Source organism: Panicum virgatum, chromosome 9N, assembly GCF_016808335.1.
Source record: "Panicum virgatum strain AP13 chromosome 9N, P.virgatum_v5, whole genome shotgun sequence".
NCBI lineage: Eukaryota > Viridiplantae > Streptophyta > Magnoliopsida > Poales > Poaceae > Panicum > Panicum virgatum.
This window is the reverse complement of record NC_053153.1, coordinates 80,263,187-80,391,342: the sequence shown is the minus strand read 5'-3', so window position 1 is coordinate 80,391,342 and position 128,156 is coordinate 80,263,187. Positions and strand designations below refer to the sequence as shown.

The 128,156-nt window shown below is 46.6% G+C and overlaps 9 protein-coding genes and 1 pseudogene across 10 annotated transcripts; 7 read left to right on the top strand and 3 right to left on the bottom strand.

Moving 5' to 3' along the window:
* The first annotated feature begins 25,751 nt into the window (after positions 1 to 25,751).
* On the top strand, positions 25,752 to 26,533 carry LOC120692185. Its single transcript, XM_039975427.1, has 2 exons — positions 25,752 to 26,040; positions 26,113 to 26,533. The coding sequence occupies exons 1-2, from the start codon at positions 25,755 to 25,757 to the stop codon at positions 26,211 to 26,213; spliced, it is 387 nt and encodes a 128-aa protein (XP_039831361.1). The 5' UTR covers positions 25,752 to 25,754; the 3' UTR covers positions 26,214 to 26,533.
* A 618-nt stretch (positions 26,534 to 27,151) lies between these two features.
* Positions 27,152 to 29,383, top strand: LOC120692843 (trans-cinnamate:CoA ligase, peroxisomal-like). The gene has a single exon (XM_039976240.1). The coding sequence runs from the start codon at positions 27,281 to 27,283 to the stop codon at positions 29,024 to 29,026; it is 1,746 nt and encodes a 581-aa protein (XP_039832174.1). The 5' UTR covers positions 27,152 to 27,280; the 3' UTR covers positions 29,027 to 29,383.
* A 9,488-nt stretch (positions 29,384 to 38,871) lies between these two features.
* On the top strand, positions 38,872 to 39,449 carry LOC120692844 (defensin Ec-AMP-D2-like). The gene is made up of 2 exons (XM_039976241.1): positions 38,872 to 39,035; positions 39,127 to 39,449. Exons 1-2 carry the CDS (start codon positions 38,972 to 38,974, stop codon positions 39,306 to 39,308), a joined length of 246 nt encoding a protein of 81 aa, XP_039832175.1. The 5' UTR covers positions 38,872 to 38,971; the 3' UTR covers positions 39,309 to 39,449.
* Positions 39,450 to 48,581: 9,132 nt separating this feature from the next.
* LOC120691683 (probable adenylate kinase 1, chloroplastic) lies at positions 48,582 to 52,977 on the top strand. The gene is made up of 4 exons (XM_039974830.1): positions 48,582 to 49,018; positions 50,381 to 50,521; positions 51,798 to 52,070; positions 52,514 to 52,977. Exons 1-4 carry the CDS (start codon positions 48,701 to 48,703, stop codon positions 52,655 to 52,657), a joined length of 876 nt encoding a protein of 291 aa, XP_039830764.1. The 5' UTR covers positions 48,582 to 48,700; the 3' UTR covers positions 52,658 to 52,977.
* A 565-nt stretch (positions 52,978 to 53,542) lies between these two features.
* On the bottom strand, positions 53,543 to 60,081 carry LOC120693059 (epidermal growth factor receptor substrate 15-like). The gene is made up of 13 exons (XM_039976459.1): positions 59,815 to 60,081; positions 58,443 to 59,676; positions 58,030 to 58,248; positions 57,707 to 57,927; positions 56,706 to 56,777; positions 56,534 to 56,605; positions 56,200 to 56,298; positions 55,974 to 56,045; positions 55,795 to 55,909; positions 55,553 to 55,621; positions 54,632 to 54,938; positions 54,396 to 54,507; positions 53,543 to 54,312 (listed from the first exon to the last, which is right to left on the bottom strand). The coding sequence occupies exons 1-13, from the start codon at positions 59,941 to 59,943 to the stop codon at positions 53,893 to 53,895; spliced, it is 3,141 nt and encodes a 1,046-aa protein (XP_039832393.1). The 5' UTR covers positions 59,944 to 60,081; the 3' UTR covers positions 53,543 to 53,892.
* A 15,484-nt stretch (positions 60,082 to 75,565) lies between these two features.
* Positions 75,566 to 88,374, bottom strand: LOC120690159 (annotated as a pseudogene).
* A 1,100-nt stretch (positions 88,375 to 89,474) lies between these two features.
* On the top strand, positions 89,475 to 95,717 carry LOC120688304 (bromodomain-containing protein 4-like). 2 transcript variants are annotated; one of them, XM_039970566.1, is made up of 10 exons: positions 89,475 to 89,854; positions 90,459 to 90,507; positions 90,601 to 90,688; positions 90,798 to 90,843; positions 90,925 to 91,023; positions 92,333 to 92,401; positions 92,928 to 93,240; positions 93,323 to 93,447; positions 93,637 to 93,928; positions 95,344 to 95,717. In XM_039970566.1, exons 1-10 carry the CDS (start codon positions 89,594 to 89,596, stop codon positions 95,520 to 95,522), a joined length of 1,521 nt encoding a protein of 506 aa, XP_039826500.1. In that variant the 5' UTR covers positions 89,475 to 89,593; the 3' UTR covers positions 95,523 to 95,717. The 2 variants fall into 2 exon arrangements, with proteins under 2 accessions (XP_039826500.1, XP_039826499.1); XM_039970565.1 differs by lacking the exon at positions 95,344 to 95,717 and having other exon boundaries at positions 89,483 to 89,854; positions 93,637 to 94,893.
* Positions 95,718 to 109,504: 13,787 nt separating this feature from the next.
* Positions 109,505 to 113,894, top strand: LOC120691130 (probable serine/threonine-protein kinase PBL21). The gene is made up of 5 exons (XM_039974108.1): positions 109,505 to 110,025; positions 110,107 to 110,267; positions 110,356 to 110,545; positions 112,614 to 113,005; positions 113,122 to 113,894. The coding sequence occupies exons 1-5, from the start codon at positions 109,944 to 109,946 to the stop codon at positions 113,425 to 113,427; spliced, it is 1,131 nt and encodes a 376-aa protein (XP_039830042.1). The 5' UTR covers positions 109,505 to 109,943; the 3' UTR covers positions 113,428 to 113,894.
* A 1,502-nt stretch (positions 113,895 to 115,396) lies between these two features.
* Positions 115,397 to 118,023, top strand: LOC120691129 (probable serine/threonine-protein kinase PIX13). Its single transcript, XM_039974107.1, has 4 exons — positions 115,397 to 115,955; positions 116,487 to 116,622; positions 117,118 to 117,260; positions 117,350 to 118,023. Exons 1-4 carry the CDS (start codon positions 115,611 to 115,613, stop codon positions 117,887 to 117,889), a joined length of 1,164 nt encoding a protein of 387 aa, XP_039830041.1. The 5' UTR covers positions 115,397 to 115,610; the 3' UTR covers positions 117,890 to 118,023.
* Positions 118,024 to 118,125: 102 nt separating this feature from the next.
* LOC120691128 (protein NLP1-like) lies at positions 118,126 to 122,999 on the bottom strand. The gene is made up of 6 exons (XM_039974106.1): positions 121,906 to 122,999; positions 121,634 to 121,681; positions 120,522 to 121,548; positions 119,924 to 120,104; positions 118,609 to 119,779; positions 118,126 to 118,519 (listed from the first exon to the last, which is right to left on the bottom strand). Exons 1-5 carry the CDS (start codon positions 122,722 to 122,724, stop codon positions 119,218 to 119,220), a joined length of 2,637 nt encoding a protein of 878 aa, XP_039830040.1. The 5' UTR covers positions 122,725 to 122,999; the 3' UTR covers positions 118,126 to 118,519; positions 118,609 to 119,217.
* Positions 123,000 to 128,156: the final 5,157 nt, after the last annotated feature.

Here is a 128,156-nt window from a genome sequence, read left to right as displayed (position 1 = left end):
TGCTTTGCTGCACTCGATGGATGCTGGTGTCTCGCTGCGGGTGAACAATCGAAATCGAATGAAGCTCAATTGCCCACGGCAAGACCGCACGACAGGGAGTCAAGAGGAGGAGGAAGAGGAGGAGGGCGATCGAGGAGGCGGCTGCTCGAGTATAAACAGGCGCGCGCAGTGAATAGCATGCAGTAACTGCCCCTTGAAAAGAGGGAGGCGGCGCCCCCACCCACTCGGTCCTAACCGCCATTCTCATTCTCTCCCGCGGTTTTTCATGCATGCCCATTTTTCACAATAACCCCCTTAAATTTGTTTATCCATCTCTGTCTTTGCTTTGCGAGGTCACTGAAGACTAGTATTCCTGTATATATGTAGAGGTACATGTCGCAACACATCGTGAGTGACATTGGCAGATTGGCGGCCACATCACATTGGAGGGATGATGAAGACGGGCAACAGTCACACAGGTTGTTGGCAGCAAAGCTCTTTCTTCTCGGGACGTGATTCTGGTCTGGATCATGTCAAGGGCTGCATTGCAACTGTAGCAAGTAGCAGCTGACTATTCCCGAGGCCCGGCTACCAGCGATCTGACCGCGCTGGGAGATGGACGGTGGATGCGGGCCCTGTTTCTTTTTCCCCCTTTTCTCATTTATGTACCAGAAAATTCTTGTCTAGGATTCCCCGCGTCGGTTAATAAGGACTTCCTCATTCGTAGGTCTCACGGGCCCCACCACTTGGTCAACTCGTGTAACCGCGGCTTGCGTGTCGCTTCCTCCTCGTCCCTCGCCTCGGGCACGCGCGTGCCCGTCAGCTACTAGCACGGGCGCCGCAAACCGTGCACCGTACGTGTCCTATGACCACCGCGGCCGGTCATGACGTGCTCTGACTCTGAGCTTCTGACACTTGGTAAGCAAGCACACGGCGAACCTTACCGTCCATGGGCCATGGCAACTATAGCAGTTCTTTGCTACAGTGAAACGCTCGTGAGCTGCCTGTGATTGGCTGTGGTAGTAGTAAAAACTTGTGATTTCTTTCCAGCTTTTTTTTTGTGAGAATTGTGATTTCTTTCCAGCTGATGAATATGATCTTTCTTTCAGATAAGAAGAGCATGTGCCTTCATGCTTGAGCTGCCTATCCCTCGTTGTTGGGCTCTGTCTCCGGTGAACACCACAACAGTTGAAAGGGCCTGGGAACAAAAAAGGCCCACACCTGGTAGATAGTCGGGCCTCTTTTACTGGATAGAAATCTGCACACCAAACAAAGCCCATACTCCTTCCCCAAAGAGCAAAGTGCAAACGGCCCTGCCCATACAGGTATTTCCAGGCCCACTTGGGTCAGATTGTGGTCGTCCCTCGCCTCGTGACTCACGTGACGTCTCATCATATATCTGCCCGCGTCGGAGTGGTGGTTGTCTCGAGTCTCGACTACTCTCGCGGCAGGCGGCAACGCTAGTCACGCTCCCGCCGCGACGGCGACCTCAGTTCGTTTCGCAGTAGTACCAGACATGGAAAAACACCAGAGACCGGTCTAGCTTGCTGGAGTACTACCAATCTACCATCGCCATTGCAAGCTGCTGACTGCTGACCGGTGACCGGGTGTTACCTAGGACAGCTACTTCCCGGTCGAATACGTACTCTGTGCCGGCCGTCCGTCCGTCTGAGCACACCGCCTTGGATCACCGTCTGAACAGCACGGGCCCTCGCCAGTATGAATCTGCAAGGCCATGTTATACTCTAACTTCTATACACCATAGAAGGAGACACCTGAGAGCAAACAGTAAACATTGAGGCGACACGTGTCTTGGTGGAAGCCCGATGCTGGCTCTGGAATTGGTCCACGCGCGGTTTATGCGCATGGCCGCTTCCCGTCCACGAGTTATCTCTGTCGCTCTGATCTTTCTCTCACTCTGCTCTGCTCTCTTCTCTCTCCGCTCTGCTGCCCTCCCGCATGCCGCGCCTCCTTGCCAGCCTCGCTACCCCAACGCGCGCTTCGCCGACCACCAGGCCTCGGCCCCCATTGAAGATCTGCCTGCCTGACGGCAGGAACCGGAACCCGGCATCACGCGCTCTCCACCTCCGAACTCGCGCTGCTGCTCCTCGGCAGCACCAGACCCACGCCGTCGGACTCGCTCGAGCCCCGGACCGACGAAGAGATGGACGACCTCGACGAGGACCACGAAGAGGAAGCCGCGGATAGTGGTGGCATGGCGGCTCAGCATGCGCCTGCGCATGGCGCAGCACTGCGGCCGGCGGTGAGAGCGACCGGGGAGGGCCGGAGCGGAGCAGGTACCAGGCGCATGGCGTGTTCCGGGATGGGACAAAGCTCACCCAAGGAGCGGACAGGCGAACGACGCTGCAGGGAGGTGGCGCGGCGAGCAGAGGCGACGGCGGGCGGAGCAGCTCGCCGGGAAGCCTGCAGGGTTGGGGAAAAAGAGGGGTAATGGCCGGAACGGGTCGAGGGGAGTGTGAGGAAGCTTTGGTTTCGAGGAATTTGAGATGGGCTCACCGGAGACGACGAATCGAAGATGGCCGGATTTGGGGAAGAAGGAGGTGGCGGCTGCAATGGGGAAGAAAACGGTGAAGGGCTAGGGTTTAGGGGCCGGCTTGGTATTTAAAGGAAGGGGGAGCGGGCGGCCGGCTGCGGCGGCCGGGCAAAGGTGCAGCTGCGCTGGCCGAACTTGCGGCTGCCGGCGTGCCAATGGCGCACGAGGTGGAACAGGGGAGGTGTGGAAGAAGACCCTGACGGGTGGGCCCGCGGCGACATAGAGACGTGAAACAACGGCTGTGATTCAAAATTTGAAAATAAGCTGTTCCCGACATCTAAAAAATGCCAAAATTTAACAGAAGAAAGACAAACTCAGGAAAAACACAACACAACAAGAATCACTCAAAAAAGATTTGTAGTTTAGTCTCAGAAAAAAGAACAAATTGGTTGTTTTTAAACTTTCAAAGAATTTTGTAACTTGGGTCAAGGGTCATAAAATCCCGCAAATTTTTTTTTAAATTTGACATTTGAATTATAGTATTGGAATAAAATGTTTGGAGGCACAGTTGCATAAAAGGGCGTATCCAGTGCCGTAGGCTTCCCGCACTGTGCGGGGTCTGGGGAAGGGTTGTCTTTAACTCCCAAGCCTTACCCACACAAATGTGCAGAGGCTGGGGCTCGAACCCGGGACCTTCCGGTTACAGACGGTAGGCTCTACCGCTGCACCAGGCCCGCCCTTCTTTTACAAGCATTCATTCGAACAAGCCAAATAAACAGTCAACCCATTGCTATGTCCTCACGGTACCTCTATTCCTGCTATGCATACATCAATCATTTTGCTTCACATTTTTAAGTGGATGCTATGATTTTGCTCTATATTTTCAAGTGGGCACGGCATAGCGCGTGGTTTACCTAGTTGATCCATACAGGTGCTACCTAGGACAGCTACGTACTTACCGGCCTGTAACAATAATCAATCCACCTCACCACCGACCTGCTGCATGCCTGCCCCTTTGCATGCAGTCGCCGGTGGGCAAGGATTCCTCCCGTCGCCGGCCGCCGCTAGGATCTCCGACCCGCGCGTCGCAACAAGAACACCACCGATCCACGGATCAGCGCGCCCGGCCCGTCGTCCATGTCGGCAACGGCATAAAATGTTGCAAACAACGGGATGCGTGCAAGATCGGATCGGGTGCTCTAGCCTAAGAGGGGGAGGAGATGAATTAGACAAGTTAAATAGCTCCAGCTAAATTGCACAATATTAAACTAAAACATGCTATCTATATATGCAACTACAGTTTTTCTAGTGTGAAAACCCTATCCCAAAAGAGTTTAGCAATCTATAGCCTTTCCTATCAAAATACTACTATAAAAAAATAAAAGCACACAAGGAAGCTAGTATAAAATGCAGAAACATAACGAACAGGATATGAGGAAGCAAACTCTCGACGCGGGTGTTTATCTCGTAGTTCGGTTAGCCATAAAGGCACACCTACATCCACGTTGTTGAAGCACTCACTAAGAGTATCGCTTCCCGGCAATCAAGTCTCTTCCGTGGACAAAACCATGGTCATCTTGATCCCGATTTCCACTAAGAAGCTTCTTCACAAAAGATGGGGGTCTCCATGTCCCCCGCACAAGATTGTCCATGCCGCTCCACACACCAAGTCGGAGGGTCGTTGACGTTGCCGGCGAACCTCAAAGCTCCAAGGGGCCGGCGCACCAAGATATCTTGTTGGTTCACTAAAGAACCACAGCACAAGGGCACAAAGCCTTACTTTCTCACTCTCTAAAGAGCTAACCTAGCAATAACACTCTCAAATGTGTGCTAAGGACTAAAGATATGATCACTAAGCTCTTGGATGGCTTGGAGGTGTTCTTGAACCATGTCTCTGAACTCCAGCAACCTTGAAATACCCGGGGGAACCCATATATATAGGCCACCAAGTCCATAGAGCCGTTTGTAGCCGTTGGACCTTTTCTGTGCAGAGCACCGGTTAGACCGGTGGTGGGGCACCGGTGTAACCGGTCACTCACGTCTCTCAACTATCCGTTGGCCTTCTGACACAGTACTCCAGAAGCCACCGGTTAAATTGCACCGGTGGCGGGGCACCGGTGTAACCGATCACTCACGGCTCCCAACTATCCGTTGGCCTTCTGACTCAGTGCTCCAGAAGCCACCGGTTAGACCAGTGCATTGCACTGGTGGTGCACCGGTTCAACCGGTCCTGAAGGGATCTGTCTTCACTTCCTTGCAACTGACGTGGCATTGCACCTGTGCCTTGCTCCGGTACCCCATCTGTTCATCCGGTGCTGAAGACATGCGTCACGACCGTTTGACATCGTCTCTGAAGGATAGTATGGTGCTTGCACCGATGCTTCAATTCTTGACCGTCGGTTCAATCGAAGCCCACCAGTTAGACCGGTGCTAGGTCACCGGTTAAACCAGTGCAACTGTTTCTGCAAGCTATTGTCTTTGCTTTTTTTCACTACGGTTGAGTGTCTTAACGGTGGATTGGACGCATCTCTGCAGTGAATTGGACACATTGGATTTTATCCATAGGACCTAAACATCCTACAAATATGATCTCACAAACTTGTTTGTCCCATTGATTATGTTGTCACGCAATCACCAAAATCACAAACAATGGCCTAATGGGGTCATGTTCCTTACAATGCGCCACAGCTGATGATCGACCAGGGTTCTGTTTGGAGAACTAGCCTTTAGGCTAATTTGAGGACTAAAGTTTAGTTTTTGAATTAGCCCTCTAAAATTTAGGTACTAAAGTTGTTTGGATTCATAGACTAATTTGAGGACTAAAGCATATATTCTAATTATTGGCTCTAACTTTATGCATGGGGGTGAGGAGAAAAATATTTTTTTTGGAAGGGCCCATACAGAAATAGCCCCAATAAACAATACTTGGAGGGGCTAACTTTTTGGGAGGAGCTAATTCACTTTAGCTCCAAATAGCCTACCTATTTGGATCCTTTGGAGCTAAAAGAGGATGAGCTAATTTTTAACACCTGGATTCAAACAGACCTCAGGCCGGCTGATATTTGGTCGAAAATTAACCAACAATTAGTGTTACTACTCCAATGATATAGTAGTAGTAGATAAGACACGAGATAGATTATTAGCACGCACATACTCAACACATGACACACGAGCCGTCACACCAGGGGTTAAAACTAAACGTATATATATGCTGCTTAAAAATGGCGCGAGATGCTTCAATCGAGAGCATATTCTGTGAACGGATGATCATCCACATGCAACATGTGGATGTAATGATGTATATATGAAGGCGAGCTCATCGATCATTACGGTCGTCCGATCACCCTAGGACGACCATCCTCGACCTGCCATGCACGGCAGCTAGCTCGCGTTTCCGAGCACTCGGAATATTCTGCACCCTGATGTGCATCAGACATTCATGTGATCGAGGGTATAGCCAGGTGCATATGAGAACATGAACCGGCTGCTAAGGGGATCCAAGCCGCTCTAGTTTAGGACCAGCTGCCGTGGCGATCCAAACATGCATGTGAGGCAGTGAGGGTTTGGCCTGCTGCTCTCAAATCAGATGACCTTCTGCTGTTCTTGTTCTCATTAAAAAAAATCAGAACATGCATGTCTTTGGTCGGTGGCCATGGGGAGAAGAACGGGAAACAGCGGCTGCTATGGCGATCCAAAGCGCTCTAGTTTAGGACCTGCAACCATGACGATCCAAACATGCATGTGAGGGTTTAGCCAGTCTCTAATTAGTAAGGATGGAATCGGATTGGATACGTATGGATTCGGATCCGAATAGCACTTTTTACCACATTTTAACTCGGATACGGATACGAATTCGGATATTGTCGGATACAATGCAAAACGGATGTCTCGAATTCGGATACGAATTCGGATATTTACTTGATTTTGAACATAGTTATATTCGTTTGTTTTATTCATTATAAACATATTTCGAAGGTATCACTAAGTCATTATACAATAAAGATTAAAGAATGTAACCTTTGTAGTTAAGAAAAAGATATCTCATCAAAACATATTTATCCATAAATATTTAAATAGATAATAATATAAAGATATAAAATGCAAATGAATAAATATGTTAATGGAAATATCAATAGTTATAAAGAATAAATGGAATAAAGTATATTTATAATTTATCAATAAGTGGATAAACCAAAGTAAATTAAAATCAATATGATTATCCATATCAAAATATAGTTAATTAAATTGAAATTAATTAAACTTAATCTTTATGTATCATTAGTAATATTAAACCTAGTAGCACATGTCATTTATTCATGATCACTCTTAAATAGTTCCACTAAATACATTATTATTAATACTTAAACTAATATATCACTAATCATTAGTTATATATATAATTTTTAATAGTTTTTCTATGTGCTCATTCTTATTCGAATACAGATGTTGCGGATATTGTCGAATACGGATGTGGAATCGGATAGAGAAAAATGAGGGAAAACGAATTCGGATATATCAACTTTAGTACCACATTACAATCGGATACGGATACGGATACCCATATTAGATGTGAATACGGATACGGATGCAAAAAAAAATTCGGATAACCATTTCCACATTCCCACCCTTACTAATCAGATCAGGACCTGCTGCTGTACCTGTTTTTCATTATATATAAAAAAATCAGAACCTGCTCCAACTACAACTCCTCGTGCTGCTCCTCTTCCGATCCAGCACGAAATTGGCGTGAACCATCGCGTACATCACCCGCAATGCGAGTGAGCCTGGCGGCTGCTGGCTGCAGGGGCTGAGCCAGAGCCTAGATCAAGGAGGTTTATTTTCTTCTTCCTTCTCTCTTCTCCTTCTTTTTCCCTTCTTCTTTCTCTCCTCTCCTTCTTCTGCCCTTCTCCTTCTTCTTTCTCTTTACTATGCCAAATATCTTAAGGGGCCTTGTGAGAGTTCCAATGGACAACATGGGGGTAGGAGGGGCTGGAGCCCCCTGCCCCCACGCTGGCTCCGTCCCTGGCTGGTTGCAAGGATAGTTGCAGTCTATCTCTCAGTTCACTCGTATAGTGATTAGTTTGTTCATCATTAACTAATATATGGCTCACATATTTCTCTCACAAATTTTCTTGATTTTTGTATCGAAGTCGGCTGTAATTTTACAACCCGCTTGCTTTCTCTCTTCTTCTCCACTTCATCATTCCGTCTGCTTATATCCTACTATAATACTCTCAGGAACAAAATTATCAACACGTCTCGATGCAAGCGTTGCTGCCGAGGAATACGCGAGGAAAATGCATGCGCCGGTTTTACCCGGACCAAGGACGGACCGAACCCTACCGTACTTCCTCTGCGGACCAAGAACTGTAGTCTCTGCCGTGACCGGCTGCCCTTTTTATTTTTGTGTGTGTGTGTTGGACTGTTGGTGATTTGCGGCTCGGCTGGCTCTGGTGCACTCGGCTAGCGTGACTGCGTGAGCACCAGTAGTACAATACAATGAATTCGGTATTCTTGCTGGGTCCCAAAACTTTCCTCTATATGGTCGGACGACGACAGCGCTTGTGGCGTCGCTCCCTTCTTTGAGGCGTCGTCTTGGAAGCACTGCTGGTTGTCGATGGGCATCGCCCACCCCCCGGTTCGCCTGGTCCTGGCGGTGGTTGCCAGCTCTCATCTAGGAGGTCCTGCTTCTGCGCCTGCCTTCGCCTTATTGCGTCCATCTCGTTCGGATTGCATGGGTCGTCGTCTGGCGGATGCTTTGCCGCCCTCCTTCATGGTGGATGCTTTGCCACCGTTTATCGCACTGGTAGTTGATCGTTTCGGACGGATGCTTTGCCGTCTTGGTTTGTCGGTTAGGTGGATGCTTTGCCACCTTCGAGCTCGAAGACCTTATGCTTTCTTGGCGATGGTGTATCTTTTTAGCAGGTTCAGTTGTTTGGTCGGGTCTAAGTTCATGGGTTCGTGAGTTTCCCCCTCCGTTGTTCTTGCTATTCTTGTGTTGTGTTGGAGTCGCGTGCCACTTGCTGTGTGGTACTTGTAACCGTCTTAATAGCCTCTGCCTATTAAGGTTTGTATCGGTCGTATTGCTTTCCTGTTAATGAAATACATGCTCAGGCACGTTCGCGAAAAAAATGCTACGACATACGTAGTAGTACATGGAGTAGTAGTACTGCACAGTACAGTTGTGCTGTCGCCCCCATTCGAGAAATACTCAAGATCTATGCAGATGGGATCCCAGCGAGAATGGACCGTAATAATGCGGGAAAAGCTTTGCCGAGCCGAGGCCGACCTGACCCCCGGCGGAAAACAAAAGGCATTGTGTCATCATCAAGTCACAGATCATAACCCTGAATTTTACATGAAGCTCACGTACACTTCCTTGGTTCGTTCCAAACAGCGCGTAATACAAGATGGACAAAAAGTTGCCCAACAACTTTTCAAACAAAACAAGACTTGAACTACTGCACTAGCTAGCAGCACTTGTGGTATACTCCTGCAGTAGATGTCAAGCAGAGGTACGGTTGAAATGAAATGCTCGAGAAATTGCAGGCAATCTGCAGACGAAATATCCAGAGCTAGCTGAAAGGAAGCTGTTGAGACAGTCTTGCAGTATATATAATGTAGGGCTGGTCGGTGTCAAGCAGAGATCGATTGAAATGCTCGAGAACTTGCAGGCAATCTGCAGATGAAATACACATGCACACAAAAGTCTTCCACCTGGTTAGTTATTCCAGACGGAGCAGTGCGTGCGCTGGTCCGAATCTCTGCGAAAAGCATGTGGTCGGTCGATGATCACGGTCTCACGCCGAAGCTGATCTTTGCTTCAGACAGCGGCGCAATTGCAGATACCACCACTAGCAGGCAGCAGCTGGGTCTCTCCTAGCTATAGATGAGCAAACGGGCCGCCCGGCCCGGCCCGGGCCCGGCTCGATCGTGCCGGGCTGCCTCGGGCTTCGTGCTTGGCCGATGGCCCAGGCCCGGCCTATTTTCGTGCCGGGCCGGCCCAAATGGCCCGACCAAAATAGCGTGCCGGGCCGGCCCAAATAGCCCATAAACATATGACGATAACATTTTCACAAATATTTAAAGAATCGTATAAGCTAAATATTATTTCTCAAATATTATTAAGTTCATAAATATTAAAAAACCACATAAGTTACACCTATAAGTTAACTTATTGACAAATGACAAGTTATAAGTTAATATATAAATATATAATTATAGTTATATATAAGCTAACGGGCCTCTACGTGCCTTCCACTAATTGCGGGCCGTGCCGTGCCACCCGATGGGCCTGCCTAGCGGCCCAAGCCCGGCCCGGGACCCGTGCCGTGCCTAGCCCGGGTCCGGTGTCTTCGGGCCCGTGCCGTGCTTGGGCCGTGCCGTGTCGCCCGTGCTTGGGCCGGACTACCGGGCCTCGGGCCTTCTGCTCATCTATACTCCTAGCTCGATCGGTGGCTCGGCCCGGAAGCTATCCCATCGTCCCCGGGCGCATGCATGATGCATGTGGTTGGCCGACCGACCCCGACCGGAGCCGAGACTTGGACTCGAGACTGACGCAGGCAGTGGCAGGCAAGGGTCGCGTCATCCCCCGTGTAAATCGCCCTGACCGGGACGACGACTGACCGGCCGGCTCGCTGGAAGCCTGGAACGCGCGCGAGGTCTTCAGAATGAAGTCAGGGTGATCTTAGTTATTGGATTACATATTCGTCATGACAGCGAAAGTCAGGCGAACAGTAGCTTTTATGATGATCAACTTGCAGGAAGCTAAGTCTACGATGGTCAAAAATATAATCTAGTGTACCCAGAAAACAAGCCTTGGGCATCGGCTGAGAAGGGCCAAAGGCACTGATTTCCCAACCGGTGCCCCGCAACCGCGACCAATGGGCTCGCCTTAAGACACCGGATTTTTCAACCGGTGCCTTAGGCTTCCATTGGTACCGGTTGGTGGCCTCTTAAATCACGCAAAATATTCTTTGAATGGGATTTGAACCCACGACCTCTAGCCTCACGTGCTGCTCATTTACCATATCAACTACACAGCAGTTCTGATTGAGAAGAAAATATTTTTCTTTTAAAGTAACTCATGTATGAGCCTAAGGTACCGGTTGGTAATACAAACCGGTACCTAAGGCTTCTAAGGTACCGGTTGGTAATACAAACCGGTACCTAAGGCTTCTAAGGTACCGGTTGGTAATATCAACCGGTACCTAAGGCTCGTCTATTAGTACCGGTTGGTGGTACCACCCGGTACCAATGTAAAAGTTATCACCCGGTACCTATGATAAGCCTTAGGTACCGGTTGATAATAGTACCGGTACCTAAGGCTCATCCATAAATTCCATCCACCCCAAAAGTACCGGTATGAAGATGAACCGGTACATATACTAGCATAGGTACCGATTCATCTTCATACCGGTATTTTTGGGGTGGACATAAGGCTTGTTTTGTAATAGTGACAGAAATTGCGGTGCAGGTACGTACTCAGTCCCGTCGTCGTCAGCAGCCAGAGCCATTCCTAGACGACAGAGTTGCTTTGTTTCATATATGCGCAGTTGCGCGAAAATGGATGCCAAATTCCAGAGTTGACTCATCACTCCACCTGCCTGGCCTCTTTTAGTATTCTTAAGATAGTTTTCATATGGTAAAATAGACGTTTTGACCCAACTTTACTCCAAGTACGCGTTAAATTTATCTCTCAACTTTTAGAATAGCCAATAATTTAGTCTCTCAACTTTTATTTTTTTTTATCGAATTCGTCCGTCCTTGTACGGATCAGGTACAGGCATGATGAAGTGTTGTGTGGATACTGTACGGCTGGTCATGGACAGACGCGCTGGCCAACCTGCAGCTTGTGTACGTTGCAGTACTGGTGCTGCATTATTAGGACAAACTTAGCGGAGCACCCATGCACGCCCACCTTGCAGCTTGTGTACGTTGCAGTACTGGTGCTGCATTATTAGGACAAACTTAGCGGAGCACCCATGCACGCCCACCTGTCGCGCGCGGGTGACATGCATATATGAAGTGCCTTGCCTACATCCTGGAATTGGGACACTGTTGTTTATGAAGTGCATGCTGTGCTTCTATCCGCCGATCGGGTCAGCTAGTCAGGCCCACGCCGGCGAGCTTTCACTGGAGCAGGCGCTACTGGAGCAGGCGCTACTAAGGCCCTTGTTTGGTTCTAGCGCACTATTTCTTAGCGCACGCAAGTCGAGAAAAAAATCTTTTATGGATAAAGTCTAAAATAAAGTTTATTTGCAAAATCTTTTCAGGGATGGGTACGGTGTAATTTTTTGTGACGAATCTAATGACGGTAATTAATCGATTATTGGCTACATTGATGCTACAGTAACCATTCTTTAATTACGCGGTCAAAGGCCTCATTAGATTCTTCAGGGTTCCTAGCACAGGGGTTCTGGAGTTGGTTTTCTACACTTACTTAGTTTGACACCGTAATTAGCAGTCAAAATTAGCTACAGTTCCTAGTATCCATGCATGTGTTGAATTACGCACATGCTTCTAGACCAATGCGTGGTTTTCTATCACATCGAACGTGTACATTAGGCACTAGCTAGCTAGAATAAGAACGAAACGAACCCAGATAAATCGATCCGGTGTTGTCGCCAAAGAAATATAATGCGGCGCTAAACGGACAAAAATTTAAAAATATCAACCGTTTCGTTGTCATTGGAACAACCACATATACCCTGATCATTATATTGGTAGCTTCTCCGCCTTTCGATCCACTACCATCTGTCGTCCTGGGCTTGGCTCTGGCTCGTGGCTCCTCACCTCATCAGTGGTCTGTCTATCTCGTGTACAATGTGCTCGATCGAGACCGAGAGCGAGCAGTGGTGGAGATGGAGACGCAGCTACGGTCCCTTTCGCGCCAACTGTGCGTTCAGACAATTCCGTTTTGCCACCATCGATCCTTGATCGACGGAGCGAGCATCAAGGAAAAAATAATATCGCGGCCGCTGACGGCGACGAAACATGTTTAGCCACGCACAGATGACAGATGCGTGACAACCTAGCTAGTTTTGCGTACGTTCTAAAAAATGTTCCACAAAATTGCTACTCATACATACTACAAAATTCCACAAAAAATCTAGCTAGAGGCCTGAATAAAAAAATAGTAAACGGTAATAAGTTGGTAGTGATATTGAGCGCTTGGGATGGAGCAGTGTATTAGTCTAAACGGTAAATGCTAAACAGTCGGTCACTGTTGACGCAAATCTCGGTCAACACACGAACGCACTAGATCGTGCGGCGCGAGAAAGAGCTCGATGCAGCTCTCTCTGCGTGGAGCGGTCAGACCGGTCTAAAGGACCGGTCAGACCGGTCGCCGGTGAGAATCGGCAACGGCCGACGAACGCGAACCCGGGAGGGACCCCGTCAGGGTAGACGCACGTAGCGTTGTTCTAGGATCGGCATGCCACCTAGAACGCCTTCAAACGTCGCGGAGACGAAGAAAGAACAGCAAATGGGGTTGGAAAAGCTAGGGTTTGGAGAAGAAGATAAAAAAGTAGAGTTTGTATTGATTTTTGTTCGATTGTCCTCTCTAATCGGCCGTGACCCTTTATATTTATAGGGTGGGGTGGACTTATCCCGCAAGAAATCCTGTTTACAGATCTAAATCTATAAAAATCTCTAGTTGTACTCGGACTCTACCTGGACCGGTCAGACCGGTCGGACCTACAGGTCAGACCGATCGGCCCCTGCCAGACAGGCCACAGTGCCTTGACCGGTCAGACCGCTCGGTCATACCGGTCAGACCGGTTGGTGCCAATTTTGGCTGTCAACAGTCACCTACCATTTGACTCTTTATTTGAACTAAACATCCATTTAAACAAGTTAAACAGTTATTAAATAGAATAAACAACTGATTAAACGTAGTTAGCTAGCCACTATGTAGCGTTTATCCGACTTGTAAACCGGCTAAACGGACGGACGAACAGTGGGACGGAGGGAGTACTAATAAGCTACGCACGTTGGTGGCACGCTGCAGCACGTGTGGTGTGCTTTGTCTGCAGTAGCTGTGTCGAGTGTCTGGACTCGAGCTAGGACTTTGACCACAAAAGCTTGCATGGCCAAGACTAGCTCCGGTCGGTCGGTCAGAGAGACACTACAGATTCAGCTCAGCGTTTTGTCCCGGTTTCAAACTAGTTTTTGTCCCGATTTTAGAACCGGGACAAGACTTCCGGGACAAAAGCCTCGAGGCTTTTGTCCCGGGTGGTAGAACCGGGACAAAAGGTGTCTGACGTTAAAATTTTTTTTTGCACACCACGGGATTCGATCCCAAGACCTCTTGCCTAGCGCATGGTTTCCTTGCCAACTCACCTAAGTAGTACACGTGACTCAGTATAGAATAACTTCTTTTTGAACTATCACGTGGAGGGGCCTTTTGTCCGGGTTGGTAACACCAACCGGGATAAAAGGGGTCTTTTGTCCGGGGTGGTAACACCAACCGGGACAAAAGTGTCACCCTTTTGTCCCGGTTGCTGTTACCACCCAGGATAAAAAAGGTTGGGCCTTTTGTCCCGGAGACGAAGGAAGAATAGCAAATGGGGTTGGAAAAGCTAGGGTTTGGAGAAGAAGATAAAAAAGTAGAGTTTGTATTGATTTTTGTTCGATTGTCCTCTCTAATCGGCCGTGACCCTTTATATTTATAGGGTGGGGTGGACTTATCCCGCAAGAAATCCTGTTTACAGATCTAAATCTATAAAAATCTCTAGTTGTACTCGGACTCTACCTGGACCGGTCAGACCGATCGGCCCCTGCCGGACAGGCCACAGTGCCTTGACCGGTCAGACCGCTCGGTCATACCGGTCAGACCGGTTGGTGCCAATTTTGGCTGTCAACATATGCCCCCCTATTTTTTGGTAAAGCTTGCTTACCAAAAAAATATTCTTATGAGCCAAAATTGTCTAAGGGCGATGATTAACACTACATCGGCCATGTTTTGCTCAAGTCAATGTTGAAACAACTTGTTTGGGCCGCCACACCTTCTTCATTGTCGCTGACGTCTTCGGCACGGTCTCCACTTGTTGTCCCATTGTCTCCTTTTTGCGCATACGTTGCAGCCTTCGCTTCTGAGTATGAGACAAACCTGAAGGATACCACCTCGGCTGTAAATACTTTGAATCTTGCTCCTTGCTCTTCCCATTCCCTTTGCTGCAAACAACATCTTGCTTGACTGGATTATTGCTAGCAACAATCGGTCTTTGTAATAATGCATGATTTGGATACATAGGAGGATATTGAATATAATATGATTGCATATGCATCCTACTATAATCCATAGGTGTATAAAAGTAAGGATACCAATAATACCATGGAGCAATCGGTCCACTAGATGAAGTATAATTACTTTGACTCGATTGCTCTTGATGTCTTGACGATGATCCCTTATCCTTGACTTCGCCTTGTGGCCCCTTCTGTCTCTGAGCACTCCCTTCCTTCTCATATTTGGCCAAGAGTTCTTTAAAACTCAGCCTTGTCTTAATTTTGGAGTAGTTCCCAGATTTACTGGGCGCACCGGTCAGACCGGTCCCATGACCGGTCAGACCGGTCGAACCGGTCAGACCGCCGCTGTGGCCGGTCAGACCGGTCGACTTGTTGTCGGCCTCCTTCTTGTCTTGCCCCCCGAGTGTTTTTACACTTTGAGGGATCTCCTGTGTCAGCTTCTTTTCAGGTCTTTCATCACCAATAACTACATTCTTCCCCTTGATTGATTCGGCTTGACTCGGCCGAACTAGCACTTTAGGATTACTCAATTCTAACATATGGACCGGGAAAGGAGTCTGATCAATTTGCATATTACAAAGAACCAATCGTCCTTCATTAATGGCCGATTGAATTTGTCTACGTAACACATTGCAATCATTAGTAGCATGTGAGAAAGTATTATGAAATTTGCAATATGCTCGCCGCTTCAACTCTTCAGGCGGCGGTAGAGTATGTGACATTTTGACGTATCCAATCCTATATAACTCATCAAATATCCTTTCGCACTTGGATACATCAAAAGTAAATTTTTCATCTTGCCGATTTTTCTGAATCGGCTTAAGAGCAGAACAAGTAAATGGTTTAGCTTGAGATGGCCAAGCAAACTCAGCAGCATACACATCATTAGATTCATCGTCCGAACAATTTGAATTGCATTCTAAAGTATGCACACTAGAACGATGATGTCTTTGAGACTCCTGAGGCTCTTTGCTTCGGCTTTCTATAGCCAAAGCTCTTTAATGCACCTGAGTAACGGTAAAGAAATCATAGCCCTCTAATCTTTCTTTAATATGAGAGCGCAAGCCATTAAAAGCCAAATCAGCTAAATCCTTTTCTGCAATATTCACACTAAAGCATCGGTTTTTTGTATCGCGGAATCGTCTTATATAATCATTGACAGATTCATCACGCGATTGTCTAACCGATGTTAAGTGAGACAATTTAAGCTCATCATGCCCACAGAAAAAGTGCTCATGGAACTTCTGCTCTAATTGTTCCCATGAGACAATAGAATTAGGTGCCAACGATGAAAACCATGAGAAAGCGGTTCCAATTAAGGATAAAGAAAATAAACGCACTTTCAACTCGTTTATTGAACCAGCTTCTCCTAATTGGGCAAGATACTGACTAATATGCTCAAATGTACTCCTAGTATCTTCCCCACTGAATTTAACAAACTCAGGCAACCTAAAACCAGCAGGGTATGCAACCGAATCAAACGAAGTAGGATACGGCTTTTGGTATGTGCGGGTTTTGCTTCTAACATCCACTCCAAAACTTTCTCTAAGCAAATTAGCCAAATCATTCTTATAATCAGTAAGCATTTTATCAAAATTACTCGAAGAATTTGGCTGTGTGGATGTAGATACCTCTCGCTGGTTTGAAACAAACTGACCGGATGGACCGATCGGACCGGTCGGTACGATCGGTCGAACCGGTTGGGGGGAACCGGTCTGACCGGGCTGATATACCGGTCTGACCGGTCTCTGCCGATTTTGCCAACGCTGCACATATCGGTCGAACATCTCGTCGGAGATAGGATCGGGGTGTGGCACTGAATTCCTGGAGATTTCTGGTGGTGTGTACTGAACAATCTCGTTCGTTCGGCTAATGTTGGCCGAACCAGGAATACTCATAATAGGATCAGTGTATGTGGGTGTAACAGTTTGACCACTGAAATAATTTATCGGCATCCCATATCGAGGTTGACTCGTAAGAGGTGCTGCCGATGGTTGATGAACAAAAAATTCAGAAGTAGAAACAGATGGAGGTTCATCGGCTGGTTCTGGTTTCTTACCAGCCGATTCCCTTTCCTTAGAGCTAAGCCAATTAACCCAATAAACATCACGCTCAGCTAACAATTTCTGAATTTGTTCCATAATAACACCAGAAGGTGAAGCAGTTGCAGCAGGTGCTACCTCAGTAGATGCATCCGAGGAGGTAGAAGTGAAGTCGATCTCTTTGATCTTGGTGACTTTGCCGCATCGACCGACCTTGATGCTCGCAAGCGCCGCTTGTAGATCTTCTTCATCACGCTTCTTCTTGCGCTCCTCCAGCAGCAAACGAACGTCCTCCGGAAGATGCTCATATGAAGGGATGATGTTCTCCTTGTCGATTTCTGTGTTGGAGCCCATCTTCTTTGGAGTAGATTAGATCGGTTCTATTAACCAAGATCTTTCTTCCCCAGCGGAGTCGCCAAAAAGTATGTTGACACAAATCTCGGTCAACGCATGAACGCACTAGATCGTGCGGCGCGAGAAAGAGCTCGATGCAGCTCTCTCTGCGTGGAGCGGTCAGACCGGTCTAAAGGACCGGTCAGACCGGTCGCCGGTGAGAATCGGCAACGGCCGACGAACGCGAACCCGGGAGGGACCCCGTCAGGGTAGACGCACGTAGGGTTGTTCTAGGATCGGCATGCCACCTAGAACGCCTTCAAACGTCGCGGAGACGAAGAAAGAACAGCAAATGGGGTTGGAAAAGCTAGGGTTTGGAGAAGAAGATAAAAAAGTAGAGTTTGTATTGATTTTTGTTCGATTGTCCTCTCTAATCGGCCGTGACCCTTTATATTTATAGGGTGGGGTGGACTTATCCCGCAAGAAATACTGTTTACAGATCTAAATCTATAAAAATATCTAGTTGTACTCGGACTCTACCTGGACCGGTCAGACCGGTCGGACCTACCGGTCAGACCGATCGGCCCCTGCCGGACAGGCCACAGTGCCTTGACCGGTCAGACCGCTCGGTCATACCGGTCAGACTGGTTGATGCCAATTTTGGCTGTCAACAGTCACTTACTATTTGACTCTTTATTTGAACTAAACATCCATTTAAACAAGTTAAACAGTTATTAAATAAAATAAACAACTGATTAAACGTAGTTAGCTAGCCACTATGTAGCGTTTATCCGACTTGTAAACCGGCTAAACGGACGGACGAACAGTGGGACGGAGGGAGTACTAATAAGCTACGCACGTTGGTGGCACGCTGCAGCACGTGTGGTGTGCTTTGTCTGCAGTAGCTGTGTCGAGTGTCTGGACTCGAGCTAGGACTTTGACCACAAAAGCTTGCATGGCCAAGACTAGCTCCGGTCGGTCGGTCAGAGAGAGACACTACAGATTCAGCGTTTTGTCCCGATTTCAAACTGGCTTTTGTCCCGATTTTAGAACCGGGACAAGACTTCCGGGATAAAAGACTCGAGGCTTTTGTCCCGGGTGGTAGAACCGGGACAAAAGGTGTCTGACGTTAAAATTTTTTTTGCACACCACGGGATTCGATCCCAAGACCTCTTGCCTAGCGCATGGTTTCCTTGCCAACTCACCTAAGTAATACACGTGACTCAGTATAGAATAACTTCTTTTTGAACTATCACGTGGAGGGGCCTTTTGTCCGGGTTGGTAACACCAACCGGGATAAAAGGGGCCTTTTGTCCGGGGTGGTAACACCAACCGGGACAAAAGTGTCACCCTTTTGTCCCGGTTGGTGTTACCACCCGGGATAAAAAAGGTTGGGCCTTTTGTCCCGGGTGGAGCCACCAACCGGGACAAAAGGGGGGCCTTTTGTCCGGGTTGGTGGCTCCACCCGGGACAAAAAGCCCATGTCCCCCACGTTGGCCCGGCTAGCTGTTGGACCCGGGACAAAAGTTGCCTTTTGTCCCGGGCCCAAAGATAACCGGAACAAATGGCCTGGAACAAAGATCTATTCTGTAGTAGTGAAGGTCAATGCCGAGTTGGCTAGGCTAGGCAAAGGTTCACACGAACAACCCTCTGTCTGACGGACACGAGGGACCCAGCACCTTGTAACTAGAGACATTCGAATATGCCAACGGGAACAACCGAAAATCGATAGATAAAAATTGGGGGCCTAGCTTATATAGGATAATTCGTAATCGTACGTGAGTGTGAGTTTGACTGGTCACCAGCAGTGAGTGGACTTGTCTTTTTCAGGAGGTTCTTTTGGCTAATTTGTTGGGCGTGCATGCGTAATCATCTTCAGTGGATTCCCTATGTATTATCCAGTAAGTTGAAGAGAAAAGGTGGTTTCATTTTGTGAGTTCTAATCAAAGCAGTGGTAAGTTGGCCCCTCTACCTGAAGAGATTTGACATTGGCCATTTTTGCTCCCTCAAAGTTAATGGTGAACAAAAAGCAGATTAGGCCTCAAACGTAATTGCATTCATTCTGCTAAATACTCGATGTGTCATATATACTAGGGAAGATGTACGTGCCACAGGCACATATGTAATTTTTCTTCCATCAAGCAATGCTGTTATTTATTTTCTTTCCAAAAATAATACACATCTTTCTTTTCCTTCCATAAAACAATGATGTCAATTAATATCCTTCCAAAACCATCAAGCAACAATGCCATTTATTTTTCTCCTAAGAATAATACACATATTTCTTTTCCTTCCATAAACAATGATGTCAATTATTATTCTTTTAAAAAAATAAAGTGAATTATGGGTTAACGTATGTGCAAAGAAAAGTATGCGTATACGAAAGGACAGTAATACGTTAATACACGTCTTTCTTTTCCTTCCATAAACAATGATGTCAATATTTTCCTTTCAAAAGAAAAAATGACGTGAATCATGGGTCAATGTATGTGCAAAGGAAAGTATGTGAATGCTAAAGGAAAGTAATAAGTAGGTACAAGAGGTGGGTATATAGGAAATTGTTGGTGTAATAAGTAATAAGATTTTGGTGGAAAACATTGACGAAACCAATTTCCCCCTCCCTTTCGTCAAGCCTTTTGGCCTGACAAGTGGGGCCTCCATGAGGGGTACGGTGGACCTAATCTTGTTGAGAATTGTTTTCAATTGTTTCAACTTTTATAGTATAGATACAGTTCAGTCCAACTTCAATCCATTTCCATTCCAAGATGCTAGTGTTGATCCACACAGAGGTAAGGGAAGCTAGAAGCGTGTGTGTATAAACTCTGAACCATGCAATCAGATCTATGTCCTTTTAACAAAGCTAGTATAATTTAGTTGGTAGGTAAACTTGAAGGCTGAAGTGAGCACCAAAATTGATTGCTTATGGAAAATCACAGCAAGCTGCATGTATATATAGTACGCGGAGAAGACACTAGCAAAGTAGCAACCGAGTGCTATCATACACTGCTAGAAAACTTGTCATTAGTACCGGGCGGGACCCCCCAGTTAATACTGGTTTCCCGTTCGGTACCACCTGATCGGTACTATACATCTCACCCGGTTCCCCGCCCGGTACCCACATTCAACCTATCCAAGAAACCTTGTCTCAAATTCAAGTCATCAGTTTTATACATCTCAAATTAATGCATAAATCAAATAAATCATGCTCATTCTCAACATTTCTAAAAATTACAAATTTCTCTAACTATGGGGCATTAAACAAAGCATGAAGACCATTAAACAAGAGAGGATAAAGTTGCAAGCTTTTCGCGCACTAGGATGAGTGTCCCCACAAAACTTGAAAAAATGGCAGCACCTCCTCTCTTAAACGCCATGGTGAATGACACCCAGGCTTGTTGGCCTCTCTACCTGAAGAGATTTGACATGGGTCATTTTTGCTCCCTCAAAGTTAATGGTGAACAAAAAGCAGATTAGGCCTCAAAACGTAATTGCATTCATTCTGCTAAATGCTCGATGTGTCATATATTCTTTTCCTTTTTTTTAGTTTCAATAGTTTCATTTAATTCATATTCATATTCGCGACCGTTTGCATATTTGTATTCATATCTAGCATCTGTTTCATATCTAGCAAAGCAAAGACTATATATATTATATTTATATACACTTGAAATATTACAATTATTTCTAATATATAATATCACACTTGGAATTTAAAAAATATTTACAAGTAGCCATGCACATAAGTTGTTTTTGATAAATTCTTCAAATAATTCTAACCATCGTCCATGACTGGATCAAGTTGACCCACATTTATCCTATAATCTGTATAAAATTCTCCGTTTGGATTTACGACCTCATCGAGCTAGAACTCACACCTCTTGAATTGTCCTGATTCTTTCTGGTGGGATGAGTTCATCTTTCATTTTCCAAGTTTGTTGCATTCAAACATCAATATTTTCAATTAATACAAGTATAGAATTAAATACAAGAAATTGCTATTAATTTTATACGTAAATAGAATTCGTGTTGCGTCGTCCTCTTGCTACCGCAAAAAAATTGGATGAACTCACCAAACTATCAAAATCTATCTAAAAGCATACTAACTACCAAACTAACCATGTCACTTGAAAATAATTGAAAAAACACTATAAATTACTCGCATTCAACATATCCAATAAACCTTCTCTCAAATTCAAGTCATCGGTTCTATACATCTCAAATCAATGCATAAATCAAAGAAATCGTGCTCATTATCACTATTTCTAAAAATCACCAATTCCTCTAACTATGGGGCATGAAACAAAGTATGAAGACCATCAAAGAAGAGAGGATGAAGTTGCAAATCTTTAGCGTACTTAGATGAGTGAAAACCCCACAAAACTTGAAAAATGGCAGCACCTCCTCTCTAAAACGTCATGGTGAAGAAGAAGCCCGAGCTCGGTCAAATGTTTGGCTCGGGCTCGGGGAGGAAGAAGGTGCGCTGATTTATAGTAGGCATATTAGTATTGGTTGGTGGCTCCAGCCGGTACTAACTAGCCGCTAGCCGTTGCGCGCCGGTGTCAGTTGCGTTCTTTTATGCAAACTAGTGTCTCCAGCAGGTACTAAACTGCTCCTAGGGGCACTGTTGTTTCGGCCCGATACTAAATATGGGCGTTAGTATCGGCCGAAACCATACCCGGTACTAAGGGCCTTAGATGATTGTGAAGTTTTCTAGTAGTGATACTCCTAGATATATAGCACTAAATAAAATTGGAAAACCGCAGCTACATGTAGTGTAGGCATAGTGGAGATCCAAATACTCCCTCCATTCTCTATTGATAGTCCTATTTCACCTTAACACAATGACCAAGGAAAAACAACCTTGCTTATCATCTACTTAATGTAACACAAGACTTTTTGCTAGTCCCCCAATGTCTTTTCTAGAAACTCCTCGTTACTGGTGCTATTTATTGTCATGGTCCTTATCAATAGCAAATAGAACTATCATTTCTGAAGATTTGAGTTTTGGAAATAGAACTATTAAAAGAGAATGGAGGGAGTAATATCTATAGTAGCAATTGACAAAATGCAACACCGGGTAGACCAACTTGCTGACCTTAATCTTTCCCCCCTTGGTGAATGCAAGTTTGACCTCTACCTGAAGATTAGGACCATGCAAGGGTGGCATGCAATCCATGGACAGGGATAGAACAAAGGGAATTCCAAAAGTCGTCTGCGCTTAGGACCATGCAATCCATGGACCGCAATCTATCGAACCTTCAGGACGCACCCAGTGTACCAGCACTAGCCATCTCGTTATCGCGCACCAAATCCACCGGGTGGCGCAACCAAGGTTTTTTTTTCTCGGCGATAAAATTCCGATAAAACCGAAAATCACGTTTTTCGGTGGGGCCCGGTCTTTTTTTGCCGGTCAAAATTTTCGTTTCTTTTGAATATGGCCCGGCCCAAAACCAAAAGCAGGCCACAGGCTACCCTGCGTTGCTCCTGCCAAGCCCCCCCAACCCTAGCGAAGTAGCGCAGTAGCGATTCCCTCGACTGCGCCCGACCGGCGGCCGCCCGTTCGAGTTCCCTCGCCGGCCTCGCCTAGCTCCAGCCTCTAGGAGCTCCGGTCCCTCGCCCTCACCGGCCTCCAGGAGAAATCGAGCTCCTGAGCCACTGTCGGCACCGCGCAACCTGGGCATTTGGCACTGGAGGGAGGCGCCGCCGCTGCCAGGACCCGATTCCCCGACGCCGCACCGGCGCTGCACCTTCCCCGATGCCTTGACCAGGCTACCAGAGAAGGTGATCCTCTTAAATTTCAGTAGTTCTTGCCGATTGTAGCAAGGTAAACTGAGCCTTTTCAATTTCAGCATCTCGGAGTGGTGATGGCAATGGATGGGGGAAGGGAAGATGATGCGCCTGCGCGTCCCACGCGAGGTCCTGATGATGCTGTTGAGCAAGATGCGGTGCAACGCCGCTGCAGAGGTAAAGGCATCGCTGGTGCATCCTCCAGTGGTGTCGCCGGCGCATCATATAGTGGTGCCATTCCTAGGGGAACAACAGACAGTAACGGTGGAGTGGAGGTGACTGCAAAAGATGGTAAATCGGCAAACTAGTTGCTTATTAGACTGTCATTGTGAAATGTTGGTTATTTATCTTGTTTTGAAGTGCTGATTTGAGTAGCTCCCTTAGTAGTATTGTGAGATTTATATTTTAGAGTTTAGATTGGCAAGTGTGCAACATAAATTTAATTGGCAAGTGTTGATCTGTACTATTGAACAATTCTTGATCTGTACTATTGAACAAGTTCAATCCGTGATATACAATGATTTAATTGGCAAGTGTGCTGCATAAATTAAAGTTGAGTTGATTTAATTGGCAAGTGTGCTGCATAAATTAAAGTTGAGTTTGTATGTGTTCCTGCAGGGAGAGTGGTGAAGTTAAATGGACCAATTGAGGTCACATGGAGCCATGGCGAGCCTTACCCCAAACCTAATGGGGCTGGATTTTTGTGCTACTATTGTTTTAAAACAAAAAAGGGTGGTGGTGTATCTCGTCTAAGGGAGCATCTTGGTGGAATAACTGGGAATGTAGTGGAGTGTAAAAATGTGCCAACGCATATTAAGAATATAATGGCAGATGAATTTGCATCAGGAAGAATAAGAAGGAAGAGAAGTACTAATCTTTGTCTCTATGTTGAAAAGGAGGTGGCAACAGAAAGGGTATCTGGTAGGACAAGCATCCCTCTTGATGAAGAAGCACAGATTGAGACGGCAATGAGAGAGTCTCTAAGGGATTCTAATTCCGCCATGCAGCAAGATAATTCTTCATCTTTTGGCAAGTCTGTTTGTAACAAGGCTGGTGCAAGTTATTCAGCTAATTATCAAACTACGATTGATAGATACTATAAAGGTCCTGGAAGTTCTTCCAATGCTCCTTTTGATGTCGATTTGGCTCGCAGTAAGGCCCAAGCACAACCTCGGGTGGATGTTATGCTAGAGGGGGTTGCCAAAGAGCAGCTTGGGAAAGCTTGGTCAAAATGGTTTCATGCTAATGATATTTCCGGAAGAAAAGCGGACTGCCCATACTTCCGCTCAGCAATTAAGTTAACCCAACAATTTGGTGAAGGAGTGCCAATTCCACGTGGGAAAGAAATAGATGGTCCTTTGCTGGATATGAATTATGCTGACATGGAGGCTCACATGGCTGCCTTCAAGGATGATTGGAAAGATTATGGGGTTACTGTCATGTGTGATTCATGGACAGGTGAATACTTGTACCTTTGTAGGCCTATATTTTGTTGTACTGTCCATATTGAAATAATTAATCTTGTGCACTTAGCGTTGTGTTTTTTCTGCTGCATCTACAGGTCCTACCATGATGTCCATCATTAACTTCATGATATGTTGCAATGGACGCATGTTCTTCCATAAGTCTGTAAATGCAACCGGTGATACTCAAAATTCAGAATATCTTCTTGACATGATTGGTACAGTGGTTGGTGACGAGATTGGAGCTAAATATGTTGTTCAAGTTGATTATAAGAAAGCATGTCAAGACTTGGTTACCATGTATCCACATATTACTTGGCAACCATGTGCTGCCCATACCATCAACTTGATGCTAAAGGACATAGGGCACTTTCCTGATGTTGAGGAAGTAGTGGATAGTGCAAAGCGAATTTGCAGATTCTTATATAAGCATAATAGGTATGACTAGTGACTAGTGTTCTTATATTGGATAAATAATTCAGCCATCTAGTATTGTCTTCTCGTTTAGCTGATCAGCAACAGAAGTTCTATTCTATATCTGCATTCATTCCAAAAATGATGGAATCTATGGCAGAAATACATGGCAATTTAAGTGATAATACCATCCAAAAAATCTACAGAATAGGGTGTTGGAAAAAGTCCAAGGAAGACTTGATTATCTTGTCAATGATACACTTATGCTTGCAGGTGAGGGCTTAATTGATCAATTGTTCAATTCATATTGTTGTTTCATGCATCACTAATTATTAAGATTGCTTATTTTATTTTATTTTTTGTTAGCTGCCGCACTTGATCCTAAAGCACTGTACACTTCCAAGCTTGCAAGGAAACCAAAGTCCAGACATGCTGTCACATTGGCCATCAAGAAGCTTGGAGGCTCATCTTCAAAGGCTTCTGCTGCAATCGATCAATTTACTTTCTTCTCAAAACAGGGAGGGTTATTTGGAGGAGCGGAGGCTCGAAAATCGGCTCTTAATGGCCGGTGTAGTGCAGGTAATTGCATGTTTAATTTTTTTAATGTGCATTATTTTGTTGCTTTCTTATGTTTGAATTCTTATTTCATTTACCATCATTTTCCTAGCTGATTGGTGGGATCAATATGGTGGAGACTGTAGTGAACTACAAGAGGTTGCAAGGCATATTGTCTCACAATGCATGTCCTCTAGTGGGTGTGAGCGAAATTGGAGCACATTTGCCTTGGTGCACACCAAATTGAGGAACCGGTTAAGTTACAATAAGCTTCACAAGTTGGTTTTTGTACATTATAATTTGAAGTTGCGTATCCAACATTTCGTAACTGACATGCAAAACCTTCAAGAAATGCAAACCAATAAGGAGCATGAAAGAGATTCTGATCCTTGTAGCATCCTAATAGATGTGACTATGTATGATGAAAGAAACCCGATCATGGATTGGTTGTGCACCTCTAGGAGTGAGTCCGCGCCGACTCTAGATGAACGTGATGACCAGAGGCCCGAATCCCCTAATCCTAGCAGACTTGTTATAGATGAGTTAGGGATGAGTGATGAAGAGGTGGCTGCATTTAAAAAGAAGATTGGTGGGAAATGGGGTAAGAAAAGGAAGGAAGAATTTGAAGATATTTTCTCTGATTATGAATCAGAATCGGATCAGCAAGGTAGCCCTGTTTATGCTGAGTCAGGGGAGAGTAGTTCTGATGACAGTGAAGGCAATGGTAAGTTTAATTTTTGATGGGATTCTGCATATTATATATTGTAGCTTTGCTGAAATATTAATCTTTTTAAAGGTGATGGTGATGCTGTTCATGCTTCCGGTGATGCAAATGAACTTGGAGAGGGAGGCTTGACAAGTCAGGAAGGAGGTAATGTTCCTTGTACTAGTACTTGAACAACTTGCTATGGAAAATCTTGGTCCACTATTGATCAACTTGCAATGGAAAATTTTGGTCCACTATTGATTAATTTGTATTCTCTTATCAGCTGGTAAGGATAAGGGAATCCCTCTCCGTCCGAGCTCGAAAAGGATGAAGAAACGTTCTGTCAAGACCTTGTACTGAAGCCTGAAAGTCAGATTCGAGGGTCCATGCAAAATGAATTGCTATTTGCCTGGGTTTGAGCTTGTCTTTTCGTGTGCTTCTAATATTTAGGACCATGGACTATTCTATGTAGTAATTGTTGGTACTTGGAATTGCAACTATGGATGGAGACTGTAATATTTGGGATTGAGCATCTTCGTGTGCAATATTTGAAACTCCATGTTGAACAGACTATCTGTTGCTTCGTGATAGCCATATTTCTCATTTCTATGCATTGTTATATCTTTTTTTCGCTTTTAGATTTTTTGAAAATAATCTATGTTATTCTCCGTACAAAATGAGGTATTTTTTTGAAATTTCGTCCAAAAACAAAACGTCGAATCCGAGAATTTTCCGATAAATCTGATAAACATGTTTATCGGTGACCTCCGTTTTTTTTTTGGTTACCGGTAAAGAAAACCTTGGGCGCAACCCAATCAGCAGCACCACGACTCAGGCTCCACCGAGCGAGCGAGCGAGCGAATTAAACGGGCAGGACCGCGACTGCTGCGCGGGTGTGAAAAATCGTGCCTAGCCCAGGAGGGGCAAGGCAAGGAACATGTGGATGTGGTCAAGACCCCGCGTTTTCACTTCACTTTCCTTGCAACTCTGCTCCCGGCCACTTCTAAAAAGAAAAGAAAAACACTCTGCTCCCGGCCCGGACCCGAACCACCCCCGTTTTCTCCCAAACAATTTCCTACTCCCGCGTCCGACGCAACTGCCCGCGAGCCCTATATAAAGGATGCACCCCGGCCGGTCCTATACTCCTATCAGCTCTCTCACCTCACCTCACCTCGCCACGCACATCTCTCCTCGCACCAGCAGCACCTGGCGGCGCCTTGATCCATCTCCTCCTTGCACGCCGGCCGATCTAGCAACCATGGACCAGCTCCCCAAGCGCCCCGCCAACTACGTGCCGCTGAGCCCCGTCGGCTTCCTGCCGCGCGCCAATGCCGTCTACGGCGACCGCCTGTCCGTCGTCTACGGCCGCGTCCGCTTCACCTGGAGCCAGACGTACCACCGCTGCCGCCGCCTCGCGTCCGCGCTCCTCGCGCTCGGCGTCCGCCGGGGCGACGTCGTCTCCGTCCTCGCTCCAAACGTGCCGGCCATGTACGAGATGCACTTCGCCGTGCCCATGGCCGGCGCCGTGCTCAACACCATCAATACGCGCCTCGACGCCAACGCCGTCGCCACCATCCTGCGCCACTCCGGGGCCAAGTTCCTCTTCGTCGACTACGAATACGTGCGCCTCGCTGGCGACGCGCTCCAGCTCCTCGCTGGGGCCGGCGGGTCCGTCCCGCTCGTCGCCGTAATCGACGACGCCGACGCGCCCACCGGCGTCCGGCTCGGCGAGCTCGAGTACGAGGGGCTCGTCGCGCGCGGAGACCCGGACGCCGACCTGCCGCCGCTCGCAGACGAGTGGGACGCCGTCACGCTCAACTACACGTCCGGCACCACCTCCGCGCCCAAGGGCGTCGTCTACAGCCACCGCGGCGCGTACCTCAGTACCACCAGCCTGCTGCTGCAGTGGGGGGTGGGCACCGAGCCCGTCTACCTGTGGACGCTCCCCATGTTCCACTGCAACGGCTGGACCTTCACGTGGGGCATGGCGGCGCGCGGCGGCGTCAACGTCTGCATCCGCGACGCGCGCCCCGCGGACATCTACCGCGCCATCGCGCGCCACCGCGTCACACACATGTGCTGCGCGCCCGTGGTGTTCAGCATCCTCCTTGAGGGCGGCGCCAGCGAGCAGCAGCTCGAGGCCCCGGTCCACGTCCTCACCGGCGGTGCCCCGCCGCCGGCCGCGCTGCTGGAGCGCGTCGAGCGGATCGGCTTCCGCGTCACGCACGCCTACGGCCTCACGGAGGCGACGGGGCCCGCGCTCGCATGCGAGTGGCGCGACCAGTGGGACCGCCTGCCGCTCCCGGAGCGCGCGCGCCTCAAGGCGCGCCAGGGGGTCAGCGTCCTCTCCCTCGCCGACGCCGACGTCAAGGACGCCGGCACCTTGCAGAGCGTGCCGCGCGACGGGAAAACCGTCGGGGAGATCGTCCTCCGCGGCAGCAGCGTCATGAAGGGGTACTTCAACAACCCCAAGGCCAACGAGGAGGCCTTCAAGGGCGGCTGGTTCCTGACGGGCGACGTCGGCGTCGTGCACCAGGACGGGTACATCGAGATCAAGGACAGGGCCAAGGACGTGATCATAAGCGGCGGCGAGAACATCTGCAGCAAGGAGGTGGAGGAGGTGCTGTTCCGGCACCCCGCCGTGGCGGACGCGGCGGTGGTGGCGATGCCGCACCCGCGCTGGGGCGAGACGCCGTGCGCGTTCGTCGTGGCCAGGGACAAGGCCGCCCGCGTCTCCGAGGACGACGTGCTCGCCTTCTGCAGCAAGCGCATGTCGCGCTTCATGGTGCCGAAGAAGGTGGTGGTCGTCGAAGCCCTACCGAGAAATGGACTGGGCAAGCCCGAGAAGGTCAAGCTCCGGGAGGTGGCACGTAAACTGGCGCACACAGTGCCGGCACAGAAGCCGAAGGGGAAGACGACGTCGACAACGACGACGGTCGGGGGGCGCCGCGACGAGCAGCCAGTGGCGCACATCATGGCCGTGTCAAGGTCTTCAAGGCTATAGCCCTATACTGATGTGGTATAACCGGTGCTACGCTTCTTTTGCCAATGCTGCGTGCTGAACTGGTGCTGATCAGTCAGTTGAAGGTTGGTAAAAAAAAAAAGGATTTTCGAACTTTTTGCTGGCGCCAAATTAAAGTTCCTGGAATAAGAATGGCGTAGTTGTGTTGTTTTGAGTTTTTTACGCGCAGTGATAATGCAGGAGTGGATGGGGTGTATCACTGCGCGTATATTGGTTTCTTTTATTTTCCTTCCTATTCTGATGTAATATTTTGTGCCATGTGTCAAGTCATGTATACACATCAAAGTGCGTTGTCTCAGTTATCCTAAATTCCTACTCCCATCAAAGGAGTATCTACCATCTTCATCATAATTCACATATCACACACAGAAGGGTTTCAAAAGCCCGTCATTTTAGTCCACAAAGAGTGCATACAAAAAACGCACCAGGTTAAAGTAGTACGTACATCTGTATATGCCTCACGTTTGACAGAGTGACACGCTTACCGTTTTTCAAGCATTCCTCCTGCATTCAAAAAGATTTTTTCGCGACCATGCATTCAAAAAGATTCATTTATCTCTATCGAATTCTTTCCTTGCGTATGATTAATTCGGATAAACTTCAAACACTGACCCAATAATATGTTGCAGAGAAAATTATATAGTACTCTTGCTGACCATTATCACGGTGACATGAATTTTTCACATCTTCTTATGGTCACATGGTCTATCATAGCCATCCATTTTGAAATCAATGGTTGAAGATGGGTGAAAGAATCATATGGGTAGGTAAGAGAATTTGGGGTATGTGAGAAAATCAACGGTTGGATGGCAGCTCACGTGGAGGAGATGAACGGTCTTGATAGGGCATGTGGCCACATGTACATGTGTGAGGAGACCTTCCCGGGCGGCATCATAAAATCGAGTACCAGTATCCCATTCCTATGATAGTCTATTGTGAGAAATACCGGAGCCAACGAGCACAGTAGCATCTTGCGCTAGTTCAATCATAAATAGAGTTGTCTGAAGAAAACTGTAGCCAAAACCATGCTTGGTAGTACTTGTTTATTTTTCGCTTGCCATGCCTGGTAGTATCTCCTGGGTTCAATGGGATCGGAACTGAAACAAAGCTGAAATGGTGACAGTCCTCGTCGGTTGTACCGACACATAGCTGAAACGGTGACAGTCCCCAATCCCCATCGTCGGTCCTACAGTCGGAACGCATAGCTGCGACGGTGACAGTCCCTATCGGTCATACGGAACACATACATTTGCCACTTGATGACTTGAAGGGACACGGATGGTCACGCTCCGAGCCTTCTCCCTGTGATCCTGTCCAAACATGTTAGTAGACAGATGGGAATCCCAAGTTTCCATCTTAGACCTCGTTTAGTTGTAGCTGTAAAGTTTTTGAAGTGGAATCTTTGTATATTTGAAGTATTAAATATAGACTATCACAAAACTAATTATAACTACGAGACGAATTTATTTAAAACTAATTAATTTATCATTAGCACATGTGTGCTGTAGCAATTTAGTGTCTAATCATAACCTAACTAGGCTCGTTAGATTCTTCTTGCAATTTAGCAAACTATGCAATTCATTTTTTATTTCGTCTAGATTTAATACTTCATGCATGTAAAATTCTCTTTCGATGTGATAGTTTTGGAATTTTAAATTTTGTAACTAAACAAGACCTTAGTTTATTTCTTCCGAATTTGTTCTGTAATTCTTGTGAGCATGTTCATCCATCAACACTTTTTTTTATGGTTATGATAAAAAAAACGCGAGCGGTGGCGAGAGGCGTCCTAAACAACATTTCGCCTGATGCACGGCAGTCGGTGTTGGATTGATCTCCTTCCTAATAGGTCCAACGGCCTATTAGGCTCTTAATCTACGCCCTGATCGGGGGCGCCCAACCCTTAATGGTTGGTGGGCCCCTGCTGTACAGCACCAAATAAAAGGGGGTGAGGGGCCGGGGCACTCGGTACGAGTTTCACCGCGCCGCCAGCACCCTCACCCACATTTCCTAAACCCTAGCCGATCTGGAGGGGGCGCTGGAGCAGCGGGAAGTCTCACCACCGCTGCCATCGACCCTGGTCTGTCGCCATTGGCGTCGTCGTCCACGACAATGCCGCCACGACCGTGAAGCTGCTGCATCGCTCGCCGCTGCTCTAGAGCAGATCTTCATCAGCGAACCAGTGATGGCCGCCTCAAGCTCCTCCGGCGGTGATGGTCTCTCCCTCTCTCCCTCTGTGTAGTCTCTCATTTCTCCCGTTCTAGATCTAGGACTCTTGTACTCAGAACAAAGGAAAGAACATAGAATCCTCTCGATCTATGCACTGTGTGATCCTATGGTTCTAACAGTCGGCAGAAACAAACGCGGGAGCAGCTAGCGCTGGCTCGCCTTTCCGATGAGCACTCGGAATATTCTGCGCCCTAATGTGCATCAGAACATGCATGCAAACGGGTGCTGCAGAGCATACACACTGCTCATGGCCGCAGATGATGCCCGCTACAGCGCGTCTGGTGCTCTTTTTCATAGTTTAAGACTGGCTAAGAATCTAGGAGTATTTAGGAATCCAAATATGTGAGTGCTGCATTATGCAAAGGGGTAATGCAGGCTACCAATCGCTGCCTATATATGCCTGCAAGCTGACAGCTCTCCCTCTCTCTCCCGCAACGTGGCATGAATACACGTGTATTCCAAAATGCAAAGCTTCACATCTGAACGGCTACAAAAAACGTATTTCCTTATTATTTCTTAAAATAGAAAGAATAATATTTTAGTTGAACAATCTAGAACAAGTACTCTCTGGTGTACACCATAGATATTTGAGCTCTCTCCCATAATATTTGCACAAGCTGCTAGCTGCCAAGGTCTTTCCTTCGTCACCATTCAGAATCCTTGATTCCATCATCTCACCAAATACAGGGTTAGCGAGACCATAGTCCTGTCTCTTGGATCTCTTTGTTCTCCTTTCATCTGTCCTCCCTCCTTTGAGGATTCCTCCCCTTTAAGGGCATTGGAGGGCATCGACTAGATCTTGGATGTGCTTCAAAGATGATGTAATCACATGTCGTCTGTCAAATTCGACTCGGTGCTTTACAGTTGCCTGTGGAGTGGATATTGTCGAAGAGAAGTTACTTTGAAGTATCATTGGTCGGCGAACAACAACATGTTGTGTCATAGGAGTTAGGAGTAACAAATCTGTGGTTTAAAATGTTACTCTTGTAATCTCTTCCTCTCCTTTCTTGTACTCTTTTGACATTCCAAGGTCACGCATAGTTTATTCAGGTATGGGTCCCCCTCCCCGCCCCCATGTTTCCTTTAAAAAAAATCTCCACCATGGATGCACAATTCAAGTGCTTTCTATGCCTTCAAATATGCAAGACTTCCAATAAAATTTGGATTTTTATAACGTCCATCTTTAATTGGTGATAATCAAAGTTATCTATTAGGCAAATAGTTTTAATATTTATGTTAAATATTTTCAGTATGTACATTTGTAATATTTGCGTGCAAAAATGTGCATCCTAGCATGTTACACTATTTTTTAAAATTATTTTGGTTTCATTATTTTCTAATTTATTTCTTGGTTATAAAGAAAATTATGCATCGGTTGTAAGGTTTTTCTTACACACAAATATGTGCATCTCATATATTTAATTTTAATTTGCATAAAAATATGTGCATCTCATCGTCATATTTAACTATTACTTACTGGGCATCAAATCAGATATGCAAATAAACATGCATCTTAAACAATAAATAATTTTAAAATTTTGTTGTGTGCAACTACAAGTGTATTTTGTGTCTTCGAAGAAAAATATGCATCACCGTGAATTTATTTTTTTATTTTACTTGTGTGCATCTAGAGCATGTGAATAAAATAATAAATATATACATACAACTTTAGTGCACATCTATGATATATCTCTCTCCATGTTCTATGTCCCTGTTGGACCAGCTGGCACCCACCTCCTCCTTTCCCCACGTGTCGTAAATCTATGATCCCCGTTGCATTTCCCTGTCCAATCATGTTAGTAGATGGGAATCCCAGGTTTCCATCTTTAGTGCACATCTATGATAAAGTGAGCTTGTCCATCCATCTACTTTTTTTTTGGTTATGAGAAAAAAAAGCGAGCGGCGGCGAGAGGCGTCCTTAGACCTGGGCATGGGCTGCCCGACCCGACAGACCCGACCCAACCCGTCCGAAAATAGCCCGACCCGACCCGACCCGAAGAGTTTGATGGGCGGGCTCGGGTCAAAATTTTTGACCCGGTATGACTGACGGGCCGGGCACGGGCTAAAATTTTTGACCCGAAACCCGAAAAACCCGAAGAAACCCGACATTTTACATAGGCCCGGCCCGACCCGACCCGAACCCGACCCGACCCGACTGGCTGTCGGGTCGGGTGCGGGCTCAATTTTACGGCCCGGCCACCGGGTCGGGTCGGGCACGGGCCGCTAGAAAAAACACCGGGCTTTTTTTGGCCCGACTCGATCCCGACCCGGCCCGGAGGATGCCCAGGTCTAGGCGTCCTAAACATTTCGCCTGACGCACGGCAGGAACAAACGCACGAGCAGCGCTAGCTGGCTCGCCTTTCCGAGCACTCGGCTGCTATGGCGAGCTCTAGTTTAGGTTTAGGATCTGCAACCATGACGATCCAAACATGCATGCGAGGGTTTAGCCAGTCTCTAATCAGATCAGGAACCCGCTCCAACTACTACAACTCGTAACTCGTGCTGCTCCTCTTCCGATCTAGCACGAAGTTGGCGTGAACCATCAAGTACATCACCCGCGATGCGAGCGAGCCTAGCGGCTCAAAGCAAAGCAAGGATAATAATTTAGCGGTTGATTGCAAGGATACTTGTAGTCTAGGTTAGAGTAAGTATTACGGTGGGCTATAAGCAGCCTGAATGTTAAGGTGGAGGAGGGAGAAGAGGAGAGAGAGGAAAAATATGCTGTTAGCTTGCAGCCAGCTTCGACACAAAAACCAAGAAATTTTATGAGATAGATAAGTGAGCCATGTATTAATAGTGGAGAGCTAATAAACCACTATATAAGTGGGCTGAGAGATGAGTTGTAAAAATTCTTACTAGCAGCAGCGGGCTAAATCATTAGTCTTGCTCTTAGTCTACTCATATAGTGGTGGTTATTTTGGTCATCATTTATATATATATATATATAGCTCATGTGTCTCTCTCACAAGTTTTTTTTGGTTTTTATGTCGAAGTCGGCTGTAAACTTACAGTCCGTTTGCTCTCTTTTTTTTTCTTTTCTCCATCTCATCATTCAGCCTATTTACAACCTACTCACCTACTCAGTTGCAAAATCTTCAACACGTCTTGATGCATGCGTTGCTGCCGGGGAATACGCGAGGAAAATACCTGCGCCGGTTTTACCCGGACCAAGGACGGACCGAACCGTACCGTACGTCATGCGGACCACGAACTGTCGTCTCTGCCGTGACCGGCTGCCTTTTTTTTTGTGTGTGTTGGACTGTCGATGATTTGTGGCTCGGCTCGGCTGGCTCTGGACCTCTGGTGCACCCAGCTAGCGTGACTGCGTGAGCACCAGTGGGGTACAATACAATGGTTCGGTATTCTTCTTGCTGGGTCCCAAAACTTTCTCACGGGGCTGTTCGGCTGATCTAAAAGCCGGCTGATTTCGGCTGATTTAATAGTACCATGTGAGAAGAAATAAGCCAAAACAAGCCGAAATAAGCCGGGAAAAAAAAACGAACAGGGCCATAAATGCTTCGAGGCCCTGTTTGGATGAGTTACGCTACTTGCGCTAAAAAAATCTTATGTGGATGGAATACTAAACGATGTTTATTTGTAAAATTTTTCCACGGATGGGTGTAATTTTGCGCGACGAATCTAATGACAGTAACTAATCCATGATTAGCTACAGTAATGCTACAGCAACCAACCTCTAATCGTGCAGTCAAAGGTCTCATTAGATTCATCTCGTAAAATAGCGCTGTAGAGTTAATTTTTTAAACTGATTTTATTTAGTACTTCTAATTATTAGTCAAAATTTATGCTATTATACTACGGACCAAACCAAACCAAACAGAGCCCGAGTAGTGCTGCACAGTACAGTTTTGCTGTCGCCCCGATTCGAGAAATACTCAAGATCTATGCAGATGGGATCCCAGCGAGAATGGACTGCTGGGCCAAACGTGGCACCGAAATAAAGGCTGTGTTTGGATGTTTTTATGAAAAATATTTTAAAAAAGACAAATGTATGTATGGAATACTAAATAAAATTTATTTATGAAATCTTTTCACGGGTGAGCATAACTTTTCGAGGCGAATCTAATGAGCCAAGTTCCACAATGATTGGCTACAGTGATGCTACAGTAACCTCGACTAATCATTATCTAATCCCACGGTCAGATGCCTCATTAGTTACAGTACTACCATAGCTGTGGAGGTAGTTTTGTAATTAGACTTCATTTAATACTCTTAATTAGTAGTCAAAAAGCTAAAAAGTTTTCATAAATTTTTTTCAAAACTAACCAAACACGGCCTTTATTTCGGTGCCTTTGCCGAGCCGAGACCGACCTGCCCCCCCCCCCCCCCCCCCCGGCGGAAAATATCTCCGGCGCACACCAAGTTGCCCTACGGCCCTACCGGCTACCGCATTCCCTCCCTCCCTCGTCTTGCGGATCGCGGATCACATCGCTGTCCGCCCCCAAACTCTCTCCTTTTCCCGTGGCGCGACGTGTCGTTGCCTTGCCGTGGCTGTGCCCGGCACCGTGTGTCGCGGACGACAGCGATCCGCCGATCCCGGCACGGTTTCGCAGCGTTTTGCCGGCCTCGCGATCGCGGCACGACAAGGAAGTTCCCCCGTTTTTGCACGAACACTTTCCTACGTCCTGTAGCTGCTAGTATACTTGCCAATTCAAATGCTGAATTTTGAATGTCGACGGAAAGCTACGCAGCTAGCTGCTGCCGGAGGACGAATTTGACCAGACTTGAATAGAGTTGACCTCGTTAATTTGGGTGCTCCTACTAGGGCTGGGCATTTTTTCACCGAAAACCGATCACCGAACCGAACCGAAACCGAACCGAACCGAAATGTCGGTTTTCGGTTTATTCGGTTCGGTGTCGGTTTTAATTTTTAGCAATTTCGGAGGTCGGCTTCGGCTTCGGTTTGGGACTTCCACCGAACCGAATCAGCCGAACTACCGAATAGCGCGCCCAGCAACGCAGCGGACGAGGACTGACGAGCACGTGGCTGCGCGAGCGAGCAGCAGGCACGCTGGCGTGCGGCGGCTGGCCAGCAGCTGGCGGGCGAGCTGGGGGCGTGACGCGTGCGGACCAGCGGCAAGCGCGCAGCAGGCGCAAAGCACATGGGTAGTAGAGTAGCGGAGTAGGCAGTAGCCCAGCGTAGCAGCTAGCACTAGCAGGCTTGGTCCAAGCCAGTGGCAGGACTGCAGGAGTGTGGCAGGTGGGGCACCACGAGCAAGCAAGTGCACGTGCAATGAGAGCAACAAGCAAGTGCCTGTTTGAGTATTGTTCGGTGCTGTTCGGTGCCACCGAACACCGAACCGAAGAAACCATTAACTTCGGTGTCGGTTTTTAAGATTTTGAAGCACCGATCGGTTTTTAATTGCTGAGAACCGAATTTTTGCAAGACCGAGAAACCCGAACCGAACTGCACCGAAAAACCGAATGCCCACCCCTAGCTCCTACGTTGTAATGCTGATGCAGTTTCGTCAGCATTGCTGCACGGTTCCGTTTGACTGACCCTACACCGTAGTACTGTTTGCGAAAGTTATATTTCTTTTTTTAAAAAAAGATGAGTTTTTTTTTTCATTTCAGCTGAGTACATGAGAAACTGTTGAGCCTATTTTTGGTGGGCTGCTTCCGGAAGCAAGTTTTTTGTTGAGAGAAAATGGGTCGAATAAGATGTTGGGCTTTTGCAGCTTCAAAAAGATGACTATGGATGGGCTCAAACTAACGGAACCAGTGGGCTTATACTGGACCGACATGAAGTCCATGGAAGGTGTGCACCCACCAGGCCGCGTCTTCTCCCTCGCACCTTTGTGCAAAGCACACTTGCTTCACAAACGTCAGACTGATAATGCAGTTCGAAAACGCTGGAAGTTGCCAGCAAAAGAACTAAGCTGATGCGTTGCGCCGTCAACATGCTCGCTTTATTCCGTAAATCTATGAATGCCTCACTTTGTCTCGCTTTTCTCGTCCAAACCTGAGTGGCGATCCACAGCATTCGCTCTATCGATCGAGGAAGATCGGATCAATGAGCTCCTTTATTTGATAAACTGCACCGACTCGAATAAACTACGTTTTCTAAATCAGTATGGCAAACTTTTTTGACTTTCTGAAAAGGAACGCACTTCTTTTTCCTTTTTTTTTTAAAAAAAGAGGAATGCACTTGCTGCAGATTTCCTGCAAAGGAAAAGAGAAAAAGAAATGCCGACAGCATACGCTCGCACACGTGGTGACTAAAAACCACAGGAGTTTCGCCTGAAGTGCGCACACAGTAAGAGCAAGTATTACAATGGGTGAGAAGCTGGCGAAATGCAATCGGGAGGTGAGAGAAAACAGGAACGAGCGGTTCGCCACACGCCAGCAGAAGCGGGCGAAGAGAGCTGCTCTTTCAGTCTGATCCGTCCACATTGCAGCGTAGCATTAAATTTTGATGGGGCCGTCATTGCTGCGCGTGACCTGGCGCTTCTCTTAGGGCATCCACAGTGTATAGAACCTAAGGTGGTGCTAAGATACATCCACATCATAGTTGCTAGTTTAGCCAAATTCAGTCCAATGTGTAGCACCATCTTGCACCTCACCATGGATTGAGGTGGGCCCACACGCACAGCTTTTCCACCCCCTGCCTCCTCTCCCATCTCTCCTCTAGCACGGGGTGTTTCAATTTGACACTTTACCGGAAGGTGCTAGTATAGCACTCCCACTCCAATATATAGCACCTCAACTTTCTTTTTCTCTTTTTACACCCCTTGGTAACAATAGTGGAGCTGCCCGCCGGCCTGCGGGCGAAACCACTAACCTTGCTCTAAAATGCACATGCATCCGCGCCTGAAAAAGCTCACTCATCTATCAGAGGCTGCCCTAGCCCCTAGACTTGCCTTGGCCTCATCTCCTCAAGACACATTGCATTTGGAGGAGCGGAGCTTGTTGCTACGTGCAGTGACTGCTGGGGGGCACTGTTCTGGAACTCTCCGGCCTCGCGGGCTGGATCCCAGCTTTTACGGTGTCCCGTAGCGAGGTAAAGCGCGAGAGAGAACGGCAGGGTCTTTACACGTACGCGCCTCGCTGCACGCTCGTGGACGCCCCAGAGCCCCACGTGGAGCGCGCTCGTGTTGCTTTCCTCCTTGTTTCTTTCACACATCCGGTTAATCTACTGGCGTCACGTCTCGCATCTCGTGCCGCGCCGCGCCGCACTGCACTGCCGTGCCACGGGTGTCGCTTCTATATAAAGCCAGGACATCCAAGGCCATGTTTGGTTTAGATGTGAAAATATTTTGACGAGAGAGAAACGATGTTTTGACCACTAATTAGGGGTATTAAATAAAGTCTAATTACAAAATTACCTCCACAACCATGGTACTGTAGCAGTTGCTCTATCTAATAAGGCCTTTGACCGCACAATTAGAGGATAATTGAGTGCGGTTACTGTAGCATCACTGTATCCAATCATGATGAAATTTGGCTCATTAGATTCGTCTCGAAAATTTATACCCATTCCTAAAATTTTTTTGCAAATAGACTTCATTTAGTACTGCATGTGGGCATTCGTCTTTTTGTAAAATTGTGATGGGATGTTTAACCAAACATGGCCCAACCCAGCTTGTTCCAGTGTAGCAAGCTAAGCTATCATCTATCTATCGACCGAGCCGTTTCTGAGATCAGTAGTAGTGGAAGAACGAAGGAAGCAGAGCAAGCAAAGCAATGGAGCTCCCTCGGAAGCTCTTCTCGGCCGTCCTCCTCGTGCTGCTGCTGCTCGTGGCCACAGGTACGTCGTGCTGGTCTCCTCTGAACTGAACTCGATCTTGCTGATCTGATGAGATGGTTCTCTGCATGTCGTCTTGGTCGTCATTCTTCAGAGGTCGGCGGGCCGGTGGGCGTGGCGGAGGCGCGTACGTGCCTGTCGCAGAGCCACAGGTTCCGTGGCCCCTGCGTGCGTAGGGCCAACTGCGCCAACGTCTGCAGGACGGAGGGCTTCCCCGACGGCAAGTGCCGCGGCTTCCGCCGCCGCTGCTTCTGCACCACGCACTGCCGGGAGTGATCAACCCAGGGGAGCTGCATGCATGCGTGCCTTTTAGTTGTGCTGCCGCCTGCCGGTGTTGAATAATCGGCGGCCTAGTGTGCCCGTGTGTCTTTTTTTTTTAATCGCCTCGCTCTGTTTAATGAAGGTTTTGATTTTTTTCCTTCTCTCCCCGTTCTAAATTATATTATATACTACTCCGATCCGTAGATGGTTTTGATTTTTCACCATGCAGCTGCGAGCTAGGAAACTGTTGTCCGAGTCGTGCTCGACTTTGGGTTCCGATACGATCATGACTCGTACGTAGCGCAGCTACTCCGATCGATCCTATTTAACAGACGCAGCAAAGCAAGAAACTAAAATAACCTTAATTTTCGGGGGCAGGCCAGTTTTCATTTAGAAGCAAGCTCGCTCGATCAATCGACCGATCACATGCATCGTTCCAAACCAATCATCAACAAATACCATCAGTGATGTCGTCGTCGAGCCATCTTTCGCCGGTGCCTCCGGGGCCGTGCCTCGTCCTCGATCCCGACGAGATCAACAAGGTCCCCGATCAAGATCGTCAGTGCCGGGGGATTTCACTACTCGACACCACGAAAGGCGATCGCCTCACGTGCGACGTGCAGCCGCTGGGGGTAGGCGCGGCCATGAGCTTTGCCCTCACGTGGAAACAAGGGTGGATGCTCTACTCCTCTTCGGATCAGGACAATCCCTGCACCTTCCTTCACGACCCTCGGACTCTGAACAGGATCGAGCTGCCACACTTTCCTCACCCCCTGCCGAGGGTATTCCAGTGTGCTCTGTCCGACAAGCCTACCAGCACAGCTGGGTGCGTGGTGGTGATTCTTAACCTGGATCCGCCGGATGATGAACCGTGCTTCTGGTACTGCCGTGTCGGCGGGATGCAGGAGTGGATCAAGCACGACTACGACGTGGGGAGACACCAATACGACATGGAAGGATTGGTTTGGAAGAAGAGCATCATAAAAAAACAATCTCACATCATGTAAAGGCAAGTTTTACTTTTCTAATACAGGTGATGAGCTTGGTGTCCTCGAGTTCAACCCGAGCCCGGTCACCCAGATCATCAAGATGGATGGCAAGTCAAGATGGTTCGGTAGTGCTTATACTTGTTCTTTCGAGCTAGACGAGGAACCCTACGTGTTCTATGAATTCCACGATTACGATTACGAGGGCGGCACATTAAACATCACCGGAATCACTCTTTACAAGATAGACTTGGTAGGGCAACGGTTCGTCAAGGTCGATGATATCGGTGATCGAGCCTTGCTGTGGTCGGGTTATGGCGGAGGATGTTGTCCTGCGACCAGGTTTGCGCTGGAGCCCAACTGCGTCTACTGGACTGGACCAAATGCAATGCATATATTCAACATAGCAGAAAACACCCATAGAGTATACTATCCTCCTTCAAACGATCTTCCAAAGCTATCCTCAAAGGCCTTTTGGCTGCTTCCTGTGTAGCAATTAAACACGGAAAGGTTTCAATAGTCCTTCCAACCATGTATCTCTTAGTATATTTTATCGTGGTTTTGGGTTGCCTTAGGGAAGAAAATAGGAATACGAGTATCCAAAATATCCGCTATATTTCGTGTCCGCTAAAATATCATTGTGGATATTCGTATCCTTATATGTATTCGAATTCAATGGGTACCAAAGTTGATACATTTGAATCTGATTTTTATTGACTTCGATAATATCCATATCAGTATTCATTGAAACTATTTAAAACTCACCTTCATTTTTCCATAACTAAAGTTATTAATTTTTACAACAAAGATATAAAATGATTACGTTTACTTTTAGATATTCCAGTTTGATCTATAGGTGAAACTACTTTATATTTTTATTTTTATATTAATAAATGTTTTATATGTTTATTGAAATATATTTTTGTTTCTATGTCTTATTATATATATTAAATATTTGTTGATAAATATGCTATCTTTACAATTATGTTTGTTATATTTTCATACTTTAGTCTACATGTATAATTATTTTATATACTAACACTACCAACAAAGAAAATAGCCTAACTTTATCTCATATATCGAGTAAATATCTGAATGCGAATGCAAATCCAAATCTAATGTATCCATTCTGCATTCACATTCAACAATATATGAATTTGTATACGTATCTATCTATCTATCTATCTATCTATCTATACTATAAAGATCGAAAATAATTGAAAACTTTTCTCATCTAATTTGGGCCCGCCGTACCCCTCACACTGGACCCGCTTGTCGGGACTGAGGGGTGGGACCCATAGAAACCGGGAGTTGGAGCGTGTTTCTAAAAAACTTAATTTTTTTCTCACCCGCCTCTATCCTACCCGCCCGCGTACCCGCTCCCGGCGCGCCACCGCCGCCTCCCCACCTGCCGCTTGCCGCACCACCGCCTCCTCGCTCGCCGCCCACGCGCACGCCGCTGCACGCCCCCACTCGCCGTGCGCACGCCACCGCCGCCCGCGCGCACGCCACCTCCCCTCATCCCGCTCGCCACGCGCCCCGCGCGCTTCCCCACCCTCACCGTCGCCCGAGCCTCGCGGCAGCCACCGCGGCCTCCTCCCCTACCCGCCGTCGCCCGCGAGCGCTCCCGCTGCGCTGAGTGAGAGGTACGGTCTCCCCGGCTTGGATTCTCGGAGGATGGTGCCGTCGGGGCAGCCCAACCCGATGGTGCTCTCCTCCGCCTCCCACCTTATCCGGCCTCCTCCGTCTCTCCCCCCGCTCGCCGTGCGCTCGATGCCGCTCGCAGCTACCTCCCCCTCCTGCCTCGTCCGGTCTGCTCGCATCGTCCAAGTGGGCCCTGAGCTACACCACCGTCTTGCAAGCTCACGGGACACCAAGCTACGCTGACGACCATGCACCGCCGGCCAGCGTCCCTGCGCCATGGCTCACATTAGCACATCGCCCAGCAGCACCTGGACCAGGCCTTCGCTGCAACCGACTTGGGACCATCCGGGCATCCGTGGGCAACTGGGCATGGTAGGGTGCCATGGTTGGACACTACGTGCTCGCTGGATGCTCGATATAATGCCTGACTAAACCTAGCGTCCTTCGTTACATATATAATGCCTGAGCTAAACTTGGCGTCCTTCAACACACTAAAGCTTTTGGTTGCCATGGATAAGGACACAAGGTGATGCATTACTAGCCTGTCCTCTTATGAATTCAGTTTCTAAGTCACCTGCTCCTTTGACATGGTTCCAAATCCCATGCTCCTGTGATCACGTTTGTGTATTATCTTCATCCTATATTATTCTCATGCTCGACAACATATGTTCCAAAAATACTCTTCTTTTCTTGGTCCTTTCATCTGATTAATATTTTTTTTTGCGAAATCTGATTAATATGTTAATATAACAGATATTAAGTTCATATGCTCTGAGGTAGTTATTTGTCCAAGTTTGTCGAGGCTTTTTTCCATTAATTAGAGTAAATTATGCTTTATGCAATATCATAACTTTGCTGCAGAACTTATTTGTTTGCTCACTTATTCTGAAAGAAGCCACTTGAAAGTGATCGGGTGCTCTAGCCTAAGAGGGGGAGGGGGTGAATTAGGCACTAATAAAGACTTAGACCTATGGCTCCAACTAATTTGCACAAAACTTAAACTAAAACATGCTATCTAGATGTGCAACTAGGTTCTTCTAGTGTGAAACCCCTATCCCAAAAGAGTTTAGCAACCTATAGCCTTTCCTATCAAGAAACTATTCTATGAAAATAAAGGCACACAAATTGCTAGTATGAAATGCGGAAGCTTAAAGAGAGGGATAGGAGATAACAAACTCTTGACGCGGGTGTTTATCCCGTGGTTCGGTTAGCCACAAAGGCACACCTACATCCACGTTGTTGTAGCACTCACTAAGAGTATTGCTACTCGGCCACCAAGTCTCTTCCGTGAACACAATCACGGTCACCTTGGCCCCGGGTTCCACTAAGGAGCTTCTCCACAAAGGATGGGGGTCTCCACGTCCCCCGCACAAAGTGTCGTCGCCGCTCCACACCAAGTCGGAGGGTCGATGACGTTGCCGGCGAGCTTCACGCTCCAAGGTGCCGGCGCACCAAGCTCTTGTTTTGGTTCACTAGAGAACCACAGCACAAAGGCTCAAGGCCTTGCAATCACACTCACTAAGAGCTAATCTAGCACTCACACTTTACAAAGCTAGTGCTATAAGCTAAGGATATGATCTATGAGCTCTTGTATGGCTTGGAGATGTTCTTAGATGTGTATGAGGTGTCTTGGGACTCCAGCAATCTTCAAATGGCCGGGGTGAGGCGTATATATAGGCCACCAAGTCTTGTAGCCGTTGCTCCAACGGTCAGCTGAAATTCTGTGTATCACTGGAAGAACCGATGCCTCTTGGCGGGGTAGCGTCGGTTCATCCGGTCACTCATAGCCCGAAGTAGCCGTTGAAGTCCTGACAGCTGACGCAGAGACCACCGGTTGAACCGATGCTTTGTACCGATGCATCACCGGTTCATCCGGTACTTAAGAATCTTCTCCTGGGCGCTGACATCATTGCACCGATGCAATACTCCGATGCACCGTCGGTTCAACCGGTGCTGAAGAAACTTCTTCTGGGCACTTTATATCGTCTCTGGAACATAGGACGCCCAATGCACCGATGTCCTTTCTTGGACCCTCGGTTCAACCGGTGCCTATAGGCTGACTTGGCTTCGTTTCCCTCCTGCACCAAATATCATAGCGTCGGTTCTTCCGACAAGCGTCGGATGCACCGATGCCCCTAGCGTCGGGCCTTGTTACACCTATCTTCTCTTTCTCTTTGTCATCACTTGAACCTAAAAGCCTGAGAATGATCATCTTAACAATCATATTAGTCCAAGTGTTGTGTTGTCATTCGATCACCAAAATCACTCGAAATGGCATAAATGGTGCCATGTTCGTTACACCACTGATTTCTATTCTATTGGCATGTCCTCGTGAAAACATTAAGCTAATATAAATTTTTATGCTTGTAGCAACACACGTACAACAGTTTCTAAATTTTTATCTATCAGATCTTAATTTGATGGTTAATAATGCTTTCTGGTATCACGCAATATACCTTGGATGCACTGGTTTTTGATGATGTTGGTGTTAAATCATTCCATTTGCAGTCCGACACAACAAGAGATTTGGAGCAAACTTAAATTTTTTATGTTTGTTCAATATTGTAGCTTGTTAATTTGTTGTTAAAATACCTACCATTAGTTGTAGAGTTTACTTGTCATGGCCAATATAGAGATGGAGAGTCTACAGGGAGTCAGGGTCGGGATGGAAGGCCCAGGGAGAAAGGAGGGAGGTAGGGTCTGCTGCTCTATGCCATAGTGCTATGTGGATTTCACAAGAGCTATTCATTTATTTTTCGAGTCTTGACAATTTTCGGGTGATATTGCAAAATACCAATGAAACATTTGTATAGGCAGTGATCACTGTTTAGTTTTGTAACTGAAATTTGTTCTCCTGTAGATACATATCTGTAAATATACACTAGCAATTAATTATCAATTTCATAACTTGTTTATGATCAAGATATTTAATTTTATCCATATATAGTATTCTATTTGTTTCTAGGATGGTTGTATATTTACCTTTCTGTGTCACGCATACATCTTTGCTATAAATATATATTTTTATTATTTTAATATGAATATATAATCCAAATACACCTTTGCTAAAAAGTAAGACTGTTGTTTATTTATAAAATTTTGTTTACTTTATCTATCTCTTTGTAATAGATCAAATTATTATACAAGTACAGACTAAGAGCAAATATTATGTGCTGAGGCGGAGAAGAGAGAAAATGAGAGAGAGGAGAAGTGGGCTGTAGCTTACAGCCAGGTTCGACACAAGAACTAAGACATTTTATGAGATAGACAAGTGGGCCATGTATTTATGGTGGAGAGCTAAACCATTATACAAGTGGGCTGAGAGATGAGCTGCAAAGATTCTTGCAGCAAGCAGCAGACTAAATCATTAGCCTTACTCTAAAAGATTAGAAGATAACTAATAAAAAATAACATGATTAGAAGATAACTAATAAAAAATAACATACTTATCGATGTATAGCTTTTATAATTAAATCTATAAATCTGATTTTAACTATAAAGTAAATAAATATTTAAGTACTTTGTAATTAAGATATAAAAATTATTTCACAATTTAATAAAATAAATAATTTGACTCATATTAAATTAATTATTATATTGAATAAATAAATATACAAATATACGGACGAGGAACCCTACGAGTTATATGCATTCCACAATTATGAGGACAGTGCATTAAACATCACTGGAATCACTCTTTACAAACTACTGCTTTTTTGTTATTTTAACCTTTTTTGAAAACTATTTTCAAAAGTAGACCGCCGGAAAAACTATTTCCAAATCTGACCCATCCGTCACGCGCCAATTGAGCTGGTGCGGAACATGACGTTAAACACGCCAAGGTCGTTGGCGTGTTAGTCACGTCGTTGAATTCCAAGCTGGCAGTTTGACCAGGCCTGAACTCTGATGTGGACAGAGAACCGCGCCAATTGCTTTGGCGCGGTTCCCTATTCCCGTAACGGATGTTTTCCCATTTGGTGGTGGGCCCGGATAACATAGTGTCTGCGCCGAGCTCGTTGGCGCGGACGTCGCGAAACCCTAAAGCTCTGGTTCGTTTGTATGGGGTCCTATTTTGCCCCGTGACCCAACAACACACCAACTCGCCTGTAGTGCTCGTGGAGTCGGCGGCGGGTACTGTAGTGGTGGCGGCAGCAGGTACTGTCTGACACTTCCTCGCCAATTAATTTGGCGCGGACTAAGAACACCCCGCAACCCAGCACTGGAGGCTTCAGGTCCACGCCAAATCAATTGGCGCGGTGAAGAAGAAGCCCGCAAGGCAACAAGGCACTACCTGACACTTCCGCGCCAATTAATTTGGCGCGCATCAAAAACTTTCAGAGCAGAACTACGCAGCTGATCATGCAAATTGCTAAACAAAATTAACCCAGCAAGCCAGGAAGGCAACGCACAGCAAGGCATCAAACGAGTTAACATAATTAAGAGAATCCATGAAGCTTCGAAGGTAATGTCCACTAACATATGGCAGGTCCTCTAAAATATCATCAGGATGCTTCCTAATGTCCAAAAGCATGGTACTCAGAACTCCATAAGTTAAAGTCATGATGCTAGATAACATTCTTGACCACGCCGTGCGTGGAGCACAATTACAGCACACATTTAGTAGAGTTGAACTATACACAAATTTGCAGAATGAAGAGCTAAGGGCGAGTTCCCATGTATCAGCTCTTACGACGTCAAAGTGTGGACTCTGTTCAATTTATGTTGCTCAAACTTATACATGATGTCCAATATGCTTAGCAACGAACCTGATTTATTGCAGCAACCAAAAACAACGGCACGTACCACTTTGCAGGTTGCCTCGGTGCCGCCTACCCCATCATCAACGCATTCCTGCTACAAGGTAGATCCATCATTCCGCCTACCACTTTTTTAAAAACAAAAAAAATCACAGCTTCTCTTCCAAAAAGGTCAAATGATGCAGACTTGTCCACCCTACAGGCTTCAGATGATGCAACCCATCTATTAATACTCGATTAACCACATTAACCTAAGATACTGAACAAATGTAACTATTTTCTTAAGCGCCATTGCATCACGAATTTAGCCGTGTAGCCTATAAGTATTCAGACCCTGGGAAAACATGCAATTATAAGAATCCACAATCATGAAATTGCAAAACCATCATCAACCTTCATCATGACTAAGTGCATTATCTACAAAATGCCACATCCCATGCAACTGGTAAAATTGGGGTCCCACAAAGAACAAGCATATATCTTCAAACCCCTCTAATTCCTATTTTATATTTCCCTACAAATAAAGTGCTAACTACAGAAAAGATAAGTTCTAACACCGTTATAAACCTTTCAAACTCCATCAGTGCCAATCACAACTGATCCAAAATTAATACACTAACAAGCCCACACAGGTAAGTGGTTTTACTTCACTGAACAGTTCAATCCTAAGAACCAACTAATGCAACTAGGAATTAAATGCCCAACAACGATGTAGCCTTGACAATCAGCAAGGTTTGCAAAAGAAGAAGCACGAGCTTGGAAGTGGCTCTGGACATTTCCTCCTTACCTGCCGCTTGAGCCGCAGCAAGGGTCGCCGGAGGCGCAGCAAGGGTCGCCGCCAACGCCGCACCTTGGGTCTCCTCCGCCGCCGCCGCACCTGGGCCGCCTACGCCTCCGCCGCACCTGGGCCGCCACCTCCGCTGCCACCGCACCTAGCCCGCCTCGGCCTCTGCCGCACCTGGGTCGCCTCCTCCACCGCCGCACCTCGGAAAGCCTACGCCGCCGCCGCCATTGGTTCGCCTCCGCCACAGCACCTTGCGTCGCCGGCGCGACTTGGATCAGCAACGCCGGAACTTTTGTCGTCGCCGCCGGATCTTGGTTCGCCGCCGACTATTGCGTCGCCGCCGGCAAAGGGGAAAACTACACGGGCCAAAGACACAACGGGTAATGGGGAAAAGCAAGACCCACGCCAAACACAACGAAGTTTAGGGTTTCACAGGTCTGCGCCAATGATCCTGCCCCGATCATACTGGACTACGGGCCCACTAGGAACAGGACCCGTTAATCGGGGAGGGGGGCACCACGCCAGTGAATTTGGCGCGGATAGGGTCCACGTCACATTTTGACCATAGAAATGTAACTCCAACGACTTTGGCGTGGTTAAAGTTATACTCCGCGCCAACTCAATTGGCGCGTGATGGGTGGGTCAGATTTAGAAATAGTTTTTTCGGCGGTCCACTTTTGAAAATAGTTTTCAAAAAAGGTTAAAATAATAAAAAAAACACTACAAACTGTGCCATTAGTTTTTTTTATTTTGTCTATATTTAATTATCAAGCTGCAATATTTGATGTGATACTTTTGGAAGTTTAAATTTTAAATCTAAACAAGATTTATGGTGGCTCTGGGTTGCTTTTGGGTTTAGGCTGATGATGTGCTATGATGCGCAACAGCCGCATCGTGTTGTGTGCGTGCGTGCCCCAGCGTGAGATGCAAAGCAAAAGGCCCACTGGCGCGTGGGCCCTGACGTTTCAGCGCGGACGGCTGTGGCTTTCGGCCACCAGCGCCAGATCCGCCAGCCGCATCGTCGCGACCGCCCAGTCAGTGGGACGACCGATCGATCGACCCACCGGCTCAGCGTAGACACGTTCCACGTCTCCCGCCGCGACCTCGCCCCCCTTCTTCTCCAAGCCTCTCTCTCCCGTCTCTCCCATCTCTTCCTCAAGTCGCATCTCAGTCGCCGCCGCGCGTACAAATATACGCGGCCGAACCCTAAACCCCGCCCGCCGCCTCCTCGATCCCATGGCGGCCATGCAGAGGCTCCTCCGGGCAGCCGCCTCCGGTGGCGCGGCGGCGGCGAGGAGGCGCATGGGGTCGCTGGCGGCGGAGCAGGCGCCTCCCGCGGCGGCGGCGCCGAAGGGGTTCCCGTTCGCGGCGGAGGAGAGGATGAGGCGGCGCCCGGCGGCGGAGCGAAACGTGCAGTGGGTGTTCCTGGGCTGCCCCGGCGTGGGCAAGGGCACCTACGCGAGCCGCCTCTCGCGCCTCCTCGGCGTGCCCCACATCGCAACGGGGGACCTTCTTCGCGACGAGCTCGCCTCCACCGGGCCACTTGCTGCGCAGGTGAGACCGAGTTGCCTCTCCGTCTCTCAGAGAGTCCAAACCAGCCTGTTATGTGCTGCGCTGATCGAGATTTCGTTCTAGTCGGATGGATCAGCTTGACAGGCTTGGCCACTTGAGCTTATATCATTGGAGATTTGGGGCTCCTTTGGGGCCGTTAGTATGGATCAGCACAGTTGTCGCGAAGTGGCGTTAGATCTTTGCCTTTTGTACCGGCAACTGCATTTTAAAAAAGTTCCAGATCCAGGGGGTAGTGAAATTGGTGTTGTATCTGAACGGCACTGCTGGAATTCTACTTTCCTAGTTATTTTTCATTGAGGCTGACAAGATAAATGTAAATTAATTTGCTCGAGAGCTGTCGTGAGCTGAATAGTGTTGCTGTGTCTGAACCCTTATTTTGTGTTGGGACATCAAATGACATACGCACCATAGCACGTCTAGATAGATCTGTTAAGCGTTTGTAGTTGCTTTCCTGGTGGGTAATGCAATAGTATTAGCGATTTGCGTTAGCGTTACACATTGTTGTTCGTTTTTTGCATTCTGATTGGAGGACAATAGCAATTCAGGAAACCAATGTTTTTAAATCGCCTAATCGTCTGATCGAACAATGGGTGGACCAGACGACTAATCGTGATTAGTCGTCGACTAGGGTCGATTAGTCGGGTCTGATCGACCCTAGTCGTCCACTAGTCGTCCAGGACATTTAGGATATATATATATATAGGAGTTAAGTCCTGAAGTACTAATATATATTCTCATATATATTTCAGGCCAAGAAAGTGTCTAGTTTTCTATGTCTAGTACTGAATATAGAGCAAATGGTGACTGCCTGGCTGGGAGCCTCTCCAGTCTTGCCTCTTAAGTTCTAACCCTAGTGGGCTTTGGGCCTCTCATTTTCTCACCAGCGCACAAGCAATCCAGCCCAGTTACACAAACCTGATCGAGAACACCCCTAGTCGGACGATTAATCGCCTCTAATCGCCGATTAGTCGGTCGATCGGTCGATCGGTCGATCAGGCTTCTTGATCGAGTCGTGGACCCTAATCGAGCACGCTGGACCGATAAGGTCGATTAATCGCGATTAGTCGCTCGATTTGAAAACATTGCAGGAAACAAACTTGCCTTAATGCTTAAAGTTACGGTTCAGCTGCAAGTGTGTGGCTACTTTTTACTCTAAATTTGCTGTGTTCAAATCATGCTAACTACTTGATTGTAAATACTCACCCTAGTGCTTATCCGTTGACTACTTACCATATGTTGGTAAATTCATGTCACTGATTGCAAGCATGTGTGAGTTGTTATATGGTTATTCCCTCTTTTTTCACTTTGGAATTGGAAATAATGTGATCGGATTTTCTCTTGCAGCTTGCTGAAATTGTTAACCAGGGGAAATTGGTTTCTGATGAGATTATTATCAATCTATTGTCCAAAAGGCTTAAAAAAGGAGAAGACAAGGGAGAATCTGGATTTATTCTTGATGGTTTTCCACGCACAGTAAAACAAGCGGTGAGAACCTTTTACTGGGGCATGAACAATTCCTTCTTATTGGTCCTATTAGTAACAATTTAACTTAATTGTTCTGACCACTCTCGACTCTTTTGAGTGCTCAATGTTTTTCTACTGCTTGGTTATGCAATTAATGATGCAGTACAAAAATACTTCCAAATAGTTCACATGTTTCTTGTCATGGCCAGTCCATGACTAGGGTAAACACCACCAGGAGGATGGCCAGGTGGAGTCGGCTCCTACGGATGAGAGACTAGATCATAGATGAGAGGGGCGAACCACATGAGGGAACTGGATTATTGTTTCTTGCTTGCCTGAGATTGATATATCTTCTGTCTTTATGTAGAGAGTTTTATTTGTGATCTAATATATTCCTAACAAATCCATCTAGTAAACCAATCTAATATAGTAACTAATGTTATCCCTAAGATCTCAGCAACTCAAGTAATCTTATCTGCTGCACGTGAGCTGGCCTATGGCCCTTAGATCACAGTATCACACCCATAACGTTTCTGCTCCTGTGGAACCACTTCCTTCTAGTCTGTTCCTTTAGTAATAATTGAACTCATTGATCTCGTCACTCTTGAATGCTCAATATCTTCCTGCTGGTTGGTAATGCTGTTAGTAATGCAGCACAATACCATCCACATCCAGATAGGTCAAATGTTTTTGCTTCCATGGAATCAGTGTGGCACTGGGATAATCTGCATTCTTTTAGATGGAAAAGTTTGCTGCCACCCTCTATCTGTAGCAATATATCCAGAGGCATGATTGCATGAATCCTTTATGCTTTGTTTTTTTCTTTAAGTAGAACGCTTGTGGCTGTATGTCTGCTGCTGTAAAGAGAAATGTTCCGTTACACTTACTGCTGGACTGTTAGTCATAATCCCTTTGTTCGTTTTTAGTAGCATGTTCATATAACTTCTATACACTAAGCGCTTTTAACTTTGACTAATTGTTGATCAAAATTTTTGAACTTCCTACTTTTTAAAATCCTAATATGCCTACTGAAAATGAATGGGGGTAGTACCTTCTGATACAAACTTAAACTTCTACCTTAATCCAAATATGCCTACTGAAAATGAATGTAGTACCTTCTGATACAAATTTAAATACTTCTGCAGCCTTGTTGCTATTGCTACAGTGCTATTTGAACTCATTGATACTGATGTAATGTGCCATTAGGAGGACGTCCAAGATAAAATGATGTAGTTGGAGACTTGTTCATACATGCACTTGGTCATTGTAGCCTGAACTCTTCCCTCTCCCCTTTCAGGAAATTCTTGATGGAGTTACGGACATCGATATGGTGGTTAATCTAAAACTGAGGGAAGATATCTTAGTAGAAAAGTGCCTTGGTAGGAGGATTTGCAGCCAGTGCGGAAAGAACTTCAATGTGGCTTGCATTGATGTTAAGGGTGAAAACGGGTTACCAGCAATCTACATGGCACCATTATTACCCCCAAATAACTGCATGTCGAAGATGATCACCCGAGCTGATGATACTGAAGAGGTGGTCAGGAATCGGCTTCGGATCTATAATGACATGGTATGGTTCTGTTTTTCAATTCATAGTTCATACTTGCTATATCATTCACAAAATATACACTTTATTATCATTAAGTGGTGATTATTCATTTCTGGTTTGGTTGGTATACTTTGCAATTTGATGCCTTTATATCTTTGTCGTTTTGTGTTTTGTGGTGTTTCCATAACTTGATCACGGTGCTTCTGTAAAAAATATTTTTTACAACCTCAAACATTCTGCCGTATGAGATGTTCAAACCTGTATAATAGATATCTGTAGAGTCATTGGCTGGCATAAGAGAAGATATAGTGTTTCCTTGTTTTAGCATGTTCCATTTGGTTCCTGAAAGATATACTTTGCACTGTCTTGACTTTGTTTCATAATAGCACTGCTCTCATAGGCATTTTGAAACTTAATGAATTCAGGCCTTTATTCTTAACATTTGGTTTTCCTGAACTTTGTAGAGTCAACCTGTGGAGGATTTCTACCGGGAGCAGGGGAAGCTCTTGGAATTTGACTTGCCTGGAGGGATCCCTGAATCTTGGCCAAAGCTTCTCCATGTTCTGAATCTTGAAGACCAAGAGGAGTTGAAGTTGGCAGCTGCATAGTCCTCATGGAGCAGACCTCTACATTCTCAGAAAAATCGATCACATTTTTTTTAATAATGGAAAAGAGCAAACTTACTCCATAATTTAGTGCCTATGCGGAAGGAATTGTTTTTTTAGAAGCGAGCAATTGGTTTTGCCGGCGTTTTGATGAGCTGGTATTATGTAACGGCCGTATGTTCCCGTTGGGGAGATAGTTTGTAACGCATGAAGACACACTGTAGTGCTACTCATAACAAAGTTGTAATAGTTGGAAAAAAAAACTCTTTGCTGTGTCGCGTGACTTAAACATAAACTTGGTCGGTGACCGATTTTTAGGTGAACCAATTCTATAGCAAGAGAACCCAGTTGCATGCTGCACGAACGCTCGATGCAACATTGCCACACTAGTTGCACCATTCCATAAACGAATACCACTACCAGTGAAACAATAACGAGTACTTAGGCTCAGCTGAATGAATACGTGTCAAGGCAACCTGATGAGAATCTCAGTCATCCTCAACTTCTGTGCAGATGCTGGTTGCAAGTATTGACACTCGTAAAGTTCTAACAGCGATTAGTCACTACGCAATATCGCCACAACATAGCACATAGGAGCTAGATTGCACTTGGGAGACTCCAGGGAAAACAACACCGAAATTGATTCTAAAATGGTATCAGGAGTAGAAGAAACAATTATAAAGAATGTTGAACTTTTTTCCAACTTAGGTCCTGTTTAGTTCTCAAAAAAAATTTGCACAGTATCCGTCACATCGAATCTTCGGACACAAGCATTAAATCCAATTGAAAAAAATAACTAATTACACAGTCTAACTGATTAACACGAACTGAATCTTTTAATGTGCTACAGTACCAAAATCCAAACTTTTTCACCAACTAAACACACCCTTACTCAAAGATTTGAGCCAACATTGGTAGACCATAGTATACATAAGTATAATGAATAATGAAGAAATAAAAGGCTATCGTAATTGTCCAATACACATATAAACAAAGACATACTCGGTGTAATTTACAACTTACACGATAAAGAAAATGATTACAAAAAAGAAAGATATAACCCAACCTGTCCACTTTGTAAGTGAGTTGGGCTGGGAAATTGTACACAAGGCAAACAGTAGAAATGTCCAGCAAAATGAATATCGATGGCATCAAAATGTCGGAGTTCACTCAGAATCCAAACCTTGTATTGACAAACCAACTCACAAGATACAATCCCTATCAGAGCAGAAAGCATATCAAAACTTAGGGGGAGACCGGCTTCCAGATGCTTTAAAAGGTCCACTTGAACCAAATGGATCGGCATCATCAAAAGAGTCAAACCGACCAAAATTCCGTGAGCTATTCCCTGCATCAAATCCTGACACAGTCTCTCCTTTGGAGCTGCTAATGGAGTCAAACCTGGAAAAACGACTTTCCTGAGGGAAGATTCCAGTGTCTTCAGATCTGAAGGAATCAAACCTCCCAAAGTTATAAGAGGAGCTATCATCACGGCTTTCACCGAATTTGGGTGAGAATCCAGAGGTGTATGCAGGTGTACTTGGGACGGAATCATCAAAGAACGAACTTCTCTTCTTTCCAAATACACTAGCGCCACTTGGCGAGCCTGCCTCAGACCCAAAGAAAGAGTTATGTGTGCCACCATGATGGTCAGCCTCCTGTATTAAGACAGTTCATCAGAGACAGGCAAGGGAGAGACATGCATCCACATCCGCAAAAAAGAAGAAACTGCATAGCTTACAGTGTTCAGAGCAGTAGAACCCCAAACAGAGTCAGTATCTTGATCATCAAAGTTCCAGGAAGTTTCATCAGCAAACTTGTCTCCGAAAACAGATTCAGAACCACCATGGTCACTGAGTCAAAATAATAATTGATTTTATTCACATATGGGACACAAATGTCGTTTATGTTGAACACTCTTCAGTATCTTTTTCAGAGACAGCTAGGAACATGTAGACCAAAGATGGAAACAAGTACCTGTAGCTTTCTCTTTTGCTGGGAGATGAGTCATGCATCCCGAAGCGGGAAGGTTTAAATGGACTTCCTGAGGCACTCCTTCCAGCACTACCAGGGCTTCTCAGAGAATCATCACCAAAATCGTATCCTATCTCACTCTCAGCCACTCGGTCACCACCACTGTAATGCTTTTCATCCTTGATATGACCATTAGAAGATGCAACAGGGGACATATCATCCCCATCATCCCAAAGAGATGGTACTTTTGTATTTTCAGCAGAAACTGGGTTTTCATGTATCGTACCATTATCCTTAACAATACCAAACCCTGCTATGTCATATGATGCAATCAGAAATACTGGAATACAGCAAGACTAAATTGGAAAACGAGGAAAAAGCTTGCCCAACTAGAAGACACAAATTTACAATAACCCATGTCATCAAAATCTATGTACAACACTATGTCCTAGCCACAGAAGGTTCATTAGAGGCACTGATTTGACATATCGGATGAAAATGAACCCAAACAAGGAAAATGGTAGGAAATGAATTTTATCTGCATAGCTGACATTAACAAATCATAACTACACAATGTACCAGGCTTAGAAACAGTTGTGGTTGCTTATTTCAGGATACGACATTGCTGGTATCATTTACAGGTGTGGAAGACATGACATCTTCAGGTATGGATTTTATGGTAAAACCCATTAGTAAAGGCACAAAACATAAGCAGCAGCATGGCAGACACTGGATTGCAAAACTGTGCACAGCATGCAGAATACTCTGATGTATAAACAGAACACGGTCAGCTTCAAAAGGAAGTGATGCTGCTTAATCAATGAAGAAGCTATGTTCCCAAAAAAAAAAAAAGCTTCAAAAAGGAAAGCAAACTTCACAGATGCTTGAGTAATCATAGAGCAGAGTGAAATGGAAGAATTTAACCTTCGTCCTCAAAATTATCCCAGTCTTCATCCCACTCGATGGTTCCCTCTTGTGTCCCATGTTCCCAACCTAACATATAAAGGCAAGTGATCAAAAGATATGCAATTTTATATATCTGAAAACTGCAGGGAGCAAAACAATGCAATGGTATGCAGTTTTCTCGCTAGTTGCTAGCATTATAAAGACAACATGACGTAAACTCAGGAATAATGAAGTAAACGGGAAGATGGAAAATCAGATACCAGAAGGAAGCTCAACAGTAGCGGACGACTTGAATTCAAGTCCAAAGTGCTTGCAACGTTCACTAAGAGCTTTCTCCATCTCTTCTAATTGATGTTGGATTCGATCGGCTCGAACCTAGGAAAGCACCAGTGTTATTGAAAAATACAACAAAAAAGTACCTAGCAAAGTTATAGCATACCTGAAGCAAACCATCAACACTTCCACCCTGTATCATTTTAACTAATGCATCATGCAGCTCAACTTTTCTCTCCTGAAAAAATTAACATGCTCCAGTTTAAGATACAGAATCCATCAAGAGACAAGATAAGATAAATCAAGAGGATGGAATGCAAATGAGACTGATGATAATACAGAAAATATATGAAGAGAAATTTTTTTTTTCTAAGGTGCAGAAATGCAAATACCTGAACGTCACGAAATGCAGCTTCTTCGACTGCCAGTTTGGAAGCTAACTCTGCCACTTGCTTGTACTTCTCTTCATATTTCTTAGCCAATGATTCTACCTAAATTAATATTAACACTATATGTTAGTTCGCTGGAAAACAAACAAAAGCTCAACTATGACTTTGTGTCTCCAAGCATTTAGCATTGAAAAAATAGCTCAAATGAGCAATTGCATTTGACAATGTTGGTCGGCATCATAAAAGAAGCAATGCAATGTACTACTAATTGGTCTGCCTCCAAGAACTTATGATTAAATACAGCTCAAAAGGGGCAACTATAAGCAGGGATCTGTACCTCACGTTTATCAGAGGATGCCCTTTCTGTGATCTCATTCAGCCTATTGTCACACCGACTTTTATACAGGACCTTAAAAATAAGGAATAAAGGAGTTAAAAGAATGCTAAAAGACAACTTTTAATCCCAATGTTCAAATATCTAACTAAACCCAAATTGCAACTGTGCTTACAAGATCCTGCATCTTTGTGCGGTAGTACTCCAGTTTCTCTCTGGAATCCAGGACCTGCTTCTCCACTTCAACCTTCAAAATGCAATAGTTAGAAGGTAAATGGTTTCAAAAGTATAAATTAATAAAAGAGGAAAGCGTTATATGCATCGAGCACATAAGTGTTAGCAAGGCTATTAGTGGGCTGGCCTTTGGGCCTTGGCGCCCAGCCTAAGGACTAGGGCTGGTTTATGGTAGTTGATATGGATTAGGCAAGGATCTCCGTTGATTGGGTGTATTCTATAAACCCTAGATGATCCTTGCCTATATATATTGTACTCCCTAGTACTCCTGTCAATTAATCTATCAGTTTTCCCAGCCATAAACGCTTTCAATAAGCAATACCTGCCAGTACAGAATTAAAATCATAAGTTGCATGGAGAAAATAATTGCAACGAGGGAACCGACTCAGACCTCTTACTGCCATTTGAGATGAAGTTGCTTGGCAATGAGTAAAAGGTTACCAAGAATAGCTAACTAAAATAAATACTAAGAAATAGTCTCCAGAACATATTCTGAGCAAGAGTATGAGCATATATAATTAGCCTGATACACATGGAGTGGAAATTTGTTTTGGGCAAAATCACCACACCTTAATGGTTGTGTAATGAACTAATCTTATGATGTTACACAACTGCAAAGTGATACAGACTAACTATGCACCTAACAACATTAAGCACATAAATAACAGGTGTTGATACAAAAAAAAAGATCAAATGTACAGCAGGCATAGCCCAGGGGTGCATTAAAACAGTTCATTAATGGATTCACACTTCCACACCTGATCCCACCTACCAAAGTAAGATGTATGCATCTCTTTTAATGAACAATTTAGAACAGCTGAACTAGCTTAAAAGTGCATCAACTTACTGAATTGACCAACAGAGTCAGACTGATAAAAGTCGAACAGGTGTTGTAAGCTGATCAACACATGCAATTCAGGATACAAGGATGGGTCCACATACCTTCTTGGGAGCATCTGCCACCTCCTCCACAGCTGAGTTCATTCCACTTCTCTCATATTTGCTTCCTTGAGTTACCACGTGATTATCCATACCAGGCATGTGAGGTCTTGGCTGCCCTGGTCTGCTAGTGCCATCAGTCTGTGATTGCATATGTTGTGGCAAGGGTGGCCGCACACCACTGGTAGGCACGCCAGGTGCTCCAGGGCCTCTTTGTGGTAATCCTGACCCAGCATAAACTAGCAACTAAGCAACGGACCAACACAGGATGCCATATCGCAATATGGTTATGCTAGCTGAGAGCTAGATGATAAACCAAGTATTACCTTGATTCTGTTGCCATGATGGGCTATTGTATGCTGTTGAAGGCAATCCTGTAGCTCGTAACAACGTCTCATCACGCCTAAGAGAGTCAGGAAGTGCTGGGGGCAGAGGAGTTCCAGCTCGGTGCCTCTCCATTAAATAAAGAGCAATGCAAAACTCTCTCAGAGAAAGCATGCCATCGTTATCTTGGTCAGACAAATCCCACACTTGCTTCAGGACCTCTGAATTAGTTAAAAGATTAAAACTTGCATTAGCTAATATCTGTGGTACAAGAAAGAACAACATCAACAGAAAAAGGTGAAAGAGCCAGCAATATTAACAGTATGATAACATTGACTGAAACTAAATTTGAAATAAAACAGGTAATCAACAAGTACAAAATTAGGGCAGTGGAAAGTTGGTGACAATATCCCACCTCTTGGAAGCCTCCAACTGAGGAACAGAGTGCGAGCTTCTGCACCAGTTATTTTGCCGTCTCTATCCCTATCAACATCCCCAAAGACTTTCATGTACTTCTGGATGTCAGATTGACTAATTTTTGGCCACTGGGAAGCTGAATTAGAAACCCCAGCAGAAACAACAGGTGCAGCTGGAGCAGGAAGGTTTGGCTTTGTGATAGGCTGAGTCTGTTGAGGTTGGCTGTTACCATGCAAAGAACCAACCTGTCCAAGATTAGTCTGGTTCTGAGAGCCAGTTGGTGTGGACATATAACTGGATGAGCTGGGAATCGTGCTTGTCAGAGGTGCAGGTGCAGATACGCTTGGTTTTGGCTGTGTAAGAGCAGAGAAGATGTCTGTGCTTGATCCTGAGCTACTGGCAGGGCCATTTCCAGACAACACCAAAGCTTTTGAATACTGAGGCGAAACAGCAATGTTGCTCTGCGAAGGCAATGGCGATGAGGACATTGCTTGTACCTGCTGTCCAGCAGCCATGCCGCTCATTGTGCCAGGCAATCCTAGGCCAAATCCACCTCGTGTCACCTGTGAAGGAGTAGCTCCTGGTGTAGCTTGTGGGATGCCTCCTGCCGAAGCAACATTACTACCTTGCCAACCGACAGATCCCCCCATGCCGCCTCCACCCAGTGGACCTTGATTGGTTCCAGGCGCTTGAGCTTGAAGTGGTGATGCTGGAACTCCCACCTGAGGTGGCCGCATGAAACCAGTACTTGAAGGGGGTTGTTGATTAAATCCTGTGTTAGAAGGCTGTGATTGCATTGCCCTTGGTCCAGCAAATTGAGTTGCCTGCAGAGCACCACCCTGACTTGCAGCTGGCATCATAGAATTGATCCCTTGGGGTCTTGAAGCAGCTCCAGGGTTCACCTGTGGCATGCTAACTTGAGTAGAAGTCGGGATCACACCACTCCCTTGGGGCCTTGCTGCGGCAGCAGCCGCTCCAACCTGCCCTGGAGTCATCGTAGCAACACTCCCCTGCGGCCTAGCAGCCCCCGCCGCACCCATCTGTGGAGGAGCCGGTCCCGTGGCAATCTTCGGAGCTGGAATTCTAGCCGCGGCTGGACCATACAGCGCCGACTGCACTATGTCGGGCGTGAGCTGACGCCCGCTCTGCGCCACGGTGACGAGGCGCAGCGCGTTGAAGAACTCTGGGCGGCCGAGGAAGCCGGTCTTGTTCTGATCGGCGTGCATCCATACCTGCGCGCATCCGAAAAACTCCAACTCAATTCGAATTCGCGGGGCGGGGATCCACTATCATGTGCGGAGATCACACCAAAAATTGGGCGTTCGAAGTGTGCGAATGCGCGGATTGGAGGGAGGATTTGGGGGACACACCTGCGCGAGGACTTGCTGCGGCAGATTGGCGCCCTGGAAGAAGGCGACGGCCTCCTGGCCGCTGATGCGGCCGTCCTGGTTCAAATCCGCGCGGCGGAAGTAGGCCTCGAAGGCCTCCATCCCCGCCATCTCCGGGATCAAGAGGGAGACCACGCTGGTGGAAGTGCGGTTGGGTGGATCTGCCGCGGCGGGCGGTGGAGATCTCGTGGGGCGCGTGTCGCGGTGGGTGCCAGGAGCAGGAGCACGAGCCTCTTATCCCTGTCGTGTGCAGGGTTAATAATTACGACCGTTCCGATCAAACCGCCGCCCTCCGATAGCGGTTTACTGGACTGATTTAATCAGAAACAGGTGGAAACTGGTGCAAACCAGTAGAATTCAAATCCAAATTCAAAATTGCATGTGTAATCGGTTTGAACCGGTATACCTGCCGGTTGGACCGGTTTACCAGCCAGTTTGACCGATTTGAATTCGAATCCAAATTCAAAATCGCATGTGCAACCAGTTTGGAACGGTATACCGGCCGGTTTGACCGGTTTACCAAGTGGGCCTTAATGGGCCGTCTCATTTTTTTTCTTTTTTGGTTTAACTTTAAATGCCCGAAAAGTACGTTAAACGAACGAATTTTTGAGAAAATTTGACACCATTAGATTCGTCGCACCTTGATGTATTTTTAGAATTTTTTTTAGAAATTTTTCATTTTTTTGAATTCAAATTTGAATTTGGACCGGTTTGGTACCGACTCAAACCGGAACCGGACCGGACCAGTTCCCACCTGGTCGTGTGTCGAGGGCAGTGGTTGGGTACCTCCCGTTGTCGAGATGGTGAACTTCTCAATTGTCCCCTCGCGGCCCTGTTTCCACGGGGACTTTAGCGAGAAATAACAGAATGTAACACATAATTGGCAAGCTTAACTGGAATGGATACACCATTTGTAAGTCTTACTAAAATTGACACCGTATTTGTGAATTGTTTCAGTTTAGGTGTTTGACCTATTTTCTCTCCAATTTCTCTCTTTTGCCTTTTTATTTTAATAGCAAATATGCTCGTGAAGAGAAAAATTCATCCTAATCCTCTAACCCAATAAACATTAATTGATATTATAATATTAGGTAAGTACTATATTTTGATAGGTGTGTGGAGTATAAGAGCATTTCCCATAGCTTTTCTATAATCTATAAATAAATTATCATTTAGAGAGTCATTAGAGTAAAAATTAGTTTCTATATCTTTGTACTTTTCAATAGTTTCCCTATATCTTGTGCGTAGTTTAGAGAGTCATTCTTGCTCTCCATCTTTGGCTAGCGAGAAATCCAGAATAAAGGATGTCTATATTTAGATATCCAATTGAAGAGGTTGTTGGAGAATATTTTTTTCACCAAAATCTTTATTCCTATAATTAGGAAAGATATAAAAAGACTATTTATCAATTGCAAGTCAAATTGACTGGTACATCTAGCGCACCATACGTGCACATGTTGAGTTCGGTACGTCGGAGCGAAGCAATGTCCCTGGCCCTACCATACGTGGAGCGCGAGAATCCGCCCGGCAGGATTTTCACGTCAACGGAAATCACAATTTTGGTTGAGGCAAAACCATTTCAAAAAAAAGTTTTGGGAAAACAATTTCTTACTTGTAATATATATAGTAATTCTGAGAACACTTTAAGCTTAGGGTGGAAGGAGAAGTCAGTTAAAGTTATTTTTTATGCTCCTCTCTATTTTATAAACCGTTCTGAGATTTCATGTGTGCTTCTTAGTTGAACCCGTTTCTTCTTTTTCAATTTAGTACCACTTTACCGAAAGCTATGGAAGAAACCATCGAAGAAGCTCCAGCAAACACACTCTAATAATCGTTAGGGTTACAAATGTTAAGTCACTACTTAACCACCAATCCATGACAATTGATTTATAATATTTAATATGCATTTATTTATAGTGGCAATAGCATGAAAAATTTGATAGTTGTACTTTTATTTAAGTGATTTACTTTCTAATATCAACTAAAACCGAAATACCATTTTCAATTATTTCCTCGTATTTTATTTATTACTTACATGGATTTTTTATTCCTTCTAAATTTATGTAGAATAGTACAAAATCTTATTGTTTTAGTTTCAAGTTAAGGTATACATTCACCATATTCAATGAACTCTTTCGATTAACTAAATCATTAGATCATTATAAAATTTAATTTTGTATGTATTTGTTAATTAGCACGGTGTTTTTGAGCCACACTTTTAAATGTAACTTAAATAAATGTACATAAGCCAGTTACATATGCTTCTTTAAAAAAAAGCTACATATGTAATTTGCTTCCAACTCAATAGAAATCAAAATATCTATTTTCATTATTTTATTTTAAAATTTGATTCTTTATTAACTAATTTGGCTAGTACTTTTATTTTGCTATTGTTTCACAATTTATGTACAAGCTAACTACTAACTTTATCAATTTAATTTCTGATTTAGCATTTATTAATCATATTTGACATAAAATGTTTGTGAACTTGTAATTCCTTTATTAACTCGTGTTTGATTATTTATTAGTTGTATCGATCCTATGATCTTTCGTTAGCTATTTTTCTTCTTAATTTGCTTCTTGATCGCTATACAAACCAACTACTATTTTTTTAGTTCTTGATTTTTATGTATTTATTAGTTGTATTTGGTATGGACTTTGCTAAATGTTTTTTAATTTTTAGTCTAGCTATTTACAAATCATATTTGGTATGGACTTTTTGGTTATGGTAAAATTTAATCATGAAATTATCTATTTATTAATCAGTTTTTATATGGAGCAGGCCGGAGTTGCAGTCGGCCGGCGGCGACGGTGGCGTTGTAGGCCTCGAGGTCGGGCCCTTCCTGAGTCCTGAACCCCACGCAACCGGGAGGTCAGGTGTGCGTGCGTGACCCGCCTGACCGCGCACGACACTGCTGCTGCTGCTGCTGCTGCTTCTTTTTTTTTTTTCTTTCTCAGGAGGGAGGAGGCACCCGGAGTACTACTACTCCGTGTCGTAGCTGAGTCGTAGCCGACTTTACCTCCGAGTACTACTACAACTCACTTTACCACCGCATCTTTAAAGAGAACCGTATACCGGCTGGTGGATCGGACTGCGGGCGTGTCTCCCCACGACTTCTGAAACTACGACCCCAAAAAGCCTTTCGGCACTCTGCACGCTCATCTAGCTGAGGAATTGAAGAACAGATCGAAGCTCCGTCTTTCTAACTCGATGTCATCATCGAGTCATCTACCAGTGCCTATGGCACCATGTCTCGTTCTTCACTCCGATGGGATAACAGAGGAGGGCCACACGGTTCTACTTGACTCGAGAGGCGAGCGCTTTGCACGTGACATCGAAGCTCTGGGAAGCAACATGAGATTTGCTGTCACCTGGCAAGTTAATAGCTACTCGACAGAAATATTTCCAAGTGGAACTGAATTTGGCACTTAATAGCTACTGGACAGAAATATTAAACAATAAGAACTCAGGTTATATGCTCACAGAAATAGCTACTGGACAGCAGGTAGAATAATTTGCAGTGGAGACAAAATTCTAGGCAAATAATTAGACAATGCCGAAATAGATCAACACTCTGAAACCCAGCTGTCATCCTGTCTCACTACACCGCTTTGCATCATCGAGCACTAAATTAATAATCCGCCCAACAGTGCAATCACACCCAAGTTATATAAAGTAGGAGTTTGCACAAATGTAAATATATATGAGCTGTAAATCGAGCAAGGCAATGGGTAACGGTTCAGTCCCAGAACACAAGGTTCTGCCAGCAGGGAGCCAAAGAACCAGGTCACGGTTGACAGCACACCAGAACAATGCTGCACAGCACCACACAGGCGCTCGATCAACAACATCAGCACGCCGCCGGTCACAAGCAGCAGTACAACACCACAGTCACCGCCGGCACAGTAACAGACGGACCTCCAATCCAATCGAGCAAATTAAATCGCCAGAATCGAGTGGATCAAGAGACATACGACCCCGTATCAGCACTAAACTAGCCCACGCCCCTAACCCGATACACGGAGCAGTGAATCCCCAAATCAAACGCACCGCAACACCAATGCGTGGAGAAATGGGGGCCAGAGGGGACGGAGATGGGCAGGCGTCATCACCTAGAGTTGGCGGACGGCGGAGGAGCGGCGAAAGGCTGGACCTTTGGGCGGATCCGGCGGCTCCACCTATCTTCTCCTCAGCCGCGGCAGCGGGTGATGCGGGAGCAGCCGCGGTGGTAGGTGCTGACGACGGGGGTGAGGAGAAGCATGGTGGAGGAGGTCCGGTGACCTTGTCGGGGACGGCGGCGGAGACCCGTCAGGAGGGACGGCGACGCACGCACAGCGCTGGATCCGTTCAGGATCCTCCCGTCTCCCGTCGCCGCCCGACCCAACCTCCCTCGGCCCGCGTAGTATACGGCGAAGGGCACGATCCGTTTAGGATCCTCGGGCCGATCCTTGATCATCGACTCGGGCATGTCTACAGCCCAGCTCTTTCACGGGCCGATCCAATCCAAACTCGATCATGTGTGTTTTCGGCCCGTAAAAAATTTGTAAATGCAGGCCCACGAATTTGGAGGCCCTTCCGGCCCTTGGATTCACACGATCCGTTCCCAGGCCTACCTGGCAAGGGTGGATACTCTCTTCAAGCCGAGATGATTTCCGTACCTCGCTGAGCAAACCTTAAGACCTATATTACAAACTATTATAAGGGCTTGTTTGTATCTCCTGAGAGTAATCATTTCTCTTTAAATGAGGAGTTCATGGAGGATATTCCTCAAGTCTCCGATTTGGAGAATGAGATCCTTTCAGATGCTTTTACTGAGAAGGAGATTAGAGAGACGATCTTTCAAATGGAACTCAATAAGGTGCTTGGGCCAGATGGCTTCCCAGCTGAATTTTATCAGATTTTTTGGAAAGTGATCAAACCTGACCTGTTAGCTTTATTTAATGAGTTTCATCAAGGTAGTCTGCCTCTGCATAGTCTCAACTTTGGGGTGATCACTCTATTGCCTAAAAAAGCTGAAGCGATTATGATTCAACAATATAGGCCCATTTGTTTGCTGAATGTAAGTTTTAAAATTTTTACAAAGGTTCTAACCAACAGAATTCATTTGGTAGCTCATAAGGTTATAAGATCTTCTCAAACAGCTTTTCTTCCTGGTAGGTTTATTTTGGGGGGTGCAGTTGTCTTACATGAGACAATTCATGAGTTGCATAGGAAAAAAAGTGGAGTCATTCTTAAGTTAGACTTCGAAAAAGCTTATGACAAGGTGAAATGGCCTTTCTTGCAACAGGTGTTGCGTTTGAAAGGCTTCTCACATAAGTGGATCTCTTGGATCCAGCCAGTCATAGAGAAAGGGACAGTAGGTATAAAAGTGAATGATAATATAGGACATTACTTTCAGACAAAGAAGGGGGTCAGACAAGGTGATCTGTTATCTCCTATTCTTTTCAATATTGTTGTAGATATTTTAGCTATTTTAATCGACCGTGCAAAAGAGACTGAGTTAATTAGGGGTCTAGTCCCAAACCTGGTTGACAATGGCTTATCTATTTTGCAATATGCGGATGATACGATTCTCTTCATGGAAAATGATCTAGAAGAGGCCAAGAACATGAAGCTCTTGCTATGTGCTTTTGAGCAGTTGTCTGGTCTTAAGATCAATTTTCATAAAAGTGAGATGTTCTGCTTTGGTGAAGCTAGGGATCTAGGGAGGGAGTACTCTCAAATCTTCGGCTGTGATATGGGTACTCTTCCTTTTAGATATTTAGGAATACCAATGCATCATAGAAAGCTTAGAAACTCAGAGTGGAAAGAAGTGGAGGAAAGATTCCAAAAGAAACTGAGTGGATGGAAAGGCAAAATACTCTCTATAGGTGGACGGTTGGTTCTCATTAATTCTGTCCTTATTAATTTGTCTATGTTTATGCTTTCTTTCTTTGAGGTACCTCGTGGTGTCTTAAAAAGACTGGATTATTATAGATCTAGATTTTTCTGACAGAGCGATGGTCATAAGAAAAAGTATAGACTAATAAAATGGGGGGTACTCTGTACTCCTAAAGATCAAGGAGGGTTAGGAATCTTAGACCTTGACCTACAGAATAGATGTTTACTCAGTAAATGGGTGTTTCGGCTTATTAATGAGAATGGAATTTGGCAAAGGCTCTTAAGAAATAAATATTTGAGACACAAAACCATCACACAAGTAGAATACATGCCGAGTGATTCTCATTTCTGGTCTAGCTTGATGAAAGTCAAGAATGATTTTTTGAGAATGGGCAAATTCATGGTGGGAGATGGGTCTCAAACTCATTTTTGGGAGGATGCCTGGCTGGAGACCATTCCTTTTAAACTTCAATATCTAGATTTGTATAACATTGTACGGAAGAAGAGTGCAATAGTGTCAACGGTCCTTAGGTCGAATCCTTTAAATGTAGCCTTCGGAAGATCTTTAGTTGGGAATAACTTACAAGCCTGGCTTCACCTAGTAGCTAAAGTTGTGAATGTTCAGTTAACATATCACAAGGATACCTTTTTATGGACGTTAAAACAAAATAGTCAGTTTACAGTTCGATCTATGTATAGGGCTTTGGTGGCACCTTTGGCTGTTCCGTACAATAATATCATATGGAAGTTGAAAATACCCTTAAAAATTAAAGTTTTCATGTGGTATTTACAAAAAGGAGTAGTTCTAACCAAAGATAATCTAGCACGTCGACAATGGAAGGGAAGTATAAAGTGTTGTTTCTGTAATTTCGATGAAGCTATTCAACATCTTTTCTTCGATTGTCAATTGGCTAGAATTATTTGGAGGATTGTACATGTTTCTTTTAATTTTACACCACCCATGAATATTCTCCATATGTTTAATGGATGGTTAATTGGGCTTAATAAGAAGCTTATGTACAAAATTTTGGTTGGAGCTTCGGCTGTCTGTTGGGCAATTTGGTTAAGTAGAAATGACATGGTTTTTAACAACTCCAGAGCTGCTACTCCTTTGCAGGTAATATTCCGAGGGACACACTGGATCCGCTTTTGGGCTTTGCTGCAGAAGGAGAACGAGCGACCTCAAGTTACTCTGGGGTGCCGTGTGCTTGAAACTACAGCTATGGAGTTTTTCGCTTCCAATGGATGGTCTTTTAGTTATAGAATTTCCAATGGATAATTTTGTGCTTGTTTCTCAAACTGAGTCGTCTTTTTTGGTGTTCGGAAGAACTTCGAGTGTATTAATGAACAGCTATATGCATAGTTTCATGCAACGGCTGGAATATTAATATATTCCTGTTTCTAAAAAAATACTTTGGAGAAGATTGACCTGCCACACCTCGGTCACTAGCTGCCTAGGGCCCTGTTTAGTTCCCACCCCATAAAACTCGTAAACACAAAAAAAAACCGCCACATCGAATGTTTCGACACATGCACGGAGTACTAAATGAATTCTATTTATAAAACTTTTTGCATAGATGGGCTGTAAATCACGAGACGAATCTAATAAGGCTACTTAATCCATGATTTGCAACAGTAATACTACAGTAACCATCCGCTAATTATTGATTAATCATAGATTAATTAGCATCATTAGATTCGTCTCGCGATTTACAACCAATCTGTGCAAAAAGTTTTATAAATAGACTTCATTTAGTACTTCAAATTAGTAAGATTCCAACGCAAAAAAATTTTGCGCCGGGACTAAACAGCAGGGCCTAGATACTTCGAGTGAGCGCTGTCTGACAAGCCTACAAGTGCTGGATGTGTAGTAGTCGTGCTTCATCCGGATGCCCCATGTTTGTGGTATTGCCACATCGGTGGGCACGAGTGGATCAAGTATGACTACGACGTGGGGAGCCAGCAATACGACATGAAAGGACTAGTTTGGAAGAAAATCATTATAGACCATCTTACGCCATGTAAGAGAAAGCTTTACTTTCCCATTTCAACTCTCCAACTTGGTATCCTTGAGTTCAACCCAAGCCCCAACACCCACATCATGACAATACATGGCTGGCCACAGGTTGTGCCACCAAACCCTTATGGATACAGGGCTCATGACTGTAATTTCGTGCTGGACAATGAACCCTATCGATTCTTCGCATATTTCTATACGAACCGATCGATTGTCACTAGTATTGCTCTTTTACAAGATGGATGTGGCGAGGCGACAATGGTACAAGGTAGACGACATTGGTGATCGAGCTTTGTTGTGGTCTGGATACCATGGAGGATGCTGTTCTGCGACTAGGTTTGGATTGGAGCCGAATTGCGTTTATTGGATTAGCCAAGATGATAGCTCGATGCACATCTTCAACATAGTTGAAAACACGTATCATTGATTTATTGGCACAGAGAGCGTTCGAAATGCCACTCGGCCCTCCCCCACCTCCACCCCACCGCCGCCGGCCTCTGGCCACCGGCCGCTCCACCACCCTGCCTCCCAAAATCCTCCATCGTCAGTCTCCCTCTCCCCTTTTGCAGCTCTTTGACCTGCCTCCCCAAGTCTCTCCCCGCAGATCCGCATGGGATGCATTCTTCAGGGATTCGCCACCACCTCCACCCAGCCATGGATGCCCGGTCGTCGATGAGGTCGAATGGGTCCCCGCCACGCCGGATCCGGAGGCTGCCGTGGCAGATCTGCAGCCCGCCCAGCCGGCTCCGACCCCCACCTACGCGGATGTTGCCCGACGCGGTGCAACTGTGGTGGCTTCCCCTCCACCTCATCCGTCTGCGACGGCCACCCAGCTGCCCCCAGCCGCCCGTCATGTCACCCGGCTACCTCCTCTGCACAGCGCCAGCCTCCACACCAAGCATTCACTCCTCCGCGACGTGCTCCCTCTTTGACACGCATTCACTCCGGCAAGATCTCAAGGATGAAGCAGATCTGGGCTCCGCGTCATCCTGCCCCAGCTGAGTCTGACCAAGGCTGGATAACCGTGCGTTCGCGCCGAAAGGGGCCGCGTTGCGGCACTACGGGCACCCTGCTCCGAGGCGACGGCGGACATGACCGGCATTCAAGCCACTCGGGGGCAGCACGCCACCATTCAAGGCGTTCAGCTACCGCTCTCCACGAATTCAAGATCGCCACGGCCGGCCGCTGCTTCAGGTGTCTTGGGCACGGACAACTCGCTGCGTCCTGTCGAGACCCTTTCCGTTGCTTCCGCTGTCACCGTTTTGGCCACCGTGAGCGGGACTGTCGTCTGTGCAAGCATCGCAACCAGCCACCTCCACCTCCGCCACCGCCACCACCCCCATCCTCTTCGACTCTGCCGCCGCCTCCACCTCCGCCGCCACCACCTCCTTCTCCACCCTCTTCGACTCCGCCGCCGCCTCCACCTCCGCCGCCGCCACCTCCTCCCCCTCCTCTGCACCCCGGGGTCATCCCCATGGCCTTCGGCTACCCGCACATGCGCCCTGAGGAGGACACAATCTTCGTGCCGAACTCCTACGACTTGGAGCGCGACGCTCGCGATTGGGAGGCATGCACGCTCGTCCCTTGGGCCTTGCACTTGCCTCGCGGCACTGGGGCTATGGACATCGAGGAGCTGCTGCTAAACGCCCTTCACCTGGAGCGCGGGGCCATCACCATCACCGTCCACCAGCCAGAGCCATATCTAATTCGCTTCGAGCGCCAAGAGGACTGCGAGAAGGCCCACAGCCGGGGCATCGACATCTGCTTGAGGTGCTGGCGGAGCCTCTCCCATGCCTTGGGGATGCACATCTTCTACTGCGTCAGGCTCTACCTCGACGGCATCCCCGGCCACGCTTGGATGCCGGAGATTGTTGAACGCGTTGTTGGTCGCCGATGTGCTCTCTAGTGCATCAACTCGGACCTGGTGCAGCCGCTCGACACGCGGCACATCGACCTGTGGGCTTGGACTGAGGACCCGAGCACCATCCCCAAGAAGGTGTGGCTCGTCTTCACCCACAGGCCGTCGGACCGCTCCTCCGCCGTTGCCGTCCTGCACGAGCAGCCGGATCGGTGGCAACAAGGGGTACACTACGAGATCTTCATCCACTTGGACGTCATCGAGGACTACACGGCGGCGGCGCAAGACCTTCAAGGGGCGGTCTCCAACCTGGCTGCCTTCAAGCCGGTTCGCCGGGGCTATGCCTGTCGATATGGGCTGGCCGACGGCTGACCTGCGGACGCGAGAGCTGAGTTCCCGACGCGTCTCCCCCTGCCACCGCGCGAGCCGGTGCCCAGTGGGGACTCTCTTCGGCCGTGCCGCGACGACACCCTGCGCCTCGAGGACACTGGTCGCGAACGGGCTCGCGCCGGCCGCCCCCAGGAGCGCTCGGACAGCCTACGACTCAACCGTGGCCGCACCTGCAAGGATGCGGGCTTCATCTGGCCGGAACGGCGACACGACGACGACGAAGATGACGACAACGTCTACGACCACCCTGGCAGGTGCGGCAACTCGCGGTGTTGGCCCTGGAACTCGGACTGTGCTGCCTCGGACGCCCCGCGACGTGGGCGCTCGCACTCGCCACGCCGCTGAGACTCCGAGTTCAAGGGTGACCGACGCCGGCAATGCTCCTCATGCCTGGTCAAGCATAGCAGCCTGCGCACCCTCCAGCTGCCGCTGCCTGCCTTGACGGAGCTGCCTGCAATGTCTGCAGACGAGCTCCGTGCGACCTTCTTGAGGCAGGCCGAGGCCCTGAAGTCCAATGCTCCGGTTGGAGTGGACGTGCCGGCTGGCGCCTGGCTTCAGCATGCGGCGGACTACATCAACAAAGCCTGCCTCCTCGCCGACAAAATTGCCATCGCCACTGAAGCTCCGGCATGTCGGAATGGAGCCTGGTCTACCCCAAAGAATGTGAGCGCCTAATCCCTGTCTCGCGCGTTTTCTCCAGGATCGTTGATGATGCAAACCCTTCTATCGCGGAGGTGGAGCGAGCCCTAAACGGCTTGTAGGTCTCGGCGGCGGCGGCGGCTGCCATGCCCGCCGAGGTCTCCCCTGGGAGGACTCCGGCCGATCCTGGTCATGAGGTCCACGGATCGGATTCTCCTCCCGGGCCTGCTCTGGGCCGCATGTCTCAAGCCCAAGAGCTAGAGCAGCTTTGCCGGCCTGCTCTGCACCAACCGCCGGCTGAGGCCGGCCTGCAGGAGGTGCTCGCGCCGGCAATGTATACGCCGACCGACGACCAGGCACCGACAGTCCAGGAGTGGTCTGCGCCGACCGACGACCAGATGCCGATGCTCCAGGAGCAGCAGCAGGAGCCGGCCATCGATGACCTCTTCACGGCTCCTGAACCGCCCCTCGTCTCGCTGCCACCGCAGCGGCGCCCCCGACAATGACGAACCTTCGACATGTCAGCAGTAAGGAGGAGCGCCAGGCTTGCCAAGCACCCGTTACTGCCGGCTGTCCAGTGTGCGCAGCGTAATCTTTGGTGCAAGTTGGGGATCTCCAATGATGAAATGAAGCCCATTGAAGAGATCCTCCAGGACTTCATCAGAACCTTCTCCGGCCCCCTCCCCGAGCACATACTGGCAGCGATGACGGTGCTGTTCAACCTTGACGACGATGACTATGATCTGGTGCACGACGCCCTGATACAGTACGCGGGGGAGGCGGCACCAGACATTCAGCAGGAGATCGCGGCGACAGATGATTGATGAAGCACCATGCCTGCACTGGAGCGTGACCTGCGCCATGTATCCTACGCTACTTTCATGCCCTGCTGGCTTCGACCTTCGGGCATTTCGTTTGCAACCATGTCTTTGCCCTGCTGGCTATGACCATCGGGCATACTGTATGCGACCGCGTCTCTGCCCTGCTGGCTATGACCTTCGGGCCTTATCTACGAAACATCGACTTTGCTTTGGTGGTTATGACTTTCGACTGTCTGCGCTCCTCCGCCTTTGCCCCGCTGTTTCAGACCTTCAGGTGGTTTTGGCACCTTTCCTACGTTTGGCGACTGCGTCCCTACTTGCCTATGTTAGCAACATAACTTCGCAAGCGGCATTATTCCTCATATTATGTCTAACGACTTCAACACGCTGAGCTGGATTGTCCACTGTCTCAACTCGCTGGCACGATGTCTGGCGGTCCATGAAACCTTAAAGTCAACAACTTGCCACATTGCCTGCTTGCAAGAAACTAAACTTCAGAATGTTGATAATGCCCTTGCTGGCTTTCTGGGAGGCTATCGTCTCAACAGCTTCGCTCACAAACTTGCGCAGGGAACTAGGGGCCGCATCATTATTCTCTGGAATGACAGCACGATCCTTGTAAATGACATACACATGGGGATCTTCTCACTCAGTGCGAGGGTTACCATTCGAAGCTCGGGAACTACATTCTTGTTAATCGCGGTTTACGGCCCTTCTCGAAGGCATCAAAAAATGGCATTCCTACATCACCTACGCGCTCTTAAACCACCACCAGACATCGGATGGCTCCTTCTAGGTGACTTCAATTTGATTTACAGAGCAAGAGACAGGAACAACCAAAATCTGGATTTGCAGCTCATGAGACGCTTCCGAGCGGCGCTAAATTTTTGCGAGTTAAAGGAGATTCACCTGCAGAACCGAAATTTCACTTGGAGTAACAAAAGACGTCGCCCCACGCTGATACGACTTGACCGCTTCTTCATCAACGAGGGTTGGGATTTGGCCTTCCCAGACCACACGCTCCATGCGCTATCGTCTTCACATAGCGATCATTGCCCGCTCCTCCTGGCTCAGGATTCTGGGCCACGTCGGCTGACACCTTTCAAATTCGAAAACTTCTGGATCAAACTTCCACAGTTCATGCACACGGTGCAAGCTGCTTGGAACGCTCCCACTTCCAACACGGAACCCTTCCATCGACTTGGGCATAAATTTCATGCAACGGCAAGGGCGCTGAGATCCTGGAGCTCCTCGATCATTTTGGATGCGAGACTTAAACTCCTCATGGCCCAGCAAGTTATATTGCAATTGGACATTGCCCAAGAAAGCAGAGAATTAACAGAAGCTGAACTGCGAATCAGAACAAAACTCAAAAAAAGGATTCTGGGCTGGGCAGTAATTGAAAGAGCGCGTAAGAAACAGTGTGCGAGAGCTGCAAATCTTAAAGAAGGTGATGCAAACACGAGATACTTCCACCTTCGAGCAAACGGCAGATGCCGAAAAAACTTCATCCAACGCCTCCGCATTGGCCACGGTTGGGCAATCTCCCACCAAGAAAAGCAGGATACCATACATGCGCACTTCTCCACCATCATGGCAACCCCGCCCGACCGCTCTAAAGATCTCAACTGGGATCGACTGGACTTTCCTGCAGTGAATGTTGCGTCCCTGGATGACCCCTTCAGCGAATCGGAAATCTTTGCCGCCATTTGCCAGTTGCCTGGTGATAAATCCCCGGGGCCTGACGGTTTCTCAGGTCTCTTCTTCAAAAAAATGCTGGCCGATCATCAAGCAAGATGTTGTGGCTGCTACGAACGCGATTTACAACAACCGATGCTCCGATCTCAACCTCCTTAATAAGGCGACAATTGTTCTGATCCCTAAAAAGGAGGGCGCGGACACGATTCAAGGTTATCGGCCCATTAGCCTTATTCACGCCTTTGCGAAGACAATAACCAAGGTCATGGCATTGCGTTTGGCTCCTTTCATGAACACCTTGACCTCACAGTGCCAAAGTGCCTTTATTAAGGGACGTAGCATCCACGACAACTTCATGTTCGTCCGCAAATTTACACGGCGCCTTCACAGAAATATATCTCCAGCCCTGCTCATGAAGCTTGACATTTCGAAGGCCTTTGACTCTGTAAGATGGGACTACCTTTTAACGCTACTACAGAAGAGGGGGTTCCCTTTGAGATGGTCGAGCTGGATTGCTTCCATCCTTGCCACATCGACGTCTAGGGTGCTTCTGAATGGTATTCCTCTTGAACCGATTGCACATGGCCGCGGTTTAAGACAGGGAGACCCACTATCTCCACTACTCTTCGTGCTGGCAATCGACCCGCTTCCGAGACTCCTCTCAGCAGCCACTGACTTGGGTCTGCTTAGTAAAATTCGTGGTCGTGCAGCACATTTTCGGGCATCCCTCTATGCGAACGACGCTGCCATTTTCATCAGGCCAGACAAAGACGACTTCAAGAACTTGACGCAGTTACTCTGCAACTTTGGCGAAGCCTCGGGCCTAAATACCAACATGGCCAAAACAAGCGTCACTCCAATTTCCTGCGAGGGCATTGATCTTCAAGCGCTCCTTGATGGGTTACCAATTAAGAGAAGCACCTTCTCGATCAAGTTTCTTGGCCTACCTTTGTCTCCTACAAGACTGCGCAGAGTAGACTTCCAACCTCTCATTGATAAGGCGGCAAGCAAACTTTCAGCCTGGCACGGCAAAAACCTTACGCAAGCCGGACATGCAACCCTCACCAAATCGGTCCTTTTGGCCCAGCCTATTTACCTCCTCACGGCTCTCAAACCGCACAAGGAAGTCCTTGATGAGATCAATAAAATCCGCAAACGCTTTCTTTGGGCAGGTGACCAAGAGCTCACCGGAGGAAAGTGCAAAGTAAATTGGATACGTTCTTGCCTCCCCAAGAAATTTGGGGGCTTGGGAGTCCTTAATTTGGACAGCTTCTTGAGAGCACTGCGGCTTCGCTGGCTTTGGCACGAGTGGGTCTCTCCGGAAAAGGCGTGGGTTGGCTCCGACCCCCCGTGCTTTGTTTCGGACCGGCTTCTTTTCGCAGCCTGCACAACTATCACACTTGGAGATGGCAAAAAGGCAAAATTCTGGCAGTCGGGGTGGATTCAAGGACGTCGACCTAAAGACATTGTGCCAAACTTATACAAATTATCCAAAAACAAGCAATGGATGGTGGTGGACGCCCTCCATAGGAACAATTGGATTCGGGAGTTCAGAAACACCCATGCGATTACCACCACACACCTCCTAGAATTTGCACACCTTTGGGGATTGCTGCGAAATGTGGTACGACACAATGACCAGCCGGATAACAGTAAGTGGAAACTCTCTTCTTCTGGTGAATACTCCTCTAAATCGGCCTACGAAGCGCAATTCTTGGGGACAATTGCAAAATTCGGCACTTGAGTGGTGGTCCAATATCACCACTTTACCGGGAATCCCGAAGAAAGGAATTCGCAGCCTTGCGCTACTCATCATGTGGATCATCTGGAACGAACGTAACGCAAGAATCTTCAACAGGAGAGAGTCTAGCTTCTGCTCGGTTCTCGGCAAGATTGAGGAGGAGGTGGCCGCTTGGATAGCGGCAGGAGCGAGGCCCCTAGCGGCATTTGTTCCGTGAGATTTTCCCATTTGTAACCATAACCTTTGTGTTTGTATTCTCTTCCTCTTTATCAATGAAATAAGCACACTCTCGTGCTATTCGTTAAAAAAAACATAGTTGAAAACACTGAAAGAGTATGCTATGATCCTTCAAAAGATCTGCCAAAGTTATCTTCTAAAGCATTTTGGCTGCTTCCGAGCAATCAAACCATAAACTAGGAGAGAGCCAAGCAACAGGAAGGTTTCAATTAATGCATTACATGTATGATATGATGGTTTGACGTGGATTCGTGTTTTGTATTAATCTGTCTATTGCTAATATATTTCACCGGCAGCCTTACAAACTGGCTGCTCCAATGCCCTGTAACAACTAAACTTTCCATCGCCGGCTAGCCGGCATCTATGGAAGTTGATTCAGGTGGGGACTGTTCGTCCCCGGTGTTTCTTTGAAAAAAAATACAGCACCACAATGGCACAAAGCATGCCCTCCTTTCTTTAAAACTCACTCTCTTTTTGCTTCTTTTATGCATATCTTAGGTAAATTTAGCATTCTTCACACGCAAACATAGTTACATTTCTCACTCACCTAACACCCGATCGCAATTCCAGCAAGCACTCGTAGGGAAGAAGAAGAAGAAGAAAAAAGGAGCACCCCAAAATGTACAAGTATACCAGTCAGAAGAGACCTATAATAATAAATCATCAGTCCCCGACGTTGAGGAGCACATCCCACACCATCTCGTCGACCAGCTCGTCCAGTACGTCCGCCTCCACCTCCCCTCCCAGCTCGTCGGCATCGTCGCGGAACTCGCCGTGCCACGCTGACATGCTCAGGTCGCGCTCAATCAGCACGTCCACGGAGGCGGAGCTCGACGTCGTCTTGTCGCTTGGAGGATCCAGCCACACCTGCACCGACTTCCACAGAGCCTCCAGCAGCTTCTTGCCGCTGGGGACTCTTCTCCAGCACTTGTCGAACGTGCCCAGCGTCGTCGACGCCCGGACGGCTCCCGGCAGCGCCTCGTTGATCAGGTCCAAGAGGAGCCGGCGATCGACTTCTGCTGCTGCTGCTGCTAAGGTTGAGGATGAGGACTCCACTTCCTCCAGCACCCGCTTGGGGATCGGCTTACTAGCTTCGTAGTCCGATGGCAAATTGCCAGGATTCTGCCTCGTTCCGTACAAGCCGGCGACGACAAGAACAGTTCTGATGAAAGATTTGATGGGGTGATCGAACTCGTCCATGTCGTCGTCCGGGACAGGACTGCTTGTCTCAGCTTCTTGTTCTTCAGCCTCAACTTGTTCTGACAAGACTCTTGCCTCTGCGAGAGGTTCTTTGGTCAAAACTCATGCAAACAGCATAAACTTCTGGATAATAAACTTCTGAAACGAGCATCATTTGACGTTTGATACTCACCGCAAGCACTTGAGCTCATGTCCTTAGCCGCCGTCCTCAAGGGCGACCGGTGCTCGCTGAAGGAGGCCTCCAATGGCGAGACAGGACTCGGGTAGCCTCCCCTGCTCATCTCGTCAGGCGGACTGCTGCACCACGACGCCGGGCTCGGCGGCACCTCCGTTGAGTTCTCCTGCAACCAAACCGGCATCAGCCTCATGTCAGATTGCAATGGCTCTGAATGAGCATTAACTTTGGTGGAGTTGCCTTACCTGGAGGACGCCGGGGTGTATGAGAACGGAGGGGGCAGTGACGAGCGTGCCGATCGGAGGGAGGTCGTCCGGGAACGACTCGTCGGAGGTGTGGAACTTCTTGCCGAACAGCTTCGCTCTGAGACCCAGGTTCTGCCTCAAGTTGGACACCTTGCCTTTGATGTTGAACGCGTCCTTCCTCCCTTTCCTCTCCTCCGACGACGGCCTGCTCCTGTGGCCTTCTTGCTTGCGCTGCAGCCGTGCTCCGGTCAGCACCCGCGGCTCCTCCGAGAGGAGCTTCACGAAGGTCGTCCCGGACACCGGCGCCGAGAACGACCTCATGAGGTTTCTCGGCGACACTGGCTCAGAGTCCAATTGGGTTGGAGTCTTGTTTGATCCGTATCTGAAGGACCTGACGTCAGACTCGATCGCGCACTTCTTCTCCTCCTTGCTCCTGATCTTCCCCTTCCTTGATGCCAGGTCGTGCCTTGGCTTGGGCCTCGGCTCCTCGTCGAACGACGTCGAGGTGGGCCTTCTCCGGTGAGAGAACGGCGGCGGCTCGGCGTCCGGCTCCCTTCTCAGCACGTTCTTCAGTCTGTCAGAGAGCTGCCTCCTGGCATCTCTTCCGATGTAGTCCATCTGGCTCTGCCCATTGAATGTCACGTCGCTGCGGTACGATCGAGTCGACTCCGACCGTACCAGCGCCGGGTGCAAGTCCCTCGTGACGTTCTCCCTGATCTGGTTGGCGATGTTCCGCGCGATCTGCTTCGGGTCGGCCAGGATGTCGCCTCCGGCCCACCGGTCCGCCTTGTCGTTAGAGGCCATACTCCCCTCGAGCTCAATCTTTAGCCTCTTCTTCACCTCCTCGAGGAAGGCCTCCATGTTGTTCTCCTTCTTCACCAGCTCCGGCGACCCCAGTGACGACTCCTCGATGTCGTCCATGCTCAGCTCTGGGCAGGGTTTCAGGACGACGATCCTCGTCGGCGACAACAACCTCTCCTCCTCGTGGTAGAACCTGGAGAGTGGCAACCTTGTGGAACACGCGTCTGCGCTCGTCAGAGAGAACGTACGGCTTCCAGAGATTGACGTGCTGCTCTCCTTGCTTCTTCTCCGATGCAGATCGTCACTGGAGTGCATATACCTGGTGCCACTGCTAGCATCTTTCCCTTTGTGGTGCTGGTGCCTGTACGGCACGATGTCCGTGCACTTGTCGTCGTCGTCGAGGCTACACTCCAACTCGAAACTTCTTGATTGCTTCCATGCCCTGCTCGCCTGCCACGCCTCGAAATCCTTCTTGAACTTCTGCAGCTCCTCCTCCTGCGGGTGCTCTCGCGGCTGCGGCTTACTCCACTCATTGTTCCGCTTGCTCAGCTGCCCAAACAGATCCCTCTCGCCGTCATAGGCTCGGATTTCTTGCTTTGGTGCATGCTTGATGGAATCCTTATTGGGTTGCACGAAGGAGACATGCTTGGTTGAGATCATTTCAGAAGGATCTCTACTTCTTGATACTGATCTTGGAGTGATCTCTGATCTTCTTTCTTCTGAATGGCTGATGGATTCAGTGGATGCGTTCTGCGGAGGTGAGTCCATGCCCATCAATCTGGCGATGACACCCGGCCTCTTGTGGCCTTCATTTGTTCTGAAGGAAATGTCCTCATGGATCAGCTTCTTGATTGGGTTGCTGTGGCTGAGCCCGGACTTTGGGTACTGCCTCGTATTATAGGAATACTGCAAAATTCACAGGAAATTCAATCAGATATTCAGATCACTGCAATTTCTTGTTTGTGACATTTTGCACAATAAAAACAATACAGCTTTTTCCAAATAGTAACTGAACTTTGCTTCATCCAAAAAAGCAGAATCTTTTAAGAGATGAAGAAAAATACTTGACGTGCCTAATGAAAAGTTTGCCCATGGAATGGAAAGATGACAAGGAGGCAAAGACTGACACTGACTATTCAGTAGATGCAACAGTATATGCTACCGTTTCCCATTATTTATGCAGTTTCTGCTGTGTCTTGTCAGGTAACTACAATCAGTTACAAGTGCAGGTAGGAGCTCGCAACAAAGTTACCAAAGTAGGCACCTCGTCGCTGAGCAATGATCAAAGTTTTTCACGCACACAACAAACTATTGGTCAGAGAAAAATAAGACATGTTCTTTTCTGAAACAGAACGGTGCGTACTTGGGGGGACAGAAGATGGAAGGAATTACTCTGACAGAGCAGTATAGTGGTATAAGGAAAGACTCACAGGGACATCTTCTTGGAAAACGCCGTAGCTGTGGGAAGCCTCCAAGGCGAACTCCATGCTGTTCCTTGGAGCTTCAAATCCTGGAAGAGTTCCGAATTCAGTCACCAAAAAACGGAGAAATATCAGAAAAGAAATAACTCTTGATCAAACTATCACATTCTATGAAGATGTTAGCATCTATCAAGGATTCAGAAATTCAGGTAGAGTGGTGCCGCAGGATGGTGGACAGAGAGAAATGGATCAACATGCATCGCCATACCATCTCCCTGCCTCTTGTGCCCCAACTTCCTTGAGGTGCTGGCGTGAGAGAAGTCCAGGTACTGCAGCATGATGGTGCCAGCCACGGAGATCCAGCGTGTGCTTCGATGGCGAGATCAGGGTCTCCGCAGACCGCAGGACGAAACAGATTGACTTTCTTATCCTGCAGAAAGAAGTGCAGGATATCATGTCAGTTTCTGCAGAAAAGCATGTCGCAACCGAAACTGCCAATTAAATCAAAGCGATACACAAGGCCGGAGCAAATTCAGACATGAGATGGATTCTGAACATCGCGGTCACAACAGCAGCTGGAATCGATAGGCATTTCTAATCGCCATGAACTAAAAGAAACCATCCAGAAGTAAGCAGAGCAGGATCATGCGGACAAAACTTTCTCGAATTCATTTTAAAAGAATCATCCAAGGCCAGGCACACCAGCGCATGAACAGACATGGCAAGTCATCAACAGAATGGGAAGCTGAACCCACCCACGTGCAACCAGATCACAACGAAGAAGAAACAGCATTCCCTCCAAGAACAACCAGAAAAGAAAAAAAAAAAGATAACCACCCCAACAAATCAATTTGCACGCAAACGCGAACGAACCAACTGACAAACGAAGGCCAGAGACATACATCCAAGGTTGATCTCGCCGGAGCTGGCAAGGCAGCTCCGGCGACCGGCCGCCGGTCGTCGTCGCGTGCACGGGCGGGCCTCGCGGCTGCTCCTCCCGCCGTGGGAACCCAGGCGCCGTGGGAGGCGAGAAGAGGAGGGGAACGGAGAGATACGCCGCTGGCCGCGGGAGCTCTAAGCTCTTGTTGATGCGCGCTTATGGTGGCACTCACGCATAATAATTACTACAGCCCACGTAGGGAAGAGGTGGAGGAAGGAAAGCGAAAGCTTGTTCCGCCTTTCCCCCTCACCCACCCCTCCTCCTTTTCTCCAGTTTTCCCTTTGCCCTTTATTACGCCCACTTCGCCACTCTGTTGCCACTGGGATTAGGCTATGATCATGAGTAATTTTCAACCGGCATGGATGCATGTTTTAACCATGCGTGATGAAACCTTTTCTCACTGGCCGTAGTTAAGTGTGGTTAAAACGAAAAGATGATGAGCTGTCCCAGCGGTTGACTCCCCTCTGGGCTGGACGTCTGGTGAGGAATTAACTGCTTTACCGCCAGGGGAGGTTAAAACGGGAAGGTTTTGCAGGTGCGGAGGTGAGAACGGCAGCCAGTGAGGAAGATTCGGTAGCAGGAGCCAGGTAAAAAATGAGGCCATAGCTCTTGACAGTTTTTTAGGCCGGGGACAGCTCGGTTGCGCGAGGACTCTAGTTGGTGCGCCACACGCTTTCGTTGATCTTTTCCTGCTCCTTTAGCTTCCCTTCCCTTCTCCGGAGGCTCCATTTGGCGCCGTTTTTGATAACCGCCCGCTGCCCCGGCCGTTCCGGGGGCACGGATCGCAGTCGCAACCTGTGTTGGTCAGCATCATGTGGGGAGCGGATGAGATGTTCCCTCGTGAAATGGTTTCTTATATAGATGTAGAAGAGGAATCACTTGATGCACCCCACCCTGTACCAGAATTATCCAACTGAAATGACCAAGCTGTTGGATACTAGACTCTCTAAGAAAAATGAAATGTGTTCAGACTAGACTTGCAATAGATGCGCTAGAGCAGTATGCCTGGGTCAATCTCTGTAGGCTATTAACACCCGACAAAACGAGGTTTAAAACGGATTTTTTTTTTTACTTCAAAGATGAAAACGTGACAGGCAGCTCTGAGGGCTGCCGTACCAGCATCTCCGTCCAGTTTCTTCCCCTTTTGCATTTCCTTGAAAAATTCTGCTTATGAAGAAAAAAGTCAAAAACGTCGTATGTCGTATGTGTATGCCGGCCTCACCAATCATCATCAGATGCAGCACAACTATAAACAAACATGCATAGACGACTTAACGACTCCGTCTACGTGATACTAGTATACTACTACATGATTATTGAATACTGATGGCGCGACACGTACGTGTGTACATATTTCCAGGAGGAACACCCCAACCAAATGGCTCCGGGACCGCGGCGGCAGGCTCAGGGCAGTCCCAATTCAGACTCTACTATGGAGTCTAAGCTTTCTATTTATTGTGTTTTGCTGATGTGACAGTATATTTATAGAAGAGAGAGGAAGAGAAATTAAGACTCCAAATCTTATTTAGACTCTAAGTCTTCACGCAAATCAAGAATGAATATGAGAGAGACAAATGGGTCATATAAACCAAAGTAACACATTTTGCATTGGAAAATATAGTTTCTTGTGATGGAATTTTTGAGGTTTAGACTCTATGAGTGAAGTCTGCATTGTAACTGCCCTCAGCGGGCGTGTTTGCTGGTGCGGGCGCGGCACATCAATGCCGCGGCGGGGCGCGCCCGCCAGGGCTGCCGGGGCGGTGTCGCACGGGAGCCGCCCGCCCGAGAGCGACGCGTGATGGATGTCATGTGTGAGATGAGATCTCGGCGTCATCGGAGTGTTGATGACGTCCGTCCTGCACGCACAAGCACATGCTCCATCACCCGGCTAACAACTGCTGCTGCCCGCTGCTTGTTTTCTTATGCGTGTCGTGCGTGCGGATGCGCCGGCTTCGCTGGCCTGGCCCTGGCCGGGAGGGGCTTATAGTTATAGCTAGTTAGTTGCCGCTAGCTGCTATCAGAGGTGACATTGCCAACGCTGTATTATTATTGGCTCGTAACACCATGTCTCACCAAACTGCCAACTGCAACCGGTACGAGACTGGCCCCTGTGTTTCCATCCCATCAAAATCATATGCAGTGAGGGAGCAGGCTCATGGATAAGCAGCACAGCAGGGAGGCACGGACTTACTGAAGCCAGAAGGTAAGGTACCAAGCAAACGTCATTCCAGTACAAGAACAAAAGGGCACAGCGCAAGCTTTCGGTAGGAGGATCAATGCCTCTTTCCCTTCTTAAATCCGGCAAGTGCTATCGACCGGCGGCGTGCGTTCACGCACGGCCATCATTCCTCGGCGCTAAACTAAACCTGCACTGCACTGGAGGGGAGAGGGGGGGGGGGGGGGGGAATTATGCAGCCGGGATTAAACAAGTTAACCGGCGGCCCCTCCTACAGGCTGCATGAAGATATCACATGGTGGGGCTGCCATCGAATCAATACCATTCAGCGTTTCAGCTACACTGGCACTGCCTAAAGCGAGGGGAGGGCGCTAGGGTCATCCGCAAGGCTGTCCTCCCAGAAAGCCCAAGATTTCCTCGGAAGCTCACCAGCAAGGACGTTTCAGACCAAGCACGAAAATGGGCAGCTATTTGAGTCTTGTGGTCGTGTCACTCGACAAACTGTTTGTTCCTCTCAAATGACTATTCACTCCATTCAGACTCAATTCAAAGGCTACTGACACACAAGAAAAGTTTCCGGTTATGCAGTAGGATGGGCAAACCTGTGTATGCAGATTTCCTTGAAGTTCTTCACTGGTTCCAGCTCCAGCTTGCACAGGACAATCTGTAATCTGCATTTATAAATGGTGCACGCCTAAGCATTTGTTTATTTAGACAAAGATGGAGTATCGTATCTCCTGAGAGATTGCCTTGCACTTTCTGCCTTCAACAAAACATTGTCAACAAGTTTAAAGGAGCTTTCAGTTCTTAAAACTGAAAAAACTCAGCCCAGATGGTCCTGGGCTCGCTTGCCATTTGCTAAGAGCAACTCCAACGGAGAGACTAAATTTGAGCCCCTATATTGCTTTTAGGAGCCAGCCTATAAAAATTTATGGGCTTCAAACTCCAGCAGGGTGACTAAATTTAGAGGGCCTCCAGTTCTAGGGACTCTGGACCAAAATTTAGTGGCCTCCCCAAAATGGGGGCTCGTATAGGGGCCCGGTTGGAGATGTTTTTTCTATTGGGAGACTAAAACAAGAGATAGAGTCCCATTTAAGGGCCCGGCTGGAGTTGCTCTAATGTTACCAAAACTCACATTGTTGGCGTTTAATGGCATCTTTCCGGGAGGGCTCAATGGGGAGGGATGGGGCTCTGTGGGTTGTAAAGGGGTGTCATGATCAGTGCACTGTGCCCACCTCAATCAAAAGAGTGTGCCTCTTTGGGTGAAAATTCCCTGTGATCATTCAGATCAAGAGTCCCCCACAAGAACATGTGTCATGTGAAGTTGCTGCTTGCTTCTAGGATGTCCTACTCCATTACGAGGTGTCTTAGCAGCAGTGGTCCAAAATGCTGGAAGAAATGCAAAGAGGATTGAGAAAACCTCCTTTGTCAACCAAATTGACACTTATGCATCGATTCTTTTGTGCATTATATCATTACACCAAGAAATGTAATATATTTCTCCTCGCTTTTCTTGATAGGTTTCATCATTGTGCATAGCTGCCTACTGATACAGAAATTTGATCTTCATCATCATTTAAAACTTCAGGAACTTATTACAGGTTAGACATCCCTAAGAGAATCAAATGTGCGGTGACCCATAAGACTGCATGATGTCATTTGCACTAAACTACCTAACATAAGTCACAGCTCAATTAGCAGTTAATATTAGTGATCATGCACTAACAAGAAAAGGTCACAACTCACAAGTGCTGGTTCAAGATGTCTGAAGCTTCTATCATTATTACTATCCAACTTGATTGTCATTTCAGCTACTTGGTCATCTCTCTTAGACGAGGTTAAGAACTACGGCACATTTCAGTTAATTTGTCATCTTTCATGGACAAAATGAGGATAAGAACTAGGGCAATGATTAAGTTACAATGGGGCTGCCAAACCAAGCAGGAATCATTATGGGCCCAAAATAGGCAGGCAGTAGTGGCATATTAGCAAATTAGTTGTGCAAAGCCTGTCATACTTGTTGTAGAGGTCACTGCATGCTAAGAGCATCGAATAAGAGAGAGCTGTTGTGATGTTAAAACCTTGACTCAGTAGATGTAAATACATGATTGAAGAACCACACACAGAACTAAGGAAATCTCAACAACATGCTTGTTACACTCAGATTTGACCAAGACAAAGCAACAACAGAGTAATCTGATTGTGTTTTCATTGGTTGGTATAAATAAAGAAATCTAATCTATTTATACTCGCTTTTCTTGATAGGTTTCATCATTGTGCATAGCTGCCTACTAATGCAGAAATTTGATCTTCATTTCAGTATTCAACTTCATCGTCATTTAACACTTCAGGAATTTATTACAGGTTAGGCATCCTTAAAAGAATCAAGGTGCCGTGAGCTATAAGATTACATGATGCCATCTGCATTAAACTACCAAACACAAGCCACAGCTCAGTTAACAGTTAACGTTAGTGATCATACGCTCTAACAAAGTGTTGGTCATCTCTCATAGACAAGATGAGAGTAAGAAGTACATGCAAATTTCAACTACTTGGTCATCTTTCATAGACATAATGAGGGTAAGAAGTAAGAACTACAGCAACAATTAAGCTACATATGCAAGTGGCCAAACCAAATTGGAGTTATATGCAAGCAATAATGGCATTTTAGCAAATTAGTTGTGCAAAGCATGTGATATTTGTTGTAGAGGTCACTACATGCTAAATGCATCCAGCCATCCATACAAGAGAGCTGTTGCGACGAAGTTTTTCGACTCAGTGAATGTGAATACATGATTGAAGAACCACACAGAGAACTAAGAAAAACTAAACAGCAAGTTTATTGTACATTATGATTTTACCAGTACAGCGCAAGAATATAGTAATCCAGTCTTTTCATTAGTCAGTAAACATGGAAAAGGGTATTTCAGGTTCAGGTACAACACCATAAGACGTGACCATAAGTCTATTATAGGCTATGTTGTACAAATAGTGAACACTTCTACTTTTGATTTTGCATACAAGAAAGATTTTATTTCATGCCTTATGTCAGACTAACAAAATGAGCTCACAGGGAGGTTAGCAAATCACCTCTTCTGCAACAAACAGTTTAACTGATTGTAGATTGTTTCTCTCATCATATCCCTATTACCAGTATTTAAGGTGAAAATAGCTGCTCCAGGATGATTCCGCAACCTTGCAACTGCATTTTACAGAAAAAAGTATTCAATGAGAACTCCAGGGGCAAACCATGGTCAGAATCAGGACTTGCAACTAAATTTGAAGAAAATTTTGGAATAGTATTTCGGTATGAGGTATCAAATAATTTATTGGCATAACATAGCATAGTTGGCTGAATTAACAAGCTTTAAACATGTGCATGAATGTAGCTTCCTCAAATACATAGATGAAATGAGTGTTAAAGGCAACCAAGGAAATGGTCATTTATGAAAGATTTTGTACAACACATCAACAATATTGATCAGTAGCCTCTGCAAAGTTGCAAAAGAAGATAACAAGGTACCTCCTGGAATGTCCCGGCCATTTCTAGGAATCGGTATGGTGGCCAACACTGGTATATTGGATTCAATAACTCTCATTACAGAAGGGAAAAATGCTGAACTGAACAGCTCCATTTTACCCACTTCATCAATGATGAAGAGATCTGTTTCTTCCTTGACCTGACATTTCAACAAGGAATATGAAGTGCATTACCTTTTGCATCATAATCAATCAACAGTTCAACACAGACTTCCGAAACCTTTTCATGCATCAGCTAACTAACAAGAACATACGAACGCGACCCTTCAGATTTCATGACTCAGAACTGCTTACCTGCAGCTCAGGTAATGCTAGTGATTCCAAGGATGCTACATCTACTTTGTATTTCCCAACAGTAGGCCATCTAACAGATTCTGGGCTGCAAAAAGAACAAAGTGTTGATGGTATGCGTGAACATATCTAAGCTAAAAGAATTCAGCACCCATATATCACCATGATGGTTGAAAATTATTACATGGGCAAAGAGGCAATGAACACGGTATTTCATTAAACTGTCATATTTTGGCTAACTGGTATATGTAGGAGGGAAGTATGACAACAGGAATTGGAAAATTCCATGTTCATCTGACAATGAGAAGTTTATGTGACAATTTACATATAGTGTTATACATAAGCACAGACCAGCACAATTAGTCAGACAATCTGTGTATTAGACAAGATGCACTATTCTCCAATCATCAGCAAAGATGGGTTTAAGTCATTTGAGCAAGGCCATTACTTGGCCTTCATTTAAAATTGAGCACTAAATTTCAACTATAATTGCAGGTAGCAATTTCAAGATGTTAGACAATATGCTTGATGCAGAGCAATGCAGTAGCTCCTGTCTGATCTTGAAGGATTGAAAACAACTAGTCTACTACTCCATAGTATTAGATAATTTTCACAGCAGTGATGCATTTCAAAAGTTCAGCTACCCAAATGCATGGTTCTAAACAAATGAAATCAGAACAAGCATAATAGCAAGTGAGCCTGACCTTTTGGTGGGGCTTCAAAAGAGCAAAAACATGATATTATGCGTGAACATATCTAGGCTAACAGAATACCAAACATATATCAAAGTAGTATTGCAAAAATAAGCAATGGCAGCCATGCAGTGCTGTGATAATTAAAAAAACAATTGAGGGGCAAAGATGTAATGATTGGCTTAATTGGTAGTGCAGAATGGAAGTATGATAACAGGAACTGGAAAACTTTATTTCTTCCGACACTACAAAATTTAGGAACATGTAGAGTGTGTTTTAACCAAACAGAACATGTAGTTAACACATACTAGGACAAGTTGCCTGAAAAATGAAGATGAACCATTCTACAATCATCAGCAAAGAAGGGTTTAAGTCAGGGGTGTACCCAGGGCCCGGCACCTTGGGAGCCTGACCAGGATAGCAGGCTCCATTGCCATGCCACTGAGTCAGGCCATGCATACTTGGGTTTAAGTCAGGGGTGGACCCAGGGCCCGGCGACCCTGGGCGCCTGACCAGGCTCCATTGCCATGCCTTCAGGAGTCACTGAGTCAGGCAATGCATAGTTGTGCCTGCAGGTGTGCAGTACGTGTGTTCCAGAGTTTTTGCGTGCATGTAACTAGGTATTAGCTTGTTCGTGCATGTAATAGTCACCTGATATATTGTGCGGCTAGTGGTTTGGCAGTTGTCCTGGTATTGAGCATTTTACAATGGCAAAAATTATGTGGGTTATTCTTGTGTGCGTCGACCACAACCAGATAGAAATAAGGCAAGTAGCATGTGCGTGGGTCTTAGAGTTAAACATTAGAGCTAAGAGAGTAAAAAAGAGACCAGACTGATCTGTTGAACCCAACAGCTAGCAGTACAGATCTATCAACTGTGATCGCAAATCTATCCTGCTAGAGATTGAAAGAGGACAACTCTTTGACTTCACCCAGGCCCATTCCATTACTGGGTCGGCCATTGGTTTAAGTCGTCCAAGCATGGACAATAGTTGGCGTTAGCGCGTTGGAAATGGGACCTTCCTTTAGAATTGAGCAGTGACTTTAACTAGAACTAGAAATGCAGGGAAGTAATCTTTAAAGACATGTTGGGCTATTTGTCCAGATACATAGCAATGCAATAGCTCCTATCGTGCTTGACAGCTTGAATAAGTAGCCTACAACTCCACATCATCAGATAATTTCCATAGTACTGACACATTTCAAAATCCCAATTACCCTTACCCAAATGCACAATGCTCAACAAATGAAACCAGAAGTAGCATACTAGCAAGGAGACCGACCTGGAAACCTTGGATGAAGCGAGCGGTCCACTTCGGCCGTCGAGCGTGACAACCTCGAACCCTACCCTTTCCCCACTCTCCCTCACCTCCCCTGCAAACAAGATGACACACAAAAGCTGGTGAAATTTCTGGTTGCCAGCTGCGAAGCGGGAAGCCGGGGACGAATTGGAGTTCGAGAGGGCTAGGTAAACGCAGTACGTGTATAGAAGCCGCGAATGGTGAGGTTCGGGTGGGAAGCCCTGAGGGTTTCGAACACCCGCATGACCAGCGTCGTCTTCCCCACGCCCTGCAAGCACCAGAAGCCCAAGCCGTGAGGCGGCTGTTGGGAGAAGAGGAGGAGGGTCCTGTGAGAGGTTAGGGGATTACCGGTGGGCCAGTGACGAGGAGGCACCTCGACGGCGCGGCTGCCATGGGACCCCGGTGAGGCAGGCGGCGGCGGGTGCCAACGGCGAGGCGGGACCGCGGGAGGCGCCGCGCGTTCGAGTGAGTTCTGTGATCCTACGCAACGCGGCGGAGGAGACAGAAACTACTGTTGCGTACATTGCTTTACGTTACTGCAGCGTGAAGGCAGAATTTTGTCATGTGGGCTTGATGGGCTGGATTTCCTACTGGGCTATGAGCCGATGTCTGTTTGTTCAATTGGCCAGCCCGAACTCTTCTTATTAGTGTTTTTGTTATTTTCTAGGCAAAAACAAAACAAATATATTATTGAACCCAGAGCATTTTTTTCCGAAAACAATATTGAAACTCCGTCCGTGATATATATATATATATATATATATATATATATATATATATATATATATATATATATATATATATATATATATATATATATAGGTCACCACATGAACTTATAAAAAAATAGGTCTTCTCATCAAGCAATGAAGATCTAGGTGATCCGAGTTGAGGCATTGTAGTCTTCCATTACCATAGGATGATGCATCGCAAGGATATTCAACCATGCCCTCTCGGAAACATGTAACACCCCCTGTCGGAAAACCATGCGACCAGCTCCTCCATGCTAAAACATAAACAGGGTATGAAAAATTTTTTGCCATAAGCTGCTGCATGTTTGCTCTCATGAGTTGGACCATTATTTATCCATAAAACACGTAAGAAACTTATATGTGAGATTTTTTTTGGTTGAAGCCATACGTGGGACTTTTTAACACTAGCTGACTGTCACTTAGTAGCTCAAGAGAAGATCGATTAACCTTTCCAAAACGGTACTGTTGGTTGATTCCCCATGTAAGAATTGCGGGAAACTCCTCATTTGGCTGACAGGTGGGTCACACGGCCTCCTATTCCAACTAGTAGAAAACAACCACCCACACGACCTGGGGACACCCACCAATCGGATGCGCCCACGACACACAGACGCGCCCGGTCCCACCCACCCCACCAAACGCGCCCGCGGCCGGCCGATCCGAACCCAATAACACGGGAGCTTAATCCTCTCACGCTTCCACGTGGGACCACGTACAGCCTGCCCCACGGGTCATGACACGGCGGGCCCCGCAAGAGCCGAGCCGCCCGACGCAAACCGAAAGGCCCCAGGAAAAAAAAAATACTACCAAACGCACGCAAAGCCACACGCACCCCGACCCGTTCCCAGGCGGCCAGGCCATCACACCACCACCACCTCCCTCCCCCCGTCCGCGCCTCGCCGCCGCCGCCGCTGCCGCCGTCGCCGTTGCGGCCTGCCGGCCTGCGATGGCGAAGACCCGAAAGCCTCCTCCCCCGCCCCCGCCCCCCGCAGAAACGCCATCCCCGCAGCGGCGGCGCAAGAAGAAGGGCCGCCCCTCCCTCCTCGACCTCCAACGCCGCAGCCTCCGTCTCCAGGCCCAAAACCCTACCCCGGCCCCCTCACCCTCCCGCCGGGACCCCAACCCCTCTGATGACGATGATGATGGGGCAGGGAGCGGGCGGCGGCGGCAGAAGCGCCTCAAGAGCGTCCTCTCCGGCGTCGTTAAGGTCGGGGGCCTCCCTCTCTCGCGCCAATTTTTCGAAAATTCCGGGGTTTGGGGACCTCCCCGAGGGGGTTTTGGCCGCGGGACACGCGGCGATGCGGAGCCGTAGTGGTTGGATCTGCGGGCTCGGGATTTTTTTTTGGGTGTTTTGTGGTACGGCTCGCCTCCGTGGTGGGGAATCTAGCGGGGATCAGTGGAGCTGTGATAGTGGCGGTTGCGGATTTTTGCTTCTTGGAGGGCGTTGCTTTTTTCGGCGGGTTTCGAATTCTTTTTGGGGCCTCTGGAGTCCGGCCAGTCTAGGGATCTTGACCCTCGTCAGCGCTTTAATCCTTTCCTTTGAAGGGAACAGTATGCGGATCTGACAAGTTTTGACGCATTTGACCTCCTTTTTCTCCTATTGATGGGTTGCAAGCACTGTCCGGACTGCGAGAGGCAGAAAAAAGTCGTCGCTTTCAGAACGGAGCTTGCTGCAACACTAGATTTTTGCTGCAATCCCCACTACATGATGGGATAGTGACGCTTTTAAGCAGGAATCGTCATGCAACAATGTGTTTGTTTTGGTGGATTTCTGTTCTTATTGTTGCTGTTTCGGTTCTTTGATGCTGCAGGAGGAGGCGGGGGAAGGAAAGAAGGACGCAGCGAAAGCGACGGGGAAAGGTAAGACTTGGAGGGAAGCAAAGCATTAGCGTTGAAGTGGTTCAGGGATTTGAATTTTTCGTTGGTTAACGTTTCTTGCGTTTGTGGGAGCAGGAGTTGCTGCGTTGGATGGCGGCGGGCCCACGGGGACGCCCCTCCCAGACAAAAAGTTGCTGCTCTTCATCCTCGATAGGCTCCAGAAGTGAGTGCCCTGGCCCCATCCTGATGTAATTCTGGTCCAATAAGGTTTGCTTGGGTTTCACCTGACTTAGGTTATGTGCGCTTATCTGTCTACCTTGCACTTCTCTCAGGAAGGATACTTATGGAGTTTTCTCAGAGCCTGTCGACCCAGAGGAGGTGAGTCATGGAGCTGTAGTTCTGTTGTGCTTTCAGATGGGAGCTTGGATGCTAATACCCGCATTTTATATGTGACTGCAGCTTCCAGATTACCATGAGATTATTGAGCATCCGATGGACTTCTCGACAATCCGTGAGAAGCTGTTGAATGACTCGTATTCTAACTTGGAGCAGTTTGAGGTATATGTGTGACTGTTTCATTTACTGGTTCCTTCAGGTTGTGTTGAGGTCTCTGTTTTACCAGCTTTTATTTGAATCTTTGATTTAACTGGTGTTTGGTACAACCTTCTGCGCTGTACTACTGTATTTGTTGTTCAATTCACTGGTTTAACAATGTCTCTATTGTTTCCTTGTATCATAAACCTACCTTTGTTCTTTCCAATTTAATCTTGTGTATAATGAACTAATGTTTTGTTGATATAGTTGCACCTGTCTAGCTTTCATTAATCCCTTGTGACTTTGTGAGGAACTAGATACTGCCTTTTGGTATTGTTAATAGAATGTGCTAGTTGTTTGCTTTCTGCACTTTGATGCACTGGACAAGAAATTCTTGAGTAACATGCACTACGTTATATCTCTATGTACATTTTCTATGGTTCTTGCTGTTTTTACCAGGGACCAAAGTGAGCTCATACCATATGAGTTAATGTCCTTAATGAAAGGTACTTTTTGGATTGACATGTTGAAACTTCATGGGTTGTGATATAATGATTGTCTTGCACAGTTCCAAGTGAAAAAGAATTCCATTGAACTAAATGATTTTTACCTATATACAGTATTAATTCATTAGACTTCAGCTTAGATTATACTGTGATGACAGTAGTCATTCGTGAATAATCAGTTGGACCTACATGGTTACGAGCTGTATTCATCGCTCAGAGTTATGTTTTATTCTAACATAGGTTGGATGCCTAGACTGCTAAAGTGAAGTTTCATGGGAATAATTAGTCCAGATACTTAATTAATGAATAAAATCCAAGAACTGTTTGCTATGCCTATAAACCAGCTGCTTTAAGAAAAAGTATCAGTAGCTCAAGAACTTTTCTAATCCACAGTGGCACTGTGCTTCTTGCGTATACTTGCTTAATATACATTACTGATATCTGAGCTTCAGCAGATAATTAAATATTTGTTCTTTGTAACTGCCAAGGTCATCTATTGACTTGGGTTGCACTGAATGGCGTGTTGCTGCTTTGTTGAATTCCATTCTCTAAATGCAGAAGCAGAATACATAATGCATGTTGTAGTTTTTTGTTTCTTTGAGAATACCAAGTGCACTGGGTGTTCCCTTGTATTTTAAAATTGTATAAAGTTGGCATGTTTAATTTCCCACAGAAACACTGGGGAATTTTCCTGCATATATATGTTAAACATGAGATTGAATATTTCATTGCACACTTTGTAGTAAATCAAATCATAATGGGGTAATACTTGTGCTTCAGTATAAAGGATCTTCTTTTTGACATCTAATGTTTTTCTGTTTTTGCAGGACGGTATATTTCTACTTACATCAAATGCCATGTCTTACAATTCAGCCGACACAATCTACTTCCGGCAGGTATGTTTGTTATTGTATTATATAACCCATCTTGCTGCATGCACTTCTATATTTTGTGGATCATGTATGTTTTTTGTTAGTTCTGTTGTTCCAGATATATGTTAAGCATGAAAATTGTTCCAGCTTTTCCTTCAGTTTTGTGGGACTGACATGCTAATTTTTATCTATGTTTGCATAAACACTGTGACCTTTTGTTTCCTTACTGCAATTGTTTGTCTGAACGTTCATTCCTTTTGACATATTAGCTTGCCAACTGCTTTTTAACTCCTGATTTTCCCTATGCTAATAATCTAAGTATACAAATTGAACATCAAGTTGGCTGTTTTCCTTGGCATGTCTCCTCCAGATACATACTTTACCATTATAGAAGACACCATATATTTGTTGCAATGCAAAAATATACTACTGATAGATCGACATATATAGTCAGCTCAGTTCTTTTTCCCTTGAATTTTTCTGTATCGTGGACAAGTTGGCAATACCAGTCATCTAATCTATGTACCTGAAACATTCAATAATCTCTTAGGCACGATCTATTGAAGCTCTTGCCAAAAAGGATTTTGAAAACTTGAGGCAACCTAGCGATGAAGAAGAAGAACCCAAACCACCAGCTCGAAGAGGCAGGCCACCAAAGAATCCCAAGATGGAGGATGATGTCTCACCAGATCTATCCAATGTAAAAACAAATAAACCTGAAGACAACGCCGATACAATAAGAAAAAGATCAACGGGAGACAGAACTCGAAATACAAGTACCCCATTGAAAGATCCATCCACTTTTCACAGTATGTTTGGTTCCTTTAGTGCAAAAAGAACAGATAAAATTGGTGATTATTCAGGTTAGTTCTTCTACTTATATGTGCTCATATGTTATGTTGCTAAACTTTTGATTTACAAACATGACTTCTGTAAACCTTCTAGGTTCGTCCAAGTGGGGGAAAAAAACCCCTAGTTTAGATGACGACCGCCGGAGTACATATGAGCATTACTCACATAATAGTTCTCTGTTTGCTGCCTTTGATGATGAGAGGAAACTACTGGTTCCAGTAAGCACATCCTGACCAGATACAATTTGTTTTGAAGAATTCACAAATTTGGTTGTAGTCTGGCTAATAACCCTGCTAACTTAACTGTTCTTGATCATTGAAACTTACTGCTTTAACAATCTATGCTGGCTGGAACTTGCTATGCTAATATTTCTAGTTTATTTGATTTTTCCTTATTGTCTGAACCAGGTAGGGGTTCAGCAGCAACATGCATATGCTAGGAGCTTGGCGTGGTTCACAGCAAAATTGGGCCCAGTTGGCTGGGATGTAGCAGCAAATCGTATCAGAAGGGCACTACCCCCTGGGACAAATTTTGGCCCAGGATGGGTTGTAGATGGTGAGCCACCTCAAAACTCTGAGTGTCCTCCAGTTGTCGCATCGACCAATCCCTCCTCTGAGGACGCTACTCAACCCAACATGCCATCCAAGATTGATGTGCTCCATCACAAGTCTGGACTGTCTTCAAATGGTGATGCTACTGGTGAGGCTCTAACTAGAACTCAAACAGTAGCTTCTACATCAGCAAGCTTTGATAAGAGCTCTGAAATTGCCAGTAAAGTAATGAAGCATGAGAATGGAGTTAACAAGTCGTGTGGCGGTACCGTTAGTACTGGAACAATGCCTCCATTACAGCAGCACAGCCACAGTCGAGAAATCCACTCTAATATCAATGGCTTCACTGCTATGTCAAACGTCATGGGTCAATATGCTGGGCAGGGGTTATTTGGATCAGGCATTCCTATGACACATGCTCAAGTGCTTGGGATGTTTTCTGGAATGAATGGCAAAGCCAACGGCTATATCCATGGCCACCAACTAACTGCTGATAGTCTTAAAACAGCACAGAATGGAGATGTTGGGAAGGCAGCAGTCAACCCTGTGCAAGGTGCATGTCAGGATCCAAAGAATGCAAATGATAATAATTCAGCTCATCCAAGCTTAAATGCTGGTGTCCAGTCATCAGGTTCCCCGTCTAGGGGAAAGTTAGCAAATCCGAAGCATCCTGATCTGGCTTAGCAGCTATGAGCACAGTAGTCATTGACTTAGTTTGCCTTAGTAATGCGATCTCTGACGCAGAGGCACAAGTTGAATCCTGCTTCTCCGGGCCCAATGCTGAACCATCTGATAGACGATATACATTGACAACTCAATAAGTGGAGCACCAGAAGCGATGAAGAAGTAACAAAAGATTTGATTTGTCGTCGGAGAATAACACAAATGGTGGTGGCTGGTTGTGGGAAGCGGAGCAGCTAGGCCCTCCATTTAATCATTTGACCCCAGTTAATTGTTGTAAAAGGGTAGGGTAGTTTGTACAGATTCTAATCCTATTGGAGATGATAATGTTTGGTGATGAGGCGGCGCCTGTTGTCCAATTTGTAACATTATAGTAGAAGAGGAAGTATACAAGCAAAAAGGCAGTGAATAATTGTGCCTTTTCCCTGGGAAGATCCGTTCCATTTCCAAATGTACGAGTGGCCGACTGTGATAGGATTTTTCCAGTAGAGATTTTTTTTCCCCGGTTGAGCGACCCCCGGTCAAAGCTTGCTTGAGCGTGACCTGGTGGCTACTGGTGCTGTGCTAACATTTGGGGGTGTGTTTAGTTCCCAAAATTTTTTGGGTTTCGCTACTATAGTATTTTCGTTTTTATTTGGTAATTAGTATCCAATCGTGGACTAATTAGGCTTAAAAGATTTATCTCATTATTTACAACTAAATTGTGCAATTAGTTATTTTTTAAAACTCTATTTAATACTTCATACATGTGTGCAATCCAGTATGTTTATTTCTTGTTTTTTTTAGGTTTACTCTGGATATGTTGAATGGCCTGCTGCACCAAATTTGACACTTTTGATCCCATTTTTTACCCCATAATAAACTAGTGATTACCTTCTGCAGGTCATGTAATGTGGTCTACTGCCGCAAATCTGTTACGTCGAACTGTACAAAATATGTGCACGGATATTCGTGCGTGTGCTACCGATGCCGGGCCAAGGCGATTCGGGAGCTGCAGCGGCACAAGCATCCTATGCCGGAGGAGCCAATGGTGCGCGGCAGGGGGGCGTGACGGCACGTGAATGCGTCGACGCCCACAGCCCTGACCCCTGAGCGGGCGCGCCCATCTTGGTTCCGGGATCTGGTGGGTTGGGTTGGTTTCATCTCTTGTTTTTAAGTATGGCTCTAACTCATCTCATATTTGGTTAATAGTTTTAGGTTGGGTTGGACCCATTCTATTTTTTGTTTGGTTGGAGGGATTGGGAAAAAGGTCCGATGGTATATTTGACACCGTTTGCTACAGTACTCATGGGTCCCACTTGTCAGGGTCACATTCTATCTTCTTCCTCACCGCAGCCTCGACCTACGCGCGCCCTGCCGTCGGTCTATGCCCGCTGTTGGAGTAATGGGCTTGGCCCATTTATTCTAAAGCATTAAAAGAATTTAAAGCCCACTATTAATGCTAGGGAATCAATGTTTAATTCCGTACCGGGAATTGAGGAGGATCTCAACCGACTTAAAAGGTGGACTTCTTGTACACCACTTGTGAAGCCGGTAAGAGGAGGACGGTGAACCACACGCGCGCGCGCTCGCTCGCCTCGCCGAGACGGCCCGGCTGGGCCGGTCGGCCGCGCCGCGCCGCGCCGCGGTGTGATGTGATGGCTATTTTGCCGTTGACAGCAATTAATCGTGCGATTAAACGTGCAATTAAATCTGTAATTAATGGCCATAACCGCATCACCTAAATGACTCTGATGGTGTCCAGGTTCAACGAACCTGAGCACCTGAGTCACTATATAAGGAGTGCCATTCCCCTCATCCATCCTGCACCAGAGCACTGAGGCAACTCGGCTCCTCTCTTCTCTCTCCAGTTGCAACAACTGAGTTCCCCAACGCTAATTTCTGCGCGCACAGAATTAGCGTGAGCAGGCCTCCGAAACCTTGCTCGCCTTGAGATCCTGCACGGGATAGGCGGGCAATCAGGTTTTTGGGTAACGCTTTAGCGTGACTGCTCAAAAATACTAAGGCTTTGCCCGATTGTACGACGACTTCCTGGTGGACGAGCCGAACGACTACGTCGACTACATTCTGGTGGTCGAACGACTACGTCGACTACATCTTGGTGACCGTTCGTGGGACTGCACTGCGAACTTCTTCCTGCACCGATTTAGTTCGACTACTTCGACTGAGGCCAACCGAGTAGATGTCTACTCCAGTTGGTAACAGCGCAGCCAATGCCTCCGGCAACGGCCCCGCTTTAGGGTACTCCCTGAAACTTTGGTTATTTATATTGTTTATGCTTATATGTGTGATAAGTATAAACATGTTCACATGTTTTATTTTACTCCTTAAAGTCATAGAAATATTGCTAGTTTATACATTTAATTTTGGAATTAAAATATACCGAAAATTGCCTAGATTTCTAACAATCCAAAAACCTGATTATGTTAATAGGCTTTCGGTATCTAGCTTTGCTGCATCAATCAAACCATCACCTTTTGATGGTTCAAATTACAAACGTTGGCAAGAGCGGCTTATACTGTGGTTAACATTATCGAGAGTGATCCATGTGAAAGAGGGTAAGCCTGAACAATTCTCTCCAGAGGAAGGGAGTGCGTTCGATGAGGCTGATATCCTCTTTCGAGGCTTGATCATTAGTGTTCTCGGTGATAACCTGGTGGATTCTTATATCCGGCTGCCAACTGGCAAAGCTTTGTGGGATGCTCTTGAGGCTCAATATGGAGTATCTGACGCCGGGAGTGAGTTGTATATCATGGAGCAGTTCCTTGAGTACAGGATGGTCGAAGACCGTTCTGTAGTGGAACAGGCTCATGAAATACATACTCTGGCAAAAGATCTCAAAAATTGCAGCAAAGAGTCCCCATGTGTGTTACCCAATAAGTTTGTGGCTGGAGGTATAATCTCTAAGCTGCCACCTTCTTGGAGGGACTTTGCTACTTCTCTAAAACATAAGAGACAGGAGTTCACAATAGATGGACTCATAGGGACTCTTGATGTTGAGGAGAAGGCGAGAGCAAAGGACATACGTGGGAAAGGAGTTGTTGGTGCTTCAAGTGCCAATCTTGTTCAGAAGAACAACTCCAACAAGAACAAGAAAAAGCCACCGCAGAACCAACCAAAGACTAAGAAGACAACCACTTTTAAGAAGAAGAAGAAGACGGGAGCTTGCTATGTGTGCGCTAGTACGGATCACTTTGCTGCAAAGTGTCCGAACCGCAAAGGCAACAACTCCGCCAACATGGTTATTAGCGAGCCTGGAGGAACTTCGGGGTACGGTAATTTATTACCTACTGTTCTTTCAGTCTTTGGTTCACCCGAGTGGTGGGTTGATACTGGTGCTAATATTCATGTTTGTGCTGATGCTTCTTTGTTCTCTTCTTACCAGACCGGCGGGACTTCCTCCTTGCTGATGGGGAACGGATCACATGCGCGTGTTCTTGGTGTTGGTACGGTAAATCTGAAGTTTACTTCGGGGAAGACCGTGCAGCTGAAGAACGTGCAGCATGTCCCCACCATCAAGAAGAATTTAGTCAGCGGCTCTCTACTGTGTAGAGATGGTTTCAAATTAGTCTTTGAGTCCAATAAATGTATCTTGTCTAAGTTTGGTACTTTTGTTGGAAAAGGTTATGAAAGCGGAGGTTTGTTCCGTCTTTCTTTGTCAGATGTTTGTAATAAAATTGCATACAATGTTATTAACGTTGATGAAACAAATGTTTGGCATTCGAGGCTTTGTCACGTTAATTTTGGTTGTATGATGCGCTTAGCTAATTTGAGCTTAATTCCAAAGTTCACTTTTGTCAAAAATTCTAAGTGTCATGTATGTGTTGAATCAAAACAAACTCGTAAGCCTCATAAGATCGCGGAGGCAAGGAGCTTGGCACCCTTAGAATTAATTCATTCCGATTTGTGCGAAATGAATGGAGTGTTGACAAAAGGTGGTAAAAAATATTTCATGACTTTGATTGATGATAGTACTAGATTTTGTTACATCTATTTGTTGAAGTCAAAAGATGAAGCTTTACACTACTTTAAAATCTATAAAGCTGAAGTAGAAAACCAACTTGAGAGAAAGATCAAAAGAGTTAGGTCAGATCGTGGTGGCGAGTATTTCTCAAACTTATTTACTTTATTCTGCGAGGAACATGGTATTATTCATGAGAGGACGCCTCCCTATTCACCTCAGTCAAATGGGGTTGCCGAAAGAAAGAACCGCACTCTAACGGATTTGGTTAACGCCATGTTAGATACAGCGGGACTTTCCAAGGAATGGTGGGGTGAGGCTATATTGACTGCATGTCATGTCCTAAACCGTGTTCCTACAAAGAATAAAGAGATAACTCCTTTCGAGGAATGGGAGAAGAAAAGGCCAACACTGTCATACTTACGTACATGGGGTTGTTTGGCAAAAGTGAGTGTGCCAATAACCAAGAAACGTAAGTTTGGACCTAAAACTGTGGATTGTATCTTTCTAGGTTATGCTATTCACAGCGTTGGATATAGATTTTTAATAGTGAAATCTGGAGTACCTGACATGCATGTTGGTACTATAATGGAGTCCAGAGATGCTACATTTTTTGAAAACATTTTTCCCATGAGAGATGAAACAAGTTCATCTAGGCAAGAGTTCATCAAGGATGATGGCTCTGCTGAGCCGATAGAACACAATGAACATACACTTGTAGAAAATTCTGAGGAGGATAACAATGATGCTCCAAGAAAGAGCAAGAGACAAAGGACTGTAAAGTCTTTTGGTGATGATTTCATTGTATACCTCATAGATGATACACCCAGAACCATTGAAGAGGCATATTCATCTCCTGATGCTGACTATTGGAAGGAAGCAGTAAGGAGTGAGATGGATTCTATTATGTCTAATGGAACCTGGGAGGTCGTTGAACGTCCTTATGGATGTAAACCGGTTGGATGCAAGTGGGTGTTCAAGAAAAAGCTTAGGCCAGATGGTACTATTGAAAAGTACAAGGCTAGGCTTGTGGCCAAGGGTTATACACAAAAAGAAGGAGAAGATTTCTTTGACACTTATTCACCAGTTGCCCGATTGACCACAATTCGAGTGTTACTTTCCTTGGCAGCCTCTTATGGTCTTCTCGTTCATCAGATGGACGTTAAGACGGCTTTCCTCAATGGAGAGTTAGAAGAGGAGATCTATATGGATCAGCCGGATGGGTTTGTATCAAAGGGTCAAGAAGGAATGGTTTGTAAGTTGTTAAAATCTTTATATGGTCTCAAGCAAGCGCCTAAGCAGTGGCATGAAAAGTTTGATAGAACTTTGACCTCTGCCGGCTTTGTTGTGAACGAAGCTGACAGATGTGTGTACTATCGCTATGGTGGGGCTGAAGGAGTGATTTTGTGCTTGTATGTGGATGACATACTGATCTTTGGCACTAGCCTTAATGTGATTAAGGAAGTCAAAGAGTTTTTATCTCAAAATTTTGAGATGAAGGATCTGGGAGAAGCTGATGTTATCCTTAATATAAAGCTGGTAAAAGAGATCAATGGTGGGGTGATTCTTACACAGTCTCACTATGTGGAGAAGGTGTTAAGTCGCTTTGGTTATAGTGACTATAAACCTGTCTCAACACCATATGATGCCAGTTTAATTCTTAGAAAGAACAAAAGGATAATGCGAGATCAGCTGAGATATTCTCAGATCATTGGTTCATTAATGTATTTAGCGAGCGCTACAAGACCTGATATCTCGTTTGCTGTAAGCAAACTGAGCCGGTTTGTTTCAAACCCGGGAGATGATCATTGGAAGGGTCTTGAAAGAGTAATGCGCTATCTGAAGGGGACAATGAACTATGGAATTCACTACACCGGGTACCCAAGGGTACTAGAAGGGTATAGTGATTCAAATTGGATTTCTGATGCTGATGAGATAAAGGCCACAAGTGGATATGTGTTTACACTTGGTGGTGGAGCTGTTTCCTGGAAGTCTTGCAAGCAGACCATCTTAACGAGGTCACCTATGGAAGCAGAACTCACAGCATTAGATACCGCCACTGTTGAGGCTGAGTGGCTTCGTGAGCTCCTTATGGACTTGCCGATAGTTGAAAAACCGTTACCGGCAATCCTAATGAACTGTGACAATCAAACGGTAATTGTCAAGGTGAATAGTTCAAAGGATAACATGAAGTCATCTAGACATGTGAAAAGGCGGTTGAAATCTGTCAGAAAATTGAGAAACTCCGGAGTTATAGCCCTGGACTATGTTCAGACGGCTAAAAATCTGGCAGATCAGTTTACAAAGGGTCTTTCACGAAATGTGATAGACAATGCATCTATGGAATTGGGCTTGAGACCCACGTGAGTCATTCTATAGTGGAAACCTGTCCTATGTGATCGGAGATCCCGTGAATTAGGATGGTGAAACAAACTAAAGTCTGACTGTGAGAAGAGAACCTTTGTGAAAAGGGCTCATTCCGTGTATAAGGTGCATTTCTCTTCTAATCTGTATGGCAGGTTGGTCTATACCTTAATGTGTGCCAGGTGGTTTCTTTTAAACAAATGAGTTGTTTTCTTGAAACAAAGATGTTGTTCTACAGAACATCTGAAAGGAACACATGAGTTTGACCACTGGTCATGGTCTATGAGAATTGGGTATTCTCTAGAAACTCATGAAGGGCCTGGAGTATGACTTATAAGCTCCAAACCGCGGGGATGCTTTTGCAGCCTAGTACCAGTGTAGGGCTCTGGTCAAACTTGTTTGCACAAAACTGGCAATTCAAGGCATAGTCCATTGCACAGTTGTGAATAAGTGTAGCCTTTGTCCTAGATGGAAGTTCAACTTAACAGTCTCTGTCGAATACTGGTATATCAATGAGAGAATGAGGGTATTTCTAGTGTGGCTTAAATTTCTTGGTGGGGATTGTTGGAGTAATGGGCTTGGCCCATTTATTCTAAAGCATTAAAAGAATTTAAAGCCCACTATTAATGCTAGGGAATCAATGTTTAATTCCGTACCGGGAATTGAGGAGGATCTCAACCGACTTAAAAGGTGGACTTCTTGTACACCACTTGTGAAGCCGGTAAGAGGAGGACGGTGAACCACACGCGCGCGCGCGCTCGCTCGCCTCGCCGAGCCGGGCCGGGCCGGGCCGTGGCCGTGGCCGTGGCCGAGGCCGAGGCCGAGGCCGAGGCGAGGCGCGGCCGGCCGGACGTGCGGTGCGGTGCGGCGCGGCGCGGCGCGGCGCGGCGCGGCGCGGCGCGGCGCGGCGCGGTGTGATGTGATGGCTATTTTGCCGTTGACAGCAATTAATCGTGCGATTAAACGTGCAATTAAATCTGTAATTAATGGACATAACCGCATCACCTAAATGACTCTGATGGTGTCCAGGTTCAACGAACCTGAGCACCTGAGTCACTATATAAGGAGTGCCATTCCCCTCATCCATCCTGCACCAGAGCACTGAGGCAACTCGGCTCCTCTCTTCTCCCTCTCCAGTTGCAACAACTGAGTTCCCCAACGCTAATTTCTGCGCGCACAGAATTAGCGTGAGCAGGCCTCCGAAACCTTGCTCGCCTTGAGATCCTGCACGGGATAGGCGGGCAATCAGGTTTTTGGGTAACGCTTTAGCGTGACTGCTCAAAAATACTAAGGCTTTGCCCGATTGTACGACTACTTCCTGGTGGACGAGCCGAACGACTACGTCGACTACATTCTGGTGGCCGAACGACTACGTCGACTACATCTTGGTGACCGTTCGTGGGACTGCACTGCGAACTTCTTCCTGCACCGATTTAGTTCGACTACTTCGACTGAGGCCAACCGAGTAGATGTCTACTCCAGTTGGTAACAGCGCAGCCAATGCCTCCGGCAACGGCCCCGCTTTAGGGTACTCCCTGAAACTTTGGTTATTTATATTGTTTATGCTTATATGTGTGATAAGTATAAACATGTTCACATGTTTTATTTTACTCCTTAAAGTCATAGAAATATTGCTAGTTTATACATTTAATTTTGGAATTAAAATATACCGAAAATTGCCTAGATTTCTAACACCCGCCCCCCACCGTCGGCCAGCGCGGCCCTCGCCGGACCCGCCGGCCTGCGCCCGGCCCCCGCCGAAGCTGCCCCGCCAGATCCGCCGTACGAGCCGCGTGCTGCCCGTGGGAGCCGCCTCGCCGGTCGAGAAGATGAGGAGGCCGACGCCGCCGCCCCGCGAGCTGCCCGTGGGAGCCACCTCGCCGGCCAAGAAGATGAGGCGGATCGACCGCGACAGGGACGGAGGAGGCGCATGAGCCGCGACGGGCCGGGTCGAGCGGACGACGAAGACTTCACGAGGAGAGCGCTCAGCGATGGAGGAAATCGGGGTTGGCTCCGTCCGCCAGATTTCGACGGACGGAGCCGACCCACATATAGACCGAATATTCTCATTTGGGTCCACTCCAACCGCTGCTACTCCCCATCCAAACATCCTAAAAATAGGTTCGACCCGTCCATGTTGGATTTCTTCCACCAACCAAACACACAGCATATGACTCTACCCGTCCCCATCCCCAGCTCCCCCTCAACTGAAAGACAAAAACCTCTCCCCCCCCCCCCCCCCCAACTGAACGCCATCATGTCCCGGGCTCTCGCCGGCGCAGCGCTCTCCCCATGCATGCCATGCCATGCCATTCATTGTGGCTGGGTGGCCATGGGTGATGCATGATGGATAGGTCATAGGTGCGAGGGCGAGCGAGTCATGGACACCCATTACTGGGCTGCCCAGGCCCGGCCGTCCCTTTACTCCCCCACAGTGACGTCGTACCCCTGCGCTGCAGCCTTCCAGTACCACGGCGACGGCGCCTTGAAATGCGAGCTCGCACCACCGGCACCAGCCACTAGCCATTCGGATCCTGTACGGCGCACTGGCCGTGGAAAACGCTGTCACGTTCACGTACCCGTGTCAGGTGTCACGGAAAACTCTGAAGCACTGTTTTTTAAGCCTTGTTTAGTTGTAAAATTCAAAATTTCAAATTTATCATATCGAAAAAGAATCTTACATACATGAAGTATTAAATCTAGATGAAATAAAAAACGAATTGCATAGTTTTCTTATAAATTACGAGACGAATCTAATGAGTCTAATTAGATCATGATTAAACGCTAAATTGCTACAGTACATATACTCTAATGATGGATTAATTAGACTCATTAGATTCGTCTCTTAATTTACAGACAAGTTCTGTAATTAATTTTATAATTAATCTATGTTTAATACTTTAAATATGCAAAGATTACATTTTAAAAAGTTTACGAGTGCAACTAAACAAGACCTAAAGTCTCTGAAAAAGTGTAGCAGTACTTGCCTCTCAGGGGTGGACGCTGCTGCTGCGTTGCGGCGGTCACTTGTTTGCCTTGCCCCGAGCAACACTTGTTGCCGCCGGTTAGCGTAGGCAATCATCGTCCCGGGAAATCTGATGGCCTCGTGAGGCCGTGACTGATTGGGTGGCTAGGCTTGCGAGCAAAGCAAGCCTGCTTGTCTCGGGTTAGCTTACTGATCCGCTCGCTACTGCACCCCATTTTTTTGTTGCGTGATGACACGAGCAAACCGCACGCCCTCGCTCGCTTAACCTCTCGTATCTAGCTAGGAACCTAGGACGATACAAATATAGTAGACGTGACGTGACAGTGACAGTGACAGGCATAATGCACGCACGCAAGTGGCTGATTCAGAACTGATTATTACACCGTGAATTAATCCGTCACAAGCAAGTGATGCTGCTGTGAGCCAATAAGGTGTCATTAACAAGCATGTGATGCTTGTCACGGCCGTCGAGCTTTGGTGCTTTGCTGTAGTCAAGAAAAAACAAGAGTCTTCAATAATTTAATTTGGTATACACTACTGCAAGATTGCTAACTTCTTCCCCAACTAACGGTTTATTTGCAAGTAATTAACCGACGGTTTTACTTCATTTGGACAACTATAACTACATTCCAAAATTATGGTGGGAACGAAGCTGTGTTGGCAATTGTTTCGTTGATAATTTGGTAAAAATGTTGGGAAAATACAAATTATACGAGAAAACTTGTCAACCACTCAAGACAAAACTATAAAAGCAAGTCTCTCTGTTTTTTTCTATTGCAAAGAGATTAACTTAGATGCATAAAGTTTTAGCTGCAAAGTATTGTAGCACTTTCGTTTGTATTTGGTAATTATTGTCCCGTCATGGGTAAACTAGACTCAAAAAATTCGTCTCGCAAATTATAGACAAATTGTGTAATTAGTTATTTTGTTTAGCTATATTTAATACTTCATGCATACGTTTAAAGATTCGATGTGATGGGAAATCTTGTAAAGTTTTGAAATGTTGAAGGTATCTAAACAAGGGGTAAAGCAAGTGATGTTATGCTCACAACTGCTTGGTACTGGTTGCCTTTTAAGGCGTCGTCATCAGCTTTCTGAGACCGAAAAATTAAAGGCACTAAAAGTCCAGGGACAGGAGCTCGATCGGCTAAACATGCTACAAAGAAAAGTGCTTTTCCCATGAACTGCATCAGTATATGGAGGCTACTCCGTATCATATGCCACCACTAGCACTAGTCTTGCACTGTCTATCATAATCTACCAGACTACCACATAGCCTTTCAGCGCTGGATGGGCTGGATGGGTAATGGGACATCTGCCGCCTAGCGCAACTAACCATATTGTCAATTGTCTTACTCCTCGTTCCTTGTCCGGGTGCATTTGACGCCCCGTGTGCACTGCATCTTGATGAGCTGCTTGCCTGCTTGCTAGCGTCCGCCAAGCCGGCCGGGCTCACAAATGTTTGTTTGTTCACTTGCTTTGTCCATACACTGCCGTCTGCCAGTGACAAATTCCATCATCCAGTTGAGCAATAATCACCATGTTTGGCCCTGCCTGCCAGTGACCACTGCCAATCATAAGGCTGCGATTCTGATTAAAAACAGTTTCTCCATTAATACCGCGAATTAAGGCCGTGTTTAGCTGCCGTGTAAAAGCAAAAAAAATTTTGCGACGGAATCTTCCTAATCTAAAGTACTAAATGAAGTTTATTTATAAAACTGTTTGCACAGATGTGTTGTAAATCGCGAGACGAATCTAATGATGCTAATAAATCTATGATTAATTAATAATTAGCGGATGGTTACTGTAGCATCACTGTTGCAAATTATGGATTAAGTAGGCTCATTAGATTCGTCTCGCGATTTACAGCCCATCTATGCAAAAAGTTTTGTAAATAGATTTCATTTAGTACTTCAAATTAGTAAAATTACTTTGCAAAATTTTGCGTTTTTACGTTTTTGCGTTTACGGGGTGGAACTAAACATTAACAAAGAACTGGTCGTACCACTGCCGTCTACCGCCGCTGGTCCCGAATCCCGACGCAATTATGGGAGGGAGGAGGAGAGGAGAGAGCTGAGAGCAGAGAAGCAAAGAACTGGTCGTACCACTGCCGTCTACCGCCGCTGGTCCCGAATCCCGACGCAATTATGGGAGGGAGGAGGAGAGGAGAGAGCTGAGAGCAGAGAAGAGGAAGAGGAGAGTACAGTGACTGTGACCACTCCGACTGCGAACTTTTCCTGGAGCAGCAGGCACCACACTCACCTCGCCAGCCTCTTCGTCCCTCCATCATGTTCGGCTGCTCGCGCCTGCCCCTGCCCGCCATCCCATGGCGCAGCTGCAGCTGGAATCCTCGCTCCCGGAGACACAACCGACGCCATCCATCATCCATCCATCCCCGTTTACCTGCTTGCTGGGCAGGCACTTGATGGCCATGATCTCGCCGCCCTGCAGCAAAATGATGCGTCCATGTTGCAGCTATCACTGCTGTTGCTGCTGCTATCATGGTGGTGTCCACTCACTTGTTGTTAACACTGTCAGCTGATCACCTGTGGAAGACAGAGCGGGGATGTGGTATACAGGTGTCATGCTGACTTGTCCACTCAGCATGCCCAAGAGGGAGGTCAAGATCGATTGAGCGATCTGGTCTTGCAATCGCCGACTTTTAGACAGAACTAAATTGTCCATCCTTCATTAGGTGATTCAGATTTTGCAGCAAAACGTTGTTAGAATTGAAGGAAAAGTTCAGTACACGAGATGCCTATCAGCCTAACAGCCTACTCCTATATATGGGCTCTGCCAGAAAGTTCGTTGCATTTTAGTTCCGTTTTCTGAAACCGGCTGTACTTGTACACACTAGAAAATGAGCTGGGTTCTCGTCGGGGGAACATATCCCATGCTGTACGTGTTTTCTTTATCAGAAAATAATTGTTTCGCAGAGAAATCGGACGTACTCCTACGTCCAATAATCAGATCTGATCATGCATCATTTTCTGTAGAGTACACGTAGCATTATGTCAGACTGTCAGAGGTTTACAGCAGCTGATGCCTGCCAAGCAGCAACAGCCATGCTGTGACGCTGTGTTGAGTAGTAGTTGTAACCCCACGACCCATGTGGGCCATGTCTCACGTCGTAGCAAGCAATATGGTTATCATTTTTGTTTTGTATGCATCAAAGATAATAGCAGGAATGCATGCATCTCAGGGAGCATTTTTCCTGACAGGGGCCAGCAGCTGGAGACCACATTAGATGGCACCGACAGTTTCTCTTCCCCCTCTCTCCACACTGTCATTTGGTAACCAAGGCATTATTCTTGCTATGCTTCAGCAGGAAGCATGCAGTTCCAGGCATATGCAGTTTCATGATTAATTCACAATTCCCGAGAAATCTATTATCTTATTATTTGGCTAACAAACAAACCTCAACATTCGCTCTCAAAGTCTAGAAATTCTCATATTAATCGGAGAAAAATAAAAAAAATAAAAATTATCCACCACTGCCATTATGATAAAAATAGCCTGAAATATCCCTATGTCTAATTAAAAACCACCCACCAATGACATTATGAAAAAATAAATATAAAATACTTTTTTGCTATGTATCAGTTACAAACATATACTATTAATAATAAAAACTAAAGCTAACAACAATCAATCAAAATAAAACAAAAATAAGAATAATTATATGCATAATATTATTAAAGTTAAAGCTCAACAAATCAAATTGTTATTATTGGTAGATCACATTTGAATTATTGTAACCAACAATAAGACATAATTTATGATAATGAACAGGGTGATGTATGGTAAAAAAAAGTATAATCTTTAAATAAAGATGCAACGACATGCAAATTTTTGAATTTTCAATACTAGCCGCGCAAATACGCGGGCTTTACGCCTAGTTTATTAATTTCTTCAAACGAATGGAGAAGTACACAAGAAGTTTCCAACGTTTTGGCCACTGAAAGTTGAAAGTGACCTTAAGACAGCCTCTCTCTACCACTTTGAGGCCCTGTTTAGTTCCCACTCTGTAAACGCAAAAACAAAAAAATGCAAAATTTTGCGAAGGAATCTTGCTAATTTGAAGTACTAAATAAAGTCTATTTACAAAACTTTTTGCATGGATGGGCTGTAAATCACGAGACGAATCTAATGAGCCTACTTAATCCATGATTTGCAACAGTGATGCTACAGTACCACCCGCTAATTATTACTTAATCATGGATTAATTAGCATCATTAGATTCGTCTCGCGATTTACAATCCATCTGTGCAAAAAATTTTATAAATAGACTTCATTTAGTACTTCAAATTGGCAAGATTCCGTTGCAAATTTTTTTTGCGTTTATATGTAAAGGGAAGGCCTGAGCCCCTGCTTCCTTCTGCTTTTGACCATCATCCCATACCCCAGATCAGGAAAGCGTCACCGCATCAGAGCATATCGCCTCATTCCGTAACAAAAAGAAGAAGAAGTGTTCCACAAGCAGATACCCCTTATTTCCATGGATGAACACTTGCACTGACGAGTATTTTCTGACGATACATGCATCAGCAGTTCAGCACCTGCATGATTGCTACTAATACAGCAACAGAGCACGTTTAACTGTTCCCACGCGTATAATAAACCCTTCTGTAGCACTTTGTTGCTCCGCGCTATGCAAAAGCAGACCTCACTCAAATATGCATGCACTTGGAGGATGCAGAACAAGGCACGTTCGATGCAGCATTGCTACGCATTTACGATCGAGCATGGCGCCCTGTCGACTCCACACAGGCCTTAGCGACGCTCATCTGAACAAACCAGACCAGATTTACGACGCACTGTGGTTGACTGTGTGGTGTAGCATCGCAATGCATGACATTGATGTGGCACACTTGCAGCTCCTGTCCTTCAGATTCATCCCCTGCATAGTTTACCTGCTTCGATGATTGATAGATTTAGTGTTTAACAAATCAGAATGCGACGCTAAACAAGTCAGAAAATGACACTGAATAAACAATCATCTTCCGTCGTGGAAACAGGAGAGTTTTTCTTTTTTCTTTTTGGAATGCCAGTATTGACTGGGACGGGATGACATGTGGGCCCTAGCGTACATGTTCGTCGTCTCCCTCCCACATCCACGTGGCAGTTCTGCTGGCAGCAGCGAATGGTGGCGCCAGTTTCGTCAGTACATCGCCGTGCATCCACTGAAAGCAAGGGCCGCGGCATGGCAAGTATCCATCCTGTGCTCCAGATCTGCCGCTGCGCAAACTGGCGGCGAGAGCAACGGTCGATGCACGCGGGACACGCCAAAGAAATCACTTTCTCCCACACTCCACCCTCTCTCCCTTCCCCGGCCCGCGGGAAAAGCCGCCCCGGGAAACCAGCCAAGAACCCTCGGAACGAGGACAAAACCGCACACCAGACGGCGCACGAGAATGGCCGCCGGCGTCAGAAACTCAGAAGATCCACGCGCCCAGGCCCAGCTTGCAGCGCTTCGTCCGATTCAGGCTTCCCGTTCCCGTAGGAATTGACGCGTCCGCCAGGGTGGATGGATAATCTTGGAGCCAGCCATACGAGGCGAGAAATTACTCTTCAAACGCGCTATGATTTCGGCGTTAATCTTGGTTCCCGATTCAGCGTGGGGTCTAGGGTCAATCAAATGCGGGGCCTCCTTCCTAGTCCAGTAGTCCTTCCATTCCCATGGCGCCCACTATGATTTCCTGCCAAATCCCTCGCGCCGTTGCCTCCTCATAGAGCAGCGGCACCCCCCGGGCCGTCTCCTCTCTCTCTCCACTCGCATCGCTTCCTTCTCCCTCCCCTGCTCCTCCTGCCGCCGCCGCATCCAGTTGCCGCCCCGTGGCTCCTCCACTGAGGCGCAGAGGCGCCAATGGGTTTGGTTCGGTCCATTGCCTCCACGTAGGCGCATGGTTCGCTCACTGCAGATACCCTGCCTAACCCCGCAATTCGTCACCGGTTGCTGATCAGTCAAGCTCCTGATTTGGAGCTTTTTGGGGGATTTTCTTGGGGCCCAGGGGGCGTGTTTCATTTGCTGCCCGGTTTGGCCGTGCATTAATAGCCGCTTCCTTGTGATAGTCCTCTCCCTCCCTCCCCTCTCCCCTCTCTCGTGTCCTCGCGTCTGTTCTGGGGTGTGGCAGTCTGGTTGCCGCAACAAGAGGTCTTGGAAAGGTTCTGATGGGTTGCTTCGGGTGCTTCGCACCGGAGGCGGAGGAGGGAGACGAGGACCACAAGCCCTCCAAGCCCGATGATTCATCAGGTCCGTTCTCGATTCCCGCGCGCAGTGTGTTCGGCTGGGTTTTATGGCCTGGATTGCTGCCTGACTTCTGCTGGGAAACAGGGGCTGATGCGAGGAGGAAGGTGGCCCCGGATGTGGCCAACGGCTACGCGCACAGCTTCACCTTCAAGGATCTGCTTGTGGCGACCGGCTACTTCAACGAGGCCAATTTCATTGGAGAAGGTGGATTTGGGAAGGTGTATAAGGGCAAGATCAATGGCCAGGTGAGCTAAAAAGAACTCTGTTTTCTTAAAGTTTTTGTGGCTAAAGATTTTGTTTTTCCTAATGTATTTTCTTCTTGTGATGTTGTAGATGGTTGCAGTGAAGCAGCTCGCTCAAGATGGTGTGCAGGGGAGGAACGAATTCTTGGTGGAGGTGCTTATGCTGACTGTGCTCAACCATCCCAATCTAGTCAGCTTGGTTGGGTTCTGCGCGCAGGGGGACGAGAGGCTTCTCGTATACGAGTACATGCCGTTCGGCAGCCTGGAGAACCATTTGTTTGGTAATTTGCTCTCAACCTCTCATCAAACTTTCTGTGCTTCTCTTGTTTGGTATATTCAGGGGTCTGTCTTTTTTTTTAATAGGATCAGGGGTCTGTCTGTTTTTGCAGACTACAGGCATCAATTTAAATGTTTGGCTACTTTTTTTTTCCCTTTGACTTTTCTGATACATCTCTGCATTTGATTCCTTGTATGCTTTAGATTACAAGCCGCTCTAAAATTTTATGGTCCAGTATTCCTTCATTTGGGTAATGTACTTTGTTAAGCAGTAAAGAAGTTTTAAAGGCAAAAGATAACAGGGAAAACTAATTGAAGATTGCAGTACCCCAATGCAAAATTGGATAAAATAGAAGATAAAAGCAACACCCATTTATGTCTTAAATTTCGGTTCAAGAAATGAACGATATTTTTCTCTGTTCCTTCAAATCTTTCTCAGATGTTCTAACTTTTCTGCTGCTAGGAATTTTATTACTCTTGCCTGTATATATGCTCTCTGCTTCTTCAGTTCCGATTCACTCACTCTGAACAGACTTGATTTTTTTAACTGAAATGCTAATCAAAATGCAATGTATTGCAGCACCCTTCATCCCCAAATCGATCAAAATCCCACCCAACCTCCATGCTTAACAGCCCGCAAACACTCTCATCCGCACACCTCACTACATGCACTAAGTGCAGATGCCACTCTGTTCCTATATGAACTATTCACCACACCAAAGCTCGGGCAACAATGGCTAATCCAGGTGATCCTGTTATTACATGATGAATAAATCACTATGAAAATGATAATCAGCAGTAGGCAGGAATCTTATGATCTTGAAGTATGAACTTTTATGTTACTAGTATTTGCTAATGTAAGCGAGGCACCGATTGTGCCGGTATGCACAAAATAACCTACTAGTACAAAATTGTGGCAGCAATGTTCTTGCTCTGTCACCGTAAAACAATGAGTAATGAAGTTTCACCACCATGACTTTTATTTCTATTGCCTTCATTTGAATCCAGGACATCTTTTTGACTCCTTGAAAAGCTAAGGTTTCCATTTGTACTATAACCATGAAGAAAAATAGGGGCACCTTTTTAATCTGTTAACCACTACTGTACACCTATATGTTACTTTTTGTAGGAAGGCTCCTATTTTCCTTCACATTCATATATTTTAGCAATTGAACTGCAATTATATGCTTCTTTTTATCTTTCAACAATCTAAATGTACGCCTCCTTTTATCATGCCTTTGTGGTTTGCACCTCCTTTTTCTTAGAAACAACAATTATGTAGCTGCTAGCTTCAAAACTATGGATACAAATGCTTCTTGTTGTTTGTCTATGTTGCAAGCTGTCAAAACTGTGATATTTTCTCTTGTAGTGATGAGTGAGTCAAGAAAATGTTCCTTGCTGTAGTTTGCCTATGTATCGCCACAAAGTCGTAGTTCTACCCTTCTAGGCTCAAGCAACTGGCTTCATTTAATTATTTTACTAAATGAAGAACTAGACAAACATTGTAAGTTCGGCAATGTTATTTAGTAACTGTATAGTTAAACCATTGAACTACCCATTTTGTTAAAAAAGGGTGCAAGTGATCAATACTGTACCGATTCCATCATGCAACCAACACAAAATGTTTGTAATAATTGTTTGTTTTAGAAATTGAGACCTGGAAAACCTCCTTATTCCAACAGAGAATCCAAAATTATTTCAGCCACATAATACCTAAGGCTAGCCAAATTGTCCCCACAAACAATTATTGAAGTCCTGAGGTTCTCATGGCTTGTCTCATGCCTGGACATGGCATGTTCTTCTTGATAATAGCTGCTAGACATGGGTATCATGTGAGCACTTGAGTCTTTATGTTCTTTTTCTTGGTATATGAGTATTTTGGATCTTTCTGTGGACCATTGTTTGTGGTGCTGTGCTTATGGATTGTGGGTGCTGTTGCTTATTATAAAGTTTGAAGTAGCAGATAAGCCATTTTAACAAAATATTTCAGTTGCTGCCATCGCAATTTTACATTCAACATATTACTTTCTTTTTTCATTCGACTGACAAAGGTTTCCTTTCACCTTTGATTAGATGTGCCTCTTGACAAGAAACCACTTGATTGGAATACACGTGTGAGAATAGCTGTTGGAGTAGCAGAAGGGCTTTCTTACTTGCACAATCTAGCTGATCCACCTGTCATTTACCGTGATATGAAAGCTGCTAATATTCTGCTGGGTGAGGATTTCAGTCCGAAGCTTTCTGACTTTGGACTTGCAAAAGTTGGACCAGTTGGTGACAGAACTCATGTCTCCACAAGAGTTATGGGTACCTATGGCTACTGTGCTCCTGACTATGTTGTGACTGGTAAACTTACCATGAAATCGGACATCTACAGTTTTGGTGTTCTTCTGTTGGAACTGATAACCGGCAGGAGGATTTATGATGCGTCAAGGCCTAAACCAGAGCAAAATTTGCTAGCATGGGTAAGCAGCTTTAGCTTCTAATGTCTTTTAGATGTACCTTGTAATGTTTAAGATCATAGGAGATAAAAAAAAGTTTCATTCATACAGTGCCTTATCATTTTCTCTGAATTTTGCAGTCAAGGCCATTTCTGCATGACAAGAGGAAGTTCTACCGGCTTGCTGATCCGAATCTGCTGGGCTGCTACCCGTCATCGGCTCTGAACCAGTTAGTTGTGATCAGCATAATGTGCCTCCAGGACCAGGCCCATGTCCGCCCAATCATCGCTGATGTTGTGATAGGCCTGAATCATGTTGCAAGCCAGCCATATGCACCTGAGCGTCCACCAGTAGCTATAAGCTCCCCTGCGAACAGCGGGTCACCACAGTTCATCCGCACGCCATCCAGAAGGAGAGGCTCTAGGAGGACTGCACAGTATGCGTAGCCAAGATTGCCTGCTTGTCTAGAAGAAGAGCAAGATATCTCAATCAGATGAGACCGTTAAACCTGCTGACACTGAAGCCGTCAAATTTCCATTCAGTCTTGTGCCTTTTTGATTGAGGAAGCGGTCTTGAGTGACCTGCTTGACAGAGAGTTATCTTCTATGAGGCAGATGGTAGGAGTTCGAGCTGACCATGACTATTGCTCTTTTCCTGCGCTTTATTGTTTTCAGTTAAAGTTCCGTAGCCAGTGTACATAGAATCAGTGCCTTCTGTGGGGGTAAACTAGTGCACAAGTCCAGGCAGAAAAGGGCAAGTGTGTGTGACCCCCTATCGGGATGTTCATCAAGTTATCAGTCATGTACAAAGTTATCATGGTTGGTGCATGTTGGCCCGTAGGCACAGTAAGTAATTCACAATGGTTGGTTTAGTTGAAAAGGCAGAAGATATATCAAATTTTTGATATTTTTTAGCTGGTTTCTCGGAAATTCGTAGAGTGAAAGGGCCATGTCAAATGCGGGGCATCTGATATCCTTTGGCTCAATGCTTTGCTCCTCAGTAGAGTCAATGCATAACACTATAACAGTCTCGTATCGGGGAACGTTTCAGATTTGTGGCTGTGGCTTCCGGCCGTGGCAATCGTCCAAGGTGTTGACGTGGCCAAGGGCAAACTGATGATTTGGTCGGCCGAGCGGCCACGTCATGCTTTTGACATGCTCGCGGCGACCCAGAAGCACAGTGGCGTCCTGTTGGTGTTGACGTCGTCTTGCTCTTCTCCAAACGGTTTGCACTTTGTTCAGTTGGGGATATCTTTCTTTTTTTTACCAAGTGATGAAAAGCGGATAAATGGATGCGCAAAGGAAATGGACAGTGATTGTCACTTTTAACTTTTGAACAAATCGTCAAGACCAGGAGGATTGTCAGTCACCTTGTAGTGCGAAAACAAGACCTGCCGATCTCTCGGCGTGTTCAGCCGGATTTGTGCGACTGGCTGTCGCAAGGACACCACCCGACGGCCTCTTCAACGCCCAAGTCTGCTAGCCTGAATCCGCGATCGGACCGGCGAGACTGTGCCGGTTCCAGAGCTGGAGGCCGGTGACCATGGCAACGGCCTGCTTCTTGGGCGGTTGGGCCGGCCGGCGGCTTCAGAGAAGCTCGCGCCAGTGCGCGCGGCGGCGTCGCTTCCGGGAAACGGAAGAGCAGCTGCGCTGAAGGTGTGGCAGCGATCGGCGTAGCAGCTTTGTCATTTTCGGTCGCCGACGTGTCCACTTCGTCAGTTTCGTCCCGTCTGCCTGGCAATAACCTGATCATCAAGTGATCAGACATGCATGACGACGACCCTCACCACCTACCTCTGCCCTTGGCGGCTTCTGCACGGAGAACTTCCGTCGCACCACATACGTTGTGTTACTCTCCTCTCATACTAAATCAGCACCAACCACCAGCTACTAGCCAGTTAGCAGTACTGTTCTCTCATAACAAATCAGCACCAGCCATCAGCCACAGCCAAACGAACACAGCGATGGACGCGTTCCATGATATATTTCCGATGTTGAAGAACAAGAGCAAAAACTCTCCCTCCGTGAGATGAAGCATTGACTAAGAGCTACGCTTAGAGCTCCCCCTATGTAGGATGAAGTGTTGATTTAGAGCTACGCTTAGAGTGAATCGTTTAAGTTGTGTGGGATGTGAGTAGTTTATGTTGGAGTTTCACTTTTGGATTTTGTCCATCTGGCTTACCGACTTGTGTCCATCTGAAATTCATTCCAATATTATTTTTTTCATTTTAATACAATAATACGCTGCACGCGTATTTAAAAAAACTACATCTGGCCGAGCTTTGCAGAGCTTGAACAAGGACACAGCAAGAAACGCTTGCCGCTGACCGAGGCCAGGGGCGAGTTCGCACTGTCCGGCCGGTGGCGTCAGTGATTAGGGTCTGTAGACCGAGCCCACGCCCGAGACGAGACGAGATAGATTGCGCCATCCTCCTTCCTTGTCGCCCCCCTCCCCTTCTTCGCGCCATCTCCTTCCTCCCGCACTATCCACGCCCCGTCTCCTTCCGCTCTTAGCCTAGCACAAGTGCATCGTCCACGCGCACCACCACTGCAGGATCACACGCGCCCGTCCGTGCGCGAGGAGGAAGGAGCAGAAGCCGGCGCTTGCTTGCTTCCTCGGCTGGTTCGCCATGGGGAATTGCTTCGGCTCCCCTGACGCCGTCGCCGCCCAGGCGGCGAAACCGCCGAGTCCTGCCAAAGGGCCGCCGCCGGCACGGCCGAAGCCGAGCGATGGCGGTCTCGGGGCGGGGCGCGTCCTCGAGGCGCCGAGGCTGAGGGAGTTCACGCTGGCGGAGCTGCGCGCGGCCACGCGGGGGTTCAAGCCGGAGATGGTGCTCGGGGAGGGCGGCTTCGGCCGGGTCTACAAGGGCTGGGTCGACGAGCGCACGCTCAACCCGGCCAAGAGCAGCGCCGGCGTCATCGTCGCCGTCAAGAAGCTCAACCCGGAGAGCGTCCAGGGCCTGCAGGAGTGGCAGGTGAGCTTGCAATCCTATCCTATCCCCCTGCCACCATCCATCGTCCATCCACCGTGATTTGCTTCGTAGCAAATTTCCATTTGGATGGAGTTTATTATGATCTATGCTGATTTATGATTGAATTATCCCCTTGTTTTGTTTGACGGAAACCATTATATTATATTTGTGGTTGAGTTTTTATTTTCCGTCGCTTTCTGTGTGGAACACTGTACAAGTCAACCGCCCTAGCTTTCAACTGCCATTAAGCTCCTCCATCTTGCACTGGTTTCTTCCCTGATCCACCGTACCAACACTACCATGGATCTTTGCTAGTATGATTGACGAACATGCTGTGGCAATCAATGTGCTAACAACGTAGTGTCAACGTGGCCCGTTGCTTTTGTTTGATTGGAGACCTGCATTGTTTAGTCCTCGTTTCCATGTTCATTCGAGCTGTCTGATGCTTGTTGCGAGTTCATTGGCGTGTCGACTCATCCAATCCAAGTGGCGCCTCTTGATCAGCATGTGCATTTCTTTGTTTCGCAAGTGCAGTCCGAGGTCAACTTCTTGGGCAGACTGTCGCACCCCAACCTGGTGAGGCTGCTGGGCTACTGCGGCGAGGACAGGGAGCTGCTCCTGGTGTACGAGTTCATGTCCAAAGGCAGCCTGGAAAACCACCTCTTCAGGAGTAAGCAACTTACCTTACCACCGCTACTCCGCTAGCGTTGATATTCTTACCTTTCAGCGACTCTGAATTTCTGACTGGCAAAATTTGCTCATCCAGTAAAGTAAGGCATTAACTGAACTTCAACAAGAACGACAAACTGCAGAGATACGAGTAATTTGGTGTGTTTCGCATTCTGACAGCGTTCCTGGTCACTAATCACCTGCCTAACCTAGCAATGGCAGTTGACATCTCGTGCATGAATTTTGTCTGAATGTGAAGAACAGTTTGTCAGGTCTTGGCTCTCTACCTCTAGGCTCTAGAAGCACATTTGACTTTTGGATAGTAGACAATCGTAGCACAGCAGCTGGTTGCGTCACATGTTGGTCTGAAGTTTGGCAGGTTTGAGCAAGTCGCTAGTAGAGTACTTGTCATTTGGCTGCTGCATTTTCTTTCGGTATCTTGGCAGCAATAGTCACCGCACGTGTCTGACTTGCTGGAGACGAACCCTTGGCGCAGGAGGCGGCACAACGGAGCCGTTGCCGTGGAGCACGAGGCTCAAGATCGCCATCGGCGCGGCGCGCGGCCTGGCCTTCCTGCACTCGTCGGAGAAGCAGGTCATCTACAGGGACTTCAAGGCCTCCAACATCCTCCTCGACACGGTAAACCTTCCACTCATCTCGGTCAGTTCTTCTTCATCGTTGCAAACTCGACCACATTTGCAATGCAAATTTCCATTTCCATCCTGCAGGATTTCACGGCGAAGCTGTCGGACTTCGGGCTGGCCAAGAACGGCCCGTCGGCGGGGAGGTCCCACGTCACGACGCGTGTCATCGGCACCTACGGCTACGCGGCGCCCGAGTACGTGGCGACGGGCCACCTGTACGTGAAGAGCGACGTTTACGGCTTCGGCGTGGTGCTGCTGGAGCTGCTCACGGGGCTGCGCGCACACGACCTCAACCGGCCGAGCCACCAGCAGAACCTGGTGGACTGGGCGCGGCCGTTCCTCGCCGGCCGGGGGAAGCTGGCCAGCCTCATGGACCAGCGCCTCGCCGGCCACTACCCGCCCAAGGCCGCGCTCCAGGCCGCCAGGCTCGCCAACAAGTGCCTCGCCGGCGACCCCAGGAGCCGCCCCTCCATGGCCGACGTCGTCGACGCGCTCGAGGGCATCGAGGCCACGCAGCAGCAGGCGCCCGCGGGGGGCAAGGGGCACCGCGACCTGCCGCCGCGGCCCGTTGCGCGCCGCTCGCCCGCGCCGTACCATGATTCTATTTCTTCCAGGCCGCGTTGATGCATCGCTGCTTGAGCTAGCCTGCTGCTAATTAAGAACACTTTGGATTGAATTCGGCTAACCGATAGTGTAAAGTTGATTCTTCTTACTACTACTTTGCAAAAGGACGCACCTGGTAACTAGTTCCTCATTAACCAGGCGACCAAGGTTCCGTGATGCTGTTGGAATCCGACAGGGAAACCGCCCGCCGAATCACAAGACCGTAAGCAACTCAGGCAGGAGTAGCACAGAGCACATACAGAATTACAGATCATGATTTCTGAAATAAATGTACATTTGCAAACTGAGCATAAATACACAACAGAATACCTCAAAACATTCTAGTATTCGAGATTTCCGGTACAGGAAGAAAATGAGCACGAAAAAAATCTACATGGATCACTGGGGTCTAGGAGACTAGACATGTCCAGCATTCTAACTTGACAAATTATTCACCATCCCTTCTGAAAGGGTGAAGCAGAGACATAAAAAAACTGCGAACTGTTTAGCGTCCATACGACATCTGATTTTAACATCGATCCGGTACCAACAAAGTTGCACTTGGAATAAGGAGACGAGCTTGATGCGTGCACTGTTGCCTCGCCAGCGCTCTTGAGCTCCAGGTGCCCTGCTCTCATGTATCCTTTGCCTCTGCAAGATGAGATACAAGCAACATTAGCTTACCTGCAATTGTGGTAAGATACGACTGCCGAAAAGCACTAGCGTCATTGCATACTCACACTGGTGAGGAGGCGCTTCAGCATTCCAGGTCGGATGCATTGTAGCATTGGCAAATTCTGTTGATTCCAAATCTTGTAACTTCCGGGCGATCTTTCAAAAGTTGAACCTCAAAGGGAACAGTACACAATTTTGGAACGGCTAAAACCCCCCAAAGGACTCAAATCTGTGCACTAACCAGCTAAACCTAATCCAAAGCTTCATTTCGGCAAATCACTACTAGTTAACCCTATGGCCTATATTTTCTGTACACTAGTTTGGTAACTGGAATAGACTAATTCTACAGTTATGAAACTGAACTAGAAGCACAGATTTCCATCTTCAGCTGCCACGAACCAGACTGTATGCAGTACCCAACCGCTGACAGGGAACATTGACAAGCACATCCTTTCCACTCCTAGCACATACCCAGGAGACAGAACTTTAGAGACCACTTGACCATTGGTTGAACACAGTTTGCTGGCCATATGACCATTGGATGATAACAGAAGTATAGGTATTTACAGATTCAGCCTGTGCATATCACGACTTAAAACTGAGGGCCATGTCAAACTCCTTCAATGAAAGATGTTGATGCTTGTTCTGCATCCTGGTTTGGTATAGTGCCAATGTCAGGACAAACCAGTTTGACCAAAGGAAGGACCAAGCACTGGCTGAACATTAACATTTACCAAGATTCTTACTGTTTGAGCACTTGATGACTTGTAGACATCAATACACTCCAGCAGGTCAGCATCACATGTTAAAAGAACCCACTCAGATTCATCATCCAAGTACTTCAGGTCCACATACATCTCCTGAGCAATACTGAACCGCTTAACAATTTCTTCTTTTAGCTTTTCAAAACCCCAACTAGGTTGAAGTCGGAATATGCATCTTTCTTCACCATACATGGCTTTTATTTTGAGAGAATCGGTTTTAGACTTTTGCATGCCTGACATGTTTTCCTCTGGCTTTTGTTCACTTAAAAGCATTTGACTCTGAGACCTAGGCAGGGCGACAGGCCTTTCTTCAGTAAACATCAGCAGTTCTGCATGGCTCGCAGCATTCAGTAGTGTGGAGCTCTGATTCTCCTCCATTAAAACTTCTTGCTTGACTGCAAGCTGAGGAGCATTGCCATTCTGTTGTGATTTTGAACCACTGGAACAACCATGGCTGGAGTTTGAGCTTTGGCTGCATGAGGGGGAGAGAGAATTAGAGCCAGAAGTATGCGAAGTGAATCTTCCCTCGCACTGCTGATCAGGAACCGAAGGTTCCAAGTGACCTTTTTGCTCAGATAATGGACAAGTGCCATCCCCCTGTAACTCTCTTTCTTACCATGTGGTTTTGGTAAAGTTTTCGTAGAGTGAGCTGAGTTGAACTGTTCCTTCAGCACTATGTACCGAATCAATCACCATTTGCAGTTTCTTCAGGGAGTGCCCAACTTTCTTAATCTTCCGTGATGGCCAACGATTAATTCCATGTTGCCTACATATTCTCTTCAATGTTGTAGGGCACACTGAAACAAGCGGTCGAAATGGTTAACCATAGTATAGGCATTGAAGTTGGCATCTATGCAAATAGAGAATGAAACATTAATACCGGTGTACCTTCCCTTGCCACTAAGCAAAAACAATGGAAGTTAGATCAATAAATAATATTTTTAAAAGTACGTTTGATTTGAGTATCCCCCAGATCACAGATTTCAAAATAATTTACATCCCAACTCTTGGCTAACAGGATTCCATGCATTGTTCAGCAGCAATAATAATGAGTGAAAGTTTTCCAGTTTTATTTGTAGCATGAAAATGAAGTTATGGGCATCGAAAGATGACATTGTTTCAAGCAGGCTATCTACAAGCTACTGCCTATCCATCCAAACAGACAAAGGTACTAAAACGAAAGGAGTGACAGAGATCTGTGGGTTAGAAATTACCTCCTAAATTCTTTGCAGCTTCTTTCAGGCTGCCAGCAAAATGCTTTCGAAGCTCTTCCAGGCTAACAGTTTTCTCCATCTTAGTGCGTGGCTTCTCTACTGTTTTGTTCATGTTGGAAGGGCTTGAACCTCTGGAACAAATTGGCTCCTTGACCTCATATTCTTCGTGCTGCTTAAACCCTGAAAAGATGCTACCTTTCGGGCCTAGTACAGGTGAAGTATGCCAGCCAGCCGTAACACTGAACCCTTCATCCTCTTGCTTGCTGAATCCAAATGGCAGGTCACCAAACATTTCTTTTGCTCCCTTACTTTGAGCATCCACAAGGCTTGCAATCCATGAAGATACCTCTTCAGAAGTTTCCAGCGATGTTGTCCTCGCAGGAACTTCAATGTTCCTACAAACGTCATCCAAGTTTTCATGAATAGGCTTGTCGTAAAATTCTGCTGGAGTTAGTGTACTTGTTTCAAATGATCCTTCATCCACCAGTTCTTTCAAGCTGGCCACTCGTAATGTATAGCAGGTCTGCTGTATTGTAATGGACAAAGAATTAAGCATGGCCCGTTGCTCTTCGCTCTCTATACAGTCCACAGGCAGGAAGAATTCCAAGACATAGTCAAGGCTTCCAGTCCTAATACTTCGCAACCGGATGGCAACTGCAGCCCTCAAGCTGAAAAGTTTTGCATGATGTGAGAGAGGGTATTGGACCTTGCTGTAGGCAGTAATGTCCGGGGAGAAACATGGCTCGTTTGTCCCAAATGCCCTACCAACAACACCCTCACCCCTGAACAGATGATGATCGGAGCAAGCTTGGTGAAAGCCCTTTACAGCTAGGTCACGAACGTAACATGCCTCATCCACAGTGGACACGCAGTACTTGAGTTTTTCATTGGAGTGGCGGCTTCCCCTCTTTGCTTGGCAGATGCATGGTATCCATGTCTGTCCTAGTGGCAGCTTGTGTCTCTCGCAAACAGTTCTGAGAACGTCAATGATCTCCGGTACAACTGCTCGGTAAGAAGAATCGGTCACCTAACAAGAAATAAGCAACCTATGTTACGATAACAACATGTCAGCTATGCGTGCAACATTGTGATCTTTCTATATTTAAGCTCACATTTGCATGGGGATCACTTGAAACATCGGTGCTTCTGAGATCAACCTCCTGCAAGTTTGCACAAATACAGACTTTCTGAGACAAGAACATCACCAAACAAAGGGAAGTGAAAAGACGGATTACTTCGGGGATTGGTGTGCCCGGTAGTAGCACGTCTTTTCCTAAGGGCATTTCCTCAAACAGGTTAAGAGCGTAACAATATAGCCTGCAGAGAGGTGGGGGGTGGGTTGGAGGATCGAAATGAAGAAGAGGATCAGCAATGGGCAACCTACCTTGAGAGCACTGCATATGTTCTCGACCTCGGCGTTGTAGTTGATCTTCTGCGTGGTCATGACGAGCTCGATGACGCCGAGGCATGCCCGGGTGCGGGGCTCGAAGATGGGGAGCGCGACGCTGCCGCGGATGTCCAAGGACTGCGCGTGGCGGACGCGCGGGTACTCCTCGGTGGAGAAGTAGCGGACGTCGGGCGTCCACTCGGGGACGCGGCCGACGAAGACGCGGCCGGGCAGACCCAGCTCGGCGCGCGCGCTCTCGTCGGCGGAGAACTGGTACTTCATCGACACCGAGCGGTAATTGGCGAGGCGCTGGTTCCGGCTGTCCAGCCAGAAGGGCTGCCCGCACGTGGTGAGCACCTGGCGGTCGCCGATGAGCGTGGGGACCCAGACCTGCGCGAGCAGCTCCCCGGGCTGCGTCTGCGACAGCGACGCGATGCGCTCCAGCGCGCGCCGCAGCCGCTCCCTCACCGTGGCCTCCACCTCCTGCCCGGGCTGGAACAGCCAGGCGGGGCGCGGCGGGGCGGCCACGTCCGCCTCGGGCCAGTCGGCCCTCTCCGGGTCGTCCCTGTCGTCCTCGCCCGCCGGCGCGGGGGGAGTCGCCGTGGTGGTGGTGCTGCAGATGTCGAACAGCGGCGAGAAGCAGGCCCCCGGGGGCGCGTCGGCCCCGGGCTGCGAGAAGTCGGAGAAATCGAACCCCGGCGCCGCCATGAACAGCTCCTCCATGAGATCCAGGTCGCCGACCGCGACGTCCTCCAATTCCATGACGGCGTAGCCCGGCAACGCGTCCCCGTCTTTCCGGGACGCCGGCTGCTCCATGCCGTCCGGACAAACAGAAGCAGCTCACTGACGGACTGGACTTGAGAATCTTGGCATGCCAATCGGGGAAAGCAGCACGAGAACCGCCGCCGCCGCAGCGCCTGAGCCAAGCAACCAACGCGAGCCACGAACCGAGGAGGCTGGATTAACTGGGCACCAAAAAGAAGAAAACAATAATTTTGTCCGTCAAATACTCCAAGGAATCGACGGCGATCTTTTCGGGGCGCATGGCTGCCACAACGGACGCCACTAGTCCACACAACACAAGGCGAGCGGGGGTAGGGAGGGGACTGGGGGAGGCAGAGCTCTCGCGCAGCTTACGGACGAAACATCCCCATCGCGGAAAGAGAGCCAGGCACATCGCCATCACGCGCCCCACCCCCCAATGGAGGAGGAAGAAAGTGGGAGCAGTAAGAACACACGAGACGAGGGCAGCAGCCATCTCACCAACCCGACCCATCGTCCATCCCATCATCCATCGTGCCCTGCCGGCAGCCGCAACTTGACCTGCCAGGCTGCTGCTGCTGCTGCTGCCTCCCCTTCCCGCCAGAGAACGGAAGGATGAACAAGACAGGGCAGGGCGAAAGGGAAGGGAAGAAGAAAAATAACAGCAGCTTTACTGCATCAGCCGCCATGAACAAACCAACCCACCTCACTCTCATGCCGATCTCTCGTCGCAGCAGCGGCGCGCCAATAGAACAGTGGATGTGGATGCAGCAGCTACCTCTTTCCTTGCCGGTTTCGTTCTCTATGATCGATCCTGATCGTCACAGAGTTTCAGCTGCGTGGATCAGATGGACTCTGCTGAAAAGACAGACAGGGAGAGAGATTGGAGACGAGGAGGAGAGGGACGGAGAGTGGGGTGAGGTCAGAAGCCGTGGTGGAATCGTACTTGTGCAGCGCAAGCCGTCGTGCGCCTGCATCTTTCCCGTTTAGTTTCTAAATTTTTTTCTACAATAACCATCACATCAAATTTTAGACACATATATAAAGCACTAAATGTAGAGTCTAACTGATTTCCACAAGATGAATCTAATAATATTAATTAATTTATAATTAAATATTAATTATCAAATAACAATGAAAAATACTACACTACCCAAACCCAAATTTTTTAACCAACAAAACACACCTTTTGTGCAGCCGCACGATGACGACGGAATCTCCTCGCCCCGACCTGGGGGTGGGGACCACGGGGGCGGGTGGGGGCAGGATGGTCAACTGGATTACGGTGGGTCCGGGAGGGGATGACGTGGTCAGAAGGATATGTATGCGCAGCGGGGTCCGGTGGGCCACCCGCCGTCTATGCTGGCAGGCAGACTAGATTTGATCGTGGGCCAGCCGATCCGATAAACCCGATTCAATTGTTCGAAAAAAATCCAATCCAACCCGATCAAGTGACGGGTTAGGTACAGACCGAAATTTTTTACCCAAAACTCAAAAAATACCGGTAGAATTCAAAAATCACACATAAAAATACAGGTCAATCCAATCCAACTAGAATCCGATCTGACCCGACCATATCATATCATATATCATGAGTCGGTGGCGAATCAACATTATTTGACCCAACCCGCATGCGGTCATGCCTATGGCAGACGGCGGTGGCGACGACCCCGTGCGGCGTGCGGGTGTCATCTGCTTGGGCTGGGTTGATTGGGCGTGGGCTGTGGCCGACCAAAGAATCTACCGCGCCTGCCCGTTTATCTCTTGGATGTGATTGGGCAAAAAGGATTTCGGTTATATTCACCTTTTTAGTTTTTTCGAAAAAGTACTTTGAAAACCTAAAAAATATGTTCAAATTTGACTCGAAACCATTTATGAATTCGATCATGTTCATATAAATAAAAATCAAACCGTACACGTCACGCTACACTTTTGCGACCAATTTGGTGGCCATACATATAATATGTCCACACAAAATATTCTGGTCACCAAATTGGCAGAGCTTGACGAGAGAATGAGATGCCTTGGGAGTACAGTACAGCTGCCGAAATTCTAGCTAGTTGGAGTCACAGAACGTACGGCCGACGGTTCTCGCACACACAAATGGTTAGTTCATGAGTGAAAAGTTTTTTTTATCACATCGGATGTTTGACCGGAATGTTGGAAGAAATTTTTAGATACTAATAAAAAAACTTATTTCATACTAGCCTGAAAACGTTGAGACAAATCTTTTGAGCCTAATTTATCCATCTTAGCACACATAGCACTTATGGCTAATCATAGATTAATTAGACTCAAAAGATTCGTCTCTCAAAGTTATCGCAATCTGTATTCGGCTCAAAAGTTATCGCAATTTTTGAGGTGGGAACTAAACATCCCCTTAATTTAATTTGGCAGAACATCTTGAGAGGTTTCTTCAGCCAGCACAATGCTGATGAAGACGACGACACTGTTTTTCTTTATCTGAGGATCTCTCGTCATCTTAACGCTGTCCTTTTGCGTGGAATTATGCAGGAGCCAATGCAAATGCAGCTCATATCTTACATGTACCATCAAAATCAGGTAATTGGATACTAGTTCCAAGGATTATATATGCATACATGGACACATACTCATATACGTGTGCACTACTGCTTGCTACGTGAGCAACTGATATTTTCTCCTCCTTAGTTTGTCTTGAATCCCCGAGACAGGTATTTCAACTCTCAACTAGCTTCAGTATTTTTATTCGGGACAAATAAAATTAATTCAACCCAAGCAAGATGGCTGGTTGCCGACTGACCTGTATTGTTTGGAGCTTGGGGAGCAAATAAAATACCATGTTTTGACACTGACATAAACCTTAATTTAGTGTAAGAGATGTCCAGAAAGCTGTGCTTTAATTTGGTAGTTGGTTTGATGCCATGCATGCATGGAGGTAGACTGGTTTGGTGAATATATCTTCCAAAACGAAGGGGTTGGTGAACTAGTACAGCCAAACTCATGTGAAGAATGCAAGAGCTGCTTTGGGTACCACTTCCACTTGATACATAGTTAACTACCAAAGTGAAGTATGCACTGCCATGGCGATTAGTTGAGAGCAAAGTGTTAAACTTGGGGCTTTAAGTGCACAGCTATATTTTCATTTGAGGGCTCACCATCAGTAAACTTTTTCCCCACCTAAAGTTCATTTCCATATTTTCTTAAAAAGAAAGACAACATATATAATGCATGGAGGGGGCTTCAAAATTCAATGGGAAACAATGCAAGAACCGTACTACTACTTTTACGTGTAACTGGAGCAAAAGAAAATGGGAACGGTTCTTGTGGCGATGCGACATGACATGGGAGGATTGAATAATGGTCCAAGATCCAAAGGGAATTCGTTTGTTTTTGGCCTTGTTTGGTTAGGCGCGCTAGGATTCTAGTGTGCTTCTGCATGAAAGACCAAATGAAGTCTATTTGTAAAATCTTTTTCAGAAATGGGTGTAATTTTTCACGACGAATCTAACGACGGTAATTAATTGATGTTTTGCTACATGGATGCTACAGTAATCATCATCTAATCGCGAGGTCAAAGATCTCATTATATTCTTTAGGGTCACTAGCGCAGGGGTTCTGAAGTTAGTTTTATAAACTGGCTTTGTTTGACACTGTAATTAGCGGTCAAAATATCACTATTCACTAACATACTACAAAACCAAACGGGGCCTGGACTTGGAATCCATCCACCACACCATACGTGTTGTGGAACGTGTGGCCGGGGAGAGTAGATTTTCAGAGAGGCCCGGGCTAGTTGAATAGCTGATGATGATGCAAGCCACTGAAGTTGATTAATTTTGGTGGAGGCTACATCAGCTGGTAAGTTGTTGCGTGCTAGTTGCTGTTACCAGTAAGCTGTGCGTCTGAATCTCTTGTCTGTTTGAGGGAAACTGCTGCTTGCTTCGTTGACATTATATTGGACGCTGAAGGCTGCTGGTTTGCTTTCTGTCCATAGAGAATTAGTAATAAGGTGATGGTTCAGTTTGTTTTGATTTAACAAAGGTATGGGGATCATTCTTTCTTTCTCCCTCTTAAACAAGGCCCTTTTTTGGACATTTAAACAAGGCCCTTTGTGATACGCGCGGTTTCAACTTGTGATAGGCAGATCTTCTATACTAACCACTATGATAATAATGTGTCAATATACATAGTTGCTTTTTTTTCTGAGGATGTTTTATTTGATTATTGGCTGAATTATATATAGGCTGGAGAGCGTGAGCTGAATGCGTCCGGGTTGGTAGTGCTTTCGGCACCAGCACCCCGTGGGCGGCACGCAGGCGACCTCACCCATTATGCTTCCTTCCCTCCATTGCTGATGGACGGCCGGGGCAGCTTGTCAAATTTATTAATTGTGACGTCAACAAGATCCCAACTTTTTCTTCGCCAGCTCGAGTCTACTTTATTTTTCTACACTTCTCTAGACTGAAAACATGGTATGTTCTCAGATTTTGCTGAGACGTGATTCAGACACGTAGGGTTCACCAAATAGCAGAATTCAGAAACCAACACTCCCGGGGAAAACAAATGATTCAGAAATACAACCACATGGTTTTGCGCACACCGAGATGATATTCGATCTGCGTACAAATATACCCATAAGCCGTTAATATCGAAATTAATTAGAAAATCGATGATACCCACCGCAAACCATCCCAACAACTAGCGGATCCCGCAGAATCAAAGTATTCTCCGTTAACGAGGCCGGTCAGTCCACCTGACTGGTCTGATGATGCGGTCCTGCAGATTCATCAGCAGTTCTTGTGCGTGCAAGCGCACTAAGCAGCTGCATCTCTATTCTAAGCCCCTTTGCCATCAATGCATGCGACTAAAGCATACAGCAGGCACCGATCGGGTGGCTCATGGAGCTTGACCTCCAGCGCTGACACTAAACTATTTCTCCAATCAGGATACGGATCATCCTGCCATGGTGGTGGCTGCCCGGAGAGCTAGCATTATTGCGATTAAGTTAGACGCTGGCGTGCCTCCCGTGAGCCACCACTGAAAGCAGCACTTGTGATTCCTCACTCTACTATTAATTACTAGTATTCTGTGCATGATTCAGTCTGTTGGGCTAGCTCGTCTAATAATCCCAGCTTATTCCATTTCGTCCAAGATTCTTCCGCTGGTCTGGCGTCAGCCAATGGAGATTCTTCCCTGCCCCGGGAAGTCTGCTCATCTAGCTGTGCGGGTTTGTTTTCTTCTCCAACTCGCACAAGCTTTACGCATCTTCATCTAAAATAAATAATAATGCGGCTCGCGTTGGGTGCTTTGATTACTTGATTAGATTAGCTCGCGGGGCACGATCACTGATCCAGGTCGTGGGTGTTCGTGTACGGCTTCTATTTGTGGATAAACACTAAGGGTCGGTGATGTCCTCGTCGTCGATCGTCATAGGTTTTGAGTTCGCCCTAACTATATATATCCATGCATGATTGGAGTGGATTCGTGATTAAGAAAACTGATGC

Coding starts and splice junctions, on each gene's coding strand:
- LOC120692185 (XM_039975427.1), top strand. CDS start 25,755: ATGGATTGGTTGTGCACCTCTAGGAGTGAGTCCGCGCCGACTCTAGAT. Junction 26,041..26,112: donor TGATGACAGTGAAGGCAATG/GTAAGTTTAATT, acceptor ATCTTTTTAAAG/GTGATGGTGATGCTGTTCAT.
- LOC120692843 (XM_039976240.1), top strand. CDS start 27,281: ATGGACCAGCTCCCCAAGCGCCCCGCCAACTACGTGCCGCTGAGCCCC.
- LOC120692844 (XM_039976241.1), top strand. CDS start 38,972: ATGGAGCTCCCTCGGAAGCTCTTCTCGGCCGTCCTCCTCGTGCTGCTG. Junction 39,036..39,126: donor GCTGCTGCTCGTGGCCACAG/GTACGTCGTGCT, acceptor GTCATTCTTCAG/AGGTCGGCGGGCCGGTGGGC.
- LOC120691683 (XM_039974830.1), top strand. CDS start 48,701: ATGGCGGCCATGCAGAGGCTCCTCCGGGCAGCCGCCTCCGGTGGCGCG. Junction 49,019..50,380: donor CCGGGCCACTTGCTGCGCAG/GTGAGACCGAGT, acceptor TTTCTCTTGCAG/CTTGCTGAAATTGTTAACCA. Junction 52,071..52,513: donor TTCGGATCTATAATGACATG/GTATGGTTCTGT, acceptor TGAACTTTGTAG/AGTCAACCTGTGGAGGATTT.
- LOC120693059 (XM_039976459.1), bottom strand. CDS start 59,943: ATGGCGGGGATGGAGGCCTTCGAGGCCTACTTCCGCCGCGCGGATTTG. Junction 56,778..57,706: donor TGGCAGATGCTCCCAAGAAG/GTATGTGGACCC, acceptor TGCATTTTGAAG/GTTGAAGTGGAGAAGCAGGT. Junction 55,622..55,794: donor TACTGTTGAGCTTCCTTCTG/GTATCTGATTTT, acceptor TTTATATGTTAG/GTTGGGAACATGGGACACAA.
- LOC120688304 (XM_039970565.1), top strand. CDS start 89,594: ATGGCGAAGACCCGAAAGCCTCCTCCCCCGCCCCCGCCCCCCGCAGAA. Junction 90,844..90,924: donor AGCCTGTCGACCCAGAGGAG/GTGAGTCATGGA, acceptor ATGTGACTGCAG/CTTCCAGATTACCATGAGAT. Junction 91,024..92,332: donor CTAACTTGGAGCAGTTTGAG/GTATATGTGTGA, acceptor CTGTTTTTGCAG/GACGGTATATTTCTACTTAC.
- LOC120691130 (XM_039974108.1), top strand. CDS start 109,944: ATGGGTTGCTTCGGGTGCTTCGCACCGGAGGCGGAGGAGGGAGACGAG. Junction 110,026..110,106: donor CAAGCCCGATGATTCATCAG/GTCCGTTCTCGA, acceptor GCTGGGAAACAG/GGGCTGATGCGAGGAGGAAG. Junction 113,006..113,121: donor AGCAAAATTTGCTAGCATGG/GTAAGCAGCTTT, acceptor TGAATTTTGCAG/TCAAGGCCATTTCTGCATGA.
- LOC120691129 (XM_039974107.1), top strand. CDS start 115,611: ATGGGGAATTGCTTCGGCTCCCCTGACGCCGTCGCCGCCCAGGCGGCG. Junction 116,623..117,117: donor GGAAAACCACCTCTTCAGGA/GTAAGCAACTTA, acceptor CCCTTGGCGCAG/GAGGCGGCACAACGGAGCCG. Junction 117,261..117,349: donor CCAACATCCTCCTCGACACG/GTAAACCTTCCA, acceptor TCCATCCTGCAG/GATTTCACGGCGAAGCTGTC.
- LOC120691128 (XM_039974106.1), bottom strand. CDS start 122,724: ATGGAGCAGCCGGCGTCCCGGAAAGACGGGGACGCGTTGCCGGGCTAC. Junction 121,549..121,633: donor CAAGTGATCCCCATGCAAAT/GTGAGCTTAAAT, acceptor ATTTCTTGTTAG/GTGACCGATTCTTCTTACCG. Junction 119,780..119,923: donor AACTTTACCAAAACCACATG/GTAAGAAAGAGA, acceptor CCCCTCATGCAG/CCAAAGCTCAAACTCCAGCC.